The 107,477-nt window shown below is 41.4% G+C and overlaps 1 protein-coding gene across 1 annotated transcript; it reads left to right on the plus strand.

The window, feature by feature from the left end:
* Positions 1–10,481: 10,481 nt before the first annotated feature.
* On the plus strand, positions 10,482–100,191 carry kcna4 (potassium voltage-gated channel, shaker-related subfamily, member 4). Its single transcript, XM_078173633.1, has 3 exons — positions 10,482–10,975; positions 11,299–15,180; positions 87,130–100,191. Exon 2 carries the CDS (start codon positions 11,909–11,911, stop codon positions 14,039–14,041), a length of 2,133 nt encoding a protein of 710 aa, XP_078029759.1. The 5' UTR covers positions 10,482–10,975; positions 11,299–11,908; the 3' UTR covers positions 14,042–15,180; positions 87,130–100,191.
* The last annotated feature ends 7,286 nt before the right edge of the window (positions 100,192–107,477 follow it).

A 107,477-nucleotide genomic window follows, 5' to 3' on the forward strand; every position in this document is an offset into this window, starting at 1 on the left:
ATCATTAGTGACCTCACAACTCCCCCTGGTGCTGACTGAGGTGGATGCTCAATGAAGTGCAAGAGGTGAGTGTGCAAGATGTGTGTGTGTTGGGTGGGAGGTTGCCTACATGGTTGCAGACTAGAAAGGAGCTCGTCTAATGCCTTAGGTGAGTACAAAATACGGAGAGACGACTATGAAGACGAGCTCTTTAAAGAATCAGTGAGTGATATTTACACTGTCAGCAGTACTGATTATTTCACAAGCATGAGCCCTCGCATTGGATTTTACATTTTGTTTCAGATTCATGAAACAGAAGCACAGTGATTGTGTAATATATTTTAAAAGGAGACTGCCCAGGCGACCAAAAATATCCCTACAGGAATATTACAGCTAGAGATTTCAGAAACACCTGAGGGAATGATGAGGATTCCTTAGAGGACCGTTGCATCAGTTTTGTGCTCTGGAATAACAGTCCGCTCTTGTCCTAATTAGAGTTTCTGAGTCAAACGGATAGTTTGAATCAAATGGACTGGACTGAATGGGCTATAGCTACTGATTGCTGTGTACGCCGGCACCAGGCCTGCGGTGGTACCTGCAGAAAAACCAATTATCTGCACAACCAAATTAAATCTGGGAGGTTTCAAAGGTACAATGAATAAGACCTTTACTGTCCCATAGCACAAAATGATCCAAATAAATCTGTGGTGGCAATAGGGTGGTTGATCAATATCAGTGACTCAACAGTTACCTCGTCAGGTGCTGCAATGTCTTGATTTTAAAGTTTTTAAAGTGTTTCTAAAGGCTACATGCACTTTGGACTTCTCAGGGAAACACTAGCAGCAGAAACGCCTGCCTTTGACACTACACAATGGTAATAATGCAGAATAATACTATATATATATATATATATATATATATATATATATTTGTTTTCATGGTAAAACACTGCCTATACTTCTACACATGCTGTAATTGCTTGGTCACTAATCATCATGTTACTTATTGTGTTCAGTAAAACAATCTCACTGTTGTTAAGCACCATTTTTTCCATGATACTGTTGCACATACCTGCATATAAACAAGAGCTAATGTGGCCACATTAATGACAAATGACCATTATATTCAATATACTTGTCTGTACTTTTCAGTGCTCATTACTCACAAAAAATAATGCACTCTTAATTGCTTTTTTCAGTGGTAATACACTGACTAATTAATACCTGTGAACAGTAATTTATTAGACTGCTTGTTGTGTAACAGTCTTCAGACTCTCAGCTACTCTGGTTAGTTCATGTCTCTCTCTGTAACCCAGAATAAATGTTGGTTATTGTACGTTTTATTTGCACGCTGTTGTTTAGCGAATACATTCAAACTTATTGGTGGTTAACATGTGGTTAAGGCACAAAAAAACACCTGGATATGGTTGAGAAAAGATCATGTTTTGACTTACAGTTTTTCTCCATTGGTTTGGCTCATTTCTTGAAACAGAAATTACATTCTCAAAATAACATGGACAAACCTCCAAACCACTTGGCAGTTGTTCACAACAGAATTGAATTTCTCATTCATTTCAAATGTCTTAGTACATGTCTCAATGTCTCAGTACATCTTTGCAAATGATTAAGTACAGGTAGCCTACAGTTAGCACAATTTCCAAGTGAATAGATCTTGTTGATCTAAACTGACTGTTGATTCTCAGTCTAATGGTTGTTCTCTCCAAAACATGTCAGCATCATTTCATTGTATAAGTTATCACATGCACAACAGTCTGTTCAATTGTCAAAATTAGTCAAGAACATAATACCGTGAATACCATATATGAATCTCTTGGAACATTTGATAAATTGATTAACTGACAGTCAGGTGAAACTAGAACTTGACTAACGAAGGAGGGGCCACAGTGGATGTCCCAGGCCAGAGTGGGGGCAATATAACTATGTGTGCTGCCATTTCTGAGAATGGTGTGGCCACTCACATCCCCAGTCTTGGCCCATACAATACACAGAAGCTCCTCATCTTCTTGGACCGCCTTTATTCTGATTTGATCCCTGAAAATGAGAGAGGTCTCGTAGGGCCTCACCTACCAAACTATGTCATTGTGTGGGACAATGTGAATTTCCACCGTGGCCCGCTCATCAGGGCCTGGTTCACTACTCATCCAAGGATGGTCATGGTGTTCCTACCACCTTACTCTCCTTTCCTCAATCCTATTGAGGAGTATTTCTCCGCTTGGAGGTGGAGAGTGTATGAGCATCAGGCTCAAAATCAGAGGTCCCTGCTCCATGCAATGGACGCTGCGTGTGAAGATATTACAGGAGATTAGTGTAGGGGATGGTTGCGACATGCACGCCGTTTCTTCCCTCATTGCATCGCAAGGGAGAATATACACTGTGATGTGGACAAGAATCTGTGGCCAGACAGACAGCAATGTGTGGATGGCCAGGAGGGTGAGGACGGTGGCCAGGAGAGGGAGGGTGAGGACAGCGACCAGTGAAGAAGTGTTAGTTGTGAAACTCCAGCTTTATTTACAGCACTGTAGGCTACATATAATTTTCCTTGTTTTTTGTTTATGTGTTTATATTACAGTATATTATGCTGTATACATTTTCTTTTTACTAAGTTTAAGTTACTTTATGTGTGTGAATACAAATGGTTACAATTTCCTTGGCAGTATGAGTGCAATGTGTGATGTCAAACCTTGGAGGCTACTCTTACGGTAAAATCCTATTTTTTTTTTTATTTTTTTTTTTCAGTTTTATACACAATTGTATTCTGTTAGCTAGACAAAAAAACTAGCACAGTAACCATTGTCAATGAAGGACTGGGCTAAGACTGAGAGGTGGACATGAGGGATATTTCAATGGTCCTCTGCCATAGTGACAAAACATCTAAACATTCTGACTTGCAGCGCTTACACAATGCCAAAGGGACGATGCATTTTGGGGGCACTAACTATTTATATGAGAAAGGAATTTAGTTTTGAAGCATGAGTGAACTGTTTTGGGAGACATATGAGCTTTTGCAGGTGAACCATGGTGTTGTGCCGAACCATCCAGGTTATTTTGGCAAAAGCACCAAGAGTGTTGAGAACGTCCGGTCTGTTTCAAGAAATGAGCCAAAGCAATTGAGAAAGGATCTTTGCATTTTGGTGGCACTGACTATTTATATGGGAAAGGAATTTAGTTTTGAAGCATGAGTGAACCGTTTTGGGAGAGATATGAGCTTTTGCAAGTGAGCTATGGTGTTGTGCTGAACTGTAAGACTGTTTTGCCAAATGATCTTACAGTTTTGAGAATGTAATTTCTTTTTCAAGAAATGAGCCAAACTAATGGAGAAAAACTGTAAAATATCTGCTTTTGGTGGCAGTATCCCAGCAGGAAATGCAGCGATGTCACAGTAAAAAAAGACGGTTGCTTTCTGTGACACTGCTCTGGCAGGAAATGCAGCAACGTCTTGGTAAAAAACAACCGCTCTTCTCAGCAACGAAGCGCAGCGTAAGATCAATCAGGAAGACTTTCTCTGTGCTCGTCCATTCACAATTCTCTCCCTCCAGCTCCCACTGCTTCCTCTAATCAGCTGACTATGGGTGTTCACTCTTCTAGTTATCCAATCAAACTTCGCTACAATCTCTATCAGCCAATCAGGATGCTACTGCAAAATTTTAAATCTGCTCTCTCCTCTGCTGCTGTCAGCTGACATTTTAGACAGACACTCTCCTCCATCCCGTTCACCTCCAGCCATCGTATCCAGAGTCCAGGACGAGCTCAACAAAGGCTCATTCCTCGACTCATCCACATCATCAGCACTTGTCCATCTTCTAATCTTCTTCTCATCTCATCTTCACCACCTCTACCACCACCAGCGTCTAGACCCCTTGGGGTTCCCTATTCGACTGTAGCCCCTTTTACACTGCCAGATTTTCCGTGAATGTTGGGCTGTTTTGCCGGCAAGCTGCGAGTGTTTAGACACACAGAGCCAGATTGGCGAGTTGATCTGAGGTGCCCAATTTTCCGCCTCGTAGGGTAGACATACTGGCGGAACCCTTTTAGTTTAAACAGAACGAGGCGGCCTTCCCCAACGGGAGGGGCTGTTGATGACACCGCACATGCGACCCACTGGCGGTGGATAAACAGGACACAGCTGATAGCAGGAATTAGCGAGCAGCTAGTAGCAAGAGGGAAACACAAACCTGACAGACACTGTAAAGATGAGCAACTGGGGAGACAAGGAATTGTGCGCCCTCCTTGTCCTCACAAATGAAGAGGCCATTAACCGTCAGATGACGGGGACGGTGAAGAACGGGCCGACTTATGAGAGAATTGCTGAAGGACTGACCAGCCGCGGCTTCCCTCCCACGTCACTGTTTACGTCACACGCTGAGCTACACCTTTTGTTACTTGCTCACGCCCCCCATTGCTCCAAAAAAGGCGCATTCTGTATAAACAAAAGCAGGTAGGCGGCATTTTGCTGCACTCCCCGATTTTGTTTTTATACTGCCAATGCTGAAAAAGACTGATTGGGCTTTCCTGCAAATCTGCACATTTCCTGTCTAAAAAGGGCTTATGGATCTGTCACCCTCCTTAAATCATATGGGGTCTAATCACCAAAGACTTTTCACATTTTTCATTCATTCATTTCATGTTGTGCTATAAAAATGAGTCTCTCCTGACTAGTGTCACGATACCAAAATCTTTGTTTCGGTACCAATACCAATATGAATTTCGATACTTATCGATACTCTTCGGTACTTTTCCTAAGGAAAAGTCCTTTTGGATACAAACCTTTAGAAGAATAAACAGTAGGTGTGTAACGGTACCAAAAAAATCAGGGTTCGGACGTCACGGTTTGGTAACTCAAATGTCCCACCAAGTTTGCGTTGTCTCGTGTTGTCTCCCTTTGCGAGGCAGACTTTCTCGTCTTTTTTCACATGCGCCAGCTGCGAATGTTGATACAGGTATTGTCATGCACACCACTTGTGCAATCTGTGCTCCAATAGGAACAAGAAAGACGTTTGTGTGCATAACTGAGCAAAATAAATTAACTAAATTAATGAATTGAATCAATTTCAAAGTACCGGTATTTTCCAAATGCAGTATAGTACCGTTTGGAATACTCTAGTACCGCGGTACTATTTTAGTACCGGTATACCGTGCAATACTACTCCTGACTGAACTATCCTTGGTGAAAACATGGCAACATGTTGCTAACACCTACATCTGGTGGCTGAAAAGCAGCTGGAAACACAGCGATGACTCACTAAAAAACAACCAGTTTTGTTGTTTGTTGGTCTCGAACAGTGGCCTGCAGTGCTCTGCAGCATTGCAGGTGTCTCATCTTTAGAAATGTTGATATGATACATATGAAATGTACAAATGTAACATATCTGTGGTTTGCAGAAATGCTCTATACAGGCATTTCCTTCTGTCGACTAGGCTGCTCTCTAGTGATAAAGATAAAAACCTCAGAGAGTAAAGTGTTGTGCTGTTTAACATCACAGGCCTCTAATTATACAATACATTAATTGTATATTGTGGTTTTAAATTATATGATTCAAACTGGAAAGATAAGTTTCTGAAAGTATTGTACTCTATGCTCATCACATTTTTGTCAGGGCACAAACACATTGTTGCTTCTGCTGTTGAGGTTTTTACCAGGAACCTGATGATGGCAGAGGGCTGCTCAAGTGTCACTTAAAGGCTTGCTGTTATCCTCAAGTACAGATTTATGAATGTTTTATACTTTTATTCCCCCTCTCTTGTTTTTAAACAGGGTTTGGCTGAAACCTGCAAACCTCTGCAACTTCCTCAAATATGATACAACAGAGACAAAGTGGAACAAACAGGATCAATGTGAATCTATGTGTCTGACCTGAGGATCAGTCCAGGCGCCAGGAGGAAATGTTGGCACTGTACACTTCTGCAAACAACAAATATGTGACATTTCCAGGTTTCATATGTATCATATCAACCTTTCTAAATCGATGTATTATATGACTTTGTCATCAGGAGGTGAAGGGGATGGTGGATGGCGTGACACCTGGGCGAGAAGTCTGCCAAGCTGCAGAACACTGCAGTGTTTCTAGCGGCTTTTTAGGCACACACAGCGGTTGTTTTCTGCTGAGACATTACTGCTTTTCCTGCAGAGAGAGTGGCACAGAAAGCAAGTCTTTTTTTACAGAGACATCACTGCATTCCAGGGGTGTGTGCCCCCCAAAACAGGGTACTTAAAACCAAAATATAATGTTTTCCAAACCATAATCAAGTGGTTTTTGTGCTTAAACCTAACACAGCGTTGTTGAAATGTAAAGTTGAAGCGTATCGACTACAAAATAAGGTCCAAATGTAAAGTATCAGTGGTTTGCAGACATAAAATGCCAGGATGTTTTCTGGCGAGTGTGTTGTGTGGATAGATGTCTGTCACACAACTCTGTCTATTAGAAATGACATTTGTTTGTTGTTGGAATGCGGATGAGAGGAAAACATGGTAACATTGAATATGAGCCACCTAATGAAGTGCTAGCGAAAGTTCAGTCAGGAAGACAACACTTTTCATGCTCAGTCCCTGCCATTCACTCCTTGCACACATGCTCACTCACTATCTCTAGGTGTCATTGTCTGGGTAGGTAAATTGAGTCATCAGCTGATTCCAAATCAACCAACAGCACAGCGACACACCTTCTCTGTCAGTCGATCATCTTACTGCTCCTCATTTTAAATATAGTTCTTTCTCTGCTGTAGTTCTGCCTTGCTGCTGTCGTGCATGCCCTCCACCTCCCCAACACCACCTAGCCTTATCGAATTCATCAGCCTCATACGTCTCAGAGTCATCAGCCACCATCACCACCAATGCCGGGACTTCACGGGGGGATTTATCCTGCTGCTGCTCAGATGTCCCTTGATCACAAACTATCCCTCCTCTGGTGTCCAAGCACCAAAGACTTCTGTAAAATCTTAATCAGCACAAATCATCTGTTAATCTCTACACTCATATTCTGTATTAAATATTATCTTTACTTCATTCTTCTGTGTCTCCTGATTGAACTGTTGTACGGAGCCCAAAGTTTTTGTGTGTATACCTGAATGGAACCTCAGAGTATTCAGTTGTGACACGAAAATGTTGCAGTCACTCATAAAACAACACTTCTTTGACTTCTGTTTTCAAACAGAAATAATTTTCCACATAATTTAATGTGTACTTAAGTCATTTATACATTTGTATTGGTGATTATTAATCTGCATTTTGAGTCTGACGACTGAAAATATAAACCACTCTTATGTCTGTGTTTACATTAAGATTAATTATATAAAGAAACAGATTAGAAATCATGATTAACTGCTAAACTCTGTTAACAGATCTTATTTCTCTGTTCTGACATTTGGTAGTGGTGGTGGTGGTGCTGGAGGAGGAGGAGGAGGAGGAGGAGGGGTGGGTGGGGGTGGGCTCTCAGGATCAGAAATTGTGCTTTTTAAAGTGAAGCATCAGTGAAGTGAAGCAACATATGGTGCTTCCTTTTGGTTTATAGCATCACTGTTCCTCTGCGACACCACTGAGGGGCATTTTTATGCAGGATTTTCCAGAGATGTAGTTTGCATATCAATAACACTTGTTGGTCTTGTGCGTGATGTTTTTTTTGCATGTTTTATACTGCTGAGGATTAGTCGACAGCAAATTCCCTCTATGGTAGACAGTTTAGTTGTATTGCACTGGGATGTAGCACTCTTTACTTGTCTGAGCAGCTGCTGATTTTACATCTGCAGCATGGAGACGAATTTGGTGGTTTTCTGTCTGGTTCCTATTGACTGATCTGTTCTGGGACAGAGTAAAAAAGATAATGAACAAATAAATTAATTCACCTCTAAAACGGGCGGCATTCACTTTGAGTGCTCTGTTTACTTAGCCAGAAATGAAAGGGGTGGCAGAAACAGTGGGCACTGATGATGTTTAGTTGTCCTGCTTACTCACAGGGGAAACTGCAGATTGAGATTTCTGAATGTTTGTAAAACAGAGCTCAACCTTACGCAACACATTCTCCCTATGACCTTGTCACATATTGACATTTGGTCTTGGACTTTTGCTGCCTTAACTTTCGTCCTTGTCCTGCTGCGTTTCCCCCTGACACCGCTGGTTGCCGTTAAACTATAATGGCAATCGGCTCAAATCATGCCGACGTCAAAGGACGCCTTTTTTTGATGGTTTCTGATGCTGCAAGTCACTGCCCAAGTGATGGATTTCGACGACTTCGGAGTGAGACCGGGCTCCCTACGCGGGGTAAATTGTGACACAGACTTTTTTATGCGGTTACACAGGGTCGATCCTTTCGTGCTTCCGGCCAGTTGACCACAATACCACCAAACAGTGACCCACAAAGTTCCACAGAGATTGGAGGTGTTTCAGCTGAGTTCAGTAACAAAGAGTGTTTTTGGCCAATTTAAGTAAATTTCCATGTCATACTTGTTTTTTTGATCACTGAGCTGTCTAGTCACCAAATCCACCCGTATATCAGCTTAACAACGGTCTTGTTGCCTAAAACAGAGCACCATTTTGAAATTTGTAACCAACTCCTTAGCTAGGCTAGATAAAATTTCCACACAGCGGGGTTAGTTGTAACACCAGCCTTCTAAAGCCAGTGTTGGGCTGTAACACGCTACAGTAATAAAATTACTTTTTCCAGTAATGAGCAATGTAACTAATTACTAATGAAATTTCAGTGATAATATTACAGTTACTCTAAAACCAAACAACTCGTTACAACGTTACTTTTGTTATGACATTGCCACGGACTTGAAATACAACAGTCACATCAGCGGACTCATTTTAGTAATAGTCACGCTGTGCATGCACGTCTACAGCAGCAAATTAGTTGGAAACGTTAACCTTAGCAGTTGGAAATACTCCCATTACTGTAATTTTGTCGGGAGGAAAGATGACAAGACTAAAACTCGTGTGAAAAACACGTCCTCAAACCTCCGGTCTGAAACACCTCGGCTACTACAACCGACAACACAACAACGTGAAGCTCCAGGATATACACCCCACCAAAGGTGAGCCCTCCTTGCTCGCAGAGGTCAGCTGTAGCCCTGCACTGGCTAGACAACCAAAACTGGATTTTACGTGTGTACAGCTGCAGCTATAAAGAAGTAGTGAAGCTTGTGGCTGGATATGTGGATGAAATGTTGCTTTATCAGTAACTCTCCATCTTTCAGGCAGAACTTTGGGAAAACACTGGTCACAGGCAACTGAAGACCCCCAGGTAAATAGAAGCTATCTATCCTTAGCTACACTTACTGGCAATTACCCTGACATTCACACAGAGGCACACACCTGAATTTTGGGGAGAAGCACAATTACAGAATTCATGGGGTAACGGAAAAGTAATATAACGAGTAGTGTAACGAATCACTGTTGGCAGGGAGTAATAAGTAAAGTAATATAATTACTTTTGAAAAGGGTAAAGACTAATGAGTAATATATTACATTTTCAGAGTAACAAGTCCAACACTGCCTATAGCACAGTTTCTCTATTTTTGCCTTTCGAAATTATTTTAAGTTTGAACTAATGTCCTTAATTAGATAAGATATGCTTTGAAATCTAATTTGTAGGTCTCTTATTGACACAGTTTTACAGTCTCGTCAATATTCATACATTCAATACTCATATTTTGACATGTGGATCTAGGTTACTAAATCTATGTACATCTATCAGTCCAACCATTGAATATGGATGGTAGACTAACAGGTGGATGGAGACCTTTGGTGTATAGATAGAATTGTATTGAATTAAATGTGTTAAACAGACTTTTCCAGGAAGTGTTATCACTCACTCTCTGCCTGTTACACTTAACCCCACCCATGGGGTACGCTGTAACATTTCACTTCCACCACTTCTCAGTACAACTGTAGAAGAAAGAGTTCTAGAAAAAAACAGCAACTGTTTGTTTGTAGCGGAGATGTGCATGTTGTCAGAATAAAACAAAAAATGAATTAATCGCAAACAGTTTTAATGATGACTGATGAATAATGAATAATGAAACCTCTGTGCATTACTAAAATGTGCATGCATCTCCTTCCAAAATCATTTCTAAAGATAAAGCAGGACAAAAACAGGAGGGTGGGCTGGAGGGCGGATTCAACTGAAAACTGCAAGTGCAGCTGCGTTTAAAGCTCCAGCCTCAGCGAGTCATATGTATCTACGTTACTTGAGGAATGCATGGAGAATAATGCGTTACTTTTTCGGGGGTAAGGACACCGGTTGCCACCCAGCAGTCGTGATGAAGGGCAGAGGAGGCTCGGGTGTGAGACTGCAGCACAGTGCGCAGTGACCGGCTGCATCCACTGGGGGAGGACCGAGCACCGCCTGCACGCGCTGCGGTACATGAACGACTTTCTCACCGAGGCTCTCCATCATCACACACACACACGCGCACACACACACACACACACACACACACACACACACACAATGGGAGGGATACCGGAGTATAGGTAGGGCTACAGCGGCAGACAGACAGATGTGTGATGCTCAGACTCAACCATGGGGCCATTTCCCCTCGCCTGCGTGAAGGTAAACTTTTACCCACCATCGCGTCTTCTCGCCGTGACCGTGCGGAGCTGTCATTGATGCCAACTCGCCGCTCGCACACCTGCTTCTCTTTTTCTTTTTTCTCTTCAGTGATAATTGCTGCCAGTATAGCAGGAGCGATGCAGCAGAAACGGGGGCTGAAGTGGCGATAGATCCTGTTGAATTGAGACAAGACGTCGAGACGCAGCCAAAAAGTGTCCTCCTCGGAGTGCGTCAGAGCACGGATGTATATAGTGGATGATATGCTCGCTGGTTGGATACGACGAGGGATTTGTGATATTACCCCCCTAAATCAATACCGAAATTTGGGCAGAAGCGAAGAGCTGCATCCTCACCTAGCCTACCTCCCCCTCATCCTCCAGCAGATTTATTTGTAGGGGGGCTGAGGCGATCTCGTTTGGCCCCTTTTCACATGTAAGTATGAATGTCAGAATGAAGCGAGGCTGTTTTAATGGGCAGGAAATTTCATGCGTAATGTCTGTTGTGAACATAAATGTCTTCCTGCATTCGTTTCCGTGAGTCTACCTCCACCTTCACTACATAATAATAATAATAGTAGGCCTGATAATAACAACAACAATAATAATAATATGCCTGTGAAGTTTTACCGCCCTTATATCGCAAAAGATGCGTATTATCCTGGACTATGCAGTCGCCAAAACAACGGACATCAATATGAATATTTTTTTCTGCCTAAACCAACTGCTGTTGTCTCTTCTCTTGTGTTTTCCTCGCAGCTCCAGAGAGCGTCAGCGGGGTGAAGTCCTTCACATTCACCGGAGCTCCGAAATATAACAGCAAAAGATCCAGTTTTTTTCCTCTCATCACATAAAATGGCAACCAGGAGTGACCACGGGGGATCAAAAGACGCATTTGGGCGCAAGAAGCCGCGGTCGTGGAGGATTTAACCACCTGATGGGCACCGGAGACACCGAGGAGAGACTGTTTCAGTTGTAGCTTGTTGACTTGGTGATTTATAATGCTGAACAAATAAAGGGCGCTGCAAGTTTGACACAGAGCGCCTGCGTAACAGGCTATGCCACCGGCCCTCACATTTTTTGGTTATGGTAATGATGTCATAAAATATTTGGAGGCCTGTGCCTGAGCGGGAAGACAGGCTGATCAATATCTCCTATCATGTAAGTAGCCACATGGACTGCTCTCAGCATGGACTTAATTGAGGTGCGTTTGTTGCTCTGACATTCTCATATTCACAACTGATTGGTTGATGCCTCATTTTCTCTGTGTGCGCGCGCCGAGCTGCAACTTTTATCCTCTGGCCTGCATCCACGTCGCCCTGAGGCGGTTACTGTAGCGCTCACGGACCGAACCTCTCATTGACTTAAAATGGAGTTTGCCATGGTGGGTGCGGACGGCGGGTGCAATAGTCACCTGCCGTACGGATATGCCCAAGCTCGCGCACGGGAGAGGGAGCGCGAGAGGGAGCGCCAGGCTGCCCATTCGAGAGCGGCGGCTGCCGCGGCCGCTGCCGAAGGTGGGTCCGGTGCGGAGGGAGGAGGAGGAGGAGGCGGCAGCGGTAGCGGCGGTGGTGGCAGCGGCAGCGGCAGTGGTGGCGGCGGCTGCGGCGGCGGCGTGGGGGGCTCCACCTCCACCTTCTCCTCGAGCGCTCATCTCCTTAACAACCGCCAGCATCAGTCTCGCGCCGCCTCCTCAGCGAACGCCAACATCAGCAGCGGCGGTACCGCCTCGCGCCCCTCCTCCTCCTCCACCTCCTCCTCGCAGCCGCCACAGCACCAGCAGGAGCCCGAGCAGCAGCAGCAGCAGCAGCAGCAGAGAGTTGTCAGAGAGCGGAAAAAGCAGCGCGGCGTCGGACGGTGGAGACGCAACCGGACGACTCTCGGCGGGGACCTGCGCCACTCGGAGCTGGCGCTGCTCGGATCCGAGGAGGACATCATGATAGAGGAGGAAGAGGCCGAGGGAGCGGAGGAAGAGGAGGAGGAGGAGGAGGGGGACCGGGGAAGCAAGAGGTCGAGTTTTCTGTGTAACATGGATGATGAGGAGGAGACCGTGTCGCTCACTGACAGGCGCCCTCAGTCCGGATACGAAAATGTTTACAGCGAGTGCGGCTGCTGTGAGAGAGTTGTCATCAACGTGTCGGGACTCAAGTTTGAAACTCAGCTCAAGACTCTCACTCAGTTCCCGGACACTCTCCTGGGAGACCCCGACAAGCGAATCAGGTACTTCGACCCGCTGAGGAACGAATACTTCTTCGATCGGAACCGACCGAGCTTTGACGCCATTCTTTACTATTACCAGTCAGGGGGGCGGTTGAAAAGACCCGTCAACGTCCCGTTTGACATCTTCTCCGAGGAGGTGAAGTTTTATGAACTCGGGGAAGAGGCGATCCTCAAGTTTCGGGAAGATGAGGGTTTTGTCAAAGAGGAGGAGAAGCCTCTCCCGGAGGACGAGTTCAAGCGCCAAATTTGGCTGCTTTTTGAGTATCCGGAGAGCTCGAGCCCTGCCCGGGGCATCGCGGTCGTGTCCGTCCTTGTTATAGTAATTTCTATTGTCATTTTCTGCCTGGAGACGCTGCCAGAGTTCAGGGATGAAAAAGAGTATCTACAGCCACGACACAACTCCACTCAACCTGACCACGGATTTACTCCTTTCAACGACCCGTTTTTCATCGTGGAGACGGTTTGCATCATCTGGTTCTCCTTTGAGATTATAGTCCGCTTCTTTGCGAGTCCGAGCAAACCGGCTTTCTTTAAAAACATTATGAACTCAATAGACATTGTATCCATTTTGCCTTATTTCATAACTCTCGGCACGGACCTGGCGCAGCACCAAGGCAACGGGCAGCAGGCGATGAGCTTTGCCATCCTGAGAATAATCCGCCTTGTCAGGGTGTTTCGCATCTTCAAGCTGTCCAGGCACTCCAAGGGGCTGCAGATCCTGGGTCATACCCTGCGCGCCAGCATGAGGGAGCTGGCCCTCCTCATATTCTTCCTGGTCATCGGTGTCATCCTGTTCTCCAGCGCGGTGTACTTCGCCGAGGCGGACGAGCCCACGTCGCAGTTCACGAGCATCCCCGACGCGTTTTGGTGGGCCGTGGTGACCATGACGACGGTGGGCTACGGTGACATGAAGCCCATCACCGTGGGGGGGAAGATAGTGGGCTCCCTGTGCGCCATCGCGGGCGTGTTAACCATCGCGCTCCCGGTGCCGGTCATAGTGTCCAACTTCAACTACTTTTACCACAGGGAGACCGACAACGAGGACCAGACGCCGGTGGTGGAGAGCATGCCCCCGGGGTGCCCGTATTTCCCAGACTTTTTAAGGAAATTCAAAGGCTCGCCGTCGGGCTCCTCTCTGGGTGACAAAGCGGAGTATATGGAGATGGAGGAGGGGGTGACGGAGTCGCTTTGCGGGCTGGACAAGAGCCCCAGTAAAGGAAACGGCACAGACATAGGCAGGAAAAACAGTACTAACTCCAAATCCATTCAGACTGACGTGTGATTACAAGTAGAGTTTCCCTTTTTTCTTTTTTCCCTAAAGAAGAATACACCCTATAAAGACACTGTATGCCTAAGAGCAGGTGGTCCCCATGACACAAGTTTTACGCACGCCACAGAGCCCCACACACACGCACAAACACACACACTCACAGGCCACCAATTGGCAGGTTGAAATGTTTCATTTGCTCCATCTCAGACTAGTATCTCCCACAACTTTTAGAGAAGTAAAAATATCATCAATGAGTTTATTAATGAATTCGTCTAACCTGTGCGGGCTTCCAAATCTGACATCAAATTTAAAGTCTACATGACAGGCTATGCATTCGCACTTTATGAGTTTCATCTGTCAATAACAGAGAGGGGGTGGGGACGATGGTTTTGCTGTTATGCAATAAAGTTAAAAAAAAAATTTGTTTGCACTAATGTAGAATTTGCGCTGGGTTCGGCTGATTTTTATTTCAGAGACAGAAACTGTAGGCCATGCAAATGGCAATAATTAAGTCATCCTCTGGCCACTTAGCTGAAGAATGTTTGAGGAACTTCCTCAAAGAGAGCAACCTAATGATATTAATAACCTCTTTCATGCGCTGCCAGTAAAAAAAATAAAAATTGGAGTCCAATAAAGGAAAAGCCTGAGACAGATAAAAGACTTTTGTTACTGTTCCAACACTTAATATGAACAAAGAGCTCATTGATAAGACACAGCATTTAGCAGTCATCAAATAAACCAGGGCTAGAATTATTTCTATGACATCTACACAAATATGCTTTTCCACACAAAAGCCTTGTGTTGTTGACCCACTATGAGAGCTAAGCACAGGAAACATCTGAGTTAAAAAAAAATGGCTGGAGAAATGACTTGCCCCGCCAGGTTTTGTATGGACAGGCTTGGAGCCTTGGCGACAACAGTCTCCCCAGTTTCATTTAAACCACCTCAAAATGACAATATCCCTTTACACGGACGCAGATGGAAAGCTATAGCAAAAACGACTCTGTTGTGGAAAACTCCTCGGAGGGGAGCTTGCGAGCAACTTCCTCTCCTGTCCGCTGGACTTCGTGCACAAAATTTCTTTTTTTTCTCAAGAGGACTATGATTATCTCCGAGCTCAGAGGATCTCCGGGATGTGGATGTCTTCCAAGGTATGTAGCCTGTGTGTGACAGTGATTTGTATCCAGTCGTGATGAAAACAACTCCCGGTGTCACGGGAGAGGAGCCAATAATGATCCTGACAAATGTGGAGAAATATCCGAGGGATGACAAACACAACAAATGCAACCCTCGCGACACACAGCACATTTAATCATGCCTCATTTTAATATTCATTTTCAACACTTGGTTGACCCCGAGACCAAAGAAATGACGCATGACGACGCGTGCGTAAAATACTGGACGCTGGCCGAATATGGCGCACATTCCAGTCACCATGTGGTCGGTAATGTTTCTCCTGCACAACCTTTGTGCTACACTCAGGGATACTATCCGACAACATTACAAACACCTTCTCATTCATAATAACTGTAATTATTTATTTAATGTGACATCAGGTCAGCCTGCTGAGGACAAAGGGAGGTTTACCATGATGGATAATGTGGCTCCTTATTAGTGTCTGAAAAGATGCAGTAGTCAATTTTATATATCTCTGAAAGTGCTGCAGAGTTTACTTCTGTTTTCTGGACTGTCTTCATTGCACTCATATCAACAGTTTCCTTGTTTTGTTTCTGCTCTCCAGTTGTCTTATTGATAATATCACCACCTTCCACAGCAGGTGTGACATGATATGGAGCCAGAGTGTATTGTTTCACTGCAGTTATCCTCCTAGCACCATCATTTTTATGATTTCAAAGTTATTTTTTTGTTGCCTGAATCTTTACATGTCATTCTTCAGATATTAAACGTCCATACAAATTTTAAAGACCCCATCTCGGTCAATTTTGCAACTTCAACTGGATGTTTTAGCCTCACCCTGCAGAATTTTACACTAAAGGCTGTTTCCATATTCAAGTTTCTCTGTGTCTCACCACACAGTAAATCTGAGCAGCAACAGGACAAGTCATTTGAAATATGAAACTTACACAAGTGTGATCTGTGGAAAATGGAGGCCTGAGAGTGGACTTTAAAGGGGAGTAAGAGACTAATTGTGTCCAGCAGTTAAACTTCTGAAATGTAATATGTTTGCGTCTTTATTGATTCTGGATTTTTTAGTGAGGAAAGAGATGTTGTTTCAAGATAAGTAATTGAGTTTTTTATTGAATAAACCAACACATTCTCACTCCGACCTCGTCACATATTGACATGTGGTCATGGACTATCCACGTCCACATGCAAAGCGCAAGGTACCCTGGGTGCGTTGGTTGTTGATGTTCTGGGACGCCGTGTCAAGTTCTGCCTGTTACATGCATTGTCTCCCTTCAAGACACATTTCAGTTTTCACAGGAAATTTAATGTTTACATACATTCTCTTTCAAAATAAACACACTACGTTAGCGCAAACAGGCCCAGACCGTGGATATCTTTAGAGGCGATCTCCATTTATTCCTGACAACTCTGACAGCAAGCGGTAAAACAAAATCTTCGTCAATTATGACCATATAACTCGAGCCCCTGCACAAGTTAAGTGACACAAGAATAAGTGTAATACAATAAGCTTAGGCTGAAGAATGAACTTAAAAACAGCTTAACAGCACTAAAACACAGAAATTACTACAAGACCAATATCTCTTACCTCTCACATGGAGCACAACAGCAGAAGGGGGGAGGCAAGGTGGGACACACCACTTTATAGGTGGGGTGCCTTCAAAGGTGAATGTAGGGGTACAGAAACTGAGTATCAAACGTGCCACATATTGACTATGGAGGCCTAAGTGTGTCAGGTAATAACAACTGAAACTAATTTTGTACAATTATAATACTGAATACTGAATACTGGTTTACTTCCTCAAGTTGAGTCAGCAAAAGTATGTGATCAAGTTCAGAAAACAACATCATGGTTTGGCTCAAATAAGTTTGTTATCGTCACATGCAACACTAGCATAGCATGCTACACATGCTAGCACACTACATTGTCATTAAAATAAGATGACTGACTTGTTTTTACACAGGAAACATGAATGCCAAAAATAAGTATGGCACACTCTGGCTCCATATGCATTTCAGCCTCTTCAAGATCAAGTGTTGATCATGATTTTGAAAAAGGCCCAAAGGCTGAAACATCAAAATAAAAGAAATACATGTGGAGCCGGAGAGTGAAACACTTGTTTTCTATAGTCAAGTCTACTGACAGTGATCAGCGCCCTCGTTATAATTCATGGTGTGCGTTACTTCTATATTTTACTCAGGAAACAAACAGCGGCTTCCAGGGTGAAAATCAGGAGTTTGTCTGACCTTGGAGCGCGGTCTCACTCCGAAGTCATCAAAATCTGGCGTTTGGGCAGTGGCTTAAGGCGTCAGAAACCAATGAAAAAAGGTGTCCTTGAACATCGACATGATACGCAGCCGTTTACCATTACAGTTTAACTGGCATCAGGGGAAAACGCGGCGGGACAAGGACAAAAGTTAAGGCGGCGAAAATCCGAATGGGGCGGGTGGGGAGTCTGGTGGATGGGTCCAACAAACACAGACTTTCACCTGGGAAAACGGTGTTCGCATCCCGTGAGATTCTAAAGTCAAACCCTGTTCTTTTTTTCCTAAACCCAATCACGTGTTTGTTGTTGAAGGAAAAAAAAAAATCGTTAATTCGCGGTGTTGTACTGATTTATTTTATTTTGACAGAAACTGTATGTTAAGGTTAAATTTCCTGTGAAAACAAAAGTTTATCTTGAAAGAAGAGAAGTTGACACAATGTCCCACAACGTCAACAACCAACGCACCCAGGGCACCTTGCACGTTGTATGTGGACATTGAAAGTCCACGACCAAAATGTCAATATGTGACGAGATTGGAGTGAGAATGTGTTGGACCTTGTCTGACCCATCCACCTCCCCTCCAGTCCACTGTGCAAACTCTCCTGCTCTTGATACTACAGCAGTTGCTCGGGGCACCAAAAAATGCTGTGCCCAGTGTGTCTCATACCGCCGCTAAAGGGCATGTTCGTATCTGATTCCAAGGGCCACTGACCAAACATTGGTAGTTGACAAGTTGGGAGTGAGACCAGGTTGATTTGTCAGCATTTGTTTATAATCCACAGAAAGTTTCTGAACTTTTGGGGTCATGAGAGTTTTCTGTAAAAACTCATATGTTTGGAAAAAAGTTACGAATATTGTTGCTCCCAGAAAAAATTAAAAAGCCAAAATGTAACTTTGCAGTACTTCGCAGTGTTGTGAGTATTAATAAAAACATCAAGAAACAAAATACTGTGCTTAGAAATATTCCAGTTTTGTCACAATCAACAGACACTTACATTCCTGCCCTCTGTCACTGCCTCTATCAGAGCTCCTCAACATTCCTCATCACATAATCACTGCATCAGCTAATTTATTGCACTGTGTGTTTATATCCTCAGAGGAACTATTCATACAAGATATTTTCAACACCTGCACCCACAACCACACACACACATATACACGCCACACACACACCATCCTGGTATGGTGCCAGCTCCTCTTGATACCTCACACTTAGCACTTACATAATGTGGCTTATGGCAAGAGGCGCAATCCAAAACATTTTTCAAGCAAAGTGTGTGGGTCAGGCATATTCTTAGGCCTGTAGCTGCTGAGCTGACTGTGAAAACCGCCTGTATCATCCTGAGCCACAGGATTGAGCTGAATGGTTCTGACTCTTCGTAGAGTCCCATTGTCACGTGCACGGCGAGCCTTTGTAGTGCAGATTTAGACCATATGGTCGGGCCATGTGACAAAGTGAGAGTTATTTATGGTTATTTCTCAAAAGGTATTCCATGACTGTCAAAGGACACAGAGGAGAGGTGGAAAGAAAGTGAGCGCGTGGGACATAATGTCAGAACAGGTTATGTAATAACAGAACAAATGAGTCGAGTTGATCAACAGAAAGTTTATCGCCAGTTTTGCAAAGGAAGTGAAGAGTCTGAGTCACAAAGACACCAAACGTTTGCTGTTGTAGCTTCTGCAGTGTGACAATTTGCTGCTTTATACCATCGTAACATGAAGACTTCTGGGTGCTTTGTCCTGTTGCTCAGCCAAAATGAACCGTTTGGAGATTTTAGTTTAGACGGTTATTAATTTAACTTGAACTGACAGATTTACTGATAATGAAAGAAACAGTGCAGTTGTTGTGGACGGACATCTCATTGATAAATTTACAGTGCTCCATTCTACCACACAGTACAAACAGTGAACAACAGTGATTGAAGTTTTCTTGTAGAATGAAATCTAATCTAGTGTAATCTCTCGTTTTCTTTGTGTTCATTGTTTCATCACAACTACAAATGCAAGTGCAGCCAGTATCTAACTATCACTATCCCCATTCATATTTTAAGAAGCTACAAAATATATCCAGCTACAAAAATATACCGCAAAGAAATTATAACGGAAGTACAGAGAGTCACTGCTGTGGAGATGGTACACCGTCTTGTCTTGTTGCATTGGTGTGATTTGGCAGGGTAGTTGCAAGTTTCAACTCGTCTCATTGTGAATCGTAGGTCTGAACTGGGCTGAGGGATCAGAGGTCAATCCAATCAGCAGAATAAATGTTGGCGTTATATGTAACTGCAAAATGCAGACAGGTTAACATGTGGTTAGATTTAGGCACAGAGAATATTTGATTATGGTCAGGAAAAGATTATAATTTGGCTTAAAATACCTGCTTTTGATCGCACATTCACAGCTGGAAACACAGTGACAGGCTGCTAAAAAACACCTGGATTTGTTGGTCTTCAAAAGTGGTCTGCATCTGGCCCAGGTGACAAAACATCCACCATCCCTCTACCTCTGGATGACAAAGTTGGCTCACGTGCTACATCACTTTAGAAACGCTAATATGTATGAAACATATGTATTTGTGTTTTGCAGAAATATACAACTCCAGCATTTTCTTCTGGCGACTGAGCAGATCCAAAGCTGGATTACCAGTCAGGCAAAGTGGGAATCTGCCCGGGTTTTCTACTTTGATGTTCTTAAATTAATAAGAAATTTGTTTGATAATATTCAAGTTTAGGGGCGGCATGGTGTGGTGGTTAGCACTCTCGCCTCACAGCAAGAGGGTTGCCGGTTCGATCCCGGGCGTGGGAGCCCTTCTGTGCGGAGTTTGCATGTTCTCCCCGTGTCAGCGTGGGTTCTCTCCGGGCGCTCCGGCTTCCTCCCACAGTCCAAAGACATGCAGACTGGGGACTAGGTTAATTGGTGACTCTAAATTGTCCGTAGGTGTGAATGTGAGCGTGAATGGTTGTCTGTCTCTATGTGTCAGCCCTGCAATAGTCTGGCGAGCTGTCCAGGGTGTACCCTGCCTCTCGCCCAATGTCAGCTGGGATAGGCTCCAGCCCCCCCGCGACCCTCAAGAGGATGAAGCGGTTAGAAGATGAATGAATGAATGAATATTCAAGTTTAAAGTACAATTAAAAACTAAACATGTAAGGACCCTAAAGGCTGTGTCTTAAAGACAGAGCCACTGTCAAACCGATTATTACTTTTATTTGTTTATTTATTATTTAACCAGGAAGTCTGTTGAAATATATTGCCTCTTCTTTGAGAGAGTTGGGATCAAATGGCAGTGCAGGGTATAGACATGAGGGGCATTAAGAGTATCTTTAATATTTCAGTTAATAACATGAACTAACTGAGATACAGCAGACCTGGCAGAGGGTCGTATTCTAGGTGAGAAATGGCAGCTGGTTTATTAGATCCTGGGAAAAATGTATTTGGGGGAATGTGTTTCTGAAGAATGTCGAGTTCTACCAGTACAACAGGAACAAATTTACCTTAAACTATTGTGAAGAATTACTGCCTCATGGTTGTATGCCTCTGCAAACGAGCTGCAGTTTACATCCATATCTGTCCAGACTTGTATGAGTAAACAATGCTTCAAACATGGATTTTGCTGCAAAGAAGCCACACAAACGTGAATGCTGCACACGTCTTCAACACGGCAGCACACAAGATCTATACAATCAGCACAGTTTCAAGGTGGAGACCCAAAATTAGTGTCACCAGTTCAGTATCCCTTTCTGTTATTTAGAGTTATGACGTTGAATAATGGCCAGAAAACACTCTAATGATGTCACAGTGAAGTTGACCTTTGACCTTTTGGATATAAAATGTCATCACTTAATTATTATATCCTCCTGAGACCACATTTTGGGTTTACTTGACCTTATGCTTCATTCTACTTAACTAAGACCTATTGTTTTTGTTTGTGGACACGTGCCATCTAGTGGTAGTGAGACCACAATACACTAATACATATAAAAACAAGATGGCAGCCATCTCTGCTAAGTCGGTCTGCAGCTGATCCTGAGACAAAAGTGGACAAGGTCCAAAACCTGATCACATTTTATTATTGAAACGTGTTTATTTATGATTCATAGTGTTTGTAGCTTGATACGGCAACAAATTAGACCAATTTTAGCAACAGTAACAAGCTAGGAAGTACTAGTTTGAGGATATTTTGACTTTATTATCGCTGACAATGTTTAGATTTTTATACTTATCAGGTCCTGGAGGAGAAATTAAAAATGTATACAAAACAATAGTTTGGGTCTCAGGAGGATATGCTATCAGACATTTGTGTGAAACTTTGTCACAATTAGCGTATGAATTAGTAACTTCTGGCTAAAAACATGATTTGTGATGTAGAGCGACCTTGACCTTTGACCTTTGACCACCAAATTCTAATCAGTTCATCCTTGAGTCCAAGTGGACGTTTGTGCCTAATTTGAAGAAATTCCCTCAAGGTCTTCTTGAGATACTGCACTCACAAAATGGACAGACAACCCGAAATCATAATGCCTGCAGCCACGGCTGTTGCAGGCACGGACTCATAAAGACGTGGCTGTGTCAACCATAGAGTGCAGCCTCTCTGCAGTGTCCACTGTGATAGCTCGTGATACATCATGATATCAGTAAATGAAGATGAAAACATCAATTACTAAAGTATAAAAAACAATAATCAACACTCTGTCACATTGCTGTAACGGTCATGAAGCTGGCAAAAAGGTTTGACGACTAATAGGCAGAACAGTGCCAGAGCTAAAATGTCTCCGACTTTATCAGATCCTCTCAGGCTGTGTAGATTAAACAGAACAGACCAGTATTCAGGGTTTCCAGTGCAGTGATCACACTGGCATCTACATTTACAAATGTTTTATTGGATTAGGCACCTCACAGCCCGCACCCCACATTTTATGTGACAGTCGGCTCCTCTATATTGAAACAACCTGCTCTGCATAACAGAAGCAAAATTTGTGCTGACAACCAGAGGTCAAAGTCACAGCTGACCCTGCTGACAAATGGCTCATTGAGCTGTTCAGAAAATGACTTCTACCTGCAGCCAAGACATCCATCCATCTTCTACATCTGCTTATACCTGTTCAGGGTCACAGGCGGCTGGAATCAGTCCATAGAGGCATAGAGGCAGGGAACACACTGGATGGACTGCCAGCTTTTCACAGAGCTAGAATAAACACAAACAAACACATTAAAGGGATAGTGCACCCAAAAATGAAAATTCAGCCATTATCTACTCACCCATATGCCGAGGAAGGCTCTGGTGAAGTTTTACAGTCCTCACATCCCTTGCGGAGATCGGCGGGGGGAGCGGCTAGCACACCTAATGGCAGACGCCGCCCCAGACTAACGTCCAAGAACACAAAATTGAATCCACAAAATATCTGCAACATGCTCATCCGTAGTGATCCAAGTGTCCTGAAGCCCCGACATAAAAAGCTGTTTTGGAAAACGTCATATGAACTCTGTTTTTAGCCTCACTGTAGCTTGTAGCTCTGACTGCTTCTCTGTGCCCCACGATGTTTTAGAAATTATTGCATTTGCTTTATCTGAGTTTATTTATTAAACTTGCGACTGAATGTATAAGCCATGAGATAAATCATTTTACTTCACTGTTCCCCTCATCCTGTCTGAAATTTAAGGTTTTGAGATGTCCTCTTTTTCTTAACACGCTCAAAACTGAAAGCAACTTGTTGACAACGAGACAGCACAGCCATTTAAACCACACATAAGTTTTTATAATGTTCATGACACTGGTCGTAGATGTGTGGATGTGGTGAAAGTGTTACTCTATTTACAGAGGTGAGAACTGACGGTTAAATTTAATGGCAGGTTATTACTGTAATAATAGTGCATCGTGGGCAGATGCCTCAGTGTGAATTCTGAACTCTTAAATGCAGTGTACTGTACGCTAACTAAAATAGTTTTACAGTTATCACTATTAGATTAATTTTCTTGTGCTTCTTTTTCTTAACATTTGAAACCTGCATTGTTTCCAAGTTTGCGAGCTCTTCTTTTCTGCCTTTGTTTCTGCATTGGTACTTTAGTTTATTATTTGTGCATATAATAAATTAAAACAAAAGAAACTTCAGAAAATGCAAAGGTGGGATGAAAAACCCTGAGGGCTTGTAAAAGGAACCCACCTAACACTGAAATTAAAGACAGCTGCATATGCTTGCCACCAATTTCCAAACAAACAAATATTTTTAAAAATATCCAAAGGCAGAAAAGAACAATTACAAAACAAACAGATGAAGGAAGAAACAAGAAAACAAAATACAAGTTCCCAAAAAGAAATACTAAAGATTATAAAAAGGAAAAGGTAAATAAAAACAAAGATTACAATAACATATATTTGCACTGCTTACACACACTGTGTTATAACTCATTTGCATAATACTGTTCTCTGTCGCAAGAAATTGTCTGAGATCAGTTTTAAAAATCAAAAATGAGGAGTGACTGCAAAGTGAAGCCACATAACCACAATGACCTGTCGATCACTGGAATAATGTGAAACTATTGACAGGGATGTATAATGTGTCACTCCCATGGTTGTGTGCTGGTGTGCACGCTCGTGTGCGCACCTTCATTTATCTGGCCAACAGACACTTCTATAGTTCGTAAACAGTGATGATGTAGACAAGGAGCGTGTGCATTTTGGCAAAGGAAGTATGGGGGACCACAACAGCTTGTCAAGCTGTGCAAGGGCACTAACCAGCAAAGATCGCGAATGCAGTAAACCAACAGTAACCCTTCAGACATGGTACCTAGACCCTAGCGTTTCCACCACAAACAGTTAAATGTGGGCGGGGTTGTTGTCACTCGCTGCTCCATCCAGCACTCACTGTATTTCCTCATTACTGGTGACACAGATGGAAATCTGCATCCTGTCTTTTGTTCACAGAACGAGGCTGCACGCTGACATTTTCAGAACCAAACAGAACAGGCTGCAGTGAGAGTCTCTCTCCATGGGATATTTAAAAATAGCGGCTTTGTGCATTTAGTCCTTCTCAGGCAAGCTCGGGGGTTTAGTGTTGCCATAGCCCACAGGAACGATGCTCTGCGACGGTTTTTTTTTTCTCCAAGTAAGGATTAGAATATTTGCAGTCCTGGCTGAAATTAATTAATATAAATGCTTTAAGTTTCACTCATTACTAAAAGTTTGTGTCATATAAAAACTGAAGTAGTGGTCAAAGTTGTCACAGTGACATTTAAGGTGTGTTGATGGATTCACGTCATTAAATCATGCATCGAGTAACATTACAAGTTAATAAGTTAAGTTTTTTATATATTTCTCAGACTCCAGCTGCTGTGAGAGGCAGCGAAACATCCTTTCACTTTATAGTTACAGTTTACTAATAAAACTCTCCACAGTATGAACAGTGGTTACATGAGCCTCAAAACCAGCCACAACTCAGCCCTGAGCAGAGTGACCGTCCTCTACTGACCAATCAGACTGCAGTGTTCACAGCTCCACCTTTTAGTACCAGATCTGTGTGCTAGGTACCCCAACAGAGGGGGGACCAAACATGGGGACGGTATAGAACAGGTCCACTGGTACCATCCACAACTTTTCACAGTGGAAACGGAAAAAAAGCGAACTGAACTAGACTGTACTGCTCGGCGGAAACGGGGCTTAAGTGGCCGAACAAACTACAACTTTACCATCTTTGCTGCGTTTTATATGTTTTTTTCCAAGTGAATGCACAATGACGCTATATCAGTGCTGGCTGTTGTGTGCCGTCTGTGTACAGTCATATCATGTGCATTCCCTCAGTACTTAACAGTATCATCAAGGTGTAAAGTGTACCTCTCTAACAGGAGAGATAGAAGGCAGACAATGTGTTCTTGTCCACTCACAGTCAGATCTAATCAGCCAAAATAAGTTAAATTACAAATGGTGTGTAGGAGATTTAAACATTGTGTCAGCACATTGCTGCTTACAAAAAAAGGTTAAATGTTAAGAATTTGAGCAGCGAAGTTCTTCTTGCTCTCACAGTAATTTGACTCATCAAGCAGGTTTTTTTTTGTTTAATAACTGTAATGATTTTGTGGAAAAATCATTAATCAAGCAAAATTACATAGACTGGAAAAACATATTAATGCTTGTTTGTTGAGAAAAGACTCATGTACCATTTTTAAGTAATTATTGTAAATAATCTAGATGAGCAGTCATGCCTCTCTGATAAAATCTCCTCCTTGGAAGTTACAGAGCAACATGAAAAGAAAACAAAACCAAAACAAAAAACAAAAAAAAAAAAAAAAAATCCAGACTGGAATTTCATGAGGCTGGAACGTCTCTCCATTCCTCTGTCCTGCCAATACATTAATCAGGCCTGATAAAAGGCTGTCAGCTAGTTGTGCTGACCAGCACACACAATTCATGATCCCAGCTGCTCTCACCCTGTTAGTAGGCTATTTACAATAATTGTCGTCCCTTTTTAAAACAGGCGGCTCGAGCCACCTTTTTGTAAAATTATTAGCCAATGGTTCAAAGAGGACGGGATTAATTTATCAATTTCAACTCAAGAAGGAAGTTTGACTCTGATTATTGCGGAGCTCCAGTCCAAACCTAAGGTGAAAGGCAGCTGAGAGAAAGAGCCTGAGGCAGTGAGGAGTAAGAAGAAGATAAGCTTTTAACCAGGTGAGAAAGAATGACCAGCATGACCCTCCCCTGACCAAAGATTATCCAATCACTGCGTAGTAAGTGGGCACTGCAGGCCTGTCAAGCTTTGGTTTTAAAGACTTTACATAACTGAGTCTATGGCCTCTCTAAAACCAAAAAACACATCAGGGAAAACTGTTAGGAATGCATTAAATAGTGTGTTTATATACTCTAAATAAGGCTGCAATTGTTAGCATGTCCAGCTAACTAACCTAGACCCTTTAACTGTTAGTAAATAGTATGATGTTTTTGCGTTGACGTAGAGCCTATGCCGTAGCCTGACATGTGCCTCCCCAGAAATGTAACAACAAGTTGCAGCAATGCAGACCTCCTGTCTATTTTTGTAAGTTGAAATCATTTCCCTCGGTGGAAATGAGGCTTCTATTTACGTTCAATTCACAGATAAGAAACAGTAAATTGCGAAGACAATTAAGCCATCACAAAAATAGCATTTTAAGTCTTGTGTGTGATTTATCCTGGCTTCATATGAGCAGAGGAAAAGTCTGATAGCGGCTAGACTAATTTATACAATGTAACACGCTTGTGCTAATAATGTTAGCATGTTGTATTTGTATGGAAAACACCTTTATTATAAGACAGTTGTTTTGTCGGTGAACCTTGTGAGCTGTAATGGAGACAAATTTTGAAACGTTACCTTTGTTAAATGTTGCTGTTGTCCCTGGCTTCATATGAGTAGAGGAAAAGTCTGATAGCGGCTAGGCTAATTTATACAATGTAAAATGCCACAGGCTTGTGCTAATAATGTTAGCATGTTGTATTTGTTTGGAAAACATGTTTATTATAAGACAGTTGTTTTGTCAGTGAACCTTGTGAGTTGTAATGGAGCTGAATTTTGTTACGTTACCTTTGTTAAATGTTGCTGTTGTCCCTGGCTTCATATGAGTAGAGGAAAAGTCCGATAGCGGCTAGGCTAATTTATACAATGTAAAATGCCACAGGCTTGTGCTAATAATGTTAGCATGTTGTATTTGTTTGGAAAACATGTTTATTATAAGACAGTTGTTTTGTCAGTGAACCTTGTGAGTTGTAATGGAGCTGAATTTTGTTATGTTACCTTTGTTAAATGTCGCTGTTGTCCCTGGCTTCAGTTGAGTAGAGGAAAAGTCTGATAGCGGCTAGGCTAATTTATACAATGTAAAATGCCATAGGCTTGTGCTAAAAACATTAGCATTTTGTATTTGTGGGGAAAATGTGTCCAGATAAAGACAAGTGTTTGTCTGTGAATGCTGCGAGTTATGGTGAAGCCGATTTGTGTACTTGTGTTTGACATTGTCTCTATTAAGCCATGTTTAATGTGTGTTTAATGCGTGTTTTGAATCAATTACACTTTACAGCACTTCACAGAAACCCCACCGCCGACTAGTGTTTTGGAGGTGTAACGGCAGAGTGATGCAGACACACCACTGCACAAGTATAAAAGCTCACAACAGCGTAGGTGACGTTCGTAGGCTACGGCGTAGGGTCTGCCGCACAACTATAAATCCAGCTTAAGCCTGTAATTTGACCCAAGTGGTTACATTGCAGCCTGTTTCGCTGCTGCTAGCTGCAGTGCTGAAAAATCATTGCTCCCATGAGTCACTCAGGTCAAAAACATAGTAAAATAGGGTCCAGGTAGAAAAATACCAAAGAAAGCTGGTTTATTTCTATGTCAAACACTTAGAATAACAACCTGAGCCTGTCAGTGGCAAAACATTATTTAACAGCACGCTGTTGCCCAGAAAATTATGTTGCAGCTTGCTCTCGCTCAATACTGGACCAATTTCGAAAATCGTTGCCTCAGTTAGTCACCTAGACACAAAAACACGGGGAAAGGGTCTGGGTTGAAAATAGCAAAGTTTCCCTTTAATTGCTCCGGGCCATCATGTGGTTGACAAAGACTGTTTGTCACCTCACATTTTCCACGTAAACAAGACATTCACAGCCAAGTCTAATGAAAGCCGTTAATAAAGCACACTTGGGATTACAGCCCCGGTGTAAGTTTAAACCATCTTGCGGTTTCCATGTAGCAGTTACATAATGTCTCTCTATTGAAGGAAAGCAACCTGATTCTTTGTACCCTCCACTGTATCCCCTCTGTCTGACAGCGTCCCAGGCTTTATTATGTTACTTCATTCTTAGACGTGTAGATTGTATTGCTAATTACACATATGCCTCCGTGTTAGGTTTCTCCACCCACAGAAATATCAGCTGCTTTGTATGCTGACGCTATTACCTTACAGTTATTAGAAAAACAGCAGTTGTTGCATGTTTAAAAGAAAAGTGCTGATTTGGTTCTATAGGTTCCAAAAATGTGGCAAATATAGAATAAAACACAGATCAATATTTACAATATAACGAGGTATACCGCTCCGTCTGTTTACCTGCAGTGTACACGGAGGTATGTGTGGTCAAAATGTTGATTAAGTTTGCTGTCACACACAGACAATCTGGGGCAACAGAGGATTACAGATTTGTTATGGCATTGGGAAAGGTAAGCATTTCAAAGATTTGTCATATCAAGTTTAGGCTTTTTTCCCCCTCATTTTCCAGAGTGCTACCTAAAACCCCACAGTGCGGCAGCTTTTTATGAACAAGCTTGAGATTTGATTAAATGAAGCAGCTGCTCAACCATAAAAAAGTTTTCTCTGCCGCTCCCTGTGAAGATGAGCTGGTGAGTAGAGGACCGGCTCCCTGCTGGTCCTGTAAACTTTTGAGGGGAGGCCGCAGATGCTGATCGCGCTGTGGGAATCAAAAAGCACACACACACACACACATCAGTATGTGTCGGCAAAATCATCTTAGTGTGAACTCACGCTTCAGGAGTCATCTGCTGTAAAATGTAAACATTTAGCTCTCTGAGCGTCAGGTATATGAGACATATGGGCTGAGTTTGCATGCTCTGAGTGTGGGTTTCCTCCAGGTTACGTTGTGCCTGTAGAGTGTCAGTGTCTGCATCAGCTTGCACAAATTAGCACACATTTCTTTTTTTTATTTGGCTTTTGCAGATACAAGCTTCATGAATACCATTTAGAAAGCCTATCGCTGATCTGCAGCTGCTCGGGAATATATACATGAAGCTGATTTGTGTACGTTTGAAGTCCCTGAGCTTTCGGATTGCAGTCTCATGCTGAGGAGGTGTTTATTCAAATTAAACCCAGTCTTAAAGAATGATGCTTTGAAAAAAGGATTACGGAAAATGACAGAGCAATAAAATTAACAGTGCAGCTTCCCTGACTCTGATACTGGTCACTGCAGGTGAAACAGAGTGCAGAGGAAAGCAGATAATCTTTAAGGATGGCATTAGTCAGCATTAATGTTAGGAAAGTTTGCCCGATGCTGAGACATAATCAGAAGGAAACACTGGTATTTTTCAACCTGGACTTTAATTCCCATATTTTTGTGTCTAAGTGACTCATGGAGACATTTTTAAAAACTGGTCCAGTATTAAGAGAGACCTCTGCAGCAGCAGCAGGGAAACAGGCTGCATTGTAATCGCTGTGGGCATCTGTGCACCTTCAATTCACGTCCACTAAAAGTGCTTGTTTTTGTCACTGACAGACTCAGATTGTTATTTAAAGACAACATTAAGGAAAACAAATAAAATGTTTTCCTTACCTTTCGCTGATGCAGTCTGTTTGTTATTGTGTGTAAGTCCCGCTCAAGGAGAAATCTTGTTCTGAAATCTCAGACTTTTCTACATTGTTAAAATCTACTAAAAATGCAGCTACGGTACTGACAGTTTTACACTTTCTGCACTCCAGCACAACAAATTCATCCCAGCACTCCTCTCTCCAACTTTAACTAACATTTCCACCATTGTTTTTCCTCCAACAAGTCATCTCTCACGACATTTCAGAACAGGACTTCTCTTTATTCAAGAAACATTTAATTTCTCTGTAGGGTGTTTTCCGTAATGTTGTCAGACACTTATTGTTGGAGCAAAAATATAGTTTTATTCATTTATTCTGTCCTTAACTAAACAAAGTAAATGTAAATATACACATGCAGTTATTGAACTGAACACAGGGTGGAGCATTCATGTGTGAAGCGGATATAGGTGAGCTCCAGGTAATGAGAATCAGGTGTGTGGAATGGGAAGCACTGTACTGAGAATAAATGGATCGCCACATCCAGAGAGATAAAGCACACTGGACATTGGTGTGCTCCTCAGTGGCTTGTTTAGACCTTTTGTTAAAAGTCTCTACAGTTATAATGACAATATGAGCATGTCAGTGACAAAAACAAGAACGTATAATTGAAGTGTATTGAGGGTGCACAATTGCCCACAGGGATTACAGCACTTTCTCTCAATAATGGACCAATATCATAAATTGTTTTTCCCATGAGTCACTTAGGCACAAAAACATGATAAAATAGGATCCAGGTTGAAAAATAGTTTCCCTTTAAGTTGTCCACATGCTCTGATGTCTGTAAATCAGTGAATCAGGGCTTTCCCCCAACAGCAGACCAAACATTAGTCGACCAGAAAGGTCATTAGTCGCCAAGATTTCATTGGTCGCTTAGTCAAAGGAAAAATAAACGAACAAACAAACATGGGAGCTGCGCCTTAAATCAAAATCTATATGGCTGGACCATGTGGGACTTTAATTTGAAAGGACAGACACAGGAAGTGGCCACGCTCAGCAGTCAGACAGGAGTCAGGTTAATTTCCAGGGCTGGTACCTGCGGTTATTCCATAGGCTAGTTAATAACATGTTGGGCAGGAAATCCAAAGTGTGGGATCATTTTGAGAAGGTGAAGGACGAACCTAAGGTGATATGTAAACTCATCTTCATTGGTCGACTACAAACATGACGTATCATCTGAAACATGGAAGTAGCTACATGCCCATTAGCCCACAGCGTCATTAACAGGCGGCTCGCTCAGTGTGTGACGTGCACTTGTAGATAAAATATAGGCCTATATTAATGAAGGTTCATTAGTACGGTTTTGCATTTCTCTGTAATGTAGCACAGTGTTAACAATGTTACTGATACTATTCTTTCTCACACCTTCAACTCAAACCACCAAAATATATCATTTAATAATTAAATATACAATGTAAACATGCGGGAGGCTAGTTGACTAATGAGCCGAATTGACGACTATTGGTCAACAAGGAAAATTCTTAGTTGGGGGCAGCCTTACATTGAATACATTTTTGTGCCACAACCCCTGTGAAAGGACTCATTTCTATCGGGATATGATCCAACAGTCCAATAACATTTCGAAAGTCTAGAAGAGCTGCACGAATAGATAATTTTATCCCATTCAAGTTAGCTAAACCGGGCTAAACTGGAAGCTGGTGGCTGGGCCGTCAAAATCTCAGGTGCACTTGCTCTGTGGGCCCATTTATGCAGAAGATTACGGTAATTTTATAAGTGAGAAGTTGAAATTTTGTGGAATTGCACAAGTTTCATAGGAGTGAACGGGCCCCCACCTCCAACAGTGCATCCAGTTCTCTTTATACATCCATGGTTGTAGCACTGAAAAGCACTTTTTGGAGCGGAAGTCGTGGGTTAAGGCATGATACTGTCTGTATGCTAAAAGATGTGGTAATATCTTGTTTCTTTTTACGTCATGTTACCTGAGGGCCATTGGAGTCAAAGCTGAAATTACTTTGTGAAAAATGGCTTACAATTATTTAGGACATTCTTTTTGTGAAGGTTGTTTGAATATATTCTTGATTTTTTTTAAAACCTTAACAGTCAGGACGACGTCTTTGTCAAAAGGCTCAACCCATTATTGATTTATCTGATTTTACAGTTTGTTTTCATAATCTGTCGTTGGATCAGTCCTGCAGTTAAATGCCGACCATGTGCAGTTAAACAATTTGTCTAAAAATACCTCGGGATGCTCATGATTAGATTAGACAACAGACAAATGCTCCTTTTCCTGTGCACCAAGGACTCGTGTAGGACGAACCAAAGCCTATGACATTGGGATGGCGGGGTCCGGCGGTGCGTCACATTAATGTGCTGTCATTGTCTGCATGATATTACATCAGGCTGGATGTGATGTAACACTTGTGCTGCTGCTAATTGTTGTGCAAAATACATGTATGCTTCAGTCTCTCTGTCACATTTTAAAACAGGAGAGAACTTGTAGGTTTGTAACAACTGCAGAGCGTTTTTCAATCAACACATCAGGTCTTTGAGCGTACGCTGCTGAATAATGTAACCCAAATAACAGGCTTTAGAGAGGCCCTGACTAATGATGAGTCAAATTACATTAATAATGTAGGCCTGCTATATTAGGCTACAGCGTACGTACGTCTCATGCAGCCTGAACTTAGACAACATCCTACATTGTAACTAACTTCATGTTATATAGTTTTTCCTGAACACCAGACTGAAATGTTTCAAAGCAGCATTGTGGAGGAGCCTACTGGTCCGTCCACTTTTAGATTTTTCCATGTAATGATAAGGAATACTACCAAAAGTAAAGCTTTACTAATAAAAGCTATTTGTATTGATTCAAATGGGAGAGAATTAAAACCAACTCTGCATCTCTACAGAGCTTTACAGCCTCTTTCAGCTGATTTTTTTTTGGATGCACAGACTGAAAATTGACTATATGGTTCCATCTTACTGCTCTCATCAATCCCATTTACAGCAAACAAGCTCTAATAGAGGCGAGGCAGATGGCCGCCCACCCAGAGCCCGGTGCTGCTCAAGGTTTCTTCCCGTTAAAGGGAAATTTTTTTCTTGCTTCCATCGCCTTGCTCACTCATGGGGGGAATGTTGGGTCTCTGTAAATTATAGTGTGTGATCTTGACCTGCTCTATACGCGTCTTGCATTAACTTCTGTTGTGAATTGGCGCCATATAAATAAAACTGACTCGACTTTATAAACCCACTGTACACAACCTGTCCTGCAACAAACAGCAGGCAGAGAAAGTTCAAATCAAAGGCTCAGTTATTTCTCTGGAGTTAGTGGAAACTAAAACAGAGCTAAGGATAGTAAAATTAACGCTGCACAATATATGGTTTTGTTAGCGTCATTGTGATATCAACCTGGGCCATAAACACACTGCAAAAGACTACGATACTGCACTCAGGGATTTTTTTGAGTTAGTTCAAGGTAGAAAATGGCACTTTAAAATGTGACTATTATTCTTTTTTTTATTGGCACCTTTTGTGTACAAGTCAGTTTCATCAATAAAAGAATGTTAGAAATAATTTCCTTTCATTTTTTAATACAACATGCAACTTGTATTTTATCAGTAAACTGAAAGCAGCAAAAGACAGAACTGAGTACACTTTCATGTTTTTTTACTGCAAGTATTCCCAGGTCATCAAATACCACACTTCCCCTAGAAATACCCACTTGCACTTGGTTGTGCGCGTTCGCGTTTAGGCTAGTGGTGTCCCAAAACTGAACTGAGGTAGTGGAAGTGGTTTCCAACACTTAGAACCTGCCGTAGATTCTAAGGGAGCCCCAACCCACACTTTCAACGAAGTGAAAGATGAAATCTCCCAGAACACCTTGCGAAGTCAGCAAATTCAGCAAGTTCTGGAAAACAATTTGTTACTGTACGATGGAATGTAGGCTATACAAACAACAGATGGTTGGACTAGCGTAAACTCATCAGCAACTCGGTTGAACACAGCGTCAGAATTAGGGATGGGCAACACAAGCAAAAACACTATTCGAAAATCGTGGCAACTATTCGACAATTTTTTGAATAATTACCCCCCGCCCCTGGAGCCACGCACACAGAGATCCATTCATCTTTAAGGGCCCGAACATACTCGGGCGGAACGGACTCCGCGGAGGTCCGCGCAGACTCAAAGTGGACGTCCGCAAGCCCTGTGCACACACACCGGTGACTGCTCGGCATGTATTTTCCACATCGCGGGGATTTTTCACGGACATTTTTTCAGGAAACTACAACGCGGAAGTGCGCTCGACTATGAAAGCCCGAATGACTGCAGACATTCCTCACGGAGTAGTAGTCTCTGCATGTTTCTCCTGTTTGTAGAAGAGCATCAAACTAGCTGGTAGCCCATCTCACACCGCTGTAGCAATCCTAGACTGCCCTCGTGCGGTTAGGAGCTGAACTGCATGTCAAATAAAGGGGGGGAAATAAGACGGCGAATAGTAATAGTCGCATTAAAAAAACGATTTTTCAAAAATAAAACGACTATTAGAAATTCGAAAATCGTGACCCATCCCTAGTCAGAATATTTAAACAAATCGACTTACCCGAACAAAATCAATCAGAACTAGAAGACGTCGTAGGCGCCTCCTGTTTTCAGCATTTCTTCTCCGTTGATTCATCAGATGGAGAAGAATAAACATAGCACAGGCAACACAAGCGCTGGAGCCGTTTTCAAACCTGAATGACTACCGGTATCTTGTGTCGCTACTAGGCGTGACGTATGCCTGCACGTCGGCCATGCCGATTTGCATGAAGTGGTGTCTCATTTCATAGGGAAAGATCTCTACCCTAATATTTCTCACTTCCCTCATCAAGGGATATCTCACAAACAATGGCATTCAATACCAAGTGGAAGATTTAAGGGGTAGAAATGGGATTGGGCCTAAGTCATGCCCCCTGGCATCTGATAGGGAACAAAACTTAGGCTAACTTAATTAAGATAAAAGATCATGTTCTGGGTAAAAAACATTACGTTTGTTATGTATGGCAGACCATCGGCTTAGAGTGTCAGGGTCTTATAGGGTGCCTTTGTTGCCATGTCAAAGCATCGAGATTTAACAACCCTAGGAATGAGAACGAGCTGCATTATCACAATATTCTGAGACACTGTTGTGTACTTCCTCATATCATGCAGCTATAGTCAACATCAGACCTGAATTCATCAGGTGGACAGATACACAACTCAGATGGGAAGCTCATGTTGCTCCTTGTCTCCTGGATGTGTAAATAGGCAACTGATTGCTAACACATCAGCTATACCAGCCTGATAATGTCAGGCTCAGTAATATGTCAGGTCTGTGATCTATCTGTCAACTTGTTTAGGAGTCCTTCACAGCTCCACTAGAGCAGCTTTAAGTTAATTCCCCTCGAAGGTACAGCAGTTGAGTTGTTGGGATGCTGACATGTGCTGCTTACTGTATGTCAGCAAATTAATCATTCAGTGCTCATCATCTCTCTTTGACTGGGCGATTCATGCAAGACGATGGACATGAGACAAACTATTTTCCACCACCTTTCACACCAATCAAACGAGCTGGCAGACACATTTTCAACTGAGGATCTTTCCAGAAAAATGTTCTTCGAAGTGCAGATGGCTCACTGTGGGGTCGGCTTCACTCACAGCAGCTTAACAGAACACAAACCAACTCTAGACAATTATACAACTTTGGAACAAAATTAGTCCCTGATTCAGACCAAAGTAAGTGAACTCTAGGTCTGAAAGCACTCTAAGTGACTTTAAAAATACTCACTTTTTTGGTCTCAACAGTGGTCCGCAGCTATCTCACCTATGGGTGTCACATAAACTGTACGTTAACTGGAAATCTTTGTTCTCAGTTTATTACAATTTACTAACTTTTCTTCCAGAAGCTGTGTGTCTGCAGGAAGACGGAAATCTCAATGCACTGAACAGAACATTGATTCTTCATCACCCATTATATCATGCTGCACAGTCGAGAACATTAGTAACAGTCCCTCCACTGCTTCTATCTTTTTTCTCCAAAACCTGTTTGGTTTTATTGCATTTCTTCTTGGTCTGTCAGATAAGAGCAGCTTGACAAAATGTTTCAGTGATTACATCTTACACAGTTTGATAGCACTGTCAGTGAGCAGTAAATCACCATTATCTAACAGACATTACAGACGCACGGTACTCACTTGTGGTGCTTTTTAACTAGAGACAACTTCAAGATTCAGATCAAATCACAGCATTATTCAGTGCCATGTACAGCAGGAGTATTTTTTCCTCTTGTTCTGGACAGTCAGACAACCGTTAATGTTAAATGCTGATATTTAATATCCAGTTATGTAAGTGCCACGTGTGCAGTCAACATCTATTACAGTCAGGCGACCTCAAGTTTCACCCCATGGTCAGTCTAGGCCGGCGTGGACATGGAAAACGCAAATCCTAGATGAGCCTGGATCAGGGGGGCGTCTCCTCCTGTATCGATCACTGTTATGTAAACTTGAGCCTGACTCTCCAACATTAAAGCGTTCTCGGCTTTTGTCCTGCCCGAGCAGCGATTGTATGTGCTGGAAAATGGCTGCCATGACCAGACCTCTACAGACCTCGTCTCCCACTCGTTCTCTCTGCTCTCCTGCTTTGGAGTGACTAGATGCTTTTATGTGGAGTGACTAATGCTCGCTCTAAAGAGCCTGGGGTGTATCTCACTGTGTGTTCATGTGTGCGGGTATGTGCATTGTGTGTGTGTGCACTTGTTTCTGTGTGTGTGTGCACATGCGAATGCTGTACGCAACCAATCAGCATGCCGGGGCTTGACTTGCTTACATGAAGATGAGTCAGTTTCATGGTCTGCAAAGACCGTGATCCCCCACACACACTTCAGCTCGATCCATGTAAATGGTTTGATTTGTAATTGTGCACAAGGGCTACTGTGTACCATAATGCCGTAGTGCTTATTCATACGCATGTAAGGACACTGGGATGAGAGTTACAGTGAGAGGAGGAGGCTGGAGGTGAGACTGATGAGTGCAAATTGCCACAAACAATAACATTCACCCTGTGCCTGTTTTATTCTAACACAGTTGGGAAATTATGTTGTTTGTGAAAAGAGAATAAACAACGGTAAGAGTTTGGCTGCTTGCAGACAGATACACATCAGTACGTTCATGTGTGCTCCATTCATTCATCACATTTATTTACGTCCATGATTAGTGTTTGTCTCGTCACATTGGCCACAGATAGACGCTAATATCTTTAAGTACTGGCCCCAGTCGTCACCAAGCCCCTACAATCTGGTGGCCAAAGCACATTTTTGATGGCCTAAATCTACTTATATCAAAACAATAGCCGACAGAGAAGGCAACTTAACACAGCCTGCACTAACTTTGACACTTCAATTAATGAAAAGATATTAACAGAATGAAAACATACATTCTCTTACAGTCTCTCAGATCACAGTCCTTTCTTTCTTTACTTTGTTATCATCATCTATAGGTTATGTTGGCAAAATGAAAATACCATTAAAATGTTTCATGAAATAAATAATTATATTTATTTTACTATCTCTATATTGAAAAGTTACAATAATATAATCCTGATTATATCTGTGTTAACTGCAGATAATTATTGGTTTGTATCAGTTTATATAAAGCACTTTTGTTATCAAAGTACAAGTACTTTGGCAGTGTACTTGAGTACACAGTAGAGTAAATTGATCTAGTTACTTACTTTCATCCCTGAGAGAAGTTTGACAGAATGTAAAAACTAATGTGAAGTGTCTGTGACTCCAAACTCAAAGTACCTTCACGCCCACACTGTACTCAGCTGAAGTACTTCAGCACATTTATTTATTGTACACTTGTTGTGTTGTCACAATTAACTGCAGTTCACTGTTAAACGCTTCATGTTCCTCTGAACAGAAACTCAAAGTCCTGCTGTGTTTTGCGCCGTTAGCCACTAGCTCTGTCAGCTTGGGTATCTATTTTAGCTGTTAGCTCTCATAGCCAGTCACACCGCAGAACTCTGCTGTCCACCGGCTGCTAACGGCTAACAGCTAACCTCTCTTCCTAGTATAACAGCACGAAGAAGCACTGCATTGTAGTCGTTCAGTTCAGTTTATCATTTGCTAAGCAGTAGTTATACATACATATAAAAACACATTTGTCCCAGAGGCATCCTGGGAAGATCTCTTTTCATCCCAAACACTTTTCAATTGTCCCAAGGATGCAAATATGTGTCTCCTAGGATAGCAAAAGAATGACCTGCCTTACTCTGCTTTACTCTGCCTCTGATTCGGTTACCCTGACATTCTTACCCTAACCAATTTCACTTCTCTTACCTACACCTAACCGATCAAACCAACGAAGACAACGAGTACTGGCCAATCACAGAGCGATTAAGGGCGGCTTATTCCTTGGCTATCCTTGAGAACGACGGCACACTGCCAGGCTTAATGTCAAACCCTGACTGGTGCAGAAAAACAATCTCTTATGACTGAAAACATCTCACAGTGTAAAAAATGTAACTTCATATTTTTTTCTGGCTGGATAAATTAAAGTAGTTTTAAGTATTACCAAGATTACTGGTTTTATTTTCACTGCCTTAGCTTCTGTTATTCTGTTAATTATTATTCTAAGGAAGCCAGCCAAGCACCCACTCAGTGAGCGCTGATGTTCACCTTCAGTGTCAGAACTCATTTCTGTCAGCGACTGGAGGAACTCCTCACTTTCTTTCGGTCTACAGTACATCTTCTTCTTTGTGCGTCAGTACATTATAGTTATCATGTGGGATGGCACAGAGGCTCAGTGTTTAGCACTATCATCTCACAGCAAGAAGGTCCTTGGTTTGAGTATAGATAATGAATGGCTTGATGGCTTATGCAGGTGATTTACTCTGCAGTTATTGATCTGCCTGAAAAGTGTATTTTAACATGAAGCGCAGCATGGTGACTATATTTGTGTTGGTTTTGAGGTAATGTGTATGTGGGGACTCTTTCAGTGCCTTTGCTGTTTCTCCCTGATTTCATCATGTTGCATTAGATATCTTAGACCTCTTATTTGCTTAACACCATAATGAGGTAATTGTTTGCTGGTTAGTTAAGGTTAAAGGAGCTTCATAAAAGGAACATCACAGTGGGTGTTGCACATTGTCCCTGTCGCCTCTCTCTGCAGAGCTTTGACACTGTAAACAGAAATAGAGAACTGAGGGGAGGGAAGAGCATTTTACAGAAATTAATTCAAAGCAGCAGCAGCAGCTGGCCAACGGGGGAATCATTGCAACTCAAATATCTACCAAACAATTCTTACACAGTTTATCCATAATTTGTATCTCCATTCCTGTTTTTAACACTGTGAAGGAGAAATTGTGTTTGTATACTACTAATTTGTTTTTCAAATAACGTGACAGGAAACATAACTGCTGCCTAGATGATGTTCAGTCACACCTTTTTTGTAGCACAGGAAGCACTAAATTTTCAAATCACTTTGACTCGAGCACTTTGGTTAAAGTCAGGAAGATTGTGGTTTCAGTTAAAAGTTAAACCCCATTTGTCTCATGTTTCAAGTCACTGTTTCTGTAATAATTCAAGACCAAAATCTTTCCCTAACCTCCCTAATGAGTTTTCAAATCTAAAATTTAACTGCTTTCTTGGTCTTACATTATAGCGAATTTAATATTTTGGATTTTCGGACTGTTGGCCAGACAATTGCCTCGTGCTCTAGGTTCCTATGATGAATAATGTTCGCTGTTATCTGATGTTTTATTGACTAAATGATGAGCCAATTAATCAAGAAAATAACTAGCAGGTTAGCCTTTATTGAAAATAATCATTGGTTACAGCTCGGGATGTCAAAGGTTAACCGTTAATTGGTAAACCGCAGACAAAAATTTTGGTTGATTTAGCTACTCTTCAGTTTACTGCACTGCACACCAACCTGCTCTGGTGGGAGCTAATGCTAGCCAGCAGCGCTGCCAGAGACCCTTGATAAATAGCTATAGAACATCTTTGACTCATTTGGTGATTACCGCTAGTAATGTTGCCCTGACCCAATAGGTACTGTTGCATAAATTGAGCCACAAACCCCTTTAGCATTTTTTGTTCTGTTAGCATAGCAGCATGGCTAGTGCTGTTGACTTAGTTAACAATGCTAAAAGGGTTTTGCAGCTCAAAATGAAGCCACTTAAGCCCCGTTTCAACCGAGCAGTACGTTACAGTTTAGTTCGGTACAAATTTTTCGGTTTCCACTGTAAAAAGTTGTGGATGGTACCAATGGAACCATTGCGTACCGCCACAATTTTGGTCCCCCCTCTGTTGGGGTACCTAGCACACAGTTCTGGTACTAAAAGGTGGAGCTGTGAACACTGCAGTGATTGGTCAGTAGAGGACGGTCACTCTGCTCAGGGCTGAGTTGTGGCTGGTTTTGAGGGTGCTGTTTTGCCGACTGCTGGTAACTTTTAAGGTGGAACGTTAACTTGTAATTTTACTCATTGCATGAGTTCACAAAGTCAATCAATCAACACACCTTAAATTTTGCTGTGACAACTTGGACCATCACTTTAGTTTTTGTATGACACTTTTAGTAATGAGCATTCAAGTGTTTATATATATTAGTTTCGACCGAGTTATGTGAGCTGCATATATTCTAATCCTCACTCGGAGAAGAAAGAGCGCAGCGGAGCGTCGTTCCTGTGGGCTCTAGCAACACTAAACCCCTGAGCTTGCCTGAGAAGGACTAAATGCACAAAGCCGCTATTTTTAAATATCCCATGGAGAGAGACTCTCACTGCAGCCTGTTCTGTTTTGTTCTGAAAATGTCAGCGTGCAGCCTCGTTCTGTGGACGATAAACAAGGTGCAGACTTTCAGTTATATCACCGGTAATGAGGAAATACAGTGAGTGTTGGATGGAGCAGCGAGTGACAACAACCCCGCCCACATTTAAGGGTACTGTTTGTGGTGGAAACACTAGAGTCTGAAGGGTTACTGTTGGTTCCAAAGGTACCATACCGAAAGTGTTTGGTGGAAACGGGGCTTTACTCACCAGGGCTACCTGGTAGGAGACCGGAGGGTGGTTGCAACATTTATGCAGCAACGCCATTCTCCCGCCTCTCATATTTCACCTCATCATCATCCTGTGGGATTTTTTTCCCGTTAGTATTAACTGGTTTGTTACCAAATAGATGTACATAAATGTAACTTGTGGGAGACGAGGATGTATTTCTAGAGTGGACACACCATTAAAGACATGCTGTTTGATAAGAAAATTTTACTTTTTAGCGGTATTAAGATGAAGCATCTGGACAGTAAAACAGTGAGATGGTGGTTGAACTGAGTCACTGGTCTTTACAATTTCATGCAAATTTTCACTTTAGCTGCCACGTTTGCTCAAATAATCTCTCTGTCTGTCTTCTGCAAATATCTGTTGAATGTAAACTGGAGACCTGCATGATTAACCAAACCGCTCGGCTGTTTCCCTCAGTGGCACATCCTGGCCTCCCCCTCCCTCACGCTTCCCTCTTTGATCATACGCACACTCTTACACACAACACACACCCTCCCACTGGCTTCCACAGTTTCTGTTTTCCTTTTGATTTCATTCACTGCAGTAGGTCGGTCTTAAATTTATTTATGCTCCTTCACCTCTCATACAGATAATTTGTTATCATGGCTTTCTGCTCCTCGTCTCTCTGCTGATCCTCTCCAATTAGTCTGCTCTCGATGGCTTCTTTTGAGGTGAAAGCTGTGGTTAATTTTTATTTTCTGTCCTGGTATAAATAAAGTAATTACCTCTAAATTAGATTTAGTGGGCACCGCATAAGCCCGTGTGGACCAGGCATTTTGTAAATGGATGTGTGTGGGTCTAGCATCATGCTCTGCCACAGGTGAATAGTTGTGGTCTTTTCATTTCAGCCCTTCAAACTAAGGACGTCAGTTTTGGTTAATTTTGCTTTCGATGGCTTGACACCCATTAACTGTAAATTAACCTGTTCATTTTTAAGAAAAAAAAAACACCCAAAGTAAAATACAAGAGGCCTTTCCTTTTGGTCTTGAGCTCCATTGACTCAGTGAGCTTTAGCTCCAAATTTCAAAGTGCTATCCATGAGGAGGTGGTGAAATTTTAATGTTTTGTGCTGTACATGTTTTGCCTTTTTATTTTACTGTTAGCTTTGCTCTAGTCTCCACTGTTGAACTAATGTTAATCTTGGTCGCTCTGCACTGTGCACCAACCGGGTTGTGACTTTGTGTTTCCTAGGGTAGCAAAGGAATGACCCACCCTACTCCCATTATGACTGGCTAGTACTCGTTCTCTTCGATGGTTGGATTGGTTAGATTAGGCAAGAGGAGTGAGATTAGGGCAAGAATGTCAGGGGAAGCTCATCAGTGGCGGTGTAAGGCAGTTCATTCCTTTGCTACCCTTGGAAATGCAAATTCTTAGCTGGGTGGGGCGGGAGCTAGCTAGCATGCTGCTCATTCACGATTACTCCTGATAATGCCTTCCTGATGGTGGGATGACCTTGCTATGGAAACATGGTGGCCACCCCCCGGTCTCATCCCGAAGGTAGCCCAGGTGGGTAAGTGGCTTCATTTTGAGTCACAAAACCCTTTAGCAATGTTAACTCTGTTAGCACCACTAGCTGTGCTGACAATACTTACAGTGCTAACAGAGCTAACAGTGATAGTTAAAGATAAAGATGTTTGTGCCTCAAAATTAGGCCCCTTTCTCACCAAGGTGACCTGGGGGTAGAGTGGCATTGGGCACAATGTTTCCAATGTTTTGTTGGGACAGGAGGGCGTTGCTAACAGTAATTATCAAATGAGCGGCGCTGCTAGCTAGCTCCAACCTGACTCAGCTGGTGCACATTGCAAAGCGGTCATGACTAGCTATGGGCTCATTTATACTCAGTGTTAGAAACGAAGATGCACGGGGCCTCCTGTCCATACTGTGGGTTAATTTTACCTTGCACGTTTTCTAAAGCTTACAGATACTGCTTGACTATCATGACATGTCATTGACCAATGTAAGTCCACTTGTCCTTTAAACTCAATAAAAAATAAAAGCTAACAAAATAAAAGATGTATGGTACATTCGTTACAGGCGTATCAGTTTGTAGAACAGTTTTGAACAGTTAGAAGAAGAGGCTGCACTGCAACTTGCAAATTACTCCTTCTCGTGGCTGTCTGCGCTTTCCCTGTCCTTGCGGCTGCAACTTGCGCTCTCTTCATCTACTTCATCGCCACTGCTGTACACAATTTAAAAACTACAACACCCATAATTCATGTAGGAACTGCTGCAGCTGACGGGAGCTGCAGGACGACTCAACCACTTCGGTCAGTTTTTAATGTTTTATCAGGCAGTAACTACTCCAGACTCTGTTCTAGTGTAATTTTCGCGACAATTAGGGCAGGATTCGGGATTCGGGACAACTGCTTAGATTTCGGGACAGTCCCGAATTTTTCGGGACATCTGGTCACCCTAGCTATGGACAATGAATGAATGAATGAATGGAATCTATAATATAGTGAAAAGAATTCTCAGTCCACATTAGGATATGATATATAATGGCGGCAAAGACCACCGCCATCTGTAACACTCCGTCTATTTAAAGGTACAATATTACGACCTCCTCTACTGTTGCCTTGTGTGTTGTTGTGTTAAACTTTTGACTCTGCACTTTAGTGCCACCTACTGGCTGTATGTGTGCATCATAAAGTACAAATGGAAGTTTGAGGGCAGTGGCGTTTACAACATTTGAAACGGATGTATCTATTTTAATATGTAAAAGGAGCATAAATGTGTCCTAACCAGTGTAGACTGGAGGCTGAGAAGTGGGTTGTATATTTTGGCACGTTTACACGGTTTGCCAGCTGTCTGTCTGCCACCAGATCTGGGTGGTGCTCAGTGCAGCAAACTGAAGAGTGACAAAATTTACCTCCGGACTGACATGTGTAACCAGTCAAAAATATTCTCAGTGGTTAACCACTGACATCCCAACCTATGACCCAAAAGTGCTGGAAGTAGTTGGACACAGATAGTGTGAATGTAAAATGGGTTAACAGCTATTTTCAGTGGCCTGAATCATAAACTGTCTGAACTTTCATCCTGTTCATTTGTTTATCCTCTCATGGATCTGACATCAGTTAATGACGAGGCAGGGTGCCAATACAACACTGCCAGGCCTGCTTTTCTGAAGAGGTGGTTAATTTTGCGAATGCTTTGACATGTTATTAAAAACAGGATATGGAAATAATTCTCCCGGTGGACAACTGTTACCAGTTTTGGCTTCGCTCGTACCTCCCAGGGTAAAAAAAGTCTTTATGTTCAAGGGACTTTGCAGTTTCATTTTCCTTGGGCCAGGTCCACGCAGCTATTTTGGAAGCCTTTCACTGACGTCTGTTGGATTTCGCAGAGAAACCACAACGTCCTCTTTTAGGATTTTTGTTTTACTTCTCAGGCCACTAACAGTAAATCCTTTCTCCCTACAGCCAACTTCTGGTTTTATACAGTCATGGTTTTCTGCCTCTTCATTAGACTCTGCAGTTGGCAGATTTAAATTGCTACCACAGCACTGATGGAAAATTCCATTTAATTTTTCACTGTTAACAAATGGTTGATTTGTTGATTTTTCCTGCAGCCACAGTATCTCTTTGTGTGGGCCAGAGATCTTCTGCAAATCATATCTGCTGCACAGAGAATGTCTCAAAATGAGGCTTCAGACGACTGAATGAAAATAGACTGCAGAGTGTTGTTTGGCCTAAATGTTAGACAACACAGGACAAGTTACAGTGAATTAGATTTTATACCATTCCTGTCATTTTAATGTAATTCAGATGTCTCCACAGGCCCATGTTTTTATGACATCTCAGGACAGCATCTATACTTTAGATTACATTACATTTTATAGTCTTTAACTGCACAAGGTGTGAACCGTCTTCTTACAGCCTGTTTAACTGTGACGAAGACAATTAGGTAAATCTGTCATCAGTGCAGATAAAATCATCTTTAATCTCTTCTTTCAGACCATATTCGCTAATTAATAATCTTAGCTGTTTTACCTGGCAGTGTTTATGATAGTGACATTTTGCACCACATTTAATTCATCTGAACTTGAATGCAACAATCAGTGAATCTGTATTGAGTATCAAGCTCGGGCAGGATTGATTTTTGAGGGTGAGGTTACGAAGTTGCAGATTCCAATACTGAGGCTATTATTGATTTAGCTGAAGACATTTGAGCTAACTAGCAGCTCGTGACGCAGCGTTTATTTATTCAGACGAAACCTTTGTGAAACGTTCAAACACTCAGAGAGCTCAGATGTTTTATTTTAACCACTGTGAGTAAACTCTGGATTATCAGAATTCACACACACTAAAACTCTCCTCACACTTCAGAAGAGTTAAAGAATGGTGAGATCATCAATCTGGTCCAACTTATCAGTTGCTGAGTGAATGAGTGAGTGAATTATGTTTATAAATAAATTAGCAATAATTAGGTAAGTGGCCAATCAGTGAATTAATGACCAAATGCATAAACTAATAAATTAAATAAATTTAAGAATGAATAAATGAATGAATGAATTAAGTGATTAATTAATAAAGTATGAGACAGTGTGTGGAGGGAAGAAGGTAATAATTAATGAGTGAATGAGGTAAATAAGGTGGTCAGTAATCAACAAAAGCATAACTGAATGAAGGAAGGAAGGAAGGAAGGAAGGAAGTGTGAGAGTGTATGGAGGGAAGAAGGTAATAATTAATCAGTGAATGAAGTGATTAAATTAGTAACCAACAACTGCATAACTGATTGAATGAATGAGTGAATGAGGTAAATAAGGTGGTCAATAATCAACAAAAGCATAACTGAATGAATGAATGAATGAATGAATAAAGGAGCTGATGAATGAATGAATGAATGAATGAATGAATGAATGAAGGAATGAAGGAAGGGAGGAAGGAAGGAAGGAAGGAAGTGTGAGAGTGTATGGAGGGAAGAAGGGAATAATTAATCAGTGAATGAAGTGATTAAATTAGTAACCACCAACTGCATAACTGATTGAATGAATGAATGAATGAATGAATGAACGAACGAACAAACAAAGTTTGAGCCGATGTGTGGAGGGAAGATAACACTAATGAATAAGTGAATGAGGTGAATAAAGTAGTCAATAATCAACACCTGCATAACTGATTGAATGAAGGAAGGAAGGAAGGAAGGAAGGAGGTGTGAGTGTATGGAGGGAGGAAGGTAATGAATGAGTGAATGAAGTAAATACATTTGTCAGTAATCAACAGCTGCAAAACTGATTGAGTGGATGGATGGATGGATGGATGTGCATAAAATAAAAAATAAATTATGAGTGAGTGAGTAAATTATGTCTGTAAATCAATCAATCAGCAATAATTAGTCAACCAGCCCATCAGTGAATGAATGACTAAATGCATGAATGAATAAAGCAAATGAACTTAAGAATGACTGATTGAATGAATGAATGAATGAATGAAGTAACTGATTAATTTAGTAAGTGAGAGACAGTGTATGGAGAGAATAAGGTAATAATGAATGACTGAATGAATGAATGAATAAAGTAGCTAAAGAATGACTGATAATTTAAAGAAAGAATTATTGGATAAGAATAAAGGGATGAGTGAATGAATCAGCAGGTCAGTCAGTAGATGAGTTTGTGAATGAAAGGAAAGGGAATAAATGAATGGATGACAGAGTGTGAAAGAAAGAAGAGGTGGACGAATGAATGAGAAAAACAGCGTCAACTAATGATGGGTGAGTTAAACAATCAATGAAAGACAATGTGAGTGAAATACTTGATGCATTGATTCATCAGGCGTTTTGTATCTCAACAGATTTGAGTAGCAGTTTATCCGAAATTATTCAAAATGAATAAATTCATATCAGCTGCAGAAGAGTGTGAACGCACAACAAGAAGAAGCTGTTTCTTTCCTGTCAAACTGTTACTAAAATGTCAGTTTTCATTACTTCACCATTTTATAATCAGGAATCCTCCCGAACCGAGATCTTTCGAGACATGATGAGTTGTTTTTTCTTTCCTTCCTTCTGGTGCAGTGTGTCAGCATGCGGGGAAAGACATATTATTAGTTATCTCAGTGTTTGCCTCTGTGGGTTTCCTGTGAGCTAATTGGAGCCCTCCCATGTGTCCCAGCTGAAAAACTGCATGTTTGTGGTTAAAAATAGGTACAGCATTTCCTGCTGTGCCAGGGACGGGATTTGTTTCAAAAAAGACCCCACCTTGGTTCTGCTTGTTAATTCTGGTGGTGGCTGCTGCAGCTAAAATGGTGCAATCGTGTACAAATGCGAACAAAATACATTATGCACTGTAATATTAAAAAAGGGAGGTATAGTAAAATAACAACAAAACAAAAATCTGTTGACTGAGGAGTCATTTTAATTCCAGTGCCTTACACTGAGACTTTATGTTCAGAGACTGAAAAATTACTATGAATACAAACCAGACTTTACACATCATGTTGTCTTAAGTCTTACAGTGAGTGATGCACCTGCTACATGGTACCATGAGTCACTAATAGCAGCATATCCTGGTACATGTAAACTGGCACAGATACTGCAACCGGACGTTCTCTACATTCTGTTGGGAAATGTAGATATCTATTCAGAATACAGTCAGGGAGCAGGCTCTGTGGCTGTGCTGATATGAACCACTGATAAAAGCTTTTCCACTGCAGACTATTTTACCTCAGCTCCTGTTGTCCTCCAGAGAAGCTACATGCTAATCATGGAAAACTGACGAAGGCCCTGATCACACAGAAAGCGTTTTAGCAGCTGGAGGCGGCTTTCTGTAATTGTTTATTATGAGAATTAAGCTTTTTGCTCGCTGTTTTTGCGTTGTTTTCTGCCTCACATTTCTGGCATTTTTGTCAGAGCGCTCTGACCTCCTTGAGTTGAAGAGACATTAAGTCAGAGTGAAAAAGCGTCCCACGTCATCTCTTTTTTCCCATAGTCCAATCGGATGACTTGAGAGGCGGGCCTTCTGTGGTGGTCACGACAACAGGTTTACAGTTGGTAAACAATGGAGGAGAAACTGGTGGTAGTAGTTGCGGGATACCCAGAGGTATAAAGCCTGACGACAGACAGCAGGTTGTCAAACTGCCCCTGAGTCATCCTAAAATATGCCTGGAAAAGGCCATCATGGAGGCGAAGCTCCTGGACCAACTGGTGATTCACCCTCCAGACCCTCCAGATAAGAATAAGAACAAGAATACTTTATTGTCACCGTTAAGATTGTCAGACAATATCACTGTGAAAATCTGTTTAGCAGCTCCTATTTGGCAGTAGTCCAAAAATAGAAAGTAAAAATAAAAATAACATTGTAATAGTATGGGAAAATAACATAACATTATAACAATATAAGCAGAACATATACAAAAGAAACAATATGAACAATATAAATAACATATATACAGAATTAAACAGTATTATGTACAGACATTAAGATGCAGGAGGTTGTGGAAATCAAAAGGTTTTGTGCAAGCTGGGGAGGGGGGAGAACAGGGAATGTCCAGGGTGAGTGGGGTCTGTGCTGATGTTTCTGGCCTTCCTGAGAAGTCGGCCAGTGTAAGTGTCTCTGGGGGGGGGGGGCAGTGTGGTCCCGATGATCTTCTCTGCGGTCCTCACCACCTGCTATAGGTCCTTCCTGTCCTCTGCGGTGCAGCTTGTGAACCACACTGTGCAGCAGTAGGTCAGGATGAACAAGTTAACCAGCAGTGGGCGTAAAGTCGCTGGTTGGCCTTCCTCACCTGATAGGAGGTGTGGATGGACCAGGTGAGGTTGGCCGAAATGTGGAGACCAAGGACTTTAAAGCCCCCCACCCTCTCCACTTCCTCTCCTTTGATGGAGAGGGTGGGGGGCTCAGTCTTTTTGGATTTTCTGAAATCCACAATAATTTCCTTGGTTTTGGCTGTGTTGAGGTCCAGGTTGTTATGGAGGCACCAGTCTGTCAGGCGTTCGGCCTCCTCCCTGTAGGCTGACCCGTCGTTGTTCCTAATCAGTCCTACAATGGTGGTGTCGCCAGCGAACTTGACGATGTTGTTTGTAGGGTGGATGGGGGAACAGTCATGGGTGAAGAGGGAGAAGAGGAGGGGGCTGAGGACACACCCCTGTGGTGTTCCAGTGTTCAGGATGAGTGCGGAGGAAGTGCGATCTCCCATCCTGACGTGCTGAGGTCTGTTCCTGAGGAAGTCCAATATCCATGCGCATAGTGAACTGCCTAAGCCCAGGTTGCTCAGTTTCAGGACCAGTTTTTGGGGGATGACTGTGTTGAATGCATCCTCTGTCGACCTATTAGTTCGGTATGCAAACTGATGTTGGTCAAGGTCAACAGGGATGGCAGACTTGATTTGGATGAGTCTCCGGATGATCTCCGTTTCCCAGTGCTCAACAAACTATTTGCTGACAGCCTCTCACCCTCAACCAGAGCTACAGCAAGTACCCTCTGCTTCAACATTTTAGCTACTTTTTACTGTGAAATAAATAAAATAACATAAACTGCAGATAGATTTCAAAGGAGGGTCAGGGTACGGAGGGGCTTGACAACAATAAAAAGGGGCAACAAGCATTTAAAAAAAAAAATAGTGGCATTCAGTTTAAGTTTTACAAGTTTTAGCGTCAGATTTTAATACAGATGCACGCTAATATCGGCATGGCATCTGTATCGGCCAATATCGGCTTTAAAATGAACTTTCAGAATCGGCCAACAAGCTTTTTTTGATATGCACAATGAATGAATAAAAAAGAATTGTATTTCATGTCTCCATTCTGCTGGTGGGCCATCATGATGAGAGCGTGCATGTATAATTTGATGTTAATTCCATTACAGAAGAGACTTGATGATTACTGATTACTAAAATTAGGTAGGGAAAAGAGTGGATATATCGATATTGGTTATCAGTCGACCAAGTTGTTACATAACGGCATATCGGCAAAAAATCCAATATTATGCATCCCTAGATTTTTACAAACTTGTCTACAATTCTTTCCCGTTAACTTTGAAGTTACAAATGTCATCTTAAAGGACACGATTTCAGGAATGCATAGATCTCTTAATAATCTGCTTGCTTTGTGTATCAGTTTTACTAATAGCTCCATGAGATGGAAGGTCTATCACACACCGAAACACTGACAGTGGTGTATAACACTATGAAGAAGGATTTTACATCTCGTCTTTACTGTCAGATGACCTCACATCACGTTAAGCAGTTTTTTGCAGGAGCCCTCTGACTCAGCATCAGGTGTTTTGTTATCTGTCTGCTGCCTCTGTCAGTTTATTTCTCAACCAAAAAAATGATTTCCTTTAAATCAATCCAACATAGAGGCTTTCCTTTTGTTAAACAAGGAATTAATTAGATTTTAGAGGTGATCAAATATCAAACTAAAATGAATGCAGGTTCAGGGGATGTGAAGATGTAAGTGACAGATATGATGTCTTCAGATGAGACTGCCAGTTGGAGAGTTTGTTCAGCGTTGGCAGAGGTTTGTACTTTTTTGTTTCTCTTCTTTTTTGGTGTTTATTGTTGTCAAAGTGCTCTCCCTGTGCACACCAGCCTCTCCCCGTGTGTCAGACTTGATCAATTGGCTCCATGTGATGTTGTTCCAGGGTTGCATTCCCATGCATTATGTTGAAAACACTCTCCCTAAGGATGGGGTGGAGGGCACCATAAGTCATAAGAAAGAAACCTGTGTTTGGGTAAATGTAATCATTGTCATGGCAACAAAGACTGGAATCTCTGATAGGGGCTATTTGTCGATGGAAAACACTATCCTCAAGTGTGTGTGTGTGTGTGTGTGTGTGTGTGTCCTTGTGTGGCCATGTGTTTGGTGAGTGTGAGTGTTATAAAAAAAAAACATCTGTGTGTGAACATTTGCACTTTCTGTAATTCTGTACTTTTTTTCCATGTCTCACCCTCAGTTTGGAAAATGTGTGTTTTGGAGAGCAGAGTTTTTCCAAACAGAGAAACTGGCAAACAGGAGGGCCTTAAAAAAGCACGGATATATGAATGACTTTCTTATGTGGCTCAATCTGGTGCACATTCTGCAGAGAAATTCAACTGCTAAACAGCAACAAGGAACCTCATGATATCAGTAACAGTTCAGGGTCCTGGCTGTCGTGCGACATGCTGTTTTTAAGTGGCTCTGTGTAACAGCTGGGGAGCAGGGTTTAATCCACAGTGCGGGGCTGAATTATGCATTATACTGTGAATATTACACCATGTCTATTTAAATGCAGTGCTTGCCCTGTCTCCTCGGCCTGCACTGTTTCTGCAGCTACTCAGCTGTGGATGCCACATGAAGGGAAACAACAGCAGCTACTTCAGGATTAAATGTAGATTTTTATGTGCGCCTCTATAGTGAGTCTTTACTGTATGGTAACAGTCATGTGCTGTACTCTTTAGCCTTTATTACTCTGAGGCTCAGGTCATTTTATGTGTACTGTTTGGTTTGTGTTGTGCATATCTTTGCAGAATTTGACAGTTTCATTTCTTCGCTCCTCCATTCATACATCCAGGTCTGTGTGCTCTTTGTGGTCATACATTTAGTTTCATAAACAAGGACTTTGTGCTGGGTGAGTACTAGGAAATAGGTCCATCTTTTCCTAACCTTCACTGTTTTTCTTTTGTTGTTAAGTGTATGTATTGATAGGGAATGTTAGTGTTTAACTGTTAATCGGTTAACTGCAAGAATGTCGGTCTACAGGTTAATTTTGCCACACTTCATTTAACTGTACTGAGCACTAACCAGATCTTGTGGGAGCATGCTGGAGGCACCGCTCATTCGGTGATTACAACTCGTAACGCCGTTCCGACCAGGGGTGTTAATATAGACAGAGCAGGCAGTGCGTTTGCAGTGGGGCCCATGGGGTGGGGGTGGGGGTGGGGGGTGGGGGGGGTGACTGCCACCTGGAAATACAGAAGAAAGAAAAACTTATGTTAAATCAAAAACGGTGTGATTTTCTATTATGCCCTCAAGAAGGCAAACCCATCTCCATCATGGTTTTCTGTTTTGTAAAACATTATCGATCTATAACAAATTATAAACTGTCTTTTGCAGTCTTTGTCATATACAGATATGTAATGATGATAGCTGGGTAATATGTATGTTGATTTCGTCCAATATCAAGTCTCCGTTTAATCATGTAACGAGACGTTACGATTTACAGCAGCTAGTTAGGTGCCAAATCTCTCAAGTCTGACAAGCTGGCCATATCTAAAGCAGATATAACATATAAGCAGCAGTAAGACACACTGTTGGTAAAATATATATAAGCCTAAAACTCTGTTTGTGTGTGTGTGCTTTATACCTACTAACTTGAGTTCACTGGGGTTCAAACCTAGCAGCATTACTGTGGAAACATTGTGCCCACCCTCCAGTGTCCCATCAGGTCGCCCCAGTGAGTAAGTGGCTTTCCTCTGAGCCCCAAACCTCCTTTAGCATTGCTAACTACTGTTAGCTCCGTTAGCACCGACAGCAGTGTCAGCATGGTTAGTGGTGCTAACATAGTTAAACATACTAAATGTGTTTTGCGCCTCAAAATGAAGCCACTTACTGGGGCTACCTGGGTGAGACTGGAGGGTGACCACTATGTTTCTGCAGCAACGCTGTCCGACCACTGAGATAATGTTACCAGTGGTAACTGCAAATAAGTGGTGTTGTCATCTAGCTAATAGCCAGGCCTAGTGCAGTGCAGATTGGCTAAGTTAGCTGCCCAGTAAAGACTGGAGGGTGGGCAGTGGACACTATATTTTCGCATGCTAACGCGGCTCTCCGGCTGTCTGTCAGCAAAGCCAACAGAAAATAAAATAAAATAAAAGGCATTTACATCAAAAAACATGAGGATTATACCACCTCTAACTGGATAGTGCTTTGAAATATAGTGCTCAAGCTCACTGAGTCAGTGGAGCGCCAGGCCGTCAGGAAAGACCCCTTGTATTTCATGTCATTTCACGCTTTTGCTCCTTAAAAACAAACTGGTACTGGCTGATGGGTGTTGAGCAATCTAAAGCAAAATTAAGTGAAACTGACTTCCCCAATGTTGATCTACTAAAGAAGATGTAAACTAATATAAAATGTCTCTGCCCTTGATAGATGAAGATCAGGATGATTTTAATCTCATTGTAAATGGCTGCAGTATATTTTTAGACATTGATATTGTAGCACATCTGAGTCATTTGTTGCTCTGTGCAGCTTGTAATTAGCACCGTGTCAGTATTGTCCCTCTGCAAGATTACAACAATACAAGACAACGGCTTTTTGTCTGCTGTTGATACAAATATATGTTGGTTTAGTTACAGTGTCAAGTGACGAGCTGAGGACAGCTTTAGATCGTTTGTAAAGTATAATGTTATCCAACCTGCTATCCACTTCAATTCTACAGTGAGGTTTGATTACATGTCCACAGAAGGCAGATAACAAGAGCTCAGAGTCAATGCCAGGTGTGTTTGTGTAATCGGAGGTGTTTATCTGAAAAGTTATCGAGTTACAGATCAAATGTATGAAGCCAGGGAGAAACCAGCTGATGTAAGGTCTTAGTCAAGGTGTGCGAATAAAAACATTTCACCTAAACCTCCAGTGTGTAGGATTTAGGAGGATATATTGGCAGAGATGGAATCTAATGTTCACAGCTGTGTTTTCATTTATGTAAAAGCACCTGAAACTACGAATTGTTGTGTTTTCATAACCTTGGAATAAGCCATTTACATCTACATATGTAGGGGGTCCTCTGTGGAGTCCGCCCTGTTTTTTAAGCTTGGCACATGGGAGAAGTTTCAGTTGGTTGCAATCTGTAACCTTACTACTAGATGCCACTAAATCCTACACACTAAACCTTTACAGGTGGATGGCATGTCACCTAGGCGAGAAGCTGTCTGCCAAGCTGCAGACCACTATTCGGGACATATAAACAAAAAACTGGTTGTTTGGTAGGGACTCACTACTGTGATCCAGCAGCTATTTTGGCACCAAACTTGGGCGCTTTTTCAACAACCTATGGTTCTTTTCCCAGCGGCATACTGCCACAAAAAGAGTTATTTTTTACCAGGACATCACTGCATTTCCTGTCTGGATTGTGCCCCCAAAACCCAGATATTTTAAGCCAAACATGGTCCTACCCTAACCATAAGCAAGTTGGTTTTGTGCCTAAACCTAACCACACATTAACCACAGCGTTGTTTAAACATATCTGCTTCATAATTACGTGCAAATGTAACGTATCTGTGGTTTACAGACTGTTATTAATCAGAGTGTACAGAATCACAATACTAACTTTTTTAGCAGGTATCCCCGTCCTCTCTGATATAAAACTTCAATTAATAGCCCCAGCTAATATATGCTTAAATCACTGAAATCAACAGGCCTATATTTAGGACAGGCCTTTAACTTCTATAAAACTTCTATAAAAAACGAACTGCTTGACAACCAGACCAGGCGTCTAATTGAGACAGGCGTTTATTTGTCAAAATGTGTAGCCACATCGGGCTAGTAAAAGGGACTGGGCATTTAATTGGGACTAGGCTTTTAATTTTAGTTTTACGGTATATAAGGCTCAGTAGGGTCTGAATCCAACCAATAAGATCAACTTTTTCATCTCTTGCCTTTGCAGTAAAATTGCCATGGTAACTTCTGCCTCTTATCAATGTCAGATTCTTTTTGGAAACAAGCTGCTGAGGTCAAAATTCAATGTAAAAAAAAAAAAAAAAAAAAAAAAAAAAAAGTCAGCGTCACATGCACTGCTATGACTTGCACAGGTGTGAGAGACCACACAGCCACTCAGTTCATTGGAAGTCATGTAATTATTCTGCATGAGTCAAACTTGCACTTTTGGTGTGAAAGCCCTGTTCCAGTCAGAAGAAGCAGACATGTAATGGTGGTCATCCAGGAGCCAATGTGGTAAAATCGCAGCTATTCTGGAGAGTTGACATGCACTGACACTGGAAAATAGGACAGTGGTGTAACCTGTCTTGCGAGCTTATGTAGAAAACAATGGGTCCAACCATGAGATAACTCTGAATTTCATAATCATAAAAACAAGACAGGAAATAAAAGGTAGACAGGCATGAAAACATACAAGACACACTGACTAAGTCCCTATAGGTCTCCCTCCATCTGAAAACACTGCAGTACAGAGATGAGTCTAACAGAAACTCTCCACTGACGGATTCACATTTGAGCCCAGAGTGAGGCTTAATGACAGTCTGGGAAGCTGGCCCGTAATCAATCAAGTAATCACGCTTACCTTTATACCACTGCAATTAACCTCAAGTGTCCAATCAAGCAATATTTGAGCACAGAGAGAAAAAGACCTTTTTCAGTCACCCTCATCAGCTGTTCACACAGCTCGTCTCCCTCCCACCTCTTTCACCTTTTCTCTTTTGTTAATGAAGTCCAAATGTTTGAATCAGCTGCCTTGACCAGATGTCAAGCAATTCTTCCCTTTTCTGCTTTCACTGCAATTTCTGCTGTTCAGGGTAAAGATCCAGCAAATGCTGCATTACAGTATATAGATAACCAAAAGTCTGATCAGAGGCTCTGTATATGCTGTGAATGCATATACAGAGTTGATGCTGGGTTTTTTTGCAAATATTTGCAACCTTACTTTTTACCCTATTTTAAAGTTTTAACCCCTAAAATACCAGTCCTGGTTGATTTAGCAACTCCTGTGTTTAGCAGTGTTAACAGCAAACACTTGTTGAGCTGTTAGTTTGTCAGAAACACAACAGAAGAGTAGCTGGGGTGTCTGTCGACAGTACAACCAAACAAAATCTTCCTTTAATCACGAAGTCAGTCAATAGGCTAACTGTCTTTTTTTCCATCATGCCCAACACATTCTCACTCTGACCTCGTCACATATGGACGTTTGGTCATGGACCGTCTATGTCCAGATATGACGTGCAATGTAACATGGGTGCTTTGTTTGTGGACGTTCTGGAACACCGTGTCAAGTTCTGCCTGTTCCATGTTTACATACGGTCTCTTTAAAATTAAAGGTGCTCCATCAATACAACACTGCGAATTGATGGGTTTGTTTTTTTTTACTTCAAAAGTAAATGCACGTGGTTAGGTTTAGGCAACAAACGCGCATGGTTAGGTTTAGGCAACAAACGCACGTGGTTAGGTTTAGGTAACAAACGCACGTGGTTAGGTTTAGGCAACAAACACACGTGGTTAGGTCTAGGCAACAAACGCACGTGGTTAGGTCTAGGCAACAAACGCACATGGTTAGGTTTAGGCAACAAACGCATATGGTTAGGTTTAGGCAGCAAAAGCACGTAGTTGGGTTTAGGCAACAAAAGCACCTGGTTGGGTTTAGGCAACAAACGCACGTGGTTAGGTTTAGGTAACAAACGCACGTGGTTAGGTTTAGGCAACAAAAGCACCTGGTTGGGTTTAGGCAACAAACGCACGTAGTTAGGTTTAGGCAACAAAAGCACCTGGTTGGGTTTAGGCAACAAACGCACGTGGTTAGGTTTAGGCAACAAACGCACATGGTAAGGGTTAGGCAGCAAAAGCACGTAGTTGGGTTTAGGCAACAAACGCACGTGGTTAGGTTTAGGTAACAAACGCACGTGGTTAGGTTTAGGCAACAAAAGCACCTGGTTGGGTTTAGGCAACAAACGCACGTAGTTAGGTTTAGGCAACAAACGCACGTGGTTAAGTTTAGGTAACAAACGCACGTAGTTGGGTTTAGGCAACAAAAGCACGTGGTTAGGTTTAGGCAACAAACGCACATGGTTAGGTTTAGGCAACAAACACACGTGGTTAGGTTTAGGCAACAAACGCACGTGGTTAGGTGTAGGCAACAAACGCATATGGTTAGGTTTAGGCAACAAACACACGTGGTTAGGTTTAGGCAACAAACGCACGTGGTTAGGTGTAGGCAACAAACGCACATGGTTAGGTTTAGGCAACAAACGCATATGGTTAGGTTTAGGCAGCAAAAGCACGTGGTTAGGTTTAGGCAACAAAAGCACCTGGTTGGGTTTAGGCAACAAACGCACGTGGTTAGGTTTAGGTAACAAACGCACGTGGTTAGGTTTAGGCAACAAAAGCACCTGGTTGGGTTTAGGCAACAAACGCACGTAGTTAGGTTTAGGCAACAAAAGCACCTGGTTGGGTTTAGGCAACAAACGCACGTGGTTAGGTTTAGGCAACAAACGCACATGGTAAGGGTTAGGCAGCAAAAGCACGTAGTTGGGTTTAGGCAACAAACGCACATGGTTAGGTTTAGGTAACAAACGCACGTGGTTAGGTTTAGGCAACAAAAGCACCTGGTTGGGTTTAGGCAACAAACGCACGTAGTTAGGTTTAGGCAACAAACGCACGTGGTTAAGTTTAGGTAACAAACGCACGTAGTTGGGTTTAGGCAACAAAAGCACGTGGTTAGGTTTAGGCAACAAACGCACATGGTTAGGTTTAGGCAACAAACACACGTGGTTAGGTTTAGGCAACAAACGCACGTGGTTAGGTGTAGGCAACAAACGCATATGGTTAGGTTTAGGCAACAAACGCACATGGTAAGGGTTAGGCAGCAAAAGCACGTAGTTGGGTTTAGGCAACAAAAGCATCTGGTTGCGTTTAGGCAACAAACGCACATGGTAAGGTTTAGGCAGCAAAAGCACGTAGTTGGGTTTAGGCAACAAACGCACGTGGTTGGATTTAGGCGACAAACGCACGTGGTTAGGTTTAGGCAACAAAAGTACGTGGTTAGGTTTAGGAAAAAAGACCAGGGACTGGCTTTATTTTCTCAGGGGACACGAACACCGCTCTCCAAGGTGAAGGTCTGTGTTTGTTGGACCCATCCACCACCCTTCCCGCCTGCCCTACTTGGACTACTATTTATTACTACTTATTTATTGATGAAAAATGCCCAACAAAATACTGTTGTTTTGTTTTATAGATGCATCTTCCGATACTGACTCAAATAGCTTGCTTGCGCATCGTTGACAAAGGGGCTGACATATTCAGTTAAACTCTGTGTTTACATCTGATTACACATTCATGTGCGCACTTTGGTTTAAAGTTTGACAGATTTGTTGCTGAATTTAAAAAGTTTACACTTGAATCGTAAATCCTGTTAATTTCAAAGATTTTTTTTTTTTTTTTACCAAGTTGCTGGTGCACAATTCATTATCTTAATAACAAGTAACACTTCAGTAAGTTTATACTCATGTATTTATTAGTTAAATTTTGTTTTGCAAGTGTTCATTGAATGAATGCTCATTTAGACCTATTAGTGATGTTGACTGGCTTATTTAGACTTGATAGGCTGTGTTACCTTCATTCTAAGGTTCAAATATGTTTTGTGGCTCCAGACAATTTTTATTTTAGTATTATTTTGGTCAAAAAAATGGTTCTTCTGATAGTACAGGTTGCCGACACCTGTCTCAGACTATAGGAATAACGTGAATTTTGAAAATGGGCATAGTTTTCCTATAAGTCAAGCCTGATATTGCCTTTTATCTCGGTCACGTGCATACTGTGAGCATACAGCTTTTTGATTAAACACTGGTATTGGATCGGTACTCAGTATCTAGCCCAGGTATTGGTGTTAGTATTGGGACTGAAAAAGCAGGATCCTCGCATCCCTCGTTTCCTGTGATAGCTTCAGAATAAAACCACCGTGTGTTTCACCAGTTGGATTTGCATTAGCAGTAACAGTATTGATACGCCTACAGTAAACAGTGGGGCTAATATCAATGAGATCAAATTAGAAACACTAATTACATGCATGCATAGTTTCCTGTAAATCCCTGAAGCGTGTGAAGGCTATCAGAATCCTGTGAGGGGATGACGCAAAGAATAACTCCTATTTAAAGAGACCTAAATACAGAATGTAAATACACTGAATGGCTAAATGAATATAAGTTTAAAAAAGGGCCCAGCAGCATCAAAATTAATAGAAAAGAGAGCTTTTCTAATCATGAACAGAGCTGTTGAGTATTGTTATTACAAAACTGATTGGATCCATACAATTGGATTATAGTAGTCTGGCTTACTGGTGCAGGTAATGTCTCAGGCAGTCAGAGTCCCTTGAAGCGTTGGTAGCAATTATAAAGTGTACAGTAGAGAAAGAGGTGGAAGTAGTAAAAGAAGCAGGAGGGGCTGTGGAGAAAATAAACCTGCACATTCAAATCAAAAAGGCTTTCTGAAATGAGAGCAGAAGGAGATCTACAAGGAAAGTGTTCAAAGAGACTGAGGTGTTTGCGAGGAGCTGCATCTCCCTTACTTTCATGAAAGCAGCACAATGCCTTAAGTGCAAACATACAGTATGTGCTCTGTGTACCAAAAGTCAGAAAATACTTTATTCTAAACCATGAAAGGATTATGCCGAGGAGGCACGACTAGAAAGAGACAGAGGTTTGACATTGAAAGAGTGTGATGAAAAAAAACTGGGTAATTGACTGTCCTCTGCTCACACAATGAAGGACCTGTTCCCAGCTGACACAGTGGACTGTCCTTATCTGAACTTTTAAGCAAAACCAAAAAAGAGGCGGAAATCAAAATGGCAGCTTGTCACCTAATTGACATGACACAACTGCACTGAATCACTGTTAAAAAGTAAAGAATGTTCCTAGTCGACCAACAGTCATCATTTAGGACCATTAGTCGACTAGTCGCCCGCATGTTTACGATATTAATTTAATTATTAAATGATATATTTTGGGCGGGGCAACACAATGGTTTGAGTTGAAGGTGTGAGAAAGAATAGTATCAGTAACATTGTTAACACTGTGCTACATTACAGAGAAATACAAAACCGTACTAATGAACCTTCATTAATATAGGCCTATATTTGATCTACAAGTGCACGTCACACACTGAGCGAGCCGCCTGTTAATGATGCTGTCGGCTAATGGGCATGTAGCTACTTGTTTCAGATGATGATGTCAGTCGGACGGTCGGAATTTTTTTATTATTATTTATGATCCTTGACTTTTGCAGTACTTGCTTTTTATTTCTATGTTCTCTCACTATGTCACTGTGATGTTATAGTTGTGCAGCAAGAGGCACAATGCAATCAAGGCACATTCCCTGTACGTGGAAACCTACTTCAGAATCACATTTTTTTTGGCCAAGTATGTGCACACATTAGGGCTGCAGCAGTATCTGGTGAAACCATGTACTGTGGTATGAAAATTGATGGTTATCATATCATGTATATTTATATTATATTTGTGCATGTCTTTTTCTCCTCCACTGCCTGTCAGACTTTTCATACACAGTTTAGTTTTAATTAATTGCATTTACTTTGGTCATTTTCCAAGTTACATAACACAAATACACTCAAGACAAAAATAATAAATAACGATATAATAAAGATAACAATGATGAATGGGGGCGGCAGTAGCTTAGTCCATAGGGACCTGGGTTGGGAACCAGAGGGTCACCGGCTTAAGTCCCCAAACGAACAAGCATGCGCTGTGGACTGGTGGCTGGAGAGGTGCCAGTCTGCCTCCTGGGCACTGCCAAGGTGCCCTCAAGCAAAGGACTGAACCCCCAACTGCTCAGGGCGCCTGACCAAGGCAGCCACCTCACTCTGACATCTCTCCATTTACTGCATGTATAGGTCCTGTTTGTGCATGTGTGTGTATTTTCAGAAAAACACACACACAAAAAAAGTGTAAGCCTAAGCCTTAGCTTGTTGCACCTTGTCTTTTTACATTAATTGTTTGTACAGTTCTAACTTCCATTAAAAATAGATTTAAGTTTGTTTTATCATTTTAAAAAACTCTTCTATTTTAATTCCTTTAAGGGTCATTGTAACTGATAATAATAATAATAATAATAATACTACTAATAATAATGATATTAATAGTGTAATCTTACTATATAATGAAGAAAACTCTGTCTATGTGTGTGTCTATTCCACATTTTTCTCCTCACTGACTTGGTCAATCCATGTGAAATTTGGCACAGTGGTAGAGGGTCATGGGAGGATGCGAATGAAGCAATATTACATCAATTGGCCAGAGGGGGGCGCTATAGCAACCGATTGAAATTGCAAAATTTGAATGGGCATATTTCATGCCCCGTATGTCGTAGAGACATGAAACTTTGCACAGAGATGCCTCTCCTCATGAGGAACAAATTTGCCTCAAGAACCCATAACTTTCAGTTATATAGATTTTCCGCCATTTTTAATTTTTTGAAAAACACTTCAAATGGATCTCTTCCTAGGAAGTTTGAGCGATCTGCATGAAACTGGGTGAACATAATCTAGGGACCAATATCTAAAGTTCCCTCTTGGCAAAAGTTGGAAAACTTACTAAAACTGAGCTTCTATAAGGCAATGAATATTGCGGAGGGCATGGCTCATCACATAAAGGTGTATAACATCTCAAGGGTTTCACCGATCACCACGCAACTTTGTAGGCATATGACCACACATAATCTGAGGGGACCCCTCCATTATTGACCCCATCAAACAAAATGGGGGCGCTAGAGAGCTAATTTCTTATCTAGGCCTAACCGCCATATTGATTTTTCCTAAACTTGGTAGATATGTAGAACAGGACGCCTCAAGGTGACTGGAGAAATTTAACTCTAATTGGCAACTGGGTGGCGCTATAACAACAGAAAAATGCTTATAATGGCTAAAATGCGACCAATCGCTGTGGCTCCCCCTGTGGACCAGTGTGTGGGGTTTTTTTTCTAATTTTTGGTATGACTAAGTCATGGTATGGTATGCTGTACATAATCACGGAAACTGTCATTCTGTGTGTCCCACGTTTTTCTACTCACTGACGTGGTCAATCTATGTGAAACTGCACATAGGCATTGAGCATTGGCATAGGTAGAAGGTGACAAAGCTACCAATGGGTATGGACTAGTTATTAATTAATTATTATACTATGAAACTCATTTTTTATGAGATTTTTGTACTGTGAAAACCGATGCAACCCGTGTACAAATAAAAGAAATCTGACCCTGCCAATAAACTGATTCTGGTTCTGTACGGATCACAATCAGACACTGCTTTAGTTAAAGGGTCAGGAGCCCAAAAAGGTTAGAAATACCAGCTACAATCACTTTCAGATGAATAACATCTCTTTCACCAGGTTACTGATGTGACTCATTCTAATTTTACCCTCAAAATGCAACTGCAACACAATATTCAACAGCTAAACAACTGACTGTGTGCATGTTACTCCACCACAGATTTAATATCACTGCACTGTGGCCTGCTGTGGATTATTGCTTCATTATTTATCCTCACAAATTGCCAAGTGCAGAGTTGAGGTGAGCTGAGTCAACCCAAACAGGTGAACAGGGCCAACACGTGAGTCACTGCACTCATGTTCATGTCAGGCAGTTTTACAGATTCATAATAACTGAAATATGTCAGCTCTGCACATACTGCTATACACTGGGGTTGTGTTTGCACATATGTTTTCAAACTGGGAGGGTTAAGAAAGAGGAAATGTCCCCCCTTCTCTGCGTCAGCCCACTGCTAGGGATGGATAGATCCGTCTGATGCGTGACCATTCAGAAAATAAATAAATTACAGGCACAAAAGTAGCCAGTTGGAGAGGAGACATTAAGAAGCTGGCCATCTGGGGAGGAGCCAGCAGTTGTGGGAAAGACTTGTGTAAGGGATTTGATTTTTGCGAGAGAAAGAGTTGGGTTGCCATGTTTCCTCTCAAGATGTCAGACTGTGTCCCTAAATTATATTTCCAGGTTGCAATTTTTTAACATTTTCCATTTGGAGCAAATGAAGAAGCAGAGAGACTTACTATTATTTTACTTAGTATTCCTGTTAAGTGAAGACTTCAGGGTTTCATTGTTCATTAAGATTTTCCTGTGAAAGACAGGAAATAAAGATTTCTGAGGAAGGCATCCGACTAAATTAATGCATCAGAATTTGTACATATCCCACGTATGAGCCAGTAACGTGTGCATAACCCACATATTTGGATGGCTGCCATCACATGACCAAGGTGCTGACAGGAGTGAAGAAGGAAGTGGTCCCAAGTGGGCCATTTAGGAGCCAGGTTGGGGTAGTGAATAGGTCACAAAACACAGGACTCTCTTGGGTGCCTGGTGGATTAGTGGGAAGTGTGGGCATCCCCTATATGAAGGCAGTGTCCTTGACACAGCGGCCGCAGGTTCAATTCCAGCCTGTGGGTAAATGAGACCCTAAAATAGAGGCTAGATCACAGGGAGTACCACCAGTTGGTCCAGGAGCTTCTCTTCCATGATGGCCATTTTCAGGCATATTTCAGGATAACTTGGGGGCAGTTTGATAACCTGCTGTCTATCGTCGGCCCGTATAGCTCTGGGTATCCAGCAACTGCTACCGCCAGTTTCTCCTCCATTGTTTACCAACTGTAAACTTGTTGTTGTGACCACCACAGAAGGCCCGCCTCTCAAATCATCCGATTGGACAATGGGAAAAGAGATGACGTGGGGCGTTTTTCTAGTTTGAGTTGGAGTTTTTTCAACTCGAGGAGTTTGGAGTGCTCCAGCAAAAACAGCAGCCACTTTGAGCGCAGAAACGGGGGGCACATTGCAAAAACAGCGAGCAAAAAGCTTCATTCTCATCTCTCAAAAACAATTACAACATGTTTCTAAAACACTTTCTGTGCCTTAGTCATTTTAAGGTACATCGTCACCATGTTTCTTTTTCTAAACCTAACTTTACTTGCCTGAAACTTACCTCTGTAAATTTATGTTAATTATGTAACTTTACAGTAAGGAAGTAATGACATATGTGGGGTGCTAAGTTGTAGGATGTCATACAAACTGTGGTCTGAGGATGCTGTCAGGCTGCAATGCCAAAGTAACCACATTAAAGTTGGTTGTTACATCTCCTGGTTTATCCCTTAAGAGTCAGCCTGTTGTGTTGTGGTTTTTCACACTGATGCAGCTTCAGAGTTTAGTTTGGCTCATATGTAGAGATGGGTATCCAGAACCTGTTCCAGTTGAGAACCGTTTCCAAACAGTCCAATCCACTAGAATTGTATGACTCCAAGCTTATCAATTTCTTTTATTGAAGCTGGCATGTCGTTTTTTTGGGGTTTTTTTTGGACAGTTGCATGTTGCAAAATGATGACGTCAGACTCATGCAGCTATGCAAGAGCTGCACAATTAATCGGAGTATTATCAGATAGGGCCAAGTGCAATATCCAAATTGCAGGAGCTTCAGTTTTTTGATACAGTTAAAATGTGTACAACATACCATCATAAATGAAGCGTTGTGATGCTACAAATCATATTCCAGACATAAGTGAGCATTCTTGTTTGGTACGGACCACAGCAAAAATCAACATCATCATTTTATTTATTTTTTTCAGTGAAAATGAAACGCAAAAATTACCATTCCTATTAAAATCTTGACATATATCCCAATGGTAACGTCCATCAAAATAATTGCAATGTGACTTTTGTGGAAAATCACACATCCCTAGGATACCCTGCTGAAAACCTGCAACAAGGAGTCATGCTGGGAAGAAAGAAACATTCTGAAGTGGGGCTTTATTTCTCGAAGAACAATGCCAACAGTGCTGCTTGTAGTGTCTATAAAATGATAATGTCATATAAGGACAGAAACACCAGCAATATTCTGAAACATCTTTCTACTAGGGCTGTTACTCCATTAGAATATTTAATCATAATTTATCACATGATTGTCAGTAGTTAACTCTTATCTGTTCTAAATTTACCTTAAAGGGATATTTTTCAAGATTTGAAGGATTAACTAAAGATCCCCTTTTTTAAGCAGCTTGAAGTACTCCAGTGGTAACTCAGTTCACATCGACAGTAAATGCAAATAACTTCGGTCTTGTCGAGAAAACCCATGTGGCAGAGCTTTGACGCTGAACCTGCCATTCAAAAGAACCTTTTCTTTATCCAATTCTGCTTGCCATCCAAAATGTTACTGCTGCATCACTCAGGGGTGGACAGAGGGCCATAATTACAGAACATACATGTGTTAATCGTACATCAAAAAAAAAGTATGTAAACTCGTTATTAACGTGTTAACTTTGACAGCCCTACTTTACGAGTGTAGACACACAAGTACCACAACATCCCAACCGAGCAGCACGTCCGTTAAATATCCTATGTTGTAGTGACATTAGTGCCATGCAGGCAGGGTTAGCAGATTATTTCTTTGACTAACAAAACTAAGAATGAATGCTGTACAAATATTCTCTCATTTCAGCCTGTGTAGGCCGAGATTTTTTGCACACAGAAAATCTGTGCAAGAAAACATCAATGTGAAAAATCAGGAACCAGTAATGCAACTGACAAAGAATCAGACTGATGAACAGAATCAATAATGGCCTTTATATTAATAAAATCTCATCAGTGCCCATCCCTTATCGTACAGTTTGTTGTTTGGGCTTGTGCGGGCCTTTTTAACCCCGGTGCTTTCCAACATATTTGACAACTACAATTGTTGGTAAAATGCACTTTCTGAACCACTTAGTGGACCATTACAGCAGTTTATGTCTGTAAAAAAAGCAGCTGTCAAATCAACGTTTGTTTTTGCTAATGGCTGGTAATTACCTGGAAGTCAGTCAAATGTGTAGTGAAGTGTAATGTCCAGAGCTAAGTGTCTATAGTGGCTCAGGTCCCGCTGCCCTTTTTGGCCGAAGGGTTCTTCTCCAGCAGTTTGTTTGTCTGTTTAGTTGAGCTGCTGCATGCCTCTCAAAAATGTCTGTGCAAGAGCAGATGTTGAGTGGGCAGTAATGTGATGTCTGGTCTCATAAAGCCACACACCTCTGCTCATGCCAAGACGACTGGGAGTCTGGTTGCAAAACAAGGGCAAAACCATCAAATCGTGTTTAGGCAAAGCTCAGCACTGGCACTCAATGGTGCAGCTAGAGTTATCCAAGTATGACTTTTTCTGACACTCAGCTGTACTGGTTAAACATTTGTCCACCGCTGCAGAAAACTAAGACCTGAAGCATAAAAGTTCACATAAAACTCTTCATGCAGACAGAAGTACACACACACACACACACACACACACACACACACACACTAAGCTTCAGATTTATAAGGCTGTGCATGCAGATGATTTTTTCTCAATCACTGTGAAAGTGGTCAGAGGTGGGAGAACATGGTTTCTACTCCCACAGTTTGCTTTACATGGATGTATTCACTACTTTAATCACTCCAACACATTTGGCAGCATTCACAGGTAGGATGATGGTTGGGGATTGTGTCTGTGTTGCTTCTTTGGCAGTTCTCGCAGGCAGGCGGCTGGCAGCTCCACGTGTATGAGAGGAGGCACATGATCGTCTGTCTCCCCAGGTCAACAAAAATTGTGAATTTTGCAACATTTAATTTGGGAAGAATGGCGGGGGAGGGGAACTATTTTTGCAGGGTGCATTAAAAGGTCATGGAAAGCTGAGAAGTGTCGTATTAAAACCAAATCTTGAGTTGAAAAGCTGCGTGGTACATGCTTTCTCCACTGAGCTCTGCTTCTCCTCTAGTGCTGTTCGGCCTAATCGCCAGAAGTACATTTTACATTTCTGCATTATATATTTCTGTAAACCACAGATTTCTGATGTAATTCTGATTATACATATATATATGAGCTGACTTTGTAATCTGGTGGTGGAGGGGACGGTGGAAGGTGTGACATCTAGGCAAGATAGCTGCAAAGCTGCACCGGCTGTTTTTGTAGGGACCATTTGCAACGTTTACACCAGTGTTAATGGCACTAAACCTGGGTGTTTTTAGCAGCACATTGCAGCATATCCCAGCGGTATTTGTGGCACCAAGACTGACATTTTTTACCAACACATTACAGCTTTTCCCAGGAGCATTTGTGGCACCAAACCTGGTTATTTTCTTACCAAATCTCAGTGATTTTTAGCAGCATATCACAGTGTTTCTCAGCAGTGTTTGTGGCACCAAACCTGGATGTTTTTTTAATGAACCTGGGTGTCTCTAGCAGCACATCACAGCATTTCCCAGGAGCATTTGTGGCACCAAACCTGGTTATTTTCTTACCAGATCTCAGTGATTTTTAGCAGCATATCACAGTGTTTCTCAGCAGTGTTTGTGGCACCAAACCTGGATGTTTTTTTAATGAACCTGGGTGTTTTTAGCAGCACGTCACAGCATTTCCCAGGAGCATTTGTGGCACCAAACCTGATATTTTTTACTGACACATTGCAGCTTTTCCCAATAGCATTTGTGGCACCAAACCTGGGTATTTTCTTCCTGAATCTGGATGTTTTTTTTAGTGACATATAGCATTGTTTCTCAGCGGCTTTTGTGGCGCCAAACCTGGATATTTTATTACTGAACCTGAGTGTTCTTAGCAGCACATTGCAGCATTTCCCAGCAGTGTTTGACCCACTGAAATTGGGTGTTATAAGACAAGACTGATCTTTTCCTTACCATTACCAAGTGATTTTTTTTTAACTTGAACTAACCACATGTTAACCACAGCTTTGTTGAGAATTTGTTCTGGTGATATGGTTGTGCTGTTACACGCCTTTCTTTGTCCTGCACCATCGCACCAAAATCACCTAATAAGTCTCACTGTTTATTGAGGCTTGATGAAAGTAAATACAAAGCAGAAAAATATTTAACAAAACATCAGCTGTTAGAGCTCTTAGAAATGTTGCAACCTGTTTGACTAAATACATATGGGCCTTCTGCATGGTCACTTTTGGCCACGCCGAGTCAAACCATGATGCGTTGATTTGCTTTTCTATTATCAGTTTAGATGCCAGAGACTGACGTTCTCCAGAGTAGTCTGCAGGAGACCAGGGAGAAAGGCGTTTTTAAGTCTCTGTGTGTTCAGCTCTCAGTACGTCTGTAGCTTCTAACTGAATCTTTGTGGTTTGGAGTTTAGTTTCTCTCCTGCGTCCTGCTTTTACCTTAGATATCTGCTTTATTTTACTGAGTAAAGTAAAGAGTAAAAATAGAAACAGCCACAGTGAGATGATGATGATGAAGAGCTGCAGACAACAGGCTCTTACTGCAGCTCTGCAAACAGCTCACCTCCAACAGGTAAACTTCTTGTACCTGCCCTGCTGTGGAAAAACACACGCAGCAAAAATAACAGGGGACTTTAGCCGTGGATCAGCACTCTGCTTCTTAACATCAACACTCAAGACAAGCCGTCATCAGTTAAAGACACACCTTCACTTGTCGTAATGGAAATGCAAATCCCTGCTGTGCTGGGCTGATGGCCCAAACCAAGCCAAGCCAGCCCATGACTGTTGAAAAGATGTATGAGCATCACTGTCACATCTTTTATTGTTGTTATGTATGCTGTCAGTAAAATTGTTTAATATAAAAATACATATTCAATATTTATGTTTAATTCACCCAGTTTTTTTTTTTACAGAAAACAAAGCAACGCTGTCGTAATAAAGCAGATTTGTCTCTCCCCTGCAGTAGGTTTCAGGCTGTTAGCCATGCTTGATAAATCAAACTGATCAGACAGGCTGTTGATAAACACGCTGTTCAGCAGCACTTCTCAAACTAATTGCTTGTTACTGGTGTTTTGGCCAAACTTCTGACAAAATGCTGCAAAGTCTTAGTTCAACGTTTTTATTCATTTTATATTCAGCACAGTTTCATTTAGCAAGATGGGGAGCAAACAAATTCAGAGCTGATCAAATTCTAAATTAGGAATAAAGAATTGACTTTATGAACCTGGGAGAAGTTATAAGTCTAATTAATCCAACTAAATCCTTCAACTCCTCATTTAATACAGTTCACAACAAGGGGAGGGCACGTTTCTGCTACACAAAACTAAATTAGTTTGTCTTTTTAGATTGTTCTGTTTTGTTATGTATAGTTAGTTTTACCTCTTCAGCCCTCTTAATTTAATTATGCAAAGTAAAGAGATAATGTAATGATAGGATAACAATTAAACTTTGTTTTATGGGGTCAAAAAGCAAAATTTTTGGGAACCTTTTTTATCTTAAAGTAGAAATAGACACATTTTTTTTTTGCTGTAAAAGTCGACTGTGTAGGATTTAGTTTAGTTATTACACAGTAATGAAAAAGTATACAATATTATATTCCATTTCTGCAAATAGATCCCCCTTAATCCTACACACTAGTCCTTTAACTTGTCATCATGAAGTAAATGCTGATTGCACAGTGTATTATCTGTAGATTGGTTCCTTATAAGTCTCTCTTTCACGGTGCAATTCTGTTTGCCACTGAGTATGATCTGTGAAAATAAAGGCTCCATTTAAGGCATAAAGGAAGTGCATCAACTACAGCGGAACCCAAACAGCAACAAGATAGCGTTCTGTTTTCCCTCGTAGCTATCAATCAGCAGCCTCTGGGCCAAAAAAAAAAAAAAAAAAAAAAGGAGCCAAAGCCAAAAACTGCAGTTCCTCTAATGGCCACTTGAGGCTGGCTCCAAAAGCTAATCAATCCCCATAGACCCCCATGTTAAAATGCCCAAATTTACAGCAGAAATAAACACATTTACAGCCTGGTACAAAAAACAGTTTTGGACTTTATATAACTATCATGTTTACATTTTATTAAGGCTTAAATTTAGAAATGCCAAACTCGAGGCTTCAAACTGGAGTCCACAAACTAACGTGCGTTACAGTAGCTACGTCCATTATTTTCATACAGTCAATAATAGCTGTCCAAAGTTACCAGAGTATCAGTGTAAGTTATTTGCAAGTTACTTACTATCCCCATTAGCGGAAAGTAACCATGGAAACTCTACCCAAGAAAAAAATGAATGAAATGCTTCAAAGCAGGAAACTAGCAGGCAATATTCTGCATCACTGAACCCCCCACCCTGGTTTGAACCCTGGGGGCCTTTCTGTGCAGAGTTTGCATGTTCTCCTTGTGTCAGCATAGGTTTCCTCCAGGTGCTCCAGCTTCCTCCCACAGTCCAAAGACATGCAGGTTAATTGGTGACTCTAAATTGTCCATAGGTGTGAATGTGAGTGTGAATGGTTGTCTGTCTCTATGTGTCAGCCCTGTGATAGTCCGGTGACCTGTCCAGGGAGTACCCTGCCTCTCACCCAATGTCAGCTGGGATAGGCTCCAGCCCCCCGCGACCCCCAACAGGGTACGCGGTTAGGGAAAATGAAATGTCATCACTGTTAAATGTCAGAAAATTGTGTCCCCACATGTGGATTCATGTGACATGTGTTCAGTGTTGTTTTATATGCCATGTCCCACGTGTCACCAGTAAAATATTTGTGTGTGGTTTTGTGGTTTCTGACATAAACATGAGAAACATGTTATGTATCTGTCAAATCCTGTCTGTCTGTCTGTCTTTCAATCTTGTTGGTAGCTCGTCACCTCAAACATGGCACTGGGCATCAAATTACTGCCACCATAAAAAGTGAGCTTGATGGTTAAAAACATTTCAGCAAGTTTTGACTCCACAGAAGTTTTGAAGTTGTTGCAGTAAATTAGCACCCATCTCATGCCCCACCATTTTTTTTTTTTTTAGGCTTACATGTATAATAAAATATCCCGAACACAATTACAATGGGTCAGTTGCGCAAAATGAGTTCTAGGATATTTTCCAAACTGCTATTATCAAGGGAAACAACATGGTAATTTTTATGCTTGGCAGCACAACTGGCAGGCATCTACATCTGCTGTTGGTAAGTGATTGTAGGCGTTTCATTAAGTCACTGCTGAAGTGCACATGTGAGAAATGCCTGCGGGGGCACGAGATAGAGGAGGCTGGTTTGGAGGTGGTACGACGTGACTGACGGGGATGAGCAGATAATGACAGTTTTCATTTTGGGTAAACGGCTCTGTGCTTTTGTTCACAGAAATTATGAAATTGTGCTTAATGTACCACGACCACAGTTAAAATCTTTACAAGAAATAAATAACAGATAAAGAGTGATGGATTAAAATTACGGAAGCCTGATGATACACAAACTGCAAACCTCAAGAAAGCAGCAGGGGAAAAAAGTACATGAAGTAGCAGTGATTCCCTACTAGGGGTTCTTATCTATAGTTTCGTGACTGTAGAGTGACTCAATCGATTCCAAAAAAAATGAATAAATAAAAGTTCTAGTTTGACAAAAACATATACATATTGAGTCAGCTGTTACCCCTGAAACTATGTGTTGTTATTAGCATGTAAAACCAGTTAACATGTGAGCAGGGAGGTCCAAAACTTCGCTAAAAATAGCAGATAAATGGTTCAAATGTTCAGCTTCTGCCACTTGATCTGGTAGTATGAGAACAGTAAAACCTAACTGGCGTAAACATAACTGTTCTAGTTTTTTTTTTTTAAACATTATTGTGACACTATTCAATTTGATATAATCAACAGTGTAAACGTTCAGTTCAAATTCTCAGGTTTATCTCACAAGACTGGGCACATCCAACAAAAAAGGCTTGGAACCACTGATATGTCGCATTTAACTATTAGAGACTAAGGGTTTCATATTAGGTACGACTGATTCGTACCATGCTCGAGTACGATTGCCTCCCCTCCCCTGCCGCTCAATTTTCACATAAGTAATTCTGTTCTATACTGGAGTACACTTGCGTCATCATCTACGTGATGTTTTGTTGTTGGCACAGTAGACAAGAATGGCAATCACAAAATCCCGAGCCCATTCAATGGGGTCAACCTTCACATTATGCCGAAAGTTATGCCAGTTCACACCAATGCAACTAGATGAGATGGTGTATCATCTCTATGCAACAACTCTTCTGTTCTGATTTTCAGCTTTTCAGGCTTATTTTGTGGTTGAATATAATTTGTAGCTTCTTAAAATATGAATGAGGATAGTGATAGTGAGATACTGGCTACAGTTGTGTTTGTAGTAGTGATAAAATGGTGAAACAAAACAAGCAGCAGGGACGGAGAACCTGCTACAGCAAGCTACCACGTCATCTGCAGTCATTTTGACTCGACCAGCGGACTTCACTACAAGCTGATTGGCTGTTGAAACAGGTGACGACCTCTAAGTTCTAAAATCAGCCGCTGGCAATTTGACCAGCGTAGTTGCAGGTGACACCATCAACCAGCTTGAGTCGAGCTCAGACCGGCCAGGTCACACTGCTGCAACTTGTCTCTGCATGTTCTAAAACTGTTTCATCTCATCGTGACTCTTTGGTCTGAACTGGGCTTAATGTGGTTTATATTTTGGAGACAATGTCAAGAACAACCCTCTCACTTGCCTTTCTAATCTATCACCCATAACCGTGCAGTTCAGAAGCTGTTATCAGAAAGCACTGCAAGCATACCCAGATTTCGCAGGAGACCAGCAGCGTTGAGGAATGCCTTTGCAACTCTACTCGCCAACTGCTTCTCGTGTTGAAAAGCAGTCTACTTCTGTGTTTTGATACAGTTTGTTTTCACATCTGATGGGAACTGAATCTAATACACATGAACCATGCTCGACTTGTATGGTACAGTGTCTACAGCCATGCCAGACTGCCATTGGCCAGCTATTTCAGACGGAATTCTCCTTCCCTTCTGCAATCTCAGACCTTATTTTGCAAAGGCACGGGCACTGCACTCTGGGCTTAGCGCCTCCCAAGACAACAAGGTCTAACTCTACAACCCTTAACTCTCTAACTCTAACTGACCTCTCCCCAGCACTGGTGCAGCATTAAAACCAAGTGTGACGATAGGTTTGGAAATGCGAGATGAAGCACAGCGTTGCTTTGAGCTAAATGCTAATATGCTAACGTGACAGTGCTAACAGGCTGATGTTAACCATAGTGGGTGTAATGTTTTCAATGTAAACTATCTTAGTTTAACATGTTAGCATGCTAGCATTTACAAATTAGAACTAAACAAAAGCTAAGGCTGATGGAAATGTCATTAGTTTTGCAGATAGTTGATCATAAACTAAAATAAAGGACAAATAAAAAAGTTAACCTGATGATGGCACTAGATGAACATTTATGGATCATCAGAGAGATTATAATTGATCCTCCGGGGACAGTGAGTATCTGTACAAAACTTCATGGCAATCCATCTTATACTTGTTGAGATATTTCAGCCTGGACTCAAGAGGTGGACCGACCGATATTACCATCCCCCAGAGACGCACCACAAGGCTAAAAATACACTACTCTACATTGATAGAGATTCATTAAATACCCTCAATTAAAATGCAAATACAGAACACTATTGATCGGGATTGACACATACAGTTACACAGACACAAAATGTTCAACCAGCATTGTATTTCAACTTCATTTGCATTTTCTTTTTCCTCTGTTTCCAGCCTATTAATCTCAGCAGTCAAGATGTGTTTCCGAGACTGCAAACAGTCCTAACTTTGACATTTTGGACTCGAAACCCTTCGTTCTGTCAGTAAGTTGCGGGGCTAAAAGATTAGATAAGAGCTGCTGTCTCTTTTTATCAGTGTCACTGAAAAGAAAACATCTAAACTTATAGATTATTTGGCTGCTGGCATGGAAGTAATTGGCCCAGTTTTCGGCTGCTTCTATGTCTCGTATCATGCTACATACACTGTACATTGGTTATGTAACTCACCAGGGCATTTAGAGAATAGATAACTTCTCCTTAAGGGACTAGCTGAGAACAACTTGGAAGGTAAAATGTTTTGCTGTTTATTATACCTCTGATTTTGGCAGAACTATCTTCTACATGTCTCATTTATAGTGGACCAGAGCATCGCAGCATTAATGATGCTTCCTGACCACTGCCTCCATTTGTGTCCTGCCTTTAATTCACCGTGACAGTCTGTCATGGTGTAATGTGACTCGCTGTGTTGCACATGTGCTTTCCAAACAGCACCTCTCACCCTCAGACACAAACATAAACAAACACACAACACCTGAAGCTTGGCTTGTCATGCAGCAGCTAACACGTCTAATGAGTGCTGCGCGAGCCGACAAGAAAACAGTGATGGGACCGCTCGAGTTTGGGCTCCGCAGAGCGCATTCACGGGCAAGTCTGGCTAAATGAACAGCATCAGATGAGCAGATGTGCGAGTTTTTTCCCACAGAAAAGTGCTGACAGAGAGCTCGGTGGCAGGGTTGAAATGAGCACAGTGTGTGTTATGTCCCCGGCGTATATTGTGCTGCACGTACTGCCGATCCTAGCCTGAATATTTATAGTCTATCGTGTGTTCATCAGTGTATGTTTGTGTGCGTGTGTGTGGCTGGGAAAGCCAGTGTGGATCTGAGAGCCCTGCAGGGGTGTGAGGCAAGAAGCAGCAAGAGGCAGAAAATCCCCGCTGCCTTTGGATTAGTGTCAGCAAGCAGGAAGCCAGGCATCGTGCTACATGTGCATGTGCACTCTCCTAAAGTCAGTCCCTGCAGGATTATTTTATTTATTTCATTTCATTTTTCTGTCCAGGTTTGGAACATAACTCCCCCTAAATTAGAGGCAACTTTTCAGCTTTTTTCTGCTTGATTTTTTTATTTTTACATCAGTGATAATTAATGAAACACCTACAACACTTGAAATTGAATTCCTTTCCTTATGTGGCAGACATGCAACATGTTGCATTTGTCAAGGTTCAAATTCAGTAGGGTTTTGTTGTACTGAAAAAATCAGCATATGGTGATTTTAGTGGCCTGTAAACATATGTATATTTTTGTTGCCTGTGGGCTGTTTGGGGGTCATGACTGTTCATCATCTGACCTCTTGTTCTCCAACAAGCCACAAGAGGATTCACAGAATGGCTGACTAGTCGACTATCAAAACCATTCGTCAACACTGTGCATTGTTATAATAATAGCTTTATTTGTATAGCATTTATCTAAACAAGGTTACAAAGTGCTTTGCAGGACAACAAAACAAAGATAGCTGATGATAGGATCTAAGGAAAATAGTGCACAGACAGACAAACAGAAGAAACAGTAAAGTTATAAATCGGGCATAAGTTAAAATAAGTTTCCCTATAAAAATTTGTTTCGAGCAATGATTCAAAAACAGAAAACGCACTTGCAATCCTAAATTCTTAAGGCAGAGAACTTCAGAGCCTATAACAGCACTGATGGCAAAAAAACAGTCGCCTTCGGGCACCAGCCTTAACCTGGAGACAACTAATGAGGGGTAGGCTTAAGGATTTCAGGTTACAACTTGGACTGTAGGACATCTAAAGCTCAGTGATATAACTGGGGGCCAAACCATGTTTAGCCCCGTTTCTTGATTTTTTGAAGCTAGAAGTGACCACATTTGGATGGGAGGTTGGAGCCAATAAAAACCATATTTTGCAGTATCTAATAGCAAGCTTGCTTTCCGTGTGCATCACACCTGACACTGTCCATAAACATCTACAGTATCACCTCGGCAAGCAATGGTCACTTGCCTGCATCGCTCATGTTTGACCGTGCCCTAATCGTTCATGTTTGACCGTGCCCTAATCGTTCATGTTTGACCGTGCCCTAATCGTTCATGTTTGACCGTGCCCTAATCGTTCATGTGTGGTTTCAGCACTGTGCAGTAATAAAGCATTGGCAATGCATCTACAGCAGATGTGCAGATAGGGGCGCTGTGGGTAGTTGTTGACGAGTCATCGTTGTGAGTCGAGATGGCCCTCTTACGACTGAAGATGGACATAACTTTGATGGTTGTTGAATATAAATTTGTTTGTATGATCATCTTCTATGTTATGGCAAGTGAAAGAGAGTGTAAGGTATTGAATGAAGGAAAGAGTCCAGCTGTCCCTGCAAGAAAGTAGTTGTGTTGTTTTGGTGCGTTACATTTGTACCGGGAAGTCAGAATCTTGAGTTCCAAGTCAGAAATTACACCTGGAACAACCCTGAAGTCAAATTTCTGACTTGGGAGTTGGAGCAACCTAACCAATCCTGGCCTCAAAATCCAAGATGGCTGCTACACACATCAAAATTAGTGAAAGATGTAGTAATATGCTGTTTATAAGCACTTCTGTCTTATTTGTGTCTCACTAAAACAGTCAGTCCTGTCCAACTTCTATCTGTGTGCATGTTGCTACAGTGTTTGTGTGGATAAAATGCAGTGTAATGTGCTGTTGTGGTGGTCAACTCGGGTGTGGCGTCATTCCCAGTTCTGACCTCTGACTTCCGAGGTAACTGCATTACACACAGTATCTCCAGCTCAAACAAGCCTGTTGGGGGTTTGGTCCAATCAGATCACAGCTCATTTGTAAACAGCCAGTCACGGACTCTGCTATTTCACCTACCCCCAAGATCGGTCCGGCCTACATTAGTTGACCCTTTACTGGTTGTATATGAGACCTTTTTGGCGAGAAAAAGCACATGCTTTATCTCCAAGATTAATTGACTATGACTACCGAAATACAGCAGTTGTGAACCACACAAACATTTCCATGATAACAAAGAACATCTCATATCCTTAGCTGTCTGTTATAAAAACATCTAAGAGACATACTCTGTTTCTTGGACAGCATTAAGGCTCCTTTTGAAAAAAAGAAAAAAACTCTAACAGGTGATTTGCCTATGAGGCTCTCACTGGTGCTTTGATGATGGTAGTTTAAAGTTCTTGTGACACACAGATCAGAGGAAGATTTAGATGAGAGTATTAACAAAAACACTTCAGTGTCAGAGAGGATATTCTCCTGAGAGGAAGAGCTTAAGTGCAAACTGTCATAATCAGGCAGTTTTAGTTAAAGAGGGTGAAGGGTGATTTGACAGTTTTCTACCTGTAGCAGAAACAGAGGTTTGGAGTTGTTTGGTGCCAAAGCGAATAACAAGGCGGACGTGAAATTGAAAGCAAAGCACAACTGACACACTGCTGAAATCATGAGCTTATAGTCAGGGGCCATTGACAAAGACCATGCCTCATTGCACCAGTATGTCTTCAAGGAAAAGCATTTCCCCTCCTGTCATTTAAAGAGAATTTACGACCTAATTTTCAGGGTGTAAGACGCCATTCTTGGTGTCTATGATGGCGGTGGTGTCTCTGTATGTTCAGATGTGCTATTAAAATGCTATAACTGATATGAATATTGGCTGACAGCACTCACTGCCTCCATGTTGCCACAGGAAGCATGGCCCAAACACTGTTATATATGCAAAACACCCCATTATATATAAAACCAGAAATATTTTAATTAAAAATATATATAATTTCTGCTGTAGAACAATTCTGTCAACATGGAAAATTTTTTCCTTGACAACAACACATTAACATCACACATACTGCTGAGAGATGTTAGATCAACATGGCCAGTGAGACCCGTGATGTATAAAAACAGATTTGTCCTTTAACAGCCTCGCAGCAAAGATTTACCACCTCAGAGGTTGCAGGAGGCTGCAGGGTTGATGTGCAGGCAACAGTAACAAGTAATGAGAAGCTGTTATGTCTCATTTCCCAGCTTGATTCAACTGTAATAGTATTTACAGCCAATGTCCTCACCTATTCGCCCTCCTGAGGAGGTTGTTCCAGTCTGAGGTACAGACATTACTGCTCTGTCCGTGTGGAAAACTTTTTAGCTTCATGCGTCTCTGGAGGGGCCGGAGGGATGAAACTCTGCAGGTTCATGACTAAGAGCTGTGCATAGGCGTGGTTCTGGTGAACGAATCTAAATCACTGTGAAATGAGGCACAGACGCAGGAGCCTGATTTCCACTCGCATTCAACCACTGATACTGTAGATATACTGTGGACACGCTCTGCCTGCGGTCTTTAGGCCTAACAGTGAGATGGCACAAAAAGTAGCACAATTCCATCTATTGTGTGCATCACAGAGGTCCTCCAAGAGCAGCTGTCCTTATCCACTGACATTATGCTCGGCCGGGGCTATTTATAGCAGCTATATTGCCATTGATTTATCACACATGTACCATCGGCGGCAGGGATATCTTCATTGTCACCATCGAATGTCGGAAAGGTGATGAAAAGGCAGTACACAGACACAGTTTGTTCCTACAGACACACTATAATGTGTCTACTCCTTCAGCCTGGTGGATCTCTGCAGTCATGCTTGTGATCTTATTATTAACTGTTGTATGTGTCCTGTAAAGAAGCTATGAATAATCTGGTAATCTTGTGTTGACCACTATCAGCTCAGCCAGCCAGGTCTCTGCACATAAATACACCGGCATACACTTTAGTGAGTCATAAGTGATGATTGAGAGAGGGATTACTTCTGTATGAGTCTATATGCTGTTGTTGTTGTTGTTGTTGTTGTTGTTGTTGTTAGGAAAATCCTGCATAGTACACCTTTAAGAGGGCTGATATATTTTTTTTTTTAATCACACCCTACTCAGCTCTGATTGGTCAGTTGTTTTCTGAAAACAGCTGTTAAGGGGCACAAAAACAGATCTACATGAATCGTTGAACAAATCTAAGATGGGAGTCAAAAGTCTGGACGAGGCTAAACTCACGCTGCATGGAGGAGGCAATATCTAGTGGTTAGTTAGTTACAAGCTGACCTAACTGAAATCTACAGAAGCAAAGTGTTTGTTCCAGTAACAATAAAGTGAGTTTCAGAAAGCAGGTGAAATAACTGTTGAGTCATTTGGATTTATTAACTCTATCAACCCCCTGCTGTTTTCATTTGAAGCTTTGGGGCTGTAAAAATCTTTCCACACATAATATCATATACACCTGCAGGTTCTGTCTCTGCCAGTCTCAACTGGACGCTTTCTGCAAACACCGTAATAATTTCATTATGATTTTAAATCCAATCCGACAGAAGGGAAAAAGAAAAAAACAGCTCCTGGGCTTTTAAATAGTGAATAGTGATAGTTTTCTGGGCGGCAGATGGTTTTGTAGATCTGAACAGGTTCAACCTGGCACTCTTGGCTTTGCCTTGAGGAGGCAGGGCCCCAAAGTGACAGGGCGTGAGATGAATGGAGATCTGCATGTGGCACTGAAAGCAGTCTGCCTCCTGCTGGGCCACAGAAGTGAAAGCATCCAGGTGTGCATGCAGCTGGCAGGGCCGCTACATGACTTACAAATAGACAGATATGGCACAAGTGATAATTCCGTGGATCCTCCTGTTTTCATCTTAGAAGCCGAAAAAATGAGGTGCTCTTTCTCTGAATTATCTGAATATCTTACCTCACTGGTGGTCTCCATCAGTTCCTACTATTTACCAGGACTGAGTTAGGCAGAATAAGCATGAGGGTTGGGATGTCCAACATAGAGAATCTTTAGGGAATTGTTTCTATTTCTCCCACATCTATGAATGCAGAAACGTCAAAGTGAATGTCAAAAAAGTGGCATTTAGTGTGGCTACAAACAGTCAAACGAGAGCCTGTATTTTGGGTACATAGAGGTCCGTTTTCAATCAGTCTCTTGACAGGAAGCTTTATCAACCATTCAGTTTGTTTGATGAGCAGGGCAACACAACACACTGCTGTGAGCTGTTCAATGTGTGCATTGGCTCCACTGTGAGCCTTTGTGACTCAGAAATAAAATTCTACTACTGTACATCTCTATGCAGTTGGCCGTAACTGCCATAGTTTCAGGCTTCTCCTCTCTGTGTTTACGTTCAGGGTTAGATTAGAGACAAGTGTTTGAAGTGATGCATGTAAACAATGTTTATTTGGAAAGCTGTAGGAGGCCCCTGCAGCTCGCCCCTATATACATGGTCCTGCATGAGTCCTCGTTCCCACTGCAATCTCTACAACAAAAGTAGTGAGTGCAAAGTTAGCTCGAACCACAGAGCCACAATAGTCATGGGAAATATGCCATGCTGAAATAAACTGGACCTATCCTGTAAAGGTCCCATGCTATGCCATTTTCAGGTTCATATTTAGGGGTTTCTACTAGAGCATGTTTACATGCTTTAGTGTAGGGCTGCCTCCGTCTAAGAATTTTCCTAGTCGCCCAATAGTCGTCATTTAGGGCCATTAGTTGACTAGTCACCCGCATGTTTATGATATTAATTTAATTATTAAATGATATATTTTGGGCGGGGCAACGCAGTGGTTTGAGTTGAAGGTGTGAGAAAGAATAGTATCAGTAACATTGTTAACACTGTGCTACATTACAGAGAAATGCAAAACTGTACTAATGAGCCTTCATTAATATAGGCCTATATTTTATCTACAAGTGCACGTCACACACTGAGCGAGCCGCCTGTTAATGATGCTGTGGGCTAATGGGCATGTAGCTACTTCCATGTTTCAGATGATACGTCATATTTGTAGTTGACCAATGAAGATGAGTTTACATATCACCTTGGGTTCGTCCTTCACCTTCTCAAAATGATCCCACACTTTGGATTTCCTGCCCGACATGTTATTAACTAGCCTGTGGAATAACCGCAGGTACCAGCCCTGGAAATTAACCTGACTCCTGTCTGACTGCTGAGCGTGGACACTTCCTGTGTCTGTCCTTTCAAAGTAAATTCCCACATGGTCCAGTCATATAGGTTTGGTTTGTTTTTTCTGCGACTAAGCGACCAATGAAATCTTGCTGACTATTGACCTTTCTGGTCGACTAACGTTTGGTTGACTGTCCGTGGGCAGCCCTACTTTAAAGTTTAAAAAACATCTTATTTTTCTCATACCGTCTTCTTGAATATACCTGTATTCATCTTCTGTCTCAAACACAGTTTTAGCATCTGTCTCTTTAAGCCCCCATCCCGAAAACCTGCTCTGATTGGTCAGTGTTTCCAGAACTTCAGCATCTGCACTTTCAGCATTTCTGCACCATCATTGCAGCCGGGAGAAATACTGTAATGGCACTGTAGTGGCAGTTTCAACCTTTATATAGTATATGAACCTTTAAAGTATAGTCAACGTTAGACAGCTGAAACACTTCAAGGTTCGGGAAAGATTTTGGTTATGTTTGATAAAAATTCACTAATTCAACACGCTAAATGGCCAAAAATGTAAAAAGGTGACAAGGGCTGACTAGTGCCAGCAGTGCAGGATATACTGCAAAAACTAGTGCTGCAGACGCTGACCCACGGCCCAACATTGACGGACGGCCGACCAATGGCTTGGCATGTCAGGGTCTTCAGAGTGACCCCTAACCCCCACCTGCATTTTCACTTTGTTGTTCATTTTGGACTCTATTCTTTCGTTAGATTTTGGGGTTTGTTTTGCAAGTCCTCCAGTACTTAATGATAGTGTATTGTAAGTTCTCGAATACGAAAATTACTTAAAATGCCCGTCCCTAATTATCACACACAGGACAATTAATTCTGTGGTTATAAACTATTAAAACTGTCTCGTAATTCCGCTAACCATTTCTAAAACTCGTGGGGCTGTCAGGCCTCGCTCTTTTTCCATCATTCATCCTCAGTAAACTCATCGCAACAAAGTTCCTCGCACAACAAATGACTCACTCTAATATTACAGCCTCTCGTTAGAAAGAAATGAAGCTTCATCTGCTGCTGTAATATCTGCTCGTAAAATCACATGAAGGTGTGTTTTTATGTCTTTACAATTTACCGCACAGCAATATCAACTTTGAACCTCGGCAGAGATCACAGCATGGGTCAGCTGTCCTCACGAGACGGCAGACAGCACGTTTCAAAGAACAATTTATTCAGTGTGTACTTTGGTGTTGTTGTATATCGCCAGGTATGGCCCTGTTTCCCTGCAGCTGTAGGTTGCCCACTTTAAAGTGTACACACACACAGGAGCTGCTTTTATGTCAACACAAACACCTGAGAAAAAGGACTTTAGTGAACACCACTATGCTCTGCTGTAAACAGCTTTATTTTGTTTCTCAGAGTGACATATCGGCCTCAGAATTAAATAAATGTGGGGTCACAGACACTGAATACTATGAAGGATATCCTCTGATCTCAAATAATTTCCCCTCGTGGCTACACTGCACTCTACACACTGTATATTCAGTGTTAATAATGACTTGAATATTGGATTCTATATTTGTCCTCTTATCATTACAGGTACAGAGTATTCTACAGGGTGTTACAATGTAAACAACCACAGGTTTAGCTCTAAAGTCTTAATAAGGGAATTAGATAAAAACACTCAGTATGTTTGTTGTAATTGCCTTGTGCCTGCCGCAGCTATGATTGCATACAGAATGTCTCCAACTCCTGGGAGACTTTGTGGAAATCCTCAAATTATTGAGGTGGAGAATTATACAACAGCTGCTCTGTTAAAAGAGGACGCTTGTCTCTAATAGTCTGCATCTTAATAAGCACAAATAGCGATGACACAGAACAGTTATTCTGTGACGTGTTCCGCCCTACAGGGGGGAGCCAGAATAACATAAACAGAAGGAAGGAATTTTAATTTGGGCTAAATCGGAATTACAAACACAGCTTCAGAGGAGGGTAATATTGGGCTGAATGCCACTTAGCAGCAGTTTGTGTCGTGTTGGTTTGTTCCTAACTTGACCAGTTTCTCTTTGTCACTGCAGTTTGCCTTCTTTTTTTCTCATTTGGACCAGTACACCTGCAGTGTGCCTGTGTTTGGCAAAGTCGTTCATGACTCCCCAGGCTTTACCTACTGACAAATTAAATCATTCTTTTCACTTTTTGGGCACAGATGGTTTGGCCTGCATGCTTGGAGCTCTGCTTTTACAGCCGACATATGCTGCTAATTTGTACTTACCCAAATGTAACTCACCTTTGTAGCAGTGATTGCAACCATCATTAAATTTAAAATCTAAAGTTACTTTTATGATCTGCCTCTTGTACAGTTTATGCAAATCTTTGATGTTGATTTGCTCCATAAACATAAACATGGCTGAGCATATTGAATCCTGCAAGACCACATTTTACAAGCGAATTCTTGTTGCTACTCTCAGGACTTAACTATAAAATACATCGCCTGTGACTATCCTCTAGAACGACACATAGACACACTGTCTGATCTGATGACACCATTTGGAAAACCACTTAGGAATCACTGTTAAAATGGTCAAAGGTCAAAGCTTTGGTTAAGTTAAGGAACAAAAACAACTTGGTTAAATTAAGGGAAACACTGTGGTTTGGGTAAAAATAACTACTACGATAAGGTAAGGGGAACTTTGTTGTCATGGTGGAAGTAATAAACAGTTAAACCTAAAGTTAAGTCTTTTATCCCACCTGTCATCCATCGTGCTTCATAGGTAATTTTTATGATTTTGTATAGCTTCAATCATTGTGCATACAACAGTTCGTATTATATATAATGAAGAAGTGCCCTACGAATGGTGTTGTCACACTATGCACTTAGTGTAAATTTGCGTACTTAGTGTAAAGTTATGTAGGCTAAGTTGAGGCAAGTAAATTTTAGGCAAGGTTAGGAAACATGTTTGGGCATTGTCACATAATATACTTAACGTTATATTACATATGTAAGGTAACGTTAAGTATATTATGTGACAATGTCCAAACATAATATACTTAACGTAAGGTAACATTAAGTATATTATGTTTGGGCATTGTCACATAATATACTTAACGTTACCTTACATATGTAATATTATACATACTTCATGTAAAAAAAGCTTAGTTTTAGGAAAAAATAACACGATTAAGCGTCGTCACGTTAAATACTTAATGTAAAGTTACATAGGTTAGGTTTAGGGGAAAAATCACGGTTGAGCGCAGTCATGTTAGAGACTTAACGTAAAGTTATGTAGGTTAGGTTTAGGGGAAAAATACTGTTGAGCGTAGCCACATCGAATACTTAACGTAAAGTTAAGTAGGTTAGGTTAAGGGGGGAAAAAACATGGTTCGGTGTGGTGACGTTAAATACTTAATGTAAAGTTACATAGGTTATGTTAGGGGGAAAAAAACTCAGTTGGGTGTTAATGTCAAGTTTCGTACTTAACGTTACGTTAGGTAGGCTAGGTTTAGGCAAGTTATGTAGTTTAGGTTTAAGAAAAGAAACTATTTAATGTAAACTTACATACTTAACATTACATAGGTAACGTGAAATTTCAAAGGTTAGGTTTAAAAGAAAGGAAACACTTCACACATCTATTAAAAAAGACAAGTGCGTTGGAGAGAGAAGACCAAAAAGTTGCAGAGGTCTACTGCCGAAACGTTGTAAATAAATTATTTATTGCAAGTTAGACAGTGTGCGGGAATCCTTTTGCAACTTAAAGGTTAGGTTTAAGAAATTAAAGCTACGTAGGTTAGGTTTAGATAAAAAAAAAAAAAAAAAACATGGTTGGGCTTTGTCACGTTAAATACTTAACGTAAAGTTATGTAGGTTAGGTTTAGGGGGGAAAAAAAACACATTATGCACTTAACATCAAGGTAGGTACTTACCGTTAAGTTATGTAGGCTAGGTTCAGGCAAGTTAAGTTGCGAAGGTTAGGTTTAACAAAGAAACAGGATTGAGTGTTGTCACATTACATATTTAATGTAAATTTGCGTACTTAACATTACATACTTAAATTACAAAGGTAAGGTGTAAAAAGGGAGCGTAACGTAGGTTAGGTTTAGGAAAAAAAACATATTTGTGTGTTGTCACATTATGCACTTAACGTCAAGTTACGTACTTAACATAAATTTTTGGAGGCTAGGTTTAGGCAAGTAAAGCTACATAGTTTAGGTTTAAGACAAGAAACATGGTTGAGCGTCGTCACATTACATAATCAATGTAAACTTGCGTACTTAACATTACATACTTACGGTAAAATTACAAAGATTAAGTTTGGGAAAGTAAAGTTACGTAGGTTAGGTTTAGGGAAAAAAAACATGGTGGCGACATACCTTAAAAAACTTTTAGTTCACTTGATTTTACATGGGACACAAACACCAGTCTCCTGGGAAAAGTCCTCCGTTTGTTTGACCCATCCACGACTCCAACTTGCCTCCTGACGCAGACTTTTGGTCTTTATACTACTACTTTCTTTACTCCTGACAGCACATTGGTCACCTGATAGCAGCCTTCTAGATTGTGTGGATTATATATAGATTACTGGCTCATGATTATGTGGGTTATATGCAAAATCTGGGGCATTACTTTTTGTGGGCATGTACAAACAGTGCATGACAACAGTTAAGGATTTTTTGGAGATAATAATTTCTAATATTACTTATTTATATATATATTACCCATTCTACACACATTCTTAAGATTGTAGCATTTGATTGTTTTAAGTTTGTGATAACAGTGGGGTTTATTTTCTTCTTCTGTGTATTATCTGTTGACCTAAAAGGCAACCTGACGCATACGATTGCCCTTGCCCCTGCAGACATAAAGTTGTGCTGAGGTGAAGTGCCATCAACCCCAGCTGCCCACTAGTAGACTATTCACTACAAACTTGTGCTCTACAACAAAACTTTGTTCAAACCAACACTGCCTCATTTGAATTCTAGTGGAGATCCCAACGTTTCTCAAAGACTCCAAAGATGTGTGTAAAATGATGTACAAGACATTACTTTACATTCCTTACACAGTCATTTTGTTCCAATTTGACTTACAATAAGTGCTCCAGACTTCCACTGGAACAAGAACTAAAAGTCATCAAAACTTGTAAGTGCCCAAACAAACATAAAGAGCAGGTTCAGTGATATTATGCAAGTGCTTCGACATCTGGAATATTTACATCTGAAAGATTGGTGTAGCCATAAAGAAATATGGAGCCTTTGGCTTGAATATTTCACTCAGTGTAAAACATCATATATCATCAACACAGAACTTGAACAAGCTGTTAGATGGATATGATTTTGACGACCTTGGAGCTACTTAAAGGCGGAACAGCAGAGAAAACTGTATGTAAAGGGGTAAATGTTGATGAATTACTTTTGTATGTAACTACACCTGCAAGTAAGTAATATTCTGTGACAACAAAACTCAGACCTCTACCCAGTTGCCAGAATAAATGTTGGTATTATACATTTCTGCAAACCAGGGATATGTTATATTTGTATGGTATTATGTGGCAGATACTGTAGCCCTTTACTGGGCTACAGGGCTGCTACAAAGTCCCTTCTTCATGCAGCCTTTGCATTTTTACACAGAACCAAACAATAACAATAACAATGGCGTAACATGGCAATAATAATCATTTACCTTCTCTGTTATACAGCAGCTGATCTCGTCCTCTGCTCGGAGAGTAAGAAGCTCCCCAATCTCATTGTTTTTTCATTTTGCGGACATTTACAGCCGGTGTTCTTCTTTGAGTCAGCTGCTTACCGCTAACATTTACTTTTTAAATCACCCGTGGTGGGTCGTCGTCGAGATAACACATCGTCAAAACGTCACGGCCGTGCCACCCATGATCCCGTCCTACCAGCTGTCCTGTTTGTACAAGACTTCTTTTCCAGCTCAGTGAGACAACTCTGTCCACCCAGTCTGCATTTGTACCTATTATACAGAACAGTGAGGTGGTACAACGGCGTGAAATTCCCGTCTTGAAGAGGCAGTGTAAGGCAGTGGTTTATATTGTTAGGTTTAGGCACTCAACCACTTGGTTATGGTTAGGAAATTATCATGTTTTGGCTTAAAATACCCGATTGAGGTGGCAACGCAGCAGTGTCTCAGTAAAAAACACAGCTTTTTGTGGCATTAATTCAGAGCCATGTCTCACTCCAAAGTCTCCAACTGCTTTAGTATAAAAAGTGAGAAAGTTTGCAGAGAGCGGATGGGAGGGGAGGAGATGGGAGGTCAAACAAACTCTGGCATCAGGGGGAAACGCAGTGGGACAAGGTCGAAATGTAAAGTGGCGAAAGTCTGACTGTGGTGGGCGGGTCCAACAAACGGACTTTCACCTTAGAGAGCAGTCTTCGTGTCCTGTAAGAGTATAAAGCCCAACCCTGTTCTTTTTTCCTAAACCCAACCACGTTAGTTGTTGAGGAAAAAAACAACTCAATTTGCGGTGTTGTACTGACGTAGTGTGTTTAAATTGAAAGAGACTGAATGTAAACATTAAATTTCCTGTGAAAACAGAAGTGTATCTTGAAAGAAGACAATGCATGTAACAGGCAGAACTTGACATGGCGTCCCAGAACGTCAACAACCAACGCACCCAGGGTACCTTTCACATCATATCTGAACATGGAAAGTCCGTGACCAAATGTCAATTTTGACGAGGTCAGAGTGAGAATGTGTTGTAATTCCGGTAGAAACAGAGCCATGGGTTACTAAAAATATCCACACTTGGTGGCTAAAAAATATGACTCATTAAAAAACAACTGTTTTTTTTCTATTTGTTGGTCTTGAACAGTGGTCTGCAGCTTGGCAGGTGCATCCCTGCACCTCCCAATGACAAAGTAAGCTAATACACTACATCACTTAAATGTTGATATGATACATATGAAACATACAAATGTAACATGTTCTCAGTTTGATGAAATGTACAATGCCAACATTTTCTCCTGATGACTGACGACTGGGCTGCAGACCTAACCCCCCTCTCTGAGTGCTTGAGAGGGAGTCGCTGCCTAATGACCCTGATGATTATCTTAAGTGTGATGCATCTTGCCCAACCTGGGTGGGAAAGGAAAATATGCGCAGGATCAGTTAGGCGTTTGGGTCAAATTGTTCCTTCTTCAGGGTGCCATTTTCTCAAGAATGATGATAGACCTACATCCGTTTCCTGTTTCTGTCTGTGTTGCAGCGCTGCCAGCTACAGGGAGAGGGAGTATCCCCCACATCTCTGGAAATTGCAGAGAACAAGCAAAACATTGGGACTGGTCATCTCGAGCACGAGCAGAGACTGAAAAAGCAACAACTGGACTCGGGACTCGGCACTTGAACAAGTGGGGATGAGAGCTGCTGTGTGACATCAGTAAACAAACCCTCGAGGGTTGAGACTGGAGTTGGCAAATGAGTAAGTCGTGGCCCAAAATGATTGCCTTAATTACTACACATATACAGATGTATGAAGTAATGAAACTAAGAGACTTATAGTTCAAAGTTTAAAGATGTTTTCTTTACATGTGAAAAAAAGTGTCTTGTAAGGAACAGATGTGAATATTTTAATATGATAGAGATAATGTTTGGTTGTAATGTCGACATAATGTTTTAGTTGGGTCGGCTTCGTAGGTGTCATTGGTTACTAAATGGTGAGTTTGCTCTCTGCTTATGTGCAGTCAGCACTACGACTTAATCTATTTTTATCTTGTTTCATATTGTCAACCAAACAAGGCTGGCCTGAGTTGCTCACTCAAACGCTGGCGACAAACTCTTAATTCACATCGTGTCATAACACATGAAACTCCTCATTCAGAAAGTGTATAGAGGGTCGAGAGAGAAGACATATATTGACTGGCTCAATGCGACACACTGAAACACATCACAAGAACATCCTCTCACATTACGATCCACTTACACTAAAGCAAAGATGTCAGGCATATAAACACCATCATAAATATCTGCCACACTCACTTTCTATCACAGAAAAACAGCGGGTGAAACTCGCAGGGGCTTTCACCGTAAAGACGAAATACCTTAGGTTTTTTTCTCAGATGCAAATTTAGAGCTGACCAGCTGCTTTGTTGATATGTTTTCACTTTAACTGTATGCAAAAGTAACATGGACGTGTGTTATATATTTTTTTAAACCTAGCCTTGATAATTACATAACCAAAGGTGAAACCCTGAATTTATTGTATGTTGTGGACTTCTGGAAAATGTCGTGATATAGATGCACACTGAATAGGATAAAAAAATGTAAATAGCAGACATTTATACTTGTGTGTCCTAAGATGTGTTGCAGATAGAGTAATTTGAGACTTTTTACTTTCTTTGACTGTTATGACCATCGACCATGCTCATCTGTGTTTGGTTTGTCCTCGCTGATACAATCATGTTCCTCATATTGTTGCAAATGCTGCTCCAACATTCTTTGTTGTTTTTGGCCATTTATTTTCTTCTTTATTTTATTTTTTTTAATTCACCTTCTCATTCATTTGGCAGACTAAAACACGAGGTTGCTGATGTTGTTTGTGGAGCTTTGTCAGAGAAGCGTTGGACACAGTTACCTCTCTAAGACCTGCGATGTTGCCCATGAATGAAATGATTACACGTTGCCAGGTTTTACTTAAGTTTTTGGCAGTAGTTGTGAGATAGATGACACATCCTAATAAAAATAGTGTTTTATTTTCCTATATTTCCCTTCAGAAATCATCCTTTGACATACTGTGTTAACTATATGGGCACTTGAATTAAAGCTCTTGGTCCTAGTGTCTTTTTCCTCTACTCCTAAAGAAAATCCAAAGTTCACGTTCTTGCTCCTTTCCCAAAATTTCGTATCTGTAATTACCTCAATAATAGTATCCCTCAGACCAGCTGTTCACTGAATGTTCCAGATGTTTCCGTAGTGTCACAAGAAAACTTGTAACCACAGAATAGCCACAATAGTTTTAAATAGATGTCAATAGTTTCTTTAGGGAATCCTTACGGGGAGGATGTTTTTTATTCTTTTGAGGTTTTCATCTCTGCATATCAAAGGTTTACGGAATACCAGAATACTCCAGCAGAGCTTCAGGATTTTTAAATGTGCAAAGTTTTTGCCTCTTAAAAAGTTACATGAAAATAAAAGTCGGATTGAAATGAAGAAGAAAATGTCAGTGGGAGAACAACTCTTTAAAAATCAAGTTAATGTAAAGATGAAGTATCAGTCCCATTAGTCAGGGAATAGAAAAGTAATAACGGCAAAACAAATTTTACAGCAATGTATGTTTTTGTTTGTTTTGTTTTTGTTTTGTTGATTTGGCAGATGAACCGAATCACCACTATGAGATTAAATACAAACAGTACAGCTCTGTCATTAACACTTTCTACTACAAACCAGCAGGCATGAAATGAATCTTTAAGGTTGCCAAGACTTCGATGAGTAGTATAAACATGAAGCTACAGCCAGCAACCAGTTAGCTTAGCATAAAGACATATCAGAATTTTAAATTTATCCATTTGATAATTCTGGATTACGACCTCCAGCATTTGGATCATGTAGTGCGGTACCTGTTGGGTACCTGGCAGGCTCAGGGTGACAACAAGACCTCAAGAACTGTCTTCACACTTTGGCTTTTGTAGGAATTAAACAATCGAGATGTGAATTGTTGAGCTTTAAAGTTGCCAGCAAGCAAAGGCTGCACGATATGAGGAAAATATCTGATGACGTTGTTGAATATGGCGACAACAACAGTTCTTGGGATAAATTAACAGATATTCATATGAGCTCAGTTCTGCCCCGTTGCTACTTTCACTACAATGCTTGTTGAATTAAAAAAGGCAGATGCTATTTGCACCAAGGTGTCTTTGCCAGTAGTGCTATTTCAATAGGGTCATTTACAACCAGATAAATATAGCAGCAGAGGCAAGCACCCCAGTGTCTGTAGCCAACAATGCTATTTACACCCAAGTGTATGTTTGTGGTTGGTTTAATAAAGTTAGAATATAGCGTACAAGTACACAAACAGGTCTGTTCAGCTATTCTGCTAAAGTTTATGTCACAGTGTGCATTTAGCAGCTTTATACATCCCGGAATAATACGTCACTACATCTAAAAGTAATAAGCCAGCGTAGACTCATACAGGACACAAACCCCAGTCTCCCGTGTGAAAGTCTTGTGCATGACCCCAGTGCCACTAAGGCTGCCCCGACTAAGAATTTTCCATAGTCGACCAAAAGTCGTCACTTAGGGCCATTAGTCGACTAGTCGCCCACATGGTTACAATATTAATTTAATTATAAAATGATATATTTTGAGCGGGGCAACACAATGGTTTGAGTTGAAGGTGTGAGAAAGAATAGTATCAGTAACATTGTTAACACTGTGCTACATTACAGAGAAATACAAAACCGTACTAATGAACCTTCATTAATATAGGCCTATATTTTATCTCCAAGTGCACGTCACACACTGAGCGAGCCGCCTGTTAATGACGCTGTGGGCTAATGGGCATGTAGCTACTTCCATGTTTCAGATGATACGTCACGTTTGTAGGCGACCAATGAAGATGAGTTTACATATCACCTTGGGTTCGTCCTTCACCTTCTCAAAATGATCCCACACTTTGGATTTCCTGCCCGACATGTTATTAACTAGCCTGTAGAATAACCGCAGGTACCAGCCCTGGAAATTAACCTGACTTTCAAATTAAATTACCACATGGTCCAGTCATATAGGTTTAGATTTATTTTGACAAGGCACAGCTCCTAATAGAGTTTCACGTTTGTTGGTTCGTTTGTTTTTTTTGCGACTAAGCAACCAATGAAATCTTGCCAACTAATGACTTTTCTGGTCGACTTACCTTTGGTCGACTATCGGGGGCAGCCATAACTGCAACTACGTCTTACTCCTTCCATGGACTGTGTCACTATGTAAATTAAATCATCTGTCTTTCTGGCACTACATTTGTTTTATCTTGTAAATTTACCACTTCAATCTTGAGAAAATATCTAAGACTGGCTAGTACTAGCTCTAACCATGGCCTCTTTGCCCTTATCCTGACCGCTTCCTACCTTGATGCGTCTTCATGACGAGTACTAGCTAATCACAGCATGCAGTATGATCCAGAATAACCCGTCATAGGGATGGGTGTAAATAGCCGAATAGCTGCGATGTGACTATTTTCACCTGAGTGCAAATAGAACTATTTACAACATTCTTTCATGAAACAAAGTGAGTATTGAACTGAATACAAAAGGCACCAATGAAGTTGAATGATAGTTACATTTTTAAGTGTAGGTTTCTATAGATACTCTTTCAACTAGGTGCAGTATCGCAGTCTTTTGCAATATCTTTATCGCGCAAACTGACATTGTGATTAAGGTGCAGCCCTACTTTGGGCCCATTTTCAGTCTTAATGCTAAGCTAAGATAAGAATGGCTGTAGCTGCATATTTACTGCACAGACATTAGAGTGGTGTGGATCTTCTCAGCCAACTGTTCAAAAAAACCCCAGCATATCTCCCAAAATGTGGAGCTATTCCTTCTAAATTAAATGAAAATCTAACCTGCCTGTAGAGATATTTTTTCAGAAATGATTTTATTACACTAATCTTGTCAGATTACGTGCCTCAAGCACAAGCTGTTCCTGTACCAGAGGGGCTCGGGCCTGCAGAGGCCAAAGAGTTTTGACTATTTCAGGCTGAATGTTGGCTCACATAAAGATCTGAGACGAAGCCCAAATGCACAAACTATCACACCAACAGGCAGCAGTGGCCAGAAGCTGCACTGCAACAATACTGATAAATGTGTAAGAGACAAGTTCATCTATGTAGTGATATGTTCAGCTACAGCTCGGTGTTATCACATAGCAGCACAAAAAGGCGCTGAGCCAAAGAGTAATGTATGCCCACCGGTCACCAGAGAGAACAGGAACAGGATCAGCCTGATTGATCCTTGAGGGCAACACATCCAATCAAGCAGAACAAACAAGCACCAAAGGAGGCTGAAAGAAATCTGTTTAACTGGACAGTCTCTAACCCATTCCCTCAATCTATGAATTAAATTAATTCATTTGGTTAGCGGCTGCAATTATGTCAAGTTCGAGTTCACTTAAATCTGTTTTCATCAGGAGATCAGGAGTAAGCCAGAGACGGGCAGTGCACTGTAATATACGGAGCAAGAAGCTAATGAAGGTCGATAGGCAGATTCTGAAGCCGATTGAATATTACAGGAAGAAAAATCATTAATCCTTGTGTGTGAGCTGAATGAGACTCATGCACTGAATAAAAGGTCATAATCCACAGTTATCCACACGGATATTTATCAAGGGGTCATATCATGAGTGGGAAAGGATTAGTGGAGAAAATATCTAATATAAGACTAAACAACAAATCAGATTTTTCTTTGATTCAGTGCCGCTAAATACACCTGCAGTAATAACTTCTGTGATGCCGCTGTGATTCAGCACAAACAATGAGCTGTTAGGGAGGTTAACAGTTGTGTGGGGACGTTAGGTAACAAACAAAACAAGGTGAGAGGAGAGCGTTTTAATTATGATCAGCTCCGAGCTGGAAAACTCACCGGGGCTGCGTTTAAAATGTTTCTGAACACGAGCATAAGTCACTGTCATAGCCGGAGGAGGGAGAGAAGGAGATTCACCCAACACAGCTTAACTCATTTTCAGTTATGATGTTAAAAAGACTGAAAAACTGAACTCATTTAAAACAAAATTCTTACTGGGGATTGATTTCATGTTGAGAAGGGTTATCTCGGTGTTTAAGTTGTGAGAAACAGCCTTCTTGGTGAGACTCACGTATATTTCTGAGGCCTAAACGACTCACAGGCTCAAATCCTCTGTGCTTTCCACAGAGCGACTAGAAAGATTAACTTTAAGATGAATGCCTCCTCGAATCAATAATAAAAGATTCTTTCCCCCCAAAATAAAACCAACAAGAAATCACAGCTCTAAACCATGCAGAACATCAGCCCAGTGTGGTTTAGTAAAATACTAAATCTTGCTCTGCTTTCAGTGTTGCCTCACTTTGGCCCAATCTTCATAAATGTGATCACATTTTTAATATTCAGGTTTAACATGGGTTCTGTGAAGGAGCCTCAGGGAGTTCTGTACTATTTGTACAATTAGGCAAACCTCAAACCACGGAAAACGAGGTTCAAATTATGAAAAAGTAGCAACTGAATGTTAAAATCTGAACTCATAAGAACAGTCTTTCATGACAGAACTATATCCAGATAATAGAGGGTTCCTTTGGTATTTTTCTTACTGGATCCAATGTTTATGTGTCTAAATGACTAATGGTAGTAACAGTTTTTGAAATTGGTCCAGTATTGAGCGAGTGCTGCAGCTGCAATGTAACCACTCAGGGCAATATGCTGTGTCACTTTTTGTCCACTAAAGCCCCGTTTCCACTGAGCAGTACAGTTCAGTTCAGTACGCTTTTTTTTTCCGTTTCCACTGTGAAAAGTTGTGGATGGTACCAATGAAACTGTTCCATACTGTCCCCACTTTTGGTCCCCCCTCTGTTGGGGTACCTAGCACACAGATCTGGTACTAAAAGGTGGAGCTGTGAACACTGCAGTCCATTCATCGGTCAGTAGCAAAGTTTGAGTTTGAGAGTTGAGTTAGAGTTTGAAACTCATGTAACCACTGCTCATACCATGGAGAGTTTTATTACTTTAACTATAAAATGAAAGTATGTTTTGCTGCCTCTTGCAGCAGCTGGAGTCTGAGAAAAAATAACTTAATTCACTGGGCCGACTGTCGATGATTTTTTAGGTGGAACGTTAACTTGTAATATTAAGCAATGCATGAGTTGACGACATGAATCCATGAGCACACCCTAAATTTCAATGAGACGACGCTGACCATTACTTTCGTTTTTATATAACATACATTTTTAGTAATGAGTGGATCTTCAGGAATTTATATATTTATTTTGACCGGGTTATGTGAACTGCAGATATTCTAATCCTTACTTGGGAAAAAAAATTGTCACAGAGCGTCGTTCCTGTTGGGCTCCAGCAACACTAAACCCCTGAGCTTGCCTGAGAAGGACTAAATGTACAAACCTGCTATTTTTAAATATCCCATGGAGAGAGACTCTCACTGCAGCCTGTTCTGTTTTGTTCTAAAAATGTCGGTGTGCAGCCTCGTTCTGTGGACGATAAACAAGGCACAGACTTCCATCTGTGTCACCAGTAGGGCTGTCAAAATTGCTCAAAAATGACGTTCGAATATTCCTTCTAAAAATAACTCATAGGTTCCAACCACTCGGAGAAAAAAAAAAAAAAAAAAAATTCGCATTATGTCCACAAGAGGGCAAACTAATACAAGGAAACATACTTGTATATGTATTAATACAAGGAAACATAACTACTTGTAGGTATTTTTATTTCAACATAAACATCTTTGAAAACATTTACATACCTACACATTAAAACACATAAAACAATTATCTATAACATTATGTTATAAACGACCGCGGACCTCTCGCTCGCCCCCGCCCCCTCTGACCCGGGGCCACACTGCCCGCGGAAGCACTGCGAAGAGCCTCGAAGCGCCGGACCATGACTGGCTCGCGCCCTTCAGCAATAGTTTCGGCGTCTGGTCTATTTTCTGCACGAGCCGCAAGGGAATGTGTCAAGCCGAGTGACGGAGACAACAGCTGGGAGCAGAACCACTTGTCGACCAGCGTGGAGAAATGCGCGTCTGATGCCAACGCCCACTCGCAAAGAGGACAGCTGCGGTGGTGCGGTGTGGTGGTCCATTTTTTTTTCAAATTCGAATTTAAATTCTAACCCTAACCCAATGAGACAGAAGGGGAGACAGAGAGAGATGCAAGACAGACGGTAATTTCGAATTTAAATTTGAATTTAGAATATTCGTTGACAGCCCTAGTCTCCAGTAATGAGGAAATATAGTGAGTGCTGGACGGAGCAGTGAGTGACAACAACCCCGCCCACGTTTAAGGGTACTGTTTGTGGTGGAAATGCTAGGGTCTAGGAACCATGTCCGAAGGGTTACTTTTGGGTCCAAAGGTACCATACTGAAAGTGTTTGGTGGAAACAGGGCTTAAAAGTGCTTTTTTGCCACTGACAGGCTCAGATTATTATTTCAAGTGTCTGACAACATTATGGAGAAGATCCCTACAGAGATAAACCTTTTTGTTACAGAGCAAGGTCTTTTTTGTTTAACCAGAAACAGCCCTGAAATCACCAAACCCACCAAACTCCGTTAAAAAAAACGCTAATTTTAGCATGCATAGAGGCAGCATATCATCACATCTAAGTGGATGAAATAAGCCAGAGTTGGTGATTATTGGAATAGTGGAGGGACAAACGAAGACAGCTTTTGTGAGTTTTATTTCGTTTCTGCTGACTTTGAATGAAGTGTGTGTTACAGTGATAAAATACCAATTATTTCAATGTAGTTTTGTGAGTTTACAGTAGCAATCTTGGGGCTGTTTTTCTTGTTGAAGACGAAGGCAGCAAAAAGGTCACTCTCTGTAGGGATCCTTTCCATAATGCTGCAAGACACTTATAATAACAATCTGAGCCTGTCAGTGGCAAAACAAGCACTTTTAATGGATGTAAAGTGACGGTATATAATTGCCCCAGGTGATTACATTGCAATCTGTTTCACAGCTGTAGCCCTCTCACTCAATACTGGACCAATTTGAAAAATTGTTGTTCCCATTAGTCACTTAAAAAAGAAAACATTGGGAAATAGGGTCCAGGTTGCCCTTTGAATAATAAAAAAGTTTCAACCTGGTTGTAATAAACTGAAATGTCATTTGTTTTTATTGATCATCTGTTATTAGTCATTGCCTACTGAACATGGGGCGTCTCAGTCTCAATCAATCATATTACTCAGAGGAAACTGCTCCACGTTCACTGGAAAATAGCCTTTTTTATTGGAGGAAACCAAACAAATGGTACAAAAAGTACCCCAAATCATCGCACATTGCCCAAAGCTATTCATCTGCCCAAATAAAAAGTAGCCAAACTGGATGGAGCAACACCCAATCTGGCAACACTGACTGCTTTCGCCTCAAGAGATCAGAATGGATAAATGATGATACCGAAACTACCATTAAGACGTCTGAGTTTATTTGTTGAATTTGGTTTTAAAAATCTCACTTTTAAGTGTGTTTATTGTCTCTGAGAGCTGGAGGACATCTTTAAAAAGACAACCTGACTGAGCCCAGTATCTTCACACTGCACACAGGCAGCACTGTAGACGTCTCCGTACGGCTCAGTTTGATATCACGTACCACGGACACATACATAAAGAAAAGTAATGCATTAGCCTGAGGATGAGAACTAGAGTGTTTACTGTAACATGCACAGTGTTAGATAACACCAGGAACCCGTTTTATGTCTTAATCTTCTTATAAACAAGGTGGCTTATGAGGAGCACTGCAAAACTGTTGAACGGTGATGCAGTTTGTATTTGTTTAGTTCTCTCGCTGGATATTATGTGACTGACTGGATTTTGGGGTTGTTTTGCACCATCTGCCTCCAGCAGAACAGTATTAGTGCTCTTTGGTGCAAATACGATGATTACAGTGTTTGCCCGGTCACATCTGTATTCAAGAAATTGTCTCAGATAGGAGACAAATACAATGATTTGCAGAATTCATACGTGCTTTAGTGAAAGGCCTCGGTCCACACAGCTAGTGTCGGCTCAAATTACTGGGTTAATAACAGGGTTACCACACAGCACTTTATCAGAGACACACTCAGCGGTCACTACTTAAAGCTGTCATTGTGGTATTAATTAAAAGATGTTCTTTCAGAGATTATAATATTGATTAAATGATAATAGCCTTCATTATCGTAAACACAATCCAGCTTTAACTTTGTTATGAAGAAACACCTTTCACTCCTGGCTCACAGTGTAGCAGAGCAGTGAGGAGGCAGACTGTGTTATGCTAAATCATGAAGGGGAATTATTTGCTGAAGTGCTAATCGCTAGGAGGGAATTAGCATTTTCACCTATTTAATGACGACTACAAAGTTGACACAGTGTAGTGCAGGTCTGAATACACAAACAGTTACAGACACACACATCCTTTGTGGTGAGAGCACCTGTCCTCATAGAGTCACAACAGCCACTGAGTTCAGTGCTGCCAGAGGTTCCTTGAGCAAAACAACCTCTGCCTGCATCAGGACTGCGTCTCCTGGCTGCTGCCGTCCTCTCTGGGTGTCTTTGAGGGGAATGTGAATACACTCCTGATTACAGCAGTCCATGGAGACGTATTAAGACTGCTTGTCTAATCTGAGTAACAGGCTGAGACTTATATATGGCAAAAATATTGTTTTTCTCGCATTCCTCCACAGTGAAGAAAGAACACTGACAAAATTTGTGATAAATTGAAGTCAGAGGGGTCTGTGTTTAACAGCAGCAAAACTATGGGTGCTTTCAGACCTGCCCGGTTTTGTTCGGTTCAACCGAGCTCAAGTTTGTTTGCCCCCTAAATGCGGCTCGTTTGGGCAGGGGTAAATACAGCAATCGCACTCAGATGCACGCCAAAACAACTGGACCGAGACGTTCTTGAAGAGGTGGTCTCAGTCTGGTTTCAAACAAATTGTGGTGCAGTTCGTTTGTGGTGAGAATGTGTTCCGACCTTGATCCGAACCAACTGCAATTATGCAACTTTGGAACAAAATGAGTCCCTGATTCAGACCAAAGGAGACAACTTTAGGTCTGAAAGCACCCTATATGGAAACATCTGTTAAAAAACTCTCACACAGCTCATGTAGTTAATATCCAGCTAATATAATCCAAGTCTCATTTATCCAGTTGTATGCTCAGTACTCCCAAAACACATGAAGTTTCACTAAAAAGTTAGTAGAGTGGAAAATGCTTACAGTGATGACGTCCGTCTCAGCTGGACACTATAAGCGGACGATTATTACAACCCATTTTTCTTTTTCTCATTTCTGATGCAGTTACCATCTACTTGACATTTCTCTATTTATTACATGGATATAAATTAATTATATAGACTGAATTTATTCAATTTATTGACTGTTTCAAAATAGCAGGTACAGCTGTTTCATTACAGGGTTATTATGTGACCAGGTATTATTTATTTTCAGTGATGAGCGCAGCTTCAACCACAGGTTCTTTCCATGTGCACATCTGCTCTCTGTCTCCATTACTAGCAGCAATGACTAGCAGCCACAAGCTTCGGGGAGACTATGTTTTTGGGGCTTTTTTGCCTTTATTTAATCGGACAGATATAGCATGAATGGGTGAGAAAGAGGTGGGGATGGCCTGCGGCAAAGGGCCGTTGGGTGGAATTGAACCTGTTGCTACTGCAGCAAGGACGCAGGCTTTGTACATGGGACACGCGCTCTACCACGTGAGCTAGTAGGCGCCAAAATGACTTTCTTTTTCCTGTCATGATTTCGATGTGCACACAGCTTCAGCCTCAGGTAGGCAGCTGGAAGCAGGCAGGTTATCCTGACGCAAAGCATCATGGGAGTAAAGTAAAGAATACAGAATTACCGTAGTTGTAAATTGTTTTTCCATGTGGTATGAAGCATTGTAAACCAGTGTTACCCAACAGGTGGGTCCTGGACTTGCGAATGTGTCAAGTTTTGTAATAAACACACTTTATTTTGAAGTACAGTGAATTTCCGGCACAGAGCTTTTATTTTGAAGTGCTGTTTCCTGCTGTAGAGTGAGTGACTAATGGATAGATCCATATGACTAGATAAATGAGACTTGGATTATTTTGCACGAGGCGTCTGAGAGTTTGTAAACTAATGTTTTGATATAGTTTTGCTGTTGTTAAACTCGGACCCCTATGACTTCAATTCATGCTGAATTTCCTGTTTTTGGATTCTTCGTTCAACGTGGAGGCATGCAAGAAACACAAAGTTCTCTACCTGAATTAAAAGTAACACAGGCTGAGTAACTGATATACAAATGGTCATGTGGGGGGGTTCAGTGTTCCTTTAACTGCAGTGTGTTCAGCTTTCTGAGTTGCTGTAATTCTTGCGTCTAAAGTGTGATCTAACATCCTCATATCAGTTTTAAGATGCTCTTTCTGGAAATCAGAGAACATAAAGGGATGAGTAAACATTGTGTGCTTTAGCCTGTATAGACCAGTTACTATGGTGACACTTGGTAACCTCAGCGGCTCTTTTGTCATGTTACGTTCATCAGACTATACATGAGGCATGGCACAAACAAGCCTCCAAATATATAGGCCAAGAATCATTAAGCGTGTGTAATTTTGACTGTCATACTATGTGTATGTCTTTTTTTGTTTGAATCAATATCAATTCATCAAACTGTCTTTGGGTCATTTTGCTGTATTTTCTGAACTTTACTCCTCGAGAGCCCGATGAAGGAGGGTCACTGTGTGTCGAGTAAAAGAAGGAAGTACACAAAAACACATGCAAATGAATATATTCAGATATGAATTTGACGAAACAAGGATGGGACTCAAACCCATAAAAATCAGGTGTCTATGCAAGCTGGTGCAGTTTGGTCAGCCAAGGCCACGGTCACATTTATACGGCGGTTATTATCCAGTACATCAACACTAGTCATTATGATTCTCACCATCATCTCACCTGCAGAGAGGTAAACGATCAACACGCAGCCAGCAGAGATGTCGCTGCACTGCTGCTGTGCTGTACAGATGCAGTGTGGATAGCAGCGACCACATAATTGTTTTTTTGGGGACAATGATGGCGGCGGCCGGGGTGCATTTGTTTTAATGTTATTGCTTCACGTTTGTGTGATATTTAAACTGTTCATTTGCCACTGCCTCGTCGCTCATATCTAAAAGAGGGGAATCATTAACGATCAGCAAAGGAAAACTGATGGTAACTATTAATGAACATGTAAAATATTTCTACAGTTCAGGTGTTGAGAAATATCCATGTGAGTTTTTGGCCAGCCTTGCTTTTATTCTGCATGATGCTTTGTTTTGAGAAAAATGCATCCGAACCCAAGGTATGTTTGTATTCTTTTCCCGAGGGTGCTCCTCTCCTTCTCCTTCTCCTTCTCCTTCACTCTCTCTCTCTGTATCTTTGGACTTTGTCACTTCTGACCTTAATTCTCCTTTTTTTTGTTTTTTGTTTTCTTCTTTGTTTTATTTTTTGGTAAACCTTCCAACTTCTGGATTTTCTACATTCATAACATTTTGTAGACAGCAATATGAGATGTGATTGAAAATGGAATATGTGCAATGTTGATTAAAGAAAAATATAATATATTCAATAAAAATTCAGAAACAGAAAAAGTGTTTTAAGGTGTGCTTTTTTGTCAGGGGTGAGCTGCTGATGCTTTTGCTGTTATACATAAATCCAATCTGAAGGCCATTACTACAACGGCATCTCACTTGTGTGCTTATTCGTCATGTGCTTGTGGTTCACCATTTTGTTTGCTGCTGGCTGAACTGCTGGGACATGTTTATGTACATCGCTTGTGTCCCTCAGACAGAATCAGCTCTGTCAGCGGGGGCCAAGTATCACAGTGACAGAACGTTTTCATCCACAGTGGCCTTTTACGGTGGTTGCTTTTGAAACCCGATGCCCGAGCCGTTCATGTTCGACACTGTTTAAATATTTTAAATGGGTCCGATGTGGTGCAATTACTTGACTCTTGGACAAACACCAGTTCATCCATCAAGCTGGTGATGGACACACAGCAGCCGGGTTGTGCTTTGCCTCCTCGCTGCAAAACACACAACGTGCTGCAAGGCTGCAGCCCGTTCACCTTCAACAAAACCTCCACAGACCGGGCAAAAGCAAGAAATAGTAAACATTATTTATTATCTTTAATGCTCCACAAACCTTTGAGAGACTAAAGGAGTTTGTTAGGAGTTATTTGTGCATGACAGCGACCCTGAAAGGTCGATGTATGACTCTGGGATCAGGTCATGGTGAAGCAAATTAGACCAGCGTTGAAGATATATATAGCAGCTCACCCTTTACAGCTGTCTCCACAAAACAAGGTACACAAGGTCCATCCTACACAATCACAGGCACACGTGCGCACACACGCATGCACAAAGCAGCAACAACAAACACTAACAAGCTCTAAATGTTCGCCACACACCCAGACCGACTCATTCAAATGACTGCTTCGTCATCGTGAGCGAACCTGAAAAAGCAGCGATGCAGAACATGTCATTGGCCTTTTGCTCTCGTGGTTGTACTTGCATAAACTATGAATGTGTACAAATAAGCCAGGCTGAGGTGGTTGCACAACATTTGTTACTTCTTGGACTTTTGGGGTTTGTTTGTTTCTTTTTTTGGCACTTTTTCTTTTTGCTGCTGTTCTTCAAATGCATATTTTGTAAATCCAACAAACTAAAATGATTTCTTCTTGTATTTTAAGATTTTAAATTTCAGTGTTTGACCAAAGTTTTCTTTCTAATCTGGATTAAATTAAATTGAATGTGGTTTGCATGAGTTTATACTGTAGCATCCTGAAACTGTCATAAAAACAAGGCTCCCAGCATGCACAAGGGCAGACTACTGAACATTAATCTCATGTTATGTGTGTTCTTGCATTGTTACTGCTGCTATTGTGATTTACATTCATTCAACAATGCTGAAAACATGTATTATTTTGAATTATTTACTAAGAACAAATGTGGTTACATGATGAGTGATGTTGTGTGCACAACTGGTATATTGTGCTCCATAGTATAAGTGCATATAGATGGCTGTCTCAGATTCAAGACTATATTCGCCACAAATCCAAAAAGCTCCTGCTCTACCCTCAGTCAGGAAGCTGACACTTAATATTGCACTTAATTAAAAGCATTGTAAAACAGTGGTGCCCAACTGGTGGGTTGGGGTCCAAAAGTGGGTCACAGGTTCATTCTGAATGGACCGCAAGTGACTCTCAATTGTGTTAAGTTTGTCAAGTATTTTTGTGTAAAAGTACAATGAATTTTCGGCAAAGACCTTTTAGACCTTTTTTAAGTGCTGTTTCCTGCTGTAGAGTGAGTGACTAACGGACACTGGACAAACACAGCGAACTAGCTAGACGACATGGCCAAACGCAAGTATGATGCTGAATGTATTAAACTGTGGACCTTGAACTAATGACTACGGAGAAATCTGGACCCAGTTGGGAACCACTGTTGTAAAACACAGTATGGTGAAAATACCAGTTTCAGTGACACAAAATAATCCTGCTTTTGCCCCTTTTCCGATTAAGACAACAGCTGTGTGTATGGCTAATGTAAATTAATGTTCCACTAATATCTCATTTACATGCAGCCATGCATGCGACCCTGAAAGTGAAACAGCTTTCGCGTATGTCGGGATTTTTTCAAAGATTCCTTCCGGTGGCGGACACGTTGTCCAAACACAGCCTTCCTCTTTCATCTCTTCAACCACCTTCTTGAAAAGGTCGGTGTTAAGATACTTGCATATATCCAAAAACCTGCTGATATCCAAGTCTTTCATATAATGTTTAAAAGTAGGCGTGTTTCTCCCTCTGACAAGAAATGAGGGCTTTTATTTTGGGCATGCATCTCTACCCTGGGCCATGCAGACAACGAACAGAGCTGACCATAAACAGGGACGAGGCCGTGTGCAAACTGTGGTAAAAACCCCAAATCAGACGCATATTCAGGTCCAACAGGTCACTCCCATTTTACTTTCTTTACACTGGCTTCCCATCAGGTTCAGGATTCACTTTAAGATACTTGTTCTCACGTATAGAGCCCTCCATGGTCAGGCACCTGAACACATGAGTGATCTCCATCCATTTATTGTCAGTAGGTCCCTTAGGTCTTCGAAATGGCCTTTGTCCCACCCTAAATTGTCTAATGCTTGTTCGTTGTTATGTTTCTGTTTGAGCACCAGTTGCCTGTATTTGCTCTGTTTTACTTTCTTTTTGTTGCCTTGTTTTATTTGTTATATTGCCTTTGTTTTTACTGACTGCATGTTTTATTGTTTGTATTTTGTGAAGCACTTCGTGAATTTCATTTCTGTAAAGGGTGCTACATCAAATAAATGTTAGTTATTATTACTATTATTTTTATATTTCAATAGTGCTGTATACATGTCCAAAGAATGCTGCTAAAACACAAATAATACTGACTTTTTCTGCACGTCTTAATCAGAGAGTACTTTATTCGGGAATAATAATTAGAATATTAATGTTGTTTACGTGACCATTTCAAATTCAGAATATTGTCAAATTTGGAATAATAGTGGAATATTGGTGTGCTTGAGTGGAATTATGTTTATTCAACTTAAAAAACAATCATTCATTTTTCTGAAAAATCTGTAACAGTTGTGTCATTTTGTCATTACCTGTGTTTTATTAAGTTTAACATTATCTCAGCAATTTCTTCCTAAAACCTGCATTGTAATTTTATTTTCTATGTGGGAGTGTTGCTGCACCTATCATAAATCAGGTCTGTTACAAACATCTCGACTGATTATGTTGACAGATGCTTATTCAGAGTAAAGTGACAGGAGAGAATCATGACCTCAGTTTTTTTTTTTTTTTTTATGTTGAGTCATCATTGGGCTTGTTTCAGTGTATTTGGGGCTGAGCGGAAAAGCATAATATTCTTGGTATAATTATAAACTACAGACAGACAGAAGAAAACATGTCAGAGTGCTGCCACGGCTCCGTCTCGGCTTCACACTTCACTTCACGTCACAGCTTCTGTTGCTTCCGTCAGTGTCTGCTGCTGTCTTCCAGGAAAAGACCCCATCACTCAGAGGTGTAAGACAACACCTGACAGGGAACAATATCTCACCACATGGTCTGAGGCTGCTCTCATACATTCATGCCAGTGAATTTGGCATTCACCGTTTCCCCTCTGCAAGGAAACCCAACGCCGCTCGTACTGTATGCTCCTGGCCCCTGAAACCCAATCGCCCAAATCCCAAAAGCTACCTGCCTGTTCCTTTACAAACAACGCTCCTGTCGCAGGGCTGCGGATGGAAAAGTTGTCAGCCACAATTGAGCCTGCTGCCATAGACAAACTGTTCTTTTACATCCAGCAAATGTCAGTAGGCCTTCTGCCAGACAAATACAGCATGACTCAGGCCAGTGACCTCCCCAGGGGAACATTTACCAGCTTCTGCACTTAGATCCAGTGGCGCTGACCTTGGACTTACTCCCCTGGCATTCTCCTTTCACTCTCAATTTATTAAATTTGACAGTCAACGACATTGGATAGATGTGTTGTCAAGGATAGATACAGCATTTTACAGTACTGTCGTAGTATTTATCTACGTCTGAGATGATTTATGGAGACAGAGGCATCTAAATTGAGAGGTAGAGATAGATAGATAGATAGATAGATAGAGGACAGACAAAGTCTTTCTGGGCCCAATGGTGCCACGGAATTTGGCCACTATGTAAATTGGCTTCAAAGCCCAGTGCACTTGCTTGAAATTTATCTTAAACGAGTCTGTAGTTTTAACTTAATTTTACTTTATCTTTTATTTTTTGTTTATTTGTTATTATTGTTATTTTATTATTTATTTTATCATATTTTTTTGTTGCATTTTGTGCATGAATTGTGCTATATGAAGTTATAATAATTAATATTTTTACTGGCAGCCTGGCCAGGGTTCCTACAGCTGAAGACAAGTTAGATATTAAAGTTTTAAAGGTGTTTTTAATGGCCTGGAATTAAACTGAAGAATAATTTCACAAAAACCATTAAAGGAAAAAACATTAACCAACATCTATAACTTACGGTTAGGGAGGATTTTGCTCAGATATTCATTATAACATGTCACCTGACTTTATACTGTTTTGTTATTTTAAATTACCCTTTATTTTGAGATTTTACAATACGTCAGAAAACGATGCCTAAAAATTCTATGATAATGAGGCACTGATAATGAAATCAGTGCCTTTTAAGACTTTTTAAGGATCCACAGAAACCCTGCTGGTCTCACATATAACAGCACCAACAGTTTGCTTATCTAACAGTGTCAGCTGAATAGTTGGTCCTTCAATGTGACCCAGGACACATTAGCAAACACACTGCTGAGAGGTTGCAGCCATGCAGCCAAGACCACCTCCGAATCTAGTGATCTGATCCCAAAAAGCATTGGGAACACATTGCGTGAATCCACACCTTTACTTAGAGTTGTCTACTTGTGATCTAATCACCCAAGACAACGATGTTAATACAAGGTGAAAGCAGAGCCTAATGTCGTGTTCACACCAAACACGATGCGAATTTTCATGTCGTGTTACTTACACGAGTTTGAACGCTAGAATATTTTGTGTTGACTCGCATCATACGCCATGAAATCACTGAACTGATGACAGAACTTATGCCAGTACATCCTCGGCATCATATGTCCCACGAGGATCGCTGTTTGGCTATCGTGGCACAAACTGGTCACTGAAGTTCCGATTTTTCAACTTGCAAATAAGTGTATGACGCGAAATTGCACTACTCGCTTCATTCATGCCATTTAATTTGCATATTTCATGTCATTCACAGCACGTCCATCGCACCGCCCAGCAAGAATTCATCACAAATTTACATTGAGTTCACATTACATGTAATTCACTCACGCAAACTGTTTTATTCAGAGTGAACACATCATAAGTCACATTAGTGTGACTAGTCTGATCATAGGTTCTCTTCCTCCCATTACCTCCTCAACTGTAGTTGACAACTGTAGGATCCTGGTCTTAATCATATCTAACAACCAACATATATTCAGATGGAGGTCCCTGAAGCAAAATCTCACAAATGGGGGTCTGTGACGTGATGTGTAGGGGTCCTTGACACAAAAAGGTTGAGAACAGCTGAGACAGATCAATACAAAAACATAACTAAACGCAAACATCCTGTCGAACTGCAGTATAACCTCAACTCTCAGGAAAAGTGAGCTGCAGAAACGGACAAGAAACAGCAGTAGAATCTCAAACCAGCCGAGCTGCATCGAACCATCAGTGATTTCCACTGGATTTATCTCACAGCCCAACAGCTGCTTTGAAGTCGAGAGGCTTAAGCAGCTTGTTAGTTTTCAAATCTTTCAGCACACAAAGTGAGAAGGAATCACAGTTTGGGTTGTCAGGATAAGGTGTTATTAATCTGATAAGACTGTCCTAAGTGTGAATCCAATCCAAATGTACTTCTTGCAGCTCTCTTACAAACAGTGAGGAAGTGGATGCTGTCAGACGTTTCTTTGGTGTGTTTATTAAGAACTGTGTCATCCACATATTCATGGTGCTTCAATGTTTATGTTTTCTACTTCTTTTTTTTTTCTGTGAAAGAACCTTCCAAGGTAAAAGTGCCAGCCGTTGTCAAAATGTCAAATCTGAGATGCACAGCGCTGCGCTCCACCCAGAATAGAGCCTCTGACAGATCTTCATCCATCTCTGACACTTCAAGGTGTGAGAATGGAAGCAGGGTCAAGGGTCGAAGTGTTCAAAACAGGCCCAGGTCTGGTGTGGCATCTGCACTCATCAGGTCTGGCATCCCGGTGTCGGGGCCTCCCACAGTGTGTAAGTGAATCCTAAAAACCCATCACTGCCGCTGTCTCCAAGGTAAGGTGGAGGAGAGTCTATTTCTGTGTGGAGACCCAAAAAAAAAGTGTTTTCTCTGCTCGTGTGGTGGAAGAGACCAAACAGGTGACCGAGTGTATCCTTTTCCACATCACTCATACCTCCGTTTCCCCGCACAGCTTCCCCAGAACGTGATGCATGATAGCCCGAAGTGGTTGCACAGCTGGGTCACCACTGAGCACCTTAACGCTACGACACGTTTGTGAATAGTGGCTCAATTCATTCTGTTGCAGATTGTGCGATTCAGTCACCACCACAGCAGCGCGCCCTCAAATTAATGCCGCCTGAAAAGAGAGAAGAAATGAGGCAGTGATCTCACTGACATCTGAATTAGTCATGTGATCGGTCTCGCTCCGCTCGTCTGCAGGAGATCAATTGAAGTGTATTCCCCAAACTCCCGAGGATGCTGGGAGCAGAGATGCGGGTAGTAACTTCGAGGGAGTGGGGAGGGAGGCGAGGGGAGGATGGTTTTAGTGTTGAGAAGCACTTGGGTGAAGTGTATGAAGGGAAATTTCTGTTTGTTGTCATGGTAACAGGCAGTGTGGTCTGTAGCAAAAACATATCCCTAGCATAGAGGCTTGATCAGGATCCAGCGGCTCCTCGCAGCACAGCTCCCCTCCTCCATTTTGAACGTGGGAACACTGATTGTGTTGCAAATGTTTAATGATTCGTGATGCTTCGAATCATATGAGATATACAGATCAGCAGAGCTGAAGAGGAGCAGGGAGAGTTTCATATGTAAGACTCGGCTGTAGTACTATCAAGGTGGATGTAGGCTTCATAAATGGGAGATGAGTCACTGAATTGTTGTGGGGAGCGTGAGGAAGACGTTTCTTTTTATGGTGTGTGGGATTTCAGTGCAACCATGCGTAAAGGTGTGAGAAGAAACATGTCAACAACAGAAACATTTACTGTAAGGGTGATACCCAACAACGTCATATTCTGACAGTCTGAGGAATAGAACCACATAAATAACATTATAGACACTGTTGGGTGGTACCCAAATAT

This window comes from Epinephelus lanceolatus, chromosome 2, assembly GCF_041903045.1.
Source record: "Epinephelus lanceolatus isolate andai-2023 chromosome 2, ASM4190304v1, whole genome shotgun sequence".
NCBI classification, from domain to species: domain Eukaryota; kingdom Metazoa; phylum Chordata; class Actinopteri; order Perciformes; family Serranidae; genus Epinephelus; species Epinephelus lanceolatus.

What these genes read in the sequence shown, in the direction of transcription:
- kcna4 (XM_078173633.1), top strand. Translation starts at nt 11,909, where the DNA reads ATGGAGTTTGCCATGGTGGGTGCGGACGGCGGGTGCAATAGTCACCTG.